Below are 144179 nucleotides of genomic sequence, written 5' to 3'. Positions count from 1 at the left end.
AGCCAGATCTCTGACTGGGGATGAATGGTTTGCCAATGTGCAACATTCCGTCCATCATCATGTGTGTTTTGCTGTTCGCCCTATGTGGGAAGGGTATGCCCAGACGTGGGTCCCGTGCTCACAACGCCACTGGAGTCAAGCTATCCTGGCTGAAGAGGGGTGAAACCCCGAAACCGGTCCTAGGATGCTTGATTCCGGCCCACGGAAGACATGGCTTGGCAGTTCGGGCTGGACTGTTCCCATGAGGCACAGGGTCAAGACTGATTTGGATATGGCCATGTCTGAACTGGGGTGGCGTGGTGAGCAATATAACAATGCATTAAACCCAGATCTGTGACTGGGGGTGAATGTTTTGCCAGTGTGCAACATTCCGTACATCATCATGTGTGTTTTGCTGTTCGCCCATTGTGGGAAGGGTATGCCCAGACATGGGTCCCGTGCTCACTACGCCACTGGAGTCAAGCTATTCTGGCTGAAGAGGGGGGAAACCCCGAAACCAGTCCTAGGATGCTTGATTGCGGTCCAGGGAAGACATGGCTTGGCAGTTCTGGCTGGACTGTTCCCATGAAGCACAGGGTCAAGACTGATTTGCATATGGCCATGTCTGAACTGGGGTGGCGTGGTGAGCAAAATAACGATGGATTAAACCCAGATCTGTGACTGGGGGTGAATGTTTTGCCAATGTGCAACATTCCGCCCATCATCTTGTGTTTTTTGCTGTTCGTCCTATGTGGGAAGGGTATGCCCAGATGTGGGTCCCGTGCTCACTACGCCACTGGAGTCAAGCTATCCTGGCTGAAGAGGGGTAAAACCCCGAAACCGGTCCTAGGATGCTTGATTCCGGTCAAGGGAAGACATGGCTTGGCATTTCGGGCTGGACTGTTCCCATGAGGTACAGGGTCAAGACTGATTTGGATATGGCCATGTCTGAACTGGGGTGGCGTGGTGAGCAAAATAACGATGGATTAAACCCAGATCTGTGACTGGGGGTGAATGTTTTGCCAATGTGCAACATTCCATCCATCATCTTGTGTGTTTTGCTGTTCGCCCTATGTGGGAAGGGTATGTCCAGACGTGGGTCCTGTGCTCACTACGCCACTGGAGTCAAGCTATCCTGGCTGAAGAGGGGTGAAACCCCGAAACCGGTCCTAGGATGCTTGATTCCGGCCCATGGAAGACATGGCTTGGCAGTTCGGGCTGGACTGTTCCCATGAGGCACAGGGTCAAGACTGATTTGCATATGGCCAAGTCTGAACTGGGGTGGAGTGGTGAGCCAAATAACGATGGATTAAATCCAGATCTGTGACTGGGGATGAATGGTTTGCCATTGTGCATCATTCCGTCCATCATCATGTGTGTTTTGCTGTTCGCCCTATGTGGGAAGGGTATGCCCAGACGTGGGTCCCGTGCTCACAACGCCACTGGAGTCAAGCTATCCTGGCTGAAGAGGGGTGAAACCCCGAAACCGGTCCTAGGATGCTTGATTCCGGCCCACGGAAGACATGGCTTGGCAGTTCGGGCTGGACTGTTCCCATGAGGCACAGGGTCAAGACTGATTTGGACATGGCCATGTCTGAACTGGGTTGGCGTGGTGAGCAAAATAACAATGCATTAAACCCAGATCTGTGACTGGGGGTGAATGTTTTGCCAGTGTGCACCATTCCGTACATCATCATGTGTGTTTTGCTGTTCGCCCATTGTGGGAAGGGTATGCCCAGACATGGGTCCCGTGCTCACTACGCCACTGGAGTCAAGCTATTCTGGCTGAAGAGGGGTGAAACCCCGAAACCAGTCCTAGGATGCTTGATTGCGGTCCAGGGAAGACATGGCTTGGCAGTTCTGGCTGGACTGTTCCCATGAAGCACAGGGTCAAGACTGATTTGCATATGGCCATGTCTGAACTGAAGTGGCGTGGTGAGCAAAATAACGATGAATTAAACGGAGATCTGTGACTGGGGGTGAATGTTTTGCCAATGTGCAACATTCCGCCCATCATCTTGTGTTTTTGCTGTTCGTCCTCTGTGGGAAGGGTATGCCCAGATGTGGGTCCCGTGCTCACTACGCCACTGGAGTCAAGCTATCCTGGCTGAAGAGGGGTGAAACCCCAAAACCGGTCCTAGGATGCTTGATTCCGGTCCAGGGAAGACATGGCTTGGCAGTTCGGGCTGGACTGTTCCCATGAGGTACAGGGTCAAGACTGATTTGGATATGGCCATGTCTGAACTGGGTTGGCGTGGTGAGCAAAATAACGATGGATTAAACCCAGATCTGTGACTGGGGGTGAATGTTTTGCCAATGTGCAACATTCCATCCATCATCTTGTGTGTTTTGCTGTTCGTCCTATGTGGGAAGGGTATGCCCAGACGTGGGTCCAGTGCTCACTACGCCACTGGAGTGAAGCTATCCTGGCTGAAGAGGGGTGAAACCCCGAAACCAGTCCTAGGATGCTCGATTCCGTTCCAGGGAAGACATGGCTTGGCAGTTCGGGCTGGACTGTTCCCATGAGGCACAGGGTCAGGGCTGATTCGCATATGGCCATGTCTGAACTGGGGTGGCGTGGTAAGCAAAATAACAATGGATTAAACGCAGATCTGTGACTGGGGGTGAATGTTTTGCCAATGTGCAACATTCCGTCCATCATCTTGTGTGTTTTGCTGTTTGCCCTATGTGGGATGGGTATGCCCAGACATGGATCCCGTGCTCACTACGCCACTGGAGTCAAGCTATCCTGGCTGAAGAGGGGTGAAACCCCGAAACCGGTCCTAGGATGCTTCATTCCGGTGCAGTGAAGACATGGCTTGGCAGTTCGGGCTGGACTGTTCCCATGAGGCACAGGGTCAAGACTGATTTGCATATGGCCATGTCTGAACTGGGGTGGCGTGGTGAGCAAAATAACGATGGATTAAACCCAGATCTGTGACTGGGGGTGAATGTTTTGCCAATGTGCAACATTCCGTCCATCATCTTGTGTGTTTTGCTGTTCACCCTATGTGGGAAGTGTATGCCCAGACGTGGGTACCGTGCTCACTACGCCATTGAAGTCAAGCTATCCTGGCTGAAGAGGGGTGAAACCCCGAAACCGGTACTAGGATGCTTGATTCTGGTCCAGGGAAGACATGGCTTGGCAGTTCGGGCTGGACTATTCCCATGAGGCACAGGGTCAAGACTGATTTGCATATGGCCATGTCTGAACTGGGGTGGTGTGGTGAGCAAAATAACGATGGATTAAACCCAGATCTGTGACTGGGGGTGAATGTTTTGCCAATGTGCAACATTCCGTCCATCATCTTGTGTGTTTTGCTGTTTGCCCTATCTGGGAAGGGTATGCCCAGACATGAGTCCCATGCTCACTACGCCCCTGGAGTCAAGCTATCCTAGCTGAAGAGGAGTGAAACCCCGAAACCGCTCCTAGGATGCTTGATTCCGGTCCAGGGAAGACATGGCTTGGCAGTTCGGGCTGGACTGTTCCCATGAGGCACAGGGTCAAGACTGATTTGCATATGGCCATGTCTGAACTGGGGTGGCTTGGTGCGCAAAATAACGATGGATTAAACCCAAATCTGTGACTGGGGGTGAATGTTTTTCCAATGTGCAACATTCCGTCCATCATCTTGTGTGTTTTGCTGTTCGCCCTATGTGGGAAGGGTATGTCCAGACGTGGGTCCTGTGCTCACTACGCCACTGGAGTCCAGCTATCCTGGCTGAAGAGGGGTGAAACCCCGAAACCGGTCCTAGGATGCTTGATTCCGGCCCACGGAAGACATGGCTTGGCAGTTCGGGCTGGACTGTTCCCATGAGGCACACGGTCAAGACTGATTTGCATATGGCCAAGTCTGAACTGGGGTGGCGTGGTGAGCAAAATAACGATGGATTAAAGCCAGATCTGTGACTGGGGATGAATGGTTTGCCAATGTGCAACATTCCGTCCATCATCATGTTTGTTTTGCTGTTCGCCCTATGTGGGAAGGGTATGCCCAGACGTGGGTCCCGTGCTCACAACGCCACTGGAGACAAGCTATCCTGGCTGAAGAGGGGTGAAACCCCGAAACCGATCCTAGGATGCTTGATTCCGGCCCACGGAAGACATGGCTTGGCAGTTCGGGCTGGACTGTTCCCATGAGGCACAGGGTCAAGACTGATTTGGATATGGCCATGTCTGAACTGGGGTGGCGTGGTGAGCAATATAACAATGCATTAAACCCAGATCTGTGACTGGGGGTGAATGTTTTGCCATTGTGCAACATTCCGTACATCATCATGTGTGTTTTGCTGTTCGCCCATTGTGGGAAGGGTATGCCCAGACATGGGTCCCGTGCTCACTACGCCACTGGAGTCAAGCTATTCTGGCTGAAGAGGGGGGAAACCCCGAAACCAGTCCTAGGATGCTTGATTGCGGTCCAGGGAAGACATGGCTTGGCAGTTCTGGCTGGACTGTTCCCATGAAGCACAGGGTTAAGACTGATTTGCATATGGCCATGTCTGAACGGGGGTGGCGTGGTGAGCAAAATAACGATGGATTAAACCCAGATCTGTGACTGGGGGTGAATGTTTTGCCAATGTGCAACATTCCGCCCATCATCTTGTGTTTTTTGCTGTTCGTCCTATGTGGGAAGGGTATGCCCAGATGTGGGTCCCGTGCTCACTACGCCACTGGAGTCAAGCTATCCTGGCTGAAGAGGGGTAAAACCCTGAAACCGGTCCTAGGATGCTTGATTCCGGTCCAGGGAAGACATGGCTTGGCAGTTCGGGCTGGACTGTTCCCATGAGGTACAGGGTCAAGACTGATTTGGATATGGCCATGTCTGAACTGGGGTGGCGTGGTGAGCAAAATAACGATGGATTAAACCCAGATCTGTGACTGGGGGTGAATGTTTTGCCAATGTGCAACATTCCATCCATCATCTTGTGTGTTTTGCTGTTCGCCCTATGTGGGAAGGGTATATCCAGACGTGGGTCCTGTGCTCACTACGCCACTGGAGTCAAGCTATCCTGGCTGAAGAGGGGTGAAACCCCGAAACCGGTCCTAGGATGCTTGATTCCGGCCCACGGAAGACATGGCTTGGCAGTTCGGGCTGGACTGTTCCCATGAGGCACAGGGTCAAGACTGATTTGCATATGGCCAAGTCTGAACTGGGGTGGAGTGGTGAGCAAAATAACGATGGATTAAATCCAGATCTGTGACTGGGGATGAATGGTTTGCCATTGTGCATCATTCCGTCCATCATCATGTGTGTTTTGCTGTTCGCCCTATGTGGGAAGGGTATGCCCAGACGTGGGTCCCGTGCTCACAACGCCACTGGAGTCAAGCTATCCTGGCTGAAGAGGGGTGAAACCCCGAAACCGGTCCTAGGATGCTTGATTCCGGCCCACGGAAGACATGGCTTGGCAGTTCGGGCTGGACTGTTCCCATGAGGCACAGGGTCAAGACTGATTTGGATATGGCCATGTCTGAACTGGGTTGGCGTGGTGAGCAAAATAACAATGCATTAAACCCAGATCTGTGACTGGGGGTGAATGTTTTGCCAGTGTGCAACATTCCGTACATCATCATGTGTGTTTTGCTGTTCGCCCATTGTGGGAAGGGTATGCCCAGACATGGGTCCCGTGCTCACTACGCCACTGGAGTCAAGCTATTCTGGCTGAAGAGGGGTGAAACCCCGAAACCAGTCCTAGGATGCTTGATTGCGGTCCAGGGAAGACATGGCTTGGCAGTTCTGGCTGGACTGTTCCCATGAAGCACAGGGTCAAGACTGATTTGCATATGGCCATGTCTGAACTGAAGTGGCGTGGTGAGCAAAATAACGATGAATTAAACCCAGATCTGTGACTGGGGGTGAATGTTTTGCCAATGTGCAACATTCCGCCCATCATCTTGTGTTTTTTGCTGTTCGTCCTATGTGGGAAGGGTATGCCCAGATGTGGGTCCCGTGCTCACTACGCCACTGGAGTCAAGCTATCCTGGCTGAAGAGGGGTGAAACCCCGAAACCGGTCCTAGGATGCTTGATTCCGGTCCAGGGAAGATATGGCTTGTCAGTTCGGGCTGGACTGTTCCCATGAGGTACAGGGTCAAGACTGATTTGGATATGGCCATGTCTGAACTGGGTTGGCGTGGTGAGCAAAATAACGATGGATTAAACCCAGATCTGTGACTGGGGGTGAATGTTTTGCCAATGTGCAACATTCCATCCATCATCTTGTGTGTTTTGCTGTTCGTCCTATGTGGGAAGGGTATGCCCAGACGTGGGTCCCGTGCTCACTACGCCACTGGAGTGAAGCTATCCTGGCTGAAGAGGGGTGAAACCCCCAAACCAGTCCTAGGATGCTCGATTCCGTTCCAGGGGAGACATGGCTTGGCAGTTCGGGCTGGACTGTTCCCATGAGGCACAGTGTCAGGGCTGATTCGCATATGGCCATGTCTGAACTGGGGTGGCGTGGTAAGCAAAATAACAATGGATTAAACGCAGATCTGTGACTGGGGGTGAATGTTTTGCCAATGTGCAACATTCCGTCCATCATCTTGTATGTTTTGCTGTGTGCCCTATGTGGGATGGGTATGCCCAGGCATGGATCCCGTGCTCACTACGCCACTGGAGTCAAGCTATCCTGGCTGAAGAGGGGTGAAACCCCGAAACCGGTCCTAGGATGCTTCATTCCGGTGCAGTGAAGACATGGCTTGGCAGTTCGGGCTGGACTGTTCCCATGAGGCACAGGGTCAAGACTGATTTGCATATGGCCATGTCTGAACTGGGGTGGTGTGGTGAGCAAAATAACGATGGATTAAACCCAGATCGGTGACTGGGGGGGAATGTTTTGCCAATGTGCAACATTCCGTCCATCATCTTGTGTGTTTTGCTGTTCACCCTATGTGGGAAGTGTATGCCCAGACGTGGGTACCGTGCTCACTACGCCATTGAAGTCAAGCTATCCTGGCTGAAGAGGGGTGAAACCCCGAAACCGGTACTAGGATGCTTGATTCCGGTCCAGGGAAGACATGGCTTGGCAGTTCGGGCTGGACTGTTCCCATGAGGCACAGGGTCAAGACTGATTTGCATATGGCCATGTCTGAACTGGGGTTGTGTGGTGAGCAAAAAAACAATGGATTAAACCCAGATCTGTGACTGCGGGTGAATGTTTTCCCAATGTCCATATTCCGTCCATCATCTTGTGTGTTTTTCTGTTCGCCCTATGTGGGAAGGGTATGCCCAGACGAGGGTCCCGTGCTCACTACGCCACTGGAGTCAAGCTATCCTGGCTGAAGAGTGGTGAAACCCCGAAACCGGTCCTAGGGTGCTTGATTCCGGTCCAGGGAACATATGGCTTGGCAGTTCAGGATGGACTGTTCCCATGAGGCACAGGGTCAAGACTGATTTGCATATGGCCATGTCTGAACTGGGGTGGCGTGGAGAGCAAAATAATGATGGATTAAACCCAGATCTGTGACTGGGGTTGAATTTTTTGCCAATGTGCAACATTCCATCCATCATCTTGTGTGTTTTGCTGTTCGCCCTATGTGGGAAGGGTATGCCCATATTAGGGTCCCGTGCTCACTATGCCACTGGAGTCAAGCTATCCTGGCTGAAGAGGGTGAATCCCCGAAACCGGTCATAGGATGCTTGATTCAGGTCGCAGGAAGACATGGCTTGGCAGTTCGGGCTGGACTGTTCCCATGAGGCACAGGGTCAAGACTGATTTGGATATGGCCATGTCTGAACTGGGGTGGCGTGGTGAGCAAAATAACAATGCATTAAACCCAGATCTGTGACTGGGGGTGAATGTTTTCCCAATGTGCAACATTCCGCCCATCATCTTCTGTTTTTTGCTGTTCGTCCTATGTGGAAAGGGTATGCCCAGACGTGGGTCCCGTGCTCACTACGCCACTGGAGTCAAGCTATCCTGGCCGAAGAGGGGTGAAACCCCGAAACCGGTCCTAGGATGCTTGATTCCGTTCCAGGGAAGACATGGCTTGGCAGTTCGGGCTGGACTGTTCCCATGAGGCACAGGGTCAAGGCTGATTTGCATATGGCCATGTCTGAACTGGGGTGGCGTGGTGAGCAAAATAACGATGGATTAAACCAAGATCTGTGACTGGGGGTGAATGTTTTGCCCATGTGCAACATTCCGTCCATCATCTTGTGTGTTTTGCTTTTCGCCCTATGTGGGAAGGGTATGCCCAGATGTGGGTCCCGTGCTCACTACGCCACTGGAGTCAAGCTATCCTGGCTGAAGAGGGGTGAAACCCCGAAACCGGTCCTAGGATGCTTGATTCCGGTCCAGGGAAGACATGGCTTGGCAGTTCGGGCTGGACTGTTCCCATGAGGCACAGGGTCAAGACTGATTTGCATATGGCCATGTCTGAACTGGGGTGGTGTGGTGAGCAAAATAACGATGGATTAAACCCAGATCTGTGACTGGGGGTGAATGTTTTGCCAATGTCCATATTCCGTCCATCATCTTGTGTGTTTTTCTGTTCGCCCTATGTGGGAAGGGTATGCCCAGACGAGGGTCCCGTGCTCACTACGCCACTGGAGTCAAGCTATCCTGGCTGAAGAGAGGTGAAACCCCGAAACCGGTCCTAGGGTGCTTGATTCCGGTCCAGGGAACATATGGCTTGGCAGTTCAGGATGGACTGTTCCCATGAGGCACAGGGTCAAGACTGATTTGCATATGGCCATGTCTGAACTGGGGTGGCGTGGAGAGCAAAATAATGATGGATTAAACCCAGATCTGTGACTGGGGTTGAATGTTTTGCCAATGTGCAACATTCCATCCATCATCTTGTGTGTTTTGCTGTTCGCCCTATGTGGGAAGGGTATGCCCATATTAGGGTCCCGTGCTCACTACGCCACTGGAGTCAAGCTATCCTGGCTGAAGAGGGTGAATCCCCGAAACCGGTCATAGGATGCTTGATTCAGGTCGCAGGAAGACATGGCTTGGCAGTTCGGGCTGGACTGTTCCCATGAGGCACAGGGTCAAGACTGATTTGGATATGGCCATGTCTGAACTGGGGTGGCGTGGTGAGCAAAATAACAATGCATTAAACCCAGATCTGTGACTGGGGGTGAATGTTTTCCCAATGTGCAACATTCCGCCCATCATCTTCTGTTTTTTGCTGTTCGTCCTATGTGGAAAGGGTATGGCCAGACGTGGGTCCCGTGCTCACTACGCCACTGGAGTCAAGCTATCCTGGCCGAAGAGGGGTGAAACCCCGAAACCGGTCCTAGGATGCTTGATTCCGTTCCAGGGAAGACATGGCTTGGCAGTTCGGGCTGGACTGTTCCCATGAGGCACAGGGTCAAGGCTGATTTGCATATGGCCATGTCTGAACTGGGGTGGCGTGGTGAGCAAAATAACGATGGATTAAACCAAGATCTGTGACTGGGGGTGAATGTTTTGCCCATGTGCAACATTCTGTCCATCATCTTGTGTGTTTTGCTTTTCGCCCTATGTGGGAAGGGTATGCCCAGATGTGGGTCCCGTGCTCACTACGCCACTGGAGTCAAGCTATCCTGGCTGAAGAGGGGTGAAACCCCGAAACCGGTCCTAGGATGCTTGATTCCGGTCCAGGGAAGACATGGCTTGGCAGTTCGGGCTGGACTGTTCCCATGAGGCACAGGGTCAAGACTGATTTGCATATGGCCATGTCTGAACTGGGGTGGTGTGGTGAGCAAAATAACGATGGATTAAACCCAGATCTGTGACTGGGGGTGAATGTTTTGCCAATGTGCAACATTCCGTCCATCATCTTGTGTGTTTTGCTGTTTGCCCTATCTGGGAAGGGTATGCCCAGACATGAGTCCCATGCTCACTACGCCCCTGGAGTCAAGCTATCCTAGCTGAAGAGGAGTGAAACCCCGAAACCGCTCCTAGGATGCTTGATTCCGGTCCAGGGAAGACATGGCTTGGCAGTTCAGGCTGGACTGTTCCCATGAGGCACAGGGTCAAGACTGATTTGCATATGGCCATGTCTGAACTGGGGTGGCTTGGTGCGCAAAATAACGATGGATTAAACCCAAATCTGTGACTGGGGGTGAATGTTTTTCCAATGTGCAACATTCCGTCCATCATCTTGTGTGTTTTGCTGTTCGCCCTATGTGGGAAGGGTATGTCCAGACGTGGGTCCTGTGCTCACTACGCCACTGGAGTCCAGCTATCCTGGCTGAAGAGGGGTGAAACCCCGAAACCGGTCCTAGGATGCTTGATTCCGGCCCACGGAAGACATCGCTTGGCAGTTCGGGCTGGACTGTTCCCATGAGGCACAGGGTCAAGACTGATTTGGATATGGCCATGTCTGAACTGGGGTGGCGTGGTGAGCAATATAACAATGCATTAAACCCAGATCTGTGACTGGGGGTGAATGTTTTTCCAGTGTGCAACATTCCGTACATCATCATGTGTGTTTTGCTGTTCGCCCATTGTGGGAAGGGTATGCCCAGACATGGGTCCCGTGCTCACTATGCAACTGGAGTCAAGCTATTCTGGCAGAAGAGGGGGGAAACCCCGAAAACAGTCCTAGGATGCTTGATTGCGGTCCAGGGAAGACATGGCTTGGCAGTTCTGGCTGGACTGTTCCCATGAAGCACAGGGTCAAGACTGATTTGCATATGGCCATGTCTGAACTGGGGTGGCGTGGTGAGCAAAATAACGATGGATTAAACCCAGATCTGTGACTGGGGGTGAATGTTTTGCCAATGTGCAACATTCCGCCCATCATCTTGTTTTTTTTGCTGTTCGTCCTATGTGGGAAGGGTATGCCCAGATGTGGGTCCCGTGCTCACTACGCCACTGGAGTCAAGCTATCCTGGCTGAAGAGGGGTGAAACCCCGAAACCGGTCTTAGGATGCTTGATTCCGGCCCACGGAAGACATGGCTTTTGCAGTTCGGGCTGGACTGTTCCCATGACGCACAGGGTCAAGACTGCTTTGGATATGGCCATGTCTGAACTGGGGTGGCGTGGTGAGCAAAATAACGATGGATTAAACCCAGATCTGTGACTGGGGGTGAATGTTTTGCCAATGTGCAACATTCCATCCATCATCTTGTGTGTTTTGCTGTTCGCCCTATGTGGGAAGGGTATGTCCAGACGTGGATCCTGTGCTCACTACGCCACTGGAGTCAAGCTATCCTGGCTGAAGAGGGGTGAAACCCCGAAACCGGTCCTAGGATGCTTGATTCCGGCCCACGGAAGACATGGCTTGGCAGTTCGGGCTGGACTGTTCCCATGAGGCACAGGGTCAAGACTGATTTGCATATGGCCAAGTCTGAACTGGGGTGGAGTGGTGAGCAAAATAACGATGGATTAAATCCAGATCTGTGACTGGGGATGAATGGTTTGCCATTGTGCATCATTCCGTCCATCATCATGTGTGTTTTGCTGTTCGCCCTATGTGGGAAGGGTATGCCCAGACGTGGGTCCCGTGCTCACAACGCCACTGGAGTCAAGCTATCCTGGCTGAAGAGGGGTGAAACCCCGAAACCGGTCCTAGGATGCTTGATTCCGGCCCACGGAAGACATGGCTTGGCAGTTCGGGCTGGACTGTTCCCATGAGGCACAGGGTCAAGACTGATTTGGACATGGCCATGTCGGAACTGGGTTGGCGTGGTGAGCAAAATAACAATGCATTAAACCCAGATCTGTGACTGGGGGTGAATGTTTTGCCAGTGTGCAACATTCCGTACATCATCATGTGTGTTTTGCTGTTCGCCCATTGTGGGAAGGGTATGCCCAGACATGGGTCCCGTGCTCACTACGCCACTGGAGTCAAGCTATTCTGGCTGAAGAGGGGTGAAACCCCGAAACCAGTCCTAGGATGCTTGATTGCGGTCCAGGGAAGACATGGCTTGGCAGTTCTGGCTGGACTGTTCCCATGAAGCACAGGGTCAAGACTGATTTGCATATGGCCATGTCTGAACTGAAGTGGCGTGGTGAGCAAAATAACGATGAATTAAACCCAGATCTGTGACTGGGGGTGAATGTTTTGCCAATGTGCAACATTCCGCCCATCATCTTGTGTTTTTTGCTGTTCGTCCTATGTGGGAAGGGTATGCCCAGATGTGGGTCCCGTGCTCACTACGCCACTGGAGTCAAGCCATCCTGGCTGAAGAGGGGTGAAACCCCGAAACCGGTCCTAGGATGCTTGATTCCGGTCCAGGGAAGACATGGCTTGTCAGTTCGGGCTGGACTGTTCCCATGAGGTACAGGGTCAAGACTGATTTGGATATGGCCATGTCTGAACTGGGTTGGCGTGGTGAGCAAAATAACGATGGATTAAACCCAGATCTGTGACTGGGGGTGAATGTTTTGCCAATGTGCAACATTCCATCCATCATCTTGTGTGTTTTGCTGTTCGTCCTATGTGGGAAGGGGATGCCCAGACGTGGGTCCCGTGCTCACTACGCCACTGGAGTGAAGCTATCCTGGCTGAAGAGGGGTGAAACCCCGAAACCAGTCCTAGGATGCTCGATTCCGTTCCAGGGAAGACATGGCTTGGCAGTTCGGGCTGGACTGTTCCCATGAGGCACAGGGTCAGGGCTGATTCGCATATGGCCATGTCTGAACTGGGGTGGCGTGGTAAGCAAAATAACAATGGATTAAACGCAGATCTGTGACTGGGGGTGAATGTTTTGCCAATGTGCAACATTCCGTCCATCATCTTGTGTGTTTTGCTGTTTGCCCTATGTGGGATGGGTATGCCCAGACATGGATCCCGTGCTCACTACGCCACTGGAGTCAAGCTATCCTGGCTGAAGAGGGGTGAAACCCCGAAACCGGTCCTAGGATGCTTCATTCCGGTGCAGTGAAGACATGGCTTGGCAGTTCGGGCTGGACTGTTCCCATGAGGCACAGGGTCAAGACTGATTTGCATATGGCCATGTCTGAACTGGGGTGGCGTGGTGAGCAAAATAACGATGGATTAAACCCAGATCTGTGACTGGGGGTGAATGTTTTGCCAATGTGCAACATTCCGTCCATCATCTTGTGTGTTTTGCTGTTCACCCTATGTGGGAAGTGTATGCCCAGACGTGGGTACCGTGCTCACTACGCCATTGAAGTCAAGCTATCCTGGCTGAAGAGGGGTGAAACCCCGAAACCGGTACTAGGATGCTTGATTCTGGTCCAGGGAAGACATGGCTTGGCAGTTCGGGCTGGACTATTCCCATGAGGCACAGGGTCAAGACTGATTTGCATATGGCCATGTCTGAACTGGGGTGGTGTGGTGAGCAAAATAACGATGGATTAAACCCAGATCTGTGAGTGGGGGTGAATGTTTTGCCAATGTGCAACATTCCGTCCATCATCTTGTGTGTTTTGCTGTTTGCCCTATCTGGGAAGGGTATGCCCAGACATGAGTCCCATGCTCACTACGCCCCTGGAGTCAAGCTATCCTAGCTGAAGAGGAGTGAAACCCCGAAACCGCTCCTAGGATGCTTGATTCCGGTCCAGGGAAGACATGGCTTGGCAGTTCGGGCTGGACTGTTCCCATGAGGCACAGGGTCAAGACTGATTTGCATATGGCCATGTCTGAACTGGGGTGGCTTGGTGCGCAAAATAACGATGGATTAAACCCAAATCTGTGACTGGGGGTGAATGTTTTTCCAATGTGCAACGTTCCGTCCATCATCTTGTGTGTTTTGCTGTTCGCCCTAAGTGGGAAGGGTATGTCCAGACGTGGGTCCTGTGCTCACTACGCCACTGGAGTCCAGCTATCCTGGCTGAAGAGGGGTGAAACCCCGAAACCGGTCCTAGGATGCTTGATTCCGGCCCACGGAAGACATCGCTTGGCAGTTCGGGCTGGACTGTTCCCATGAGGCACAGGGTCAAGACTGATTTGGATATGGCCATGTCTGAACTGGGGTGGCGTGGTGAGCAATATAACAATGCATTAAACCCTGTCTGTGACTGGGGGTGAATGTTTTTCCAGTGTGCAACATTCCGTACATCATCATGTGTGTTTTGCTGTTCGCCCATTGTGGGAAGGGTATGCCCAGACATGGGTCCCGTGCTCACTATGCAACTGGAGTCAAGCTATTCTGGCAGAAGAGGGGGGAAACCCCGAAAACAGTCCTAGGATGCTTGATTGCGGTCCAGGGAAGACATGGCTTGGCAGTTCTGGCTGGACTGTTCCCATGAAGCACAGGGTCAAGACTGATTTGCATATGGCCATGTCTGAACTGGGGTGGCGTGGTGAGCAAAATAACGATGGATTAAACCCAGATCTGTGACTGGGGGTGAATGTTTTGCCAATGTGCAACATTCCGCCCATCATCTTGTGTTTTTTGCTGTTCGTCCTATGTGGGAAGGGTATGCCCAGATGTGGGTCCCGTGCTCACTACGCCACTGGAGTCAAGCTATCCTGGCTGAAGAGGGGTGAAACCCCGAAACCGGTCCTAGGATGCTTGATTCCGGCCCACGGAAGACATGGCTTTTGCAGTTCGGGCTGGACTGTTCCCATGAGGCACAGGGTCAAGACTGATTTGGATATGGCCATGTCTGAACTGGGGTGGCGTGGTGAGCAATATAACAATGCATTAAACCCAGATCTGTGACTAGGGGTGAATGTTTTGCCAGTGTGCAACATTCCGTACATCATCATGTGTGTTTTGCTGTTCGCCCATTGTGGGAAGGGTATGCCCAGACATGGGTCCTGTGCTCACAACGCCACTGGAGTCAAGCTATTCTGGCTGAAGAGGGGGGAAACCCCGAAACCAGTCCTAGGATGCTTGATTGCGGTCCAGGGAAGACATGGCTTGGCAGTTCTGGCTGGACTGTTCCCATGAAGCACAGGGTCAAGACTGATTTGGACATGGCCATGTCGGAACTGGGTTGGCGTGGTGAGCAAAATAACAATGCATTAAACCCAGATCTGTGACTGGGGGTGAATGTTTTGCCAGTGTGCAACATTCCGTACATCATCATGTGTGTTTTGCTGTTCGCCCATTGTGGGAAGGGTATGCCCAGACATGGGTCCCGTGCTCACTACGCCACTGGAGTCAAGCTATTCTGGCTGAAGAGGGGTGAAACCCCGAAACCAGTCCTAGGATGCTTGATTGCGGTCCAGGGAAGACATGGCTTGGCAGTTCTGGCTGGACTGTTCCCATGAAGCACAGGGTCAAGACTGATTTGCATATGGCCATGTCTGAACTGAAGTGGCGTGGTGAGCAAAATAACGATGAATTAAACCCAGATCTGTGACTGGGGGTGAATGTTTTGCCAATGTGCAACATTCCGCCCATCATCTTGTGTTTTTTGCTGTTCGTCCTATGTGGGAAGGGTATGCCCAGATGTGGGTCCCGTGCTCACTACGCCACTGGAGTCAAGCCATCCTGGCTGAAGAGGGGTGAAACCCCGAAACCGGTCCTAGGATGCTTGATTCCGGTCCAGGGAAGACATGGCTTGTCAGTTCGGGCTGGACTGTTCCCATGAGGTACAGGGTCAAGACTGATTTGGATATGGCCATGTCTGAACTGGGTTGGCGTGGTGAGCAAAATAACGATGGATTAAACCCAGATCTGTGACTGGGGGTGAATGTTTTGCCAATGTGCAACATTCCATCCATCATCTTGTGTGTTTTGCTGTTCGTCCTATGTGGGAAGGGGATGCCCAGACGTGGGTCCCGTGCTCACTACGCCACTGGAGTGAAGCTATCCTGGCTGAAGAGGGGTGAAACCCCGAAACCAGTCCTAGGATGCTCGATTCCGTTCCAGGGAAGACATGGCTTGGCAGTTCGGGCTGGACTGTTCCCATGAGGCACAGGGTCAGGGCTGATTCGCATATGGCCATGTCTGAACTGGGGTGGCGTGGTAAGCAAAATAACAATGGATTAAACGCAGATCTGTGACTGGGGGTGAATGTTTTGCCAATGTGCAACATTCCGTCCATCATCTTGTGTGTTTTGCTGTTTGCCCTATGTGGGATGGGTATGCCCAGACATGGATCCCGTGCTCACTACGCCACTGGAGTCAAGCTATCCTGGCTGAAGAGGGGTGAAACCCCGAAACCGGTCCTAGGATGCTTCATTCCGGTGCAGTGAAGACATGGCTTGGCAGTTCGGGCTGGACTGTTCCCATGAGGCACAGGGTCAAGACTGATTTGCATATGGCCATGTCTGAACTGGGGTGGCGTGGTGAGCAAAATAACGATGGATTAAACCCAGATCTGTGACTGGGGGTGAATGTTTTGCCAATGTGCAACATTCCGTCCATCATCTTGTGTGTTTTGCTGTTCACCCTATGTGGGAAGTGTATGCCCAGACGTGGGTACCGTGCTCACTACGCCATTGAAGTCAAGCTATCCTGGCTGAAGAGGGGTGAAACCCCGAAACCGGTACTAGGATGCTTGATTCTGGTCCAGGGAAGACATGGCTTGGCAGTTCGGGCTGGACTATTCCCATGAGGCACAGGGTCAAGACTGATTTGCATATGGCCATGTCTGAACTGGGGTGGTGTGGTGAGAAAAATAACGATGGATTAAACCCAGATCTGTGAGTGGGGGTGAATGTTTTGCCAATGTGCAACATTCCGTCCATCATCTTGTGTGTTTTGCTGTTTGCCCTATCTGGGAAGGGTATGCCCAGACATGAGTCCCATGCTCACTACGCCCCTGGAGTCAAGCTATCCTAGCTGAAGAGGAGTGAAACCCCGAAACCGCTCCTAGGATGCTTGATTCCGGTCCAGGGAAGACATGGCTTGGCAGTTCGGGCTGGACTGTTCCCATGAGGCACAGGGTCAAGACTGATTTGCATATGGCCATGTCTGAACTGGGGTGGCTTGGTGCGCAAAATAACGATGGATTAAACCCAAATCTGTGACTGGGGGTGAATGTTTTTCCAATGTGCAACGTTCCGTCCATCATCTTGTGTGTTTTGCTGTTCGCCCTAAGTGGGAAGGGTATGTCCAGACGTGGGTCCTGTGCTCACTACGCCACTGGAGTCCAGCTATCCTGGCTGAAGAGGGGTGAAACCCCGAAACCGGTCCTAGGATGCTTGATTCCGGCCCACGGAAGACATCGCTTGGCAGTTCGGGCTGGACTGTTCCCATGAGGCACAGGGTCAAGACTGATTTGGATATGGCCATGTCTGAACTGGGGTGGCGTGGTGAGCAATATAACAATGCATTAAACCCTGTCTGTGACTGGGGGTGAATGTTTTTCCAGTGTGCAACATTCCGTACATCATCATGTGTGTTTTGCTGTTCGCCCATTGTGGGAAGGGTATGCCCAGACATGGGTCCCGTGCTCACTATGCAACTGGAGTCAAGCTATTCTGGCAGAAGAGGGGGGAAACCCCGAAAACAGTCCTAGGATGCTTGATTGCGGTCCAGGGAAGACATGGCTTGGCAGTTCTGGCTGGACTGTTCCCATGACGCACAGGGTCAAGACTGATTTGCATATGGCCATGTCTGAACTGGGGTGGCGTGGTGAGCAAAATAACGATGGATTAAACCCAGATCTGTGACTGGGGGTGAATGTTTTGCCAATGTGCAACATTCCGCCCATCATCTTGTGTTTTTTGCTGTTCGTCCTATGTGGGAAGGGTATGCCCAGATGTGGGTCCCGTGCTCACTACGCCACTGGAGTCAAGCTATCCTGGCTGAAGAGGGGTGAAACCCCGAAACCGGTCCTAGGATGCTTGATTCCGGCCCACGGAAGACATGGCTTTTGCAGTTCGGGCTGGACTGTTCCCATGAGGCACAGGGTCAAGACTGATTTGGATATGGCCATGTCTGAACTGGGGTGGCGTGGTGAGCAATATAACAATGCATTAAACCCAGATCTGTGACTAGGGGTGAATGTTTTGCCAGTGTGCAACATTCCGTACATCATCATGTGTGTTTTGCTGTTCGCCCATTGTGGGAAGGGTATGCCCAGACATGGGTCCTGTGCTCACAACGCCACTGGAGTCAAGCTATTCTGGCTGAAGAGGGGGGAAACCCCGAAACCAGTCCTAGGATGCTTGATTGCGGTCCAGGGAAGACATGGCTTGGCAGTTCTGGCTGGACTGTTCCCATGAAGCACAGGGTCAAGACTGATTTGCATATGGCCATGTCTGAACTGGGGTGGCGTGGTGAGCAAAATAACGATGGATTAAACCCAGATCTGTGACTGGGGGTGAATGTTTTGCCAATGTGCAACATTCCGCCCATCATCTTGTGTTTTTTGCTGTTCGTCCTATGTGGGAAGGGTATGCCCAGATGTGGGTCCCGTGCTCACTACGCCACTGGAGTCAAGCTATCCTGGCTGAAGAGGGGTAAAACCCCGAAACCGGTCCTAGGATGCTTGATTCCGGTCCAGGGAAGACATGGCTTGGCAGTTCGGGCTGGACTGTTCCCATGAGGTACAGGGTCAAGACTGATTTGGATATGGCCATGTCTGAACTGGGGTGGCGTGGTGAGCAAAATAACGATGGGTTAAACCCAGATCTGTGACTGGGGGTGAATGTTTTGCCAATGTGCAACATTCCATCCATCATCTTGTGTGTTTTGCTGTTCGCCCTATGTGGGAAGGGTATGTCCAGACGTGGATCCTGTGCTCACTACGCCACTGGAGTCAAGCTATCCTGGCTGAAGAGGGGTGAAACCCCGAAACCGGTCCTAGGATGCTTGATTCCGGCCCACGGAAGACATGGCTTGGCAGTTCGGGCTGGACTGTTCCCATGAGGCACAGGGTCAAGACTGATTTGCATATGGCCAAGTCTGAACTGGGGTGGAGTGGTGAGCAAAATAGCGATGGATTAAATCCAGATCTGTGACTGGGGATGAATGGTTTGCCATTGTGCATCATTCCGTCCATCATCATGTGTGTTTTGCTGTTCACCCTATGTGGGAAGGGTATGCCCAGACGTGGGTCCCGTGCTCACAACGCCACTGGAGTCAAGCTATCCTGGCTGAAGAGGGGTGAAACCCCGAAACCGGTCCTAGGATGCTTGATTGCGGCCCACGGAAGACATGGCTTGGCAGTTCGGGCTGGACTGTTCCCATGAGGCACAGGGTCAAGACTGATTTGGACATGGCCATGTCTGAACTGGGTTGGCGTGGTGAGCAAAATAACAATGCATTAAAGCCAGATCTGTGACTGGGGGTGAATGTTTTGCCAGTGTGCAACATTCCGTACATCATCATGTGTGTTTTGCTGTTCGCCCATTGTGGGAAGGGTATGCCCAGACATGGGTCCCGTGCTCACTACGCCACTGGAGTCAAGCTATTCTGGCTGAAGAGGGGTGAAACCCCGAAACCAGTCCTAGGATGCTTGATTGCGGTCCAGGGAAGACATGGCTTGGCAGTTCTGGCTGGACTGTTCCCATGAAGCACAGGGTCAAGACTGATTTGCATATGGCCATGTCTGAACTGAAGTGGCGTGGTGAGCAAAATAACGATGAATTAAACCCAGATCTGTGACTGGGGGTGAATGTTTTGCCAATGTGCAACATTCCGCCCATCATCTTGTGTTTTTTGCTGTTCGTCCTATGTGGGAAGGGTATGCCCAGATGTGGGTCCCGTGCTCACTACGCCACTGGAGTCAAGCTATCCTGGCTGAAGAGGGGTGAAACCCCGAAACCGGTCCTAGGATGCTTGATTCCGGTCCAGGGAAGACATGGCTTGTCAGTTCGGGCTGGACTGTTCCCATGAGGTACAGGGTCAAGACTGATTTGGATATGGCCATGTCTGAACTGGGTTGGCGTGGTGAGCAAAATAACGATGGATTAAACCCAGATCTGTGACTGGGGGTGAATGTTTTGCCAATGTGCAACATTCCGTACATCATCATGTGTGTTTTGCTGTTCGCCCATTGTGGGAAGGGTATGCCCAGACATGGGTCCCGTGCTCACTACGCCACTGGAGTCAAGCTATTCTGGCTGAAGAGGGGTGAAACCCCGAAACCAGTCCTAGGATGCTTGATTGCGGTCCAGGGAAGACATGGCTTGGCAGTTCGGGCTGGACTGTTCCCATGAGGCACAGGGTCAGGGCTGATTCGCATATGGCCATGTCTGAACTGGGGTGGCGTGGTAAGCAAAATAACAATGGATTAAACGCAGATCTGTGACTGGGGGTGAATGTTTTGCCAATGTGCAACATTCCGTCCATCATCTTGTGTGTTTTGCTGTTTGCCCTATGTGGGATGGGTATGCCCAGACATGGATCCCGTGCTCACTACGCCACTGGAGTCAAGCTATCCTGGCTGAAGAGGGGTGAAACCCCGAAACCGGTCCTAGGATGCTTCATTCCGGTGCAGTGAAGACATGGCTTGGCAGTTCGGGCTGGACTGTTCCCATGAGGCACAGGGTCAAGACTGATTTGCATATGGCCATGTCTGAACTGGGGTGGCGTGGTGAGCAAAATAACGATGGATTAAACCCAGATCTGTGACTGGGGGTGAATGTTTTGCCAATGTGCAACATTCCGTCCATCATCTTGTGTGTTTTGCTGTTCACCCTATGTGGGAAGTGTATGCCCAGACGTGGGTACCGTGCTCACTACGCCATTGAAGTGAAGCTATCCTGGCTGAAGAGGGGTGAAACCCCGAAACCGGTACTAGGATGCTTGATTCTGGTCCAGGGAAGACATGGCTTGGCAGTTAGGGCTGGACTATTCCCATGAGGCACAGGGTCAAGACTGATTTGCATATGGCCATGTCTGAACTGGGGTGGTGTGGTGAGCAAAATAACGATGGATTAAACCCAGATCTGTGACTGGGGGTGAGTGTTTTGCCAATGTGCAACATTCCGTCCATCATCTTGTGTGTTTTGCTGTTTGCCCTATCTGGGAAGGGTATGCCCAGACATGAGTCCCATGCTCACTACGCCCCTGGAGTCAAGCTATCCTAGCTGAAGAGGAGTGAAACCCCGAAACCGCTCCTAGGATGCTTGATTCCGGTCCAGGGAAGACATGGCTTGGCAGTTCGGGCTGGACTGTTCCCATGAGGCACAGGGTCAAGACTGATTTGCATATGGCCATGTCTGAACTGGGGTGGCTTGGTGCGCAAAATAACGATGGATTAAACCCAAATCTGTGACTGGGGGTGAATGTTTTTCCAATGTGCAACATTCCGTCCATCATCTTGTGTGTTTTGCTGTTCGCCCTATGTGGGAAGGGTATGTCCAGACGTGGGTCCTGTGCTCACTACGCCACTGGAGTCCAGCTATCCTGGCTGAAGAGGGGTGAAACCCCGAAACTGGTCCTAGGATGCTTGATTCCGGCCCACGGAAGACATGGCTTGGCAGTTCGGGCCGGACTGTTCCCATGAGGCACACGGTCAAGACTGATTTGCATATGGCCAAGTCTGAACTGGGGTGGCGTGGTGAGCAAAATAACGATGGATTAAAGCCAGATCTGTGACTGGGGATGAATGGTTTGCCAATGTGCAACATTCCGTCCATCATCATGTGTGTTTTGCTGTTCGCCCTATGTGGGAAGGGTATGCCCAGACGTGGGTCCCGTGCTCACAACGCCACTGGAGTCAAGCTATCCTGGCTGAAGAGGGGTGAAACCCCGAAACCGGTCCTAGGATGCTTGATTCCGGCCCACGGAAGACATGGCTTGGCAGTTCGGGCTGGACTGTTCCCATGAGGCACAGGGTCAAGACTGATTTGGATATGGCCATGTCTGAACTGGGGTGGCGTGGTGAGCAATATAACAATGCATTAAACCCAGATCTGTGACTGGGGGTGAATGTTTTGCCGTTGTGCAACATTCCGTACATCATCATGTGTGTTTTGCTGTTCGCCCATTGTGGGAAGGGTATGCCCAGACATGGGTCCCGTGCTCACTACGCCACTGGAGTCAAGCTATTCTGGCTGAAGAGGGGGGAAACCCCGAAACCAGTCCTAGGATGCTTGATTGCGGTCCAGGGAAGACATGGCTTGGCAGTTCTGGCTGGACTGTTCCCATGAAGCACAGGGTCAAGACTGATTTGCATATGGCCATGTCTGAACTGGGGTGGCGTGGTGAGCAAAATAACGATGGATTAAACCCAGATCTGTGACTGGGGGTGAATGTTTTGCCAATGTGCAACATTCCGCCCATCATCTTGTGTTTTTTGCTGTTCGTCCTATGTGGGAAGGGTATGCCCAGATGTGGGTCCCGTGCTCACTACGCCACTGGAGTCAAGCTATCCTGGCTGAAGAGGGGTAAAACCCCGAAACCGGTCCTAGGATGCTTGATTCCGGTCCAGGGAAGACATGGCTTGGTAGTTCGGGCTGGACTGTTCCCATGAGGTACAGGGTCAAGACTGATTTGGATATGGCCATGTCTGAACTGGGGTGGCGTGGTGAGCAAAATAACGATGGATTAAACCCAGATCTGTGACTGGGGGTGAATGTTTTGCCAATGTGCAACATTCCATCCATCATCTTGTGTGTTTTGCTGTTCGCCCTATGTGGGAAGGGTATGTCCAGACGTGGGTCCTGGTCTCACTACGCCACTGGAGTCAAGCTATCCTGGCTGAAGAGGGGTGAAACCCCGAAACCGGTCCTAGGATGCTTGATTCCGGCCCACGGAAGACATGGCTTGGCAGTTCGGGCTGGACTGTTCCCATGAGGCACAGGGTCAAGACTGATTTGCATATGGCCAAGTCTGAACTGGGGTGGAGTGGTGAGCAAAATAACGATGGATTAAATCCAGATCTGTGACTGGGGATGAATGGTTTGCCATTGTGCATCATTCCGTCCATCATCATGTGTGTTTTGCTGTTCGCCCTATGTGGGAAGGGTATGCCCAGACGTGGGTCCCGTGCTCACAACGCCACTGGAGTAAAGCTATCCTGGCTGAAGAGGGGTGAAACCCCGAAACCGGTCCTAGGATGCTTGATTCCGGCCCACGGAAGACATGGCTTGGCAGTTCGGGCTGGACTGTTCCCATGAGGCACAGGGTCAAGAATGATTTGGATATGGCCATGTCTGAACTGGGTTGGCGTGGTGAGCAAAATAACAATGCATTAAACCCAGATCTGTGACTGGGGGTGAATGTTTTGCCAGTGTGCAACATTCCGTACATCATCATGTGTGTTTTGCTGTTCGCCCATTGTGGGAAGGGTATGCCCAGACATGGGTCCCGTGCTCACTACGCCACTGGAGTCAAGCTATTCTGGCTGAAGAGGGGTGAAACCCCGAAACCAGTCCTAGGATGCTTGATTGCGGTCCAGGGAAGACATGGCTTGGCAGTTCTGGCTGGACTGTTCCCATGAAGCACAGGGTCAAGACTGATTTGCATATGGCCATGTCTGAACTGAAGTGGCGTGGTGAGCAAAATAACGATGAATTAAACCCAGATCTGTGACTGGGGGTGAATGTTTTGCCAATGTGCAACATTCCGCCCATCATCTTGTGTTTTTTGCTGTTAGTCCTATGTGGGAAGGGTATGCCCAGATGTGGGTCCCGTGCTCACTACGCCACTTGAGTCAAGCTATCCTGGCTGAAGAGGGGTGAAACCCCGAAACCGGTCCTAGGATGCTTCATTCCGGTCCAGGGAAGACATGGCTTGTCAGTTCGGGCTGGACTGTTCCCATGAGGCACAGGGTCAAGACTGATTTGGATATGGCCATGTCTGAACTGGGTTGGCGTGGTGAGCAAAATAACGATGGATTAAACCCAGATCTGTGACTGGGGGTGAATGTTTTGCCAATGTGCAACATTCCATCCATCATCTTGTGTGTTTTGCTGTTCGTCCTATGTGGGAAGGGTATGCCCAGACGTGGGTCCCGTGCTCACTACGCCACTGGAGTGAAGCTATCCTGGCTGAAGAGGGGTGAAACCCCGAAACCAGTCCTAGGATGCTCGATTCCGTTCCAGGGAAGACATGGCTTGGCAGTTCGGGCTGGACTGTTCCCTTGAGGCACAGGGTCAGGGCTGATTCGCATATGGCCATGTCTGAACTGGGGTGGCGTGGTAAGCAAAATAACAATGGATTAAACGCAGATCTGTGACTGGGGGTGAATGTTTTGCCAATGTGCAACATTCCGTCCATCATCTTGTGTGTTTTGCTGTTTGCCCTATGTGGGATGGGTATGCCCAGACATGGATCCCGTGCTCACTACGCCACTGGAGTCAAGCTATCCTGGCTGAAGAGGGGTGAAACCCCGAAACCGGTCCTAGGATGCTTCATTCCGGTGCAGTGAAGACATGGCTTGGCAGTTCGGGCTGGACTGTTCCCATGAGGCACAGGGTCAAGACTGATTTGCATATGGCCATGTCTGAACTGGGGTGGCATGGTGAGCAAAATAACGATGGATTAAACCCAGATCTGTGACTGGGGGGAATGTTTTGCCAATGTGCAACATTCCGTCCATCATCTTGTGTGTTTTGCTGTTCACCCTATGTGGGAAGTGTATGCCCAGACGTGGGTACCGTGCTCACTACGCCATTGAAGTCAAGCTATCCTGGCTGAAGAGGGGTGAAACCCCGAAACCGGTACTAGGAGGCTTGATTCCGGTCCAGGGAAGACATGGCTTGGCAGTTCGGGCTGGACTGTTCCCATGAGGCACAGGGTCAAGACTGATTTGCATATGGCCATGTCTGAACTGGGGTTGTGTGGTGAGCAAAAAAACAATGGATTAAACCCAGATCTGTGACTGCGGGTGAATGTTTTCCCAATGTCCATATTCCGTCCATCATCTTGTGTGTTTTTCTGTTCGCCCTATGTGGGAAGGGTATGCCCAGACGAGGGTCCCGTGCTCACTACGCCACTGGAGTCAAGCTATCCTGGCTGAAGAGTGGTGAAACCCCGAAACCGGTCCTAGGGTGCTTGATTCCGGTCCAGGGAACATATGGCTTGGCAGTTCAGGATGGACTGTTCCCATGAGGCACAGGGTCAAGACTGATTTGCATATGGCCATGTCTGAACTGGGGTGGCGTGGAGAGCAAAATAATGATGGATTAAACCCAGATCTGTGACTGGGGTTGAATGTTTTGCCAATGTGCAACATTCCATCCATCATCTTGTGTGTTTTGCTGTTCGCCCTATGTGGGAAGGGTATGCCCATATTAGGGTCCCGTGCTCACTACGCCACTGGAGTCAAGCTATCCTGGCTGAAGAGGGTGAATCCCCGAAACCGGTCATAGGATGCTTGATTCAGGTCGCAGGAAGACATGGCTTGGCAGTTCGGGCTGGACTGTTCCCATGAGGCACAGGGTCAAGACTGATTTGGATATGGCCATGTCTGAACTGGGGTGGCGTGGTGAGCAAAATAACAATGCATTAAACCCAGATCTGTGACTGGGGGTGAATGTTTTCCCAATGTGCAACATTCCGCCCATCATCTTCTGTTTTTTGCTGTTCGTCCTATGTGGAAAGGGTATGCCCAGACGTGGGTCCCGTGCTCACTACGCCACTGGAGTCAAGCTATCCTGGCCGAAGAGGGGTGAAACCCCGAAACCGGTCCTAGGATGCTTGATTCCGTTCCAGGGAAGACATGGCTTGGCAGTTCGGGCTGGACTGTTCCCCTGAGGCACAGGGTCAAGGCTGATTTGCATATGGCCATGTCTGAACTGGGGTGGCGTGGTGAGCAAAATAACGATGGATTAAACCAAGATCTGTGACTGGGGGTGAATGTTTTGCCCATGTGCAACATTCCGTCCATCATCTTGTGTGTTTTGCTTTTCGCCCTATGTGGGAAGGGTATGCCCAGATGTGGGTCCCGTGCTCACTACGCCACTGGAGTCAAGCTATCCTGGCTGAAGAGGGGTGAAACCCCGAAACCGGTCCTAGGATGCTTGATTCCGGTCCAGGGAAGACATGGCTTGGCAGTTCGGGCTGGACTGTTCCCATGAGGCACAGGGTCAAGACTGATTTGCATATGGCCATGTCTGAACTGGGGTGGTGTGGTGAGCAAAATAACGATGGATTAAACCCAGATCGGTGACTGGGGGTGAATGTTTTGCCAATGTGCAACATTCCGTCCATCATCTTGTGTGTTTTGCTGTTTGCCCTATCTGGGAAGGGTATGCCCAGACATGAGTCCCATGCTCACTACGCCCCTGGAGTCAAGCTATCCTAGCTGAAGAGGAGTGAAACCCCGAAACCGCTCCTAGGATGCTTGATTCCGGTCCAGGGAAGACATGGCTTGGCAGTTCGGGCTGGACTGTTCCCATGAGGCACAGGGTCAAGACTGATTTGCATATGGCCATGTCTGAACTGGGGTGGCTTGGTGCGCAAAATAACGATGGATTAAACCCAAATCTGTGACTGGGGGTGAATGTTTTTCCAATGTGCAACATTCCGTCCATCATCTTGTGTGTTTTGCTGTTCGCCCTATGTGGGAAGGGTATGTCCAGACGTGGGTCCTGTGCTCACTACGCCACTGGAGTCCAGCTATTCTGGCTGAAGAGGGGTGAAACCCCGAAACCGGTCCTAGGATGCTTGATTCTGGCCCACGGAAGACATCGCTTGGCAGTTCGGGCTGGACTGTTCCCATGAGGCACAGGGTCAAGACTGATTTGGATATGGCCATGTCTGAACTGGGGTGGCGTGGTGAGCAATATAACAATGCATTAAACCCAGATCTGTGACTGGGGGTGAATGTTTTTCCAGTGTGCAACATTCCGTACATCATCATGTGTGTTTTGCTGTTCGCCCATTGTGGGAAGGGTATGCCCAGACATGGGTCCCGTGCTCACTATGCCACTGGAGTCAAGCTATTCTGGCAGAAGAGGGGGGAAACCCCGAAAACAGTCCTAGGATGCTTGATTGCGGTCCAGGGAAGACATGGCTTGGCAGTTCTGGCTGGACTGTTCCCATGAAGCACAGGGTCAAGACTGATTTGCATATGGCCATGTCTGAACTGGGGTGGCGTGGTGAGCAAAATAACGATGGATTAAACCCAGATCTGTGACTGGGGGTGAATGTTTTGCCAATGTGCAACATTCCGCCCATCATCTTGTGTTTTTTGCTGTTCGTCCTATGTGGGAAGGGTATGCCCAGATGTGGGTCCCGTGCTCACTACGCCACTGGAGTCAAGCTATCCTGGCTGAAGAGGGGTGAAACCCCGAAACCGGTCCTAGGATGCTTGATTCCGGTCCAGGGAAGACATGGCTTGGCAGTTCGGGCTGGACTGTTCCCATGAGGTACAGGGTCAAGACTGATTTGGATATGGCCATGTCTGAACTGGGGTGGCGTGGTGAGCAAAATAACGATGGATTAAACCCAGATCTGTGACTGGGGGTGAATGTTTTGCCAATGTGCAACATTCCATCCATCATCTTGTGTGTTTTGCTGTTCGCCCTATATGGAAAGGGTATGTCCAGACGTGGGTCCTGTGCTCACTACGCCACTGGAGTCAAGCTATCCTGGATGAAGAGGGGTGAAACCCCGAAACCGGTCCTAGGATGCTTGATTCCGGCCCACGGAAGACATGGCTTGGCAGTTCGGGCTGGACTGTTCCCATGAGGCACAGGGTCAAGACTGATTTGCATATGGCCAAGTCTGAACTGGGGTGGAGTGGTGAGCAAAATAACAATGGATTAAATCCAGATCTGTGACTGGGGATGAATGGTTTGCCAATGTGCAACATTCCGTCCATCATCATGTGTGTTTTGCTGTTCGCCCTATGTGGGAAGGGTATGCCCAGACGTGGGTCCCGTGCTCACAACGCCACTGGAGTCAAGCTATCCTGGCTGAAGAGGGGTGAAACCCCGAAACCGGTCCTAGGATGCTTGATTCCGGCCCACGGAAGACATGGCTTGGCAGTTCGGGCTGGACTGTTCCCATGAGGCACAGGGTCAAGACTGATTTGGATATGGCCATGTCTGAACTGGTTTGGCGTGGTGAGCAAAATAACAATGCATTAAACCCAGATCTGTGACTGGGGGTGAATGTTTTGCCAGTGTGCAACATTCGGTACATCATCATGTGTGTTTTGCTGTTCGCCCATTGTGGGAAGGGTATGCCCAGACATGGGTCCCGTGCTCACTACGCCACTGGAGTCAAGCTATTCTGGCTGAAGAGGGGTGAAACCCCGAAACCAGTCCTAGGATGCTTGATTGCGGTCCAGGGAAGACATGGCTTGGCAGTTCTGGCTGGACTGTTCCCATGAAGCACAGGGTCAAGACTGATTTGCATATGGCCATGTCTGAACTGAAGTGGCGTGGTGAGCAAAATAACAATGAATTAAACCCAGATCTGTGACTGGGGGTGAATGTTTTGCCAATGTGCAACATTCCGCCCATCATCTTGTGTTTTTTGCTGTTCGTCCTATGTGGGAAGGGTATGCCCAGATGTGGGTCCCGTGCTCACTACGCCACTGGAGTCAAGCTATCCTGGCTGAAGAGGGGTGAAACCCCGAAACCGGTCCTAGGATGCTTGATTCCGGTCCAGGGAAGACATGGCTTGGGAGTTCGGGCTGGACTGTTCCCATGAGGTACAGGGTCAAGACTGATTTGGATATGGCCATGTCTGAACTGGGGTGGCGTGGTGAGCAAAATAACAATGGATTAAACCCAGATCTGTGACTGGGGTGAATGTTTTACCAATGTGCAACATTCCATTCATCATCTTGTGTGTTTTGCTGTTCGCCCTATGTGGGAAGGGTATGCCCAGACGTGGGTCCTGTGCTCACTATGCCACTGGAGTGAAGCTATCCTGGCTGAAGAGGGGTGAAACCCCGAAACCAGTCCTAGGATGCTCAATTCCGTTCCAGGGAAGACATGGCTTGGCAGTTCGGGCTGGGCTGTTCCCATGAGGCACAGGGTCAGGGCTGATTCGCATATGGCCATGTCTGAACTGGGGTGGCGTGGTAAGCAAAATAACAATGGATTAAACGCAGATCTGTGACTGGGGGTGAATGTTTTGCCAATGTGCAACATTCCGTCCATCATCTTGTGTGTTTTGCTGTTTGCCCTATGTGGGATGGGTATGCCCAGACATGGATCCCGTGCTCACTACGCCACTGGAGTCAAGCTATCCTGGCTGAAGAGGGGTGAAACCCCGAAACCGGTCCTAGGATGCTTCATTCCGGTGCAGTGAAGACATGGCTTGGCAGTTCGGGCTGGACTGTTCCCATGAGGCACAGGGTCAAGACTGATTTGCATATGGCCATGTCTGAACTGGGGTGCGTGGTGAGCAAAATAACGATGGATTAAACCCAGATCTGTGACTGGGGGTGAATGTTTTGCCAATGAGCAACATTCCGTCCATTATCTTGTGTGTTTTTCTGTTCGCCCTATGTGGGAAGGGTATGCCCAGACGAGGGTCCCGTGCTCACTACGCCACTGGAGTCCAGCAATCCTGGCTGAAGAGTGGTGAAACCCCGAAACCGGTCCTAGGGTGCTTGATTCCGGTCCAGTGAACACATGGCTTGGCAGTTCAGGCTGGACTGTTCCCATGAGGCACAGGGTCAAGACTGATTTGCATATGGCCATGTCTGAACTGGGGTGGCGTGGAGAGCAAAATAATGATGGATTAAACCCAGATCTGTGACTGGGTGTGAATGTTTTGCCAATGTGCAACATTCCGCCCATCATCTTCTGTTTTTTGCTGTTCGTCCGATGTGGAAAGGGTATGCCCAGATTAGGGTCCGTGCTCACTACGCCACTGGAGTAAAGCTTTCCTGGCTGAAGAGGGTGAAACCCCGAAACCGGTCATAGGATGCTTGATTCAGGTCGCGGGAAGACATGGCTTGGCAGTTCGGGCTGGACTGTTCCCATGAGGCACAGGATCAAGACTGATTTGCATATGGCCATGTCTGAACTGGGGTGGCGTGGTGAGCAAAATAACGATGGATTAAACCCAGATCGGTGACTGGGGGTGAATGTTTTGCCAATGTGCAACATTCCGCCCATCATCTTCTGTTTTTTGCTGTTCGTCCTATGTGGAAAGGGTATGCCCAGACGTGGGTCCCGTGCTCACTACGCCACTGGAGTCAAGCTATCCTGGCCGAAGAGGGGTGAAACCCCGAAACCGGTCCTAGGATGCTTGATTCCGTTCCAGGGAAGACATGGCTTGGCAGTTCGGGCTGGACTGTTCCCATGAGGCACAGGGTCAAGGCTGATTTGCATATGGCCATGTCTGAACTGGGATGGCGTGGTGAGCAAAATAACGATGGATTAAACCAAGATCTGTGACTGGGGGTGAATGTTTTGCCCATGTGCAACATTCCGTCCATCATCTTGTGTGTTTTGCTTTTCGCCCTATGTGGGAAGGGTATGCCCAGATGTGGGTCCCGTGCTCACTACGCCACTGGAGTCAAGCTATCCTGGCTGAAGAGGGGTGAAACCCCAAAACCGGTCCTAGGATGCTTGATTCCGGTCCAGGGAAGACATGGCTTGGCAGTTCGGGCTGGACTGTTCCCATGAGGCACAGGGTCAAGACTGATTTGCATATGGCCATGTCTGAACTGGGGTGGCGTGGTGAGCAAAATAACGATGGATTAAACCCATATCTGTGACTGGGGGTGAATGTTTTGCCAATGTGCAACATTCCGTCCATCATCTTGTGTGTTTTGCTGTTCACCCTATGTGGGAAGTGTATGCCCGGACGTGGGTACCAAGCTCACTACGCCATTGAAGTCAAGCTATCCTGGCTGAAGAGGGGTGAAACCCCGAAACCGGTACTAGGATGCTTGATTCCGGTCCAGGGAAGACATGGCTTGGCAGTTCGGGCTGGACTGTTCCCATGAGGCACAGGGTCAAGACTGATTTGCATATGGCCATGTCTGAACTGGGGTGGTATGGTGAGCAAAATAACGATGGATTAAACCCAGATCTGTGACTGGGGGTGAATGTTTTGCCAATGTGCAACATTCCGTCCATCATCTTGTGTGTTTTGCTGTTTGCCCTATCTGGGAAGGGTATGCCCAGACATGAGTCCCATGCTCACTACGCCCCTGGAGTCAAGCTATCCTAGATGAAGAGGAGTGAAACCCCGAAACCGCTCCTAGGATGCTTGATTCCGGTCCAGGGAAGACATGGCTTGGCAGTTCGGGCTGGACTGTTCCCATGAGGCACAGGGTCAAGACTGATTTGCATATGGCCATGTCTGAACTGGGGTGGCTTGGTGCGCAAAATAACGATGGATTAAACCCAAATCTGTGACTGGGGGTGAATGTTTTTCCAATGTGCAACATTCCGTCCATCATCTTGTGTGTTTTGCTGTTCGCCCTATGTGGGAAGGGTATGTCCAGACGTGGGTCCTGTGCTCACTACGCCACTGGAGTCCAGCTATCCTGGCTGAAGAGGGGTGAAACCCCGAAACCGGTCCTAGGATGCTTGATTCCGGCCCACGGAAGACATGGCTTGGCAGTTCGGGCTGGACTGTTCCCATGAGGCACACGGTCAAGACTGATTTGCATATGGCCAAGTCTGAACTGGGGTGGCGTGGTGAGCAAAATAACGATGGATTAAAGCCAGATCTGTGACTGGGGATGAATGGTTTGCCAATGTGCAACATTCCGTCCATCATCATGTGTGTTTTGCTGTTCGCCCTATGTGGGAAGGGTATGCCCAGACGTGGGTCCCGTGCTCACAACGCCACTGGAGTCAAGCTATCCTGGCTGAAGAGGGGTGAAACCCCGAAACCGGTCCTAGGATGCTTGATTCCGGCCCACGGAAGACATGGCTTGGCAGTTCGGGCTGGACTGTTCCCATGAGGCACAGGGTCAAGACTGATTTGGACATGGCCATGTCTGAACTGGGTTGGCGTGGTGAGCAAAATAACAATGCATTAAACCCAGATCTGTGACTGGGGGTGAATGTTTTGCCAGTGTGCAACATTCCGTACATCATCATGTGTGTTTTGCTGTTCGCCCATTGTGGGAAGGGTATGCCCAGACATGGGTCCCGTGCTCACTACGCCACTGGAGTCAAGCTATTCTGGCTGAAGAGGGGTGAAACCCCGAAACCAGTCCTAGGATGCTTGATTGCGGTCCAGGGAAGACATGGCTTGGCAGTTCTGGCTGGACTGTTCCCATGAAGCACAGGGTCAAGACTGATTTGCATATGGCCATGTCTGAACTGAAGTGGCGTGGTGAGCAAAATAACGATGAATTAAACCCAGATCTGTGACTGGGGGTGAATGTTTTGCCAATGTGCAACATTCCGCCCATCATCTTGTGTTTTTTGCTGTTCGTCCTATGTGGGAAGGGTATGCCCAGATGTGGGTCCCGTGCTCACTACGCCACTGGAGTCAAGCTATCCTGGCTGAAGAGGGGTGAAACCCCGAAACCGGTCCTAGGATGCTTGATTCCGGTCCAGGGAAGACATGGCTTGTCAGTTCGGGCTGGACTGTTCCCATGAGGTACAGGGTCAAGACTGATTTGGATATGGCCATGTCTGAACTGGGTTGGCGTGGTGAGCAAAATAACGATGGATTAAACCCAGATCTGTGACTGGGGGTGAATGTTTTGCCAATGTGCAACATTCCATCCATCATCTTGTGTGTTTTGCTGTTCGTCCTATGTGGGAAGGGTATGCCCAGACGTGGGTCCCGTGCTCACTACGCCACTGGAGTGAAGCTATCCTGGCTGAAGAGGGGTGAAACCCCGAAACCAGTCCTAGGATGCTCGATTCCGTTCCAGGGAAGACATGGCTTGGCAGTTCGGGCTGGACTGTTCCCATGAGGCACAGGGTCAGGGCTGATTCGCATATGGCCATGTCTGAACTGGGGTGGCGTGGTAAGCAAAATAACAATGGATTAAACGCAGATCTGTGACTGGGGGTGAATGTTTTGCCAATGTGCAACATTCCGTCCATCATCTTGTGTGTTTTGCTGTTTGCCCTATGTGGGATGGGTATGCCCAGACATGGATCCTGTGCTCACTACGCCACTGGAGTCAAGCTATCCTGGCTGAAGAGGGGTGAAACCCCGAAACCGGTCCTAGGATGCTTCATTCCGGTGCAGTGAAGACATGGCTTGGCAGTTCGGGCTGGACTGTTCCCATGAGGCACAGGGTCAAGACTGATTTGCATATGGCCATGTCTGAACTGGGGTGGCGTGGTGAGCAAAATAACGATGGATTAAACCCAGATCTGTGACTGGGGGTGAATGTTTTGCCAATGTGCAACATTCCGTCCATCATCTTGTGTGTTTTGCTGTTCACCCTATGTGGGAAGTGTATGCCCAGACGTGGGTACCGTGCTCACTACGCCATTGAAGTCAAGCTATCCTGGCTGAAGAGGGGTGAAACCCCGAAACCGGTACTAGGATGCTTGATTCTGGTCCAGGGAAGACATGGCTTGGCAGTTAGGGCTGGACTATTCCCATGAGGCACAGGGTCAAGACTGATTTGCATATGGCCATGTCTGAACTGGGGTGGTGTGGTGAGCAAAATAACGATGGATTAAACCCAGATCTGTGACTGGGGGTGAATGTTTTGCCAATGTGCAACATTCCGTCCATCATCTTGTGTGTTTTGCTGTTTGCCCTATCTGGGAAGGGTATGCCCAGACATGAGTCCCATGCTCACTACGCCCCTGGAGTCAAGCTATCCTAGCTGAAGAGGAGTGAAACCCCGAAACCGCTCCTAGGATGCTTGATTCCGGTCCAGGGAAGACATGGCTTGGCAGTTCGGGCTGGACTGTTCCCATGAGGCACAGGGTCAAGACTGATTTGCATATGGCCATGTCTGAACTGGGGTGGCTTGGTGCGCAAAATAACGATGGATTAAACCCAAATCTGTGACTGGGGGTGAATGTTTTTCCAATGTGCAACATTCCGTCCATCATCATGTGTGTTTTGCTGTTCGCCCTATGTGGGAAGGGTATGCCCAGACGTGGGTCCCGTGCTCACAACGCCACTGGAGTCAAGCTATCCTGGCTGAAGAGGGGTGAAACCCCGAAACCGGTCCTAGGATGCTTGATTCCGGCCCACGGAAGACATGGCTTGGCAGTTCGGGCTGGACTGTTCCCATGAGGCACAGGGTCAAGACTGATTTGGATATGGCCATGTCTGAACTGGGGTGGCGTGGTGAGCAATATAACAATGCATTAAACCCAGATCTGTGACTGGGGGTGAATGTTTTGCCATTGTGCAACATTCCGTACATCATCATGTGTGTTTTGCTGTTCGCCCATTGTGGGAAGGGTATGCCCAGACATGGGTCCCGTGCTCACTACGCCACTGGAGTCAAGCTATTCTGGCTGAAGAGGGGGGAAACCCCAAAACCAGTCCTAGGATGCTTGATTGCGGTCCAGGGAAGACATGGCTTGGCAGTTCGGGCTGGACTGTTCCCATGAGGTACAGGGTCAAGACTGATTTGGATATGGCCATGTCTGAACTGGGGTGGCGTGGTGAGCAAAATAACGATGGATTAAACCCAGATCTGTGACTGGGGGTGAATGTTTTGCCAATGTGCAACATTCCATCCATCATCTTGTGTGTTTTGCTGTTCGCCCTATGTGGGAAGGGTATGTCCAGACGTGGGTCCTGTGCTCACTACGCCACTGGAGTCAAGCTATCCTGGCTGAAGAGGGGTGAAACCCCGAAACCGGTCCTAGGATGCTTGATTCCGGCCCACGGAAAACATGGCTTGGCAGTTCGGGCTGGACTGTTCCCATGAGGCACAGGGTCAAGACTGATTTGCATATGGCCAAGTCTGAACTGGGGTGGAGTGGTGAGCAAAATAACGATGGATTAAATCCAGATCTGTGACTGGGGATGAATGGTTTGCCATTGTGCATCATTCTGTCCATCATCATGTGTGTTTTGCTGTTCGCCCTATGTGGGAAGGGTATGCCCAGACGTGGGTCCCGTGCTCACAACGCCACTGGAGTCAAGCTATCCTGGCTGAAGAGGGGTGAAACCCCGAAACCGGTCCTAGGATGCTTGATTCCGGCCCACAGAAGACATGGCTTGGCAGTTCGGGCTGGACTGTTCCCATGAGGCACAGGGTCAAGAATGATTTGGATATGGCCATGTCTGAACTGGGTTGGCGTGGTGAGCAAAATAACAATGCATTAAACCCAGATCTGTGACTGGGGGTGAATGTTTTGCCAGTGTGCAACATTCCGTACATCATCATGTGTGTTTTGCTGTTCGCCCATTGTGGGAAGGGTATGCCCAGACATGGGTCCCGTGCTCACTACGCCACTGGAGTCAAGCTATTCTGGCTGAAGAGGGGTGAAACCCCGAAACCAGTCCTAGGATGCTTGATTGCGGTCCAGGGAAGACATGGCTTGGCAGTTCTGGCTGGACTGTTCCCATGAAGCACAGGGTCAAGACTGATTTGCATATGGCCATGTCTGAACTGAAGTGGCGTGGTGAGCAAAATAACGATGAATTAAACCCAGATCTGTGACTGGGGGTGAATGTTTTGCCAATGTGCAACATTCCGCCCATCATCTTGTGTTTTTTGCTGTTAGTCCTATGTGGGAAGGGTATGCCCAGATGTGGGTCCCGTGCTCACTACGCCACTGGAGTCAAGCTATCCTGGCTGAAGAGGGGTGAAACCCCGAAACCGGTCCTAGGATGCTTCATTCCGGTCCAGGGAAGACATGGCTTGTCAGTTCGGGCTGGACTGTTCCCATGAGGCACAGGGTCAAGACTGATTTGGATATGGCCATGTCTGAACTGGGTTGGCATGGTGAGCAAAATAACGATGGATTAAACCCAGATCTGTGACTGGGGGTGAATGTTTTGCCAATGTGCAACATTCCATCCATCATCTTGTGTGTTTTGCTGTTCGTCCTATGTGGGAAGGGTATGCCCAGACGTGGGTCCCGTGCTCACTACGCCACTGGAGTGAAGCTATCCTGGCTGAAGAGGGGTGAAACCCCGAAACCAGTCCTAGGATGCTCGATTCCGTTCCAGGGAAGACATGGCTTGGCAGTTCGGGCTGGACTGTTCCCATGAGGCACAGGGTCAGGGCTGATTCGCATATGGCCATGTCTGAACTGGGGTGGCGTGGTAAGCAAAATAACAATGGATTAAACGCAGATCTGTGACTGGGGGTGAATGTTTTGCCAATGTGCAACGTTCCGTCCATCATCTTGTGTGTTTTGCTGTTTGCCCTATGTGGGATGGGTATGCCCAGACATGGATCCCGTGCTCACTACGCCACTGGAGTCAAGCTATCCTGGCTGAAGAGGGGTGAAACCCCGAAACCGGTCCTAGGATGCTTCATTCCGGTGCAGTGAAGACATGGCTTGGCAGTTCGGGCTGGACTGTTCCCATGAGGCACAGGGTCAAGACTGATTTGCATATGGCCATGTCTGAACTGGGGTGGCGTGGTGAGCAAAATAACGATGGATTAAACCCAGATCTGTGACTGGGGGGGAATGTTTTGCCAATGTGCAACATTCCGTCCATCATCTTGTGTGTTTTGCTGTTCACCCTATGTGGGAAGTGTATGCCCAGACGTGGGTACCGTGCTCACTACGCCATTGAAGTCAAGCTATCCTGGCTGAAGAGGGGTGAAACCCCGAAACCGGTACTAGGATGCTTGATTCCGGTCCAGGGATAGACATGGCTTGGCAGTTCGGGCTGGACTGTTCCCATGAGGCACAGAGTCAAGACTGATTTGCATATGGCCATGTCTGAACTGGGGTTGTGTGGTGAGCAAAAAAACAATGGATTAAACCCAGATCTGTGACTGCGGGTGAATGTTTTCCCAATGTCCATATTCCGTCCATCATCTTGTGTGTTTTTCTGTTCGCCCTATGTGGGAAGGGTATGCCCAGACGAGGGTCCCGTGCTCACTACGCCACTGGAGTCAAGCTATCCTGGCTGAAGAGTGGTGAAACCCCGAAACCGGTCCTAGGGTGCTTGATTCCGGTCCAGGGAACATATGGCTTGGCAGTTCAGGATGGACTGTTCCCATGAGGCACAGGGTCAAGACTGATTTGCATATGGCCATGTCTGAACTGGGGTGGCGTGGAGAGCAAAATAATGATGGATTAAACCCAGATCTGTGACTGGGGTTGAATGTTTTGCCAATGTGCAACATTCCATCCATCATCTTGTGTGTTTTTCTGTTCGCCCTATGTGGGAAGGGTATGCCCATATTAGGGTCCCGTGCTCACTACGTCACTGGAGTCAAGCTATCCTGGCTGAAGAGGGTAAATCCCCGAAACCGGTCATAGGATGCTTGATTCAGGTCGCAGGAAGACATGGCTTGGCAGTTCGGGCTGGACTGTTCCCATGAGGCACAGGGTCAAGACTGATTTGGATATGGCCATGTCTGAACTGGGGTGGCGTGGTGAGCAAAATAACAATGCATTAAACCCAGATCTGTGACTGGGGGTGAATGTTTTCCCAATGTGCAACATTCCGCCCATCATCTTCTGTTTTTTGCTGTTCGTCCTATGTGGAAAGGGTATGCCCAGACGTGGGTCCCGTGCTCACTACGCCACTGGAGTCAAGCTATCCTGGCCGAAGAGGGGTGAAACCCCGAAACCGGTCCTAGGATGCTTGATTCCGTTCCAGGGAAGACATGGCTTGGCAATTCGGGCTGGACTGTTCCCATGAGGCACAGGGTCAAGGCTGATTTGCATATGGCCATGTCTGAACTGGGGTGGCGTGGTGAGCAAAATAACGATGGATTAAACCAAGATCTGTGACTGGGGGTGAATGTTTTGCCCATGTGCAACATTCCGTCCATCATCTTGTGTGTTTTGCTTTTCGCCCTATGTGGGAAGGGTATGCCCAGATGTGGGTCCCATGCTCACTACGCCACTGGAGTCAAGCTATCCTGGCTGAAGAGGGGTGAAACCCCGAAACCGGTCCTAGGATGCTTCATTCCGTTCCAGGGAAGACATGGCTTGGCAGTTCGGGCTGGACTGTTCCCATGAGGCACAGGGTCAAGAATGATTTGCATATGGCCATGTCTAAACTTGGGTGGCGTGGTGAGCAAAATAACGATGGATTAAACCCAGATCGGAGACTGGGGGTGAATGTTTTGCCAATGTGCAACATTCCGTCCATCATCTTGTGTGTTTTGATGTTTGCCCTATCTGGGAAGGGCATGCCCAGACATGAGTCCCATGCTCACTACGCCCCTGGAGTCAAGCTATCCTAGCTGAAGAGGAGTGAAACCCCGAAACCGCTCCTAGGATGCTTGATTCCGGTCCAGGGAAGACATGGCTTGGCAGTTTGGGCTGGACTGTTCCCATGAGGCACAGGGTCAAGACTGATTTGCATATGGCCATGTCTGAACTGGGGTGGCTTGGTGCGCAAAATAACGATCGATTAAACCCAAATCTGTGACTGGGGGTGAATGTTTTTCCAATGTGCAACATTCCGTCCATCATCTTGTGTGTTTTGCTGTTCGCCCTATGTGGGAAAGGTATGTCCAGACGTGGGTCCTGTGCTCACTACGCCACTGGAGTCCAGCTATTCTGGCTGAAGAGGGGTGAAACCCCGAAACCGGTCCTAGGATGCTTGATTCTGGCCCACGGAAGACATCGCTTGGCAGTTCGGGCTGGACTGTTCCCATGAGGCACAGGGTCAAGACTGATTTGGATATAGCCATGTCTGAACTGGGGTGGCGTGGTGAGCAATATAACAATGCATTAAACCCAGATCTGTGACTGGGGGTGAATGTTTTTCCAGTGTGCAAGATTCCGTACATCATCATGTGTGTTTTGCTGTTCGCCCATTGTGGGAAGGGTATGCCCAGACATGGGTCCCGTGCTCACTACGCCACTGGAGTCAAGCTATTCTGGCTGAAGAGGGGTGAAACCCCGAAACCAGTCCTAGGATGCTTGATTCCGGTCCAGGGAACATATGGCTTGGCAGTTCAGGATGGACTGTTCCCATGAGGCACAGGGTCAAGACTGATTTGCATATGGCCATGTCTGAACTGGGGTGGCGTGGAGAGCAAAATAATGATGGATTAAACCCAGATCTGTGACTGGGGTTGAATGTTTTGCCAATGTGCAACATTCCATCCATCATCTTGTGTGTTTTTCTGTTCGCCCTATGTGGGAAGGGTATGCCCATATTAGGGTCCCGTGCTCACTACGTCACTGGAGTCAAGCTATCCTGGCTGAAGAGGGTGAATCCCCGAAACCGGTCATAGGATGCTTGATTCAGGTCGCAGGAAGACATGGCTTGGCAGTTCGGGCTGGACTGTTCCCATGAGGCACAGGGTCAAGACTGATTTGGATATGGCCATGTCTGAACTGGGGTGGCGTGGTGAGCAAAATAACAATGCATTAAACCCAGATCTGTGACTGGGGGTGAATGTTTTCCCAATGTGCAACATTCCGCCCATCATCTTCTGTTTTTTGCTGTTCGTCCTATGTGGAAAGGGTATGCCCAGACGTGGGTCCCGTGCTCACTACGCCACTGGAGTCAAGCTATCCTGGCCGAAGAGGGGTGAAACCCCGAAACCGGTCCTAGGATGCTTGATTCCGTTCCAGGGAAGACATGGCTTGGCAATTCGGGCTGGACTGTTCCCATGAGGCACAGGGTCAAGGCTGATTTGCATATGGCCATGGCTGAACTGGGGTGGCGTGGTGAGCAAAATAACGATGGATTAAACCAAGATCTGTGACTGGGGGTGAATGTTTTGCCCATGTGCAACATTCCGTCCATCATCTTGTGTGTTTTGCTTTTCGCCCTATGTGGGAAGGGTATGCCCAGATGTGGGTCCCATGCTCACTACGCCACTGGAGTCAAGCTATCCTGGCTGAAGAGGGGTGAAACCCCGAAACCGGTCCTAGGATGCTTGATTCCGGTCCAGGGAAGACATGGCTTGGCAGTTCGGGCTGGACTGTTCCCATGAGGCACAGGGTCAAGACTGATTTGCATATGGCCATGTCTGAACTGGGGTGGTGTGGTGAGCAAAATAACGATGGATTAAACCCAGATCGGAGACTGGGGGTGAATGTTTTGCCAATGTGCAACATTCCGTCCATCATCTTGTGTGTTTTGCTGTTTGCCCTATCTGGGAAGGGCATGCCCAGACATGAGTCCCATGCTCACTACGCCCCTGGAGTCAAGCTATCCTAGCTGAAGAGGAGTGAAACCCCGAAACCGCTCCTAGGATGCTTGATTCCGGTCCAGGGAAGACATGGCTTGGCAGTTTGGGCTGGACTGTTCCCATGAGGCACAGGGTCAAGACTGATTTGCATATGGCCATGTCTGAACTGGGGTGGCTTGGTGCGCAAAATAACGATCGATTAAACCCAAATCTGTGACTGGGGGTGAATGTTTTTCCAATGTGCAACATTCCGTCCATCATCTTGTGTGTTTTGCTGTTCGCCCTATGTGGGAAAGGTATGTCCAGACGTGGGTCCTGTGCTCACTACGCCACTGGAGTCCAGCTATTCTGGCTGAAGAGGGGTGAAACCCCGAAACCGGTCCTAGGATGCTTGATTCTGGCCCACGGAAGACATCGCTTGGCAGTTCGGGCTGGACTGTTCCCATGAGGCACAGGGTCAAGACTGATTTGGATATAGCCATGTCTGAACTGGGGTGGCGTGGTGAGCAATATAACAATGCATTAAACCCAGATCTGTGACTGGGGGTGAATGTTTTTCCAGTGTGCAAGATTCCGTACATCATCATGTGTGTTTTGCTGTTCGCCCATTGTGGGAAGGGTATGCCCAGACATGGGTCCCGTGCTCACTATGCCACTGGAGTCAAGCTATCCTGGCTGAAGAGGGGTGAAACCCCGAAACCGGTCCTAGGATGCTTGATTCCGGCCCACGGAAGACATGGCTTGGCAGTTCGGGCTGGACTGTTCCCATGAGGCACAGGGTCAAGACTGATTTGCATATGGCCAAGTCTGAACTGGGGTGGAGTGGTGAGCAAAATAACAATGGATTAAATCCAGATCTGTGACTGGGGATGAATGGTTTGCCAATGTGCAACATTCCGTCCATCATCATGTGTGTTTTGCTGTTCTCCCTATGTGGGAAGGGTATGCCCAGACGTGGGTCCCGTGCTCACAACGCCACTGGAGTCAAGCTATCCTGGCTGAAGAGGGGTGAAACCCCGAAACCGGTCCTAGGATGCTTGATTCCGGCCCACGGAAGACATGGCTTGGCAGTTCGGGCTGGACTGTTCCCATGAGGCACAGGGTCAAGACTGATTTGGATATGGCCATGTCTGAACTGGGTTGGCGTGGTGAGCAAAATAACAATGCATTAAACCCAGATCTGTGACTGGGGGTGAATGTTTTGCCAGTGTGCAACATTCCGTACATCATCATGTGTGTTTTGCTGTTCGCCCATTGTGGGAAGGGTATGCCCAGACATGGGTCCCGTGCTCACTACGCCACTGGAGTCAAGCTATTCTGGCTGAAGAGGGGTGAAACCCCGAAACCAGTCCTAGGATGCTTGATTGCGGTCCAGGGAAGACATGGCTTGGCAGTTCTGGCTGGACTGTTCCCATGAAGCACAGGGTCAAGACTGATTTGCATATGGCCATGTCTGAACTGAAGTGGCGTGGTGAGCAAAATAACGATGAATTAAACCCAGATCTGTGACTGGGGGTGAATGTTTTGCCAATGTGCAACATTCCGCCCATCATCTTGTGTTTTTTGCTGTTCGTCCTATGTGGGAAGGGTATGCCCAGATGTGGGTCCCATGCTCACTACGCCACTGGAGTCAAGCTATCCTGGCTGAAGAGGGGTGAAACCCCGAAACCGGTCCTAGGATGCTTGATTCCGGTCCAGGGAAGACATGGCTTGGGAGTTCGGGCTGGACTGTTCCCATGAGGTACAGGGTCAAGACTGATTTGGATATGGCCATGTCTGAACTGGGGTGGCGTGGTGAGCAAAATAACGATGGATTAAACCCAGATCTGTGACTAGGGTGAATGTTTTACCAATGTGCAACATTCCATTCATCATCTTGTGTGTTTTGCTGTTCGCCCTATGTGGGAAGGGTATGCCCAGACGTGGGTCCCGTGCTCACTATGCCACTGGAGTGAAGCTATCCTGGCTGAAGAGGGGTGAAACCCCAAAAACAGTCCTAGGATGCTCAATTCCGTTCCAGGGAAGACATGGCTTGGCAGTTCGGGCTGGACTGTTCCCATGAGGCACAGGGTCAGGGCTGATTCGCATATGGCCATGTCTGAACTGGGGTGGCGTGGTAAGCAAAATAACAATGGATTAAACGCAGATCTGTGACTGGGGGTGAATGTTTTGCCAATGTGCAACATTCCGTCCATCATTTTGTGTGTTTTGCTGTTTGCCCTATGTGGGATGGGTATGCCCAGACATGGATCCCGTGCTCACTACGCCACTGGAGTCAAGCTATCCTGGCTGAAGAGGGGTGAAACCCCGAAACCAGTCCTAGGATGCTTCATTCCGGTGCAGTGAAGACATGGCTTGGCAGTTCGGGCTGGACTGTTCCCATGAGGCACAGGGTCAAGACTGATTTGCATATGGCCATGTCTGAACTGGGGTGGCGTGGTGAGCAAAATAACGATGGATTAAACCCAGATCTGTGACTGGGGGTGAATGTTTTGCCAATGAGCAACATTCCGTCCATTATCTTGTGTGTTTTTCTGTTCGCCCTATGTGGGAAGGGTATGCCCAGACGAGGGTCCCGTGCTCACTACCCACTGGAGTCAAGCTATCCTGGCTGAAGAGTGGTGAAACCCCGAAACCGGTCCTAGGGTGCTTGATTCCGGTCCAGTGAACACATGGCTTGGCAGTTCAGGCTGGACTGTTCCCATGAGGCACAGGGTCAAGACTGATTTGCATATGGCCATGTCTGAACTGGGGTGGCGTGGAGAGCAAAATAATGATGGATTAAACCCAGATCTGTGACTGGGGGTGAATGTTTTGCCAATGTGCAACATTCCGCCCATCATCTTCTGTTTTTTGCTGTTCGTCCTATGTGGAAAGGGTATGCCCAGATTAGGGTCCGTGCTCACTACGCCACTGGAGTAAAGCTTTCCTGGCTGAAGAGGGTGAAACCCCGAAACCGGTCCTAGGATGCTTGATTCCGTTCCAGGGAAGACATGGCTTGGCAGTTCGGGCTGGACTGTTCCCATGAGGCACAGGGTCAAGGCTGATTTGCATATGGCCATGTCTGAACTGGGGTGGCGTGGTGAGCAAAATAACGATGGATTAAACCAAGATCTGTGACTGGGGGTGAATGTTTTGCCCATGTGCAACATTCCGTCCATCATCTTGTGTGTTTTGCTTTTCGCCCTATGTGGGAAGGGTATGCCCAGATGTGGGTCCCGTGCTCACTACGCCACTGGAGTCAAGCTATCCTGGCTGAAGAGGGGTGAAACCCCGAAACCGGTCCTAGGATGCTTGATTCCGGTCCAGGGAAGACATGGCTTGGCAGTTCGGGCTGGACTGTTCCCATGAGGCACAGGGTCAAGACTGATTTGCATATGGCCATGTCTGAACTGGGGTGGCGTGGTGAGCAAAATAACGATGGATTAAACCCATATCTGTGACTGGGGGTGAATGTTTTGCCAATGTGCAACATTCCGTCCATCATCTTGTGTGTTTTGCTGTTCACCCTATGTGGGAAGTGTATGCCCGGACGTGGGTACCAAGCTCACTACGCCATTGAAGTCAAGCTATCCTGGCTGAAGAGGGGTAAAACCCCGAAACCGGTACTAGGATGCTTGATTCCGGTCCAGGGAAGACATGGCTTGGCAGTTCGGGCTGGACTGTTCCCATGAGGCACAGGGTCAAGACTGATTTGCATATGGCCATGTCTGAACTGGGGTGGTGTGGTGAGCAAAATAACGATGGATTAAACCCAGATCTGTGACTGGGGGTGAATGTTTTGCCAATGTGCAACATTCCGTCCATCATCTTGTGTGTTTTGCTGTTTGCCCTATCTGGGAAGGGTATGCCCAGACATGAGTCCCATGCTCACTACGCCCCTGGAGTCAAGCTATCCTAGCTGAAGAGGAGTGAAACCCCGAAACCGCTCCTAGGATGCTTGATTCCGGTCCAGGGAAGACATGGCTTGGCAGTTCGGGCTGGACTGTTCCCATGAGGCACAGGGTCAAGACTGATTTGCATATGGCCATGTCTGAACTGGGGTGGCTTGGTGCGCAAAATAACGATGGATTAAACCCAAATCTGTGACTGGGGGTGAATGTTTTTCCAATGTGCAACATTCCGTCCATCATCTTGTGTGTTTTGCTGTTCGCCCTATGTGGGAAGGGTATGTCCAGACGTGGGTCCTGTGCTCACTACGCCACTGGAGTCCAGCTATCCTGGCTGAAGAGGGGTGAAACCCCGAAACCGGTCCTAGGATGCTTGATTCCGGCCCACGGAAGACATGGCTTGGCAGTTCGGGCTGGACTGTTCCCATGAGGCACACGGTCAAGACTGATTTGCATATGGCCAAGTCTGAACTGGGGTGGCGTGGTGAGCAAAATAACGATGGATTAAAGCCAGATCTGTGACTGGGGATGAATGGTTTGCCAATGTGCAACATTCCGTCCATCATCATGTGTGTTTTGCTGTTCGCCCTATGTGGGAAGGGTATGCCCAGACGTGGGTCCCGTGCTCACAACGCCACTGGAGTCAAGCTATCCTGGCTGAAGAGGGGTGAAACCCCGAAACCAGTCCTAGGATGCTTGATTCCGGCCCACGGAAGACATGGCTTGGCAGTTCGGGCTGGACTGTTCCCATGAGGCACAGGGTCAAGACTGATTTGGATATGGCCATGTCTGAACTGGGGTGGCGTGGTGAGCAATATAACAATGCATTAAACCCAGATCTGTGACTGGGGGTGAATGTTTTGCCAGTGTGCAACATTCCGTACATCATCATGTGTGTTTTTCTGTTCGCCCATTGTGGGAAGGGTATGCCCAGACATGGGTCCCGTGCTCACTACGCCACTGGAGTCAAGCTATTCTGGCTGAAGAGGGGTGAAACCCCGAAACCGGTCCTAGGATGCTTGATTCCGGCCCACGGAAGACATGGCTTGGCAGTTCGGGCTGGACTGTTCCCATGAGGCACACGGTCAAGACTGATTTGCATATGGCCAAGTCTGAACTGGGGTGGCGTGGTGAGCAAAATAACGATGGATTAAACCCAGATCTGTGACTGGGGGTGAATGTTTTGCCAATGTGCAACATTCCGTCCATCATCTTGTGTGTTTTGCTGTTCACCCTATGTGGGAAGTGTATGCCCGGACGTGGGTACCAAGCTCACTACGCCATTGAAGTCAAGCTATCCTGGCTGAAGAGGGGTGAAACCCCGAAACCGGTACTAGGATGCTTGATTCCGGTCCAGGGAAGACATGGCTTGGCAGTTCGGGCTGGACTGTTCCCATGAGGCACAGGGTCAAGACTGATTTGCATATGGCCATGTCTGAACTGGGGTGGTGTGGTGAGCAAAATAACGATGGATTAAACCCAGATATGTGACTGGGGGTGAATGTTTTGCCAATGTGCAACATTCCGTCCATCATCTTGTGTGTTTTGCTGTTTGCCCTATCTGGGAAGGGTATGCCCAGACATGAGTCCCATGCTCACTACGCCCCTGGAGTCAAGCTATCCTAGCTGAAGAGGAGTGAAACCCCGAAACCGCTCCTAGGATGCTTGATTCCGGTCCAGGGAAGACATGGCTTGGCAGTTCGGGCAGACTGTTCCCATGAGGCACAGGGTCAAGACTGATTTGCATATGGCCATGTCTGAACTGGGGTGGCTTGGTGCGCAAAATAACGATGGATTAAACCCAAATCTGTGACTGGGGGTGAATGGTTTTCCAATGTGCAACATTCCGTCCATCATCTTGTGTGTTTTGCTGTTCGCCCTATGTGGGAAGGGTATGTCCAGACGTGGGTCCTGTGCTCACTACGCCACTGGAGTCCAGCTATCCTGGCTGAAGAGGGGTGAAACCCCGAAACCGGTCCTAGGATGCTTGATTCCGGCCCACGGAAGACATGGCTTGGCAGTTCGGGCTGGACTGTTCCCATGAGGCACACGGTCAAGACTGATTTGCATATGGCCAAGTCTGAACTGGGGTGGCGTGGTGAGCAAAATAACGATGGATTAAAGCCAGATCTGTGACTGGGGATGAATGGTTTGCCATTGTGCAACATTCCGTCCATCATCATGTGTGTTTTGCTGTTCGCCCTATGTGGGAAGGGTATGCCCAGACGTGGGTCCTGTGCTCACAACGCCACTGGAGTCAAGCTATCCTGGCTGAAGAGGGGTGAAACCCCGAAACCGGTCCGAGGATGCTTGATTCCGGCCCACGGAAGACATGGCTTGGCAGTTCGGGCTGGACTGTTCCCATGAGGCACAGGGTCAAGACTGATTTGGATATGGCCATGTCTGAACTGGGGTGGCGTGGTGAGCAATATAACAATGCATTAAACCCAGATCTGTGACTGGGGGTGAATGTTTTGCCAGTGTGCAACATTCCGTACATCATCATGTGTGTTTTGCTGTTCGCCCATTGTGGGAAGGGTATGCCCAGACATGGGTCCCGTGCTCACTACGCCACTGGAGTCAAGCTATTCTGGCTGAAGAGGGGGGAAACCCCGAAACCAGTCCTAGGATGCTTGATTGCGGTCCAGGGAAGACATGGCTTGGCAGTTCTGGCTGGACTGTTCCCATGAAGCACAGGGTCAAGACTGATTTGCATATGGCCATGTCTGAACTGGGGTGGCATGGTGAGCAAAATAATGATGGATTAAACCCAGATCTGTGACTGGGGGTGAATGTTTTTCCAGTGTGCAAGATTCCGTACATCATCATGTGTGTTTTGCTGTTCGCCCATTGTGGGAAGGGTATGCCCAGACATGGGTCCCGTGCTCACTATGCCACTGGAGTCAAGCTATCCTGGCTGAAGAGGGGTGAAACCCCGAAACCGGTCCTAGGATGCTTGATTCCGGCCCACGGAAGACATGGCTTGGCAGTTCGGGCTGGACTGTTCCCATGAGGCACAGGGTCAAGACTGATTTGCATATGGCCAAGTCTGAACTGGGGTGGAGTGGTGAGCAAAATAACAATGGATTAAATCCAGATCTGTGACTGGGGATGAATGGTTTGCCAATGTGCAACATTCCGTCCATCATCATGTGTGTTTTGCTGTTCGCCCTATGTGGGAAGGGTATGCCCAGACGTGGGTCCCGTGCTCACAACGCCACTGGAGTCAAGCTATCCTGGCTGAAGAGGGGTGAAACCCCGAAACCGGTCCTAGGATGCTTGATTCCGGCCCACGGAAGACATGGCTTGGCAGTTCGGGCTGGACTGTTCCCATGAGGCACAGGGTCAAGACTGATTTGGATATGGCCATGTCTGAACTGGGTTGGCGTGGTGAGCAAAATAACAATGCATTAAACCCAGATCTGTGACTGGGGGTGAATGTTTTGCCAGTGTGCAACATTCCGTACATCATCATGTGTGTTTTGCTGTTCGCCCATTGTGGGAAGGGTATGCCCAGACATGGGTCCCGTGCTCACTACGCCACTGGAGTCAAGCTATTCTGGCTGAAGAGGGGTGAAACCCCGAAACCAGTCCTAGGATGCTTGATTGCGGTCCAGGGAAGACATGGCTTGGCAGTTCTGGCTGGACTGTTCCCATGAAGCACAGGGTCAAGACTGATTTGCATATGGCCATGTCTGAACTGAAGTGGCGTGGTGAGCAAAATAACGATGAATTAAACCCAGATCTGTGACTGGGGGTGAATGTTTTGCCAATGTGCAACATTCCGCCCATCATCTTGTGTTTTTTGCTGTTCGTCCTATGTGGGAAGGGTATGCCCAGATGTGGGTCCCGTGCTCACTACGCCACTGGAGTCAAGCTATCCTGGCTGAAGAGGGGTGAAACCCCGAAACCGGTCCTAGGATGCTTGATTCCGGTCCAGGGAAGACATGGCTTGGGAGTTCGGGCTGGACTGTTCCCATGAGGTACAGGGTCAAGACTGATTTGGATATGGCCATGTCTGAACTGGGGTGGCGTGGTGAGCAAAATAACGATGGATTAAACCCAGATCTGTGACTAGGGTGAATGTTTTACCAATGTGCAACATTCCATTCATCATCTTGTGTGTTTTGCTGTTCGCCCTATGTGGGAAGGGTATGCCCAGACGTGGGTCCCGTGCTCACTATGCCACTGGAGTGAAGCTATCCTGGCTGAAGAGGGGTGAAACCCCAAAAACAGTCCTAGGATGCTCAATTCCGTTCCAGGGAAGACATGGCTTGGCAGTTCGGGCTGGACTGTTCCCATGAGGCACAGGGTCAGGGCTGATTCGCATATGGCCATGTCTGAACTGGGGTGGCGTGGTAAGCAAAATAACAATGGATTAAACGCAGATCTGTGACTGGGGGTGAATGTTTTGCCAATGTGCAACATTCCGTCCATCATTTTGTGTGTTTTGCTGTTTGCCCTATGTGGGATGGGTATGCCCAGACATGGATCCCGTGCTCACTACGCCACTGGAGTCAAGCTATCCTGGCTGAAGAGGGGTGAAACCCCGAAACCAGTCCTAGGATGCTTCATTCCGGTGCAGTGAAGACATGGCTTGGCAGTTCGGGCTGGACTGTTCCCATGAGGCACAGGGTCAAGACTGATTTGCATATGGCCATGTCTGAACTGGGGTGGCGTGGTGAGCAAAATAACGATGGATTAAACCCAGATCTGTGACTGGGGGTGAATGTTTTGCCAATGAGCAACATTCCGTCCATTATCTTGTGTGTTTTTCTGTTCGCCCTATGTGGGAAGGGTATGCCCAGACGAGGGTCCCGTGCTCACTACGCCACTGGAGTCAAGCTATCCTGGCTGAAGAGTGGTGAAACCCCGAAACCGGTCCTAGGGTGCTTGATTCCGGTCCAGTGAACACATGGCTTGGCAGTTCAGGCTGGACTGTTCCCATGAGGCACAGGGTCAAGACTGATTTGCATATGGCCATGTCTGAACTGGGGTGGCGTGGAGAGCAAAATAATGATGGATTAAACCCAGATCTGTGACTGGGGGTGAATGTTTTGCCAATGTGCAACATTCCGCCCATCATCTTCTGTTTTTTGCTGTTCGTCCTATGTGGAAAGGGTATGCCCAGATTAGGGTCCGTGCTCACTACGCCACTGGAGTAAAGCTTTCCTGGCTGAAGAGGGTGAAACCCCGAAACCGGTCCTAGGATGCTTGATTCCGTTCCAGGGAAGACATGGCTTGGCAGTTCGGGCTGGACTGTTCCCATGAGGCACAGGGTCAAGGCTGATTTGCATATGGCCATGTCTGAACTGGGGTGGCGTGGTGAGCAAAATAACGATGGATTAAACCAAGATCTGTGACTGGGGCTGAATGTTTTGCCCATGTGCAACATTCCGTCCATCATCTTGTGTGTTTTGCTTTTCGCCCTATGTGGGAAGGGTATGCCCAGATGTGGGTCCCGTGCTCACTACGCCACTGGAGTCAAGCTATCCTGGCTGAAGAGGGGTGAAACCCCGAAACCGGTCCTAGGATGCTTGATTCCGGTCCAGGGAAGACATGGCTTGGCAGTTCGGGCTGGACTGTTCCCATGAGGCACAGGGTCAAGACTGATTTGCATATGGCCATGTCTGAACTGGGGTGGCGTGGTGAGCAAAATAACGATGGATTAAACCCATATCTGTGACTGGGGGTGAATGTTTTGCCAATGTGCAACATTCCGTCCATCATCTTGTGTGTTTTGCTGTTCACCCTATGTGGGAAGTGTATGCCCGGACGTGGGTACCAAGCTCACTACGCCATTGAAGTCAAGCTATCCTGGCTGAAGAGGGGTAAAACCCCGAAACCGGTACTAGGATGCTTGATTCCGGTCCAGGGAAGACATGGCTTGGCAGTTCGGGCTGGACTGTTCCCATGAGGCACAGGGTCAAGACTGATTTGCATATGGCCATGTCTGAACTGGGGTGGTGTGGTGAGCAAAATAACGATGGATTAAACCCAGATCTGTGACTGGGGGTGAATGTTTTGCCAATGTGCAACATTCCGTCCATCATCTTGTGTGTTTTGCTGTTTGCCCTATCTGGGAAGGGGATGCCCAGACATGAGTCCCATGCTCACTACGCCCCTGGAGTCAAGCTATCCTAGCTGAAGAGGAGTGAAACCCCGAAACCGCTCCTAGGATGCTTGATTCCGGTCCAGGGAAGACATGGCTTGGCAGTTCGGGCTGGACTGTTCCCATGAGGCACAGGGTCAAGACTGATTTGCATATGGCCATGTCTGAACTGGGGTGGCTTGGTGCGCAAAATAACAATGGATTAAACCCAAATCTGTGACTGGGGGTGAATGTTTTTCCAATGTGCAACATTCCGTCCATCATCTTGTGTGTTTTGCTGTTCGCCCTATGTGGGAAGGGTATGTCCAGACGTGGGTCCTGTGCTCACTACGCCACTGGAGTCCAGCTATCCTGGCTGAAGAGGGGTGAAACCCCGAAACCGGTCCTAGGATGCTTGATTCCGGCCCACGGAAGACATGGCTTGGCAGTTCGGGCTGGACTGTTCCCATGAGGCACACGGTCAAGACTGATTTGCATATGGCCAAGTCTGAACTGGGGTGGCGTGGTGAGCAAAATAACGATGGATTAAAGCCAGATCTGTGACTGGGGATGAATGGTTTGCCAATGTGCAACATTCCGTCCATCATCATGTGTGTTTTGCTGTTCTCCCTATGTGGGAAGGGTATGCCCAGACGTGGGTCCCGTGCTCACAACGCCACTGGAGTCAAGCTATCCTGGCTGAAGAGGGGTGAAACCCCGAAACCGGTCCTAGGATGCTTGATTCCGGCCCACGGAAGACATGGCTTGGCAGTTCGGGCTGGACTGTTCCCATGAGGCACAGGGTCAAGACTGATTTGGATATGGCCATGTCTGAACTGGGGTGGCGTGGTGAGCAATATAACAATGCATTAAACCCAGATCTGTGACTGGGGGTGAATGTTTTGCCAGTGTGCAACATTCCGTACATCATCATGTGTGTTTTGCTGTTCGCCCATTGTGGGAAGGGTATGCCCAGACATGGGTCCCGTGCTCACTACGCCACTGGAGTCAAGCTATTCTGGCTGAAGAGGGGTGAAACCCCGAAACCGGTCCTAGGATGCTTGATTCCGGCCCACGGAAGACATGGCTTGGCAGTTCGGACTGGACTGTTCCCATGAGGCACACGGTCAAGACTGATTTGCATATGGCCAAGTCTGAACTGGGGTGGCGTGGTGAGCAAAATAACGATGGATTAAACCCAGATCTGTGACTGGGGGTGAATGTTTTGCCAATGTGCAACATTCCGTCCATCATCTTGTGTGTTTTGCTGTTCACCCTATGTGGGAAGTGTATGCCCGGACGTGGGTACCAAGCTCACTACGCCATTGAAGTCAAGCTATCCTGGCTGAAGAGGGGTGAAACCCCGAAACCGGTACTAGGATGCTTGATTCCGGTCCAGGGAAGACATGGCTTGGCAGTTCGGGCTGGACTGTTCCCATGAGGCACAGGGTCAAGACTGATTTGCATATGGCCATGTCTGAACTGGGGTGGTGTGGTGAGCAAAATAACGATGGATTAAACCCAGATATGTGACTGGGGGTGAATGTTTTGCCAATGTGCAACATTCCGTCCATCATCTTGTGTGTTTTGCTGTTTGCCCTATCTGGGAAGGGTATGCCCAGACATGAGTCCCATGCTCACTACGCCCCTGGAGTCAAGCTATCCTAGCTGAAGAGGAGTGAAACCCCGAAACCGCTCCTAGGATGCTTGATTCCGGTCCAGGGAAGACATGGCTTGGCAGTTCGGGCTGGACTGTTCCCATGAGGCACAGGGTCAAGACTGATTTGCATATGGCCATGTCTGAACTGGGGTGGCTTGGTGCGCAAAATAACGATGGATTAAACCCAAATCTGTGACTGGGGGTGAATGGTTTTCCAATGTGCAACATTCCGTCCATCATCTTGTGTGTTTTGCTGTTCGCCCTATGTGGGAAGGGTATGTCCAGACGTGGGTCCTGTGCTCACTACGCCACTGGAGTCCAGCTATCCTGGCTGAAGAGGGGTGAAACCCCGAAACCGGTCCTAGGATGCTTGATTCCGGCCCACGGAAGACATGGCTTGGCAGTTCGGGCTGGACTGTTCCCATGAGGCACACGGTCAAGACTGATTTGCATATGGCCAAGTCTGAACTGGGGTGGCGTGGTGAGCAAAATAACGATGGATTAAAGCCAGATCTGTGACTGGGGATGAATGGTTTGCCATTGTGCAACATTCCGTCCATCATCATGTGTGTTTTGCTGTTCGCCCTATGTGGGAAGGGTATGCCCAGACGTGGGTCCTGTGCTCAAAACGCCACTGGAGTCAAGCTATCCTGGCTGAAGAGGGGTGAAACCCCGAAACCGGTCCGAGGATGCTTGATTCCGGCCCACGGAAGACATGGCTTGGCAGTTCGGGCTGGACTGTTCCCATGAGGCACAGGGTCAAGACTGATTTGGATATGGCCATGTCTGAACTGGGGTGGCGTGGTAAGCAATATAACAATGCATTAAACCCAGATCTGTGACTGGGGGTGAATGTTTTGCCAGTGTGCAACATTCCGTACATCATCATGTGTGTTTTGCTGTTCGCCCATTGTGGGAAGGGTATGCCCAGACATGGGTCCCGTGCTCACTACGCCACTGGAGTCAAGCTATTCTGGCTGAAGAGGGGGGAAACCCCGAAACCAGTCCTAGGATGCTTGATTGCGGTCCAGGGAAGACATGGCTTGGCAGTTCTGGCTGGACTGTTCCCATGAAGCACAGGGTCAAGACTGATTTGCATATGGCCATGTCTGAACTGGGGTGGCATGGTGAGCAAAATAATGATGGATTAAACCCAGATCTGTGACTGGGGGTGAATGTTTTGCCAATGTGCAACATTCCGCCCATCATCTTTTGTTTTTTGCTGTTCGTCCTATGTGGGAAGGGTATGCCCAGATGTGGGTCCCGTGCTCACTATGCCACTGGAGTCAAGCTATCCTGACTGAAGAGGGGTAAAACCCCGAAACCGGTCCTAGGATGCTTGATTCCGGTCCAGGGAAGACATGGCTTGGCAGTTCGGGCTGGACTGTTCCCATGAGGTACAGGGTCAAGACTGATTTCGATATGGCCATGTCTGAACTGGGGTGGCGTGGTGAGCAAAATAACGATGGATTAAACCCAGATCTGTGACTGGGGGTGAATGTTTTGCCAATGTGCAACATTCCATCCATCATCTTGTGTGTTTTGCTGTTCGCCCTATGTGGGAAGGGTATGTCCAGACGTGGGTCCTGTGCTCACTACGCCACTGGAGTCAAGCTATCCTGGCTGAAGAGGGGTGAAACCCCGAAACCGGTCCTAGGATGCTTGATTCCGGCCCACAGAAGACATGGCTTGGCAGTTCGGGCTGGACTGTTCCCATGAGGTACAGGGTCAAGACTGATTTGGATATGGCCATGTCTGAACTGGGGTGGCGTGGTGAGCAAAATAACGATGGATTAAACCCAGATCTGTGACTGGGGGTGAATGTTTTGCCAATGTGCAACATTCCATCCATCATCTTGTGTGTTTTGCTGTTTGCCCTATCTGGGAAGGGTATGCCCAGACATGAGTCCCATGCTCACTACGCCCCTGGAGTCAAGCTATCCTAGCTGAAGAGGAGTGAAACCCCGAAACCGCTCCTAGGATGCTTGATTCCGGTCCAGGGAAGACATGGCTTGGCAGTTCGGGCTGGACTGTTCCCATGAGGCACAGGGTCAAGACTGATTTGCATATGGCCATGTCTGAACTGGGGTGGCTTGGTGCACAAAATAACGATGGATTAAACCCAAATCTGTGACTGGGGGTGAATGGTTTTCCAATGTGCAACATTCCGTCCATCATCTTGTGTGTTTTGCTGTTCGCCCTATGTGGGAAGGGTATGTCCAGACGTGGGTCCTGTGCTCACTACGCCACTGGAGTCCAGCTATCCTGGCTGAAGAGGGGTGAAACCCCGAAACCGGTCCTAGGATGCTTGATTCCGGCCCACGGAAGACATGGCTTGGCAGTTCGGGCTGGACTGTTCCCATGAGGCACACGGTCAAGACTGATTTGCATATGGCCAAGTCTGAACTGGGGTGGCGTGGTGAGCAAAATAACGATGGATTAAAGCCAGATCTGTGACTGGGGATGAATGGTTTGCCAATGTGCAACATTCCGTCCATCATCATGTGTGTTTTGCTGTTCGCCCTATGTGGGAAGGGTATGCCCAGACGTGGGTCCCGTGCTCACAACGCCACTGGAGTCAAGCTATCCTGGCTGAAGAGGGGTGAAACCCCGAAACCGGTCCTAGGATGCTTGATTCCGGCCCACGGAAGACATGGCTTGGCAGTTCGGGCTGGACTGTTCCCATGAGGCACAGGGTCAAGACTGATTTGGATATGGCCATGTCTGAACTGGGGTGGCGTGGTGAGCAATATAACAATGCATTAAACCCAGATCTGTGACTGGGGGTGAATGTTTTGCCAGTGTGCAACATTCCGTACATCATCATGTGTGTTTTGCTGTTCGCCCATTGTGGGAAGGGTATGCCCAGACATGGGTCCCGTGCTCACTACGCCACTGGAGTCAAGATATTCTGGCTGAAGAGGGGTGAAACCCCGAAACCGGTCCTAGGATGCTTGATTCCGGCCCACGGAAGACATGGCTTGGCAGTTCGGGCTGGACTGTTCCCATGAGGCACACGGTCAAGACTGATTTGCATATGGCCAAGTCTGAACTGGGGTGGCATGGTGAGCAAAATAACGATGGATTAAAGCCAGATCTGTGACTGGGGATGAATGGTTTGCCAATGTGCAACATTCCGTCCATCATCATGTGTGTTTTGCTGTTCGCCCTATGTGGGAAGGGTATGCCCAGACGTGGGTCCCGTGCTCACAACGCCACTGGAGTCAAGCTATCCTGGCTGAAGAGGGGTGAAACCCCGAAACCGGTCCTAGGATGCTTGATTCCGGCCCACGGAAGACATGGCTTGGCAGTTCGGGCTGGACTGTTCCCATGAGGCACAGGGTCAAGACTGATTTGGATATGGCCATGTCTGAACTGGGGTGGCGTGGTGAGCAATATAACAATGCATTAAACCCAGATCTGTGACTGGGGGTGAATGTTTTGCCAGTGTGCAACATTCCGTACATCATCATGTGTGTTTTGCTGTTCGCCCATTGTGGGAAGGGTATGCCCAGACATGGGTCCCGTGCTCACTACGCCACTGGAGTCAAGATATTCTGGCTGAAGAGGGGTGAAACCCCGAAACCGGTCCTAGGATGCTTGATTCCGGCCCACGGAAGACATGGCTTGGCAGTTCGGGCTGGACTGTTCCCATGAGGTACAGGGTCAAGACTGATTTGGATATGGCCATGTCTGAACTGGGGTGGCGTGGTGAGCAAAATAACGATGGATTAAACCCAGATCTGTGACTGGGGGTGAATGTTTTGCCAATGTGCAACATTCCATCCATCATCTTGTGTGTTTTGCTGTTTGCCCTATCTGGGAAGGGTATGCCCAGACATGAGTCCCATGCTCACTACGCCCCTGGAGTCAAGCTATCCTAGCTGAAGAGGAGTGAAACCCCGAAACCGCTCCTAGGATGCTTGATTCCGGTCCAGGGAAGACATGGCTTGGCAGTTCGGGCTGGACTGTTCCCATGAGGCACAGGGTCAAGACTGATTTGCATATGGCCAAGTCTGAACTGGGGTGGAGTGGTGAGCAAAATAACGATGGATTAAATCCAGATCTGTGACTGGGGATGAATGGTTTGCCATTGTGCATCATTCCGTCCATCATCATGTGTGTTTTGCTGTTCGCCCTATGTGGGAAGGGTATGCCCAGACGTGGGTCCCGTGCTCACAACGCCACTGGAGTCAAGCTATCCTGGCTGAAGAGGGGTGAAACCCCGAAACCGGTCCTAGGATGCTTGATTCCGGCCCACGGAAGACATGGCTTGGCAGTTCGGGCTGGACTGTTCCCATGAGGCACACGGTCAAGACTGATTTGCATATGGCCAAGTCTGAACTGGGGTGGCATGGTGAGCAAAATAACGATGGATTAAAGCCAGATCTGTGACTGGGGATGAATGGTTTGCCAATGTGCAACATTCCATCCATCATCTTGAGTGTTTTGCTGTTCGCCCTATGTGGGAAGGGTATGTCCAGACGTGGGTCCTGTGCTCACTACGCCTCTGGAGTCAAGCTATCCTGGCTGAAGAGGGGTGAAACCCCGAAACCGGTCCTAGGATGCTTGATTCCGGCCCACGGAAGACATGGCTTGGCAGTTCGGGCTGGACTGTTCCCATGAGGCACAGGGTCAAGACTGATTTGCATATGGCCAAGTCTGAACTGGGGTGGAGTGGTGAGCAAAATAACGATGGATTAAATCCAGATCTGTGACTGGGGATGAATGGTTTGCCATTGTGCATCATTCCGTCCATCATCATGTGTGTTTTGCTGTTCGCCCTATGTGGGAAGGGTATGCCCAGACGTGGGTCCCGTGCTCACAACGCCACTGGAGTCAAGCTATCCTGGCTGAAGAGGGGTGAAACCCCGAAACCGGTCCTAGGATGCTTGATTCCGGCCCACGGAAGACATGGCTTGGCAGTTCGGGCTGGACTGTTCCCATGAGGCACAGGGTCAAGACTGATTTGCATATGGCCAAGTCTGAACTGGGGTGGAGTGGTGAGCAAAATAACGATGGATTAAATCCAGATCTGTGACTGGGGATGAATGGTTTGCCATTGTGCATCATTCCGTCCATCATCATGTGTGTTTTGCTGTTCGCCCTATGTGGGAAGGGTATGCCCAGACGTGGGTCCCGTGCTCACAACGCCACTGGAGTCAAGCTATCCTGGCTGAAGAGGGGTGAAACCCCGAAACCGGTCCTAGGATGCTTGATTCCGGCCCACGGAAGACATGGCTTGGCAGTTCGGGCTGGACTGTTCCCATGAGGCACACGGTCAAGACTGATTTGCATATGGCCAAGTCTGAACTGGGGTGGCATGGTGAGCAAAATAACGATGGATTAAAGCCAGATCTGTGACTGGGGATGAATGGTTTGCCAATGTGCAACATTCCGTCCATCATCATGTGTGTTTTGCTGTTCGCCCTATGTGGGAAGGGTATGCCCAGACGTGGGTCCCGTGCTCACAACGCCACTGGAGTCAAGCTATCCTGGCTGAAGAGGGGTGAAACCCCGAAACCGGTCCTAGGATGCTTGATTCCGGCCCACGGAAGACATGGCTTGGCAGTTCGGGCTGGACTGTTCCCATGAAGCACAGGGTCAAGACTGATTTGCATATGGCCATGTCTGAACTGGGGTGGCATGGTGAGCAAAATAATGATGGATTAAACCCAGATCTGTGACTGGGGGTGAATGTTTTGCCAATGTGCAACATTCCGCCCATCATCTTGTGTTTTTTGCTGTTCGTCCTATGTGGGAAGGGTATGCCCAGATGTGGGTCCCGTGCTCACTACGCCACTGGAGTCAAGCTATCCTGGCTGAAGAGGGGTAAAACCCCGAAACCGGTCCTAGGATGCTTGATTCCGGTCCAGGGAAGACATGGCCTGGCAGTTCGGGCTGGACTGTTCCCATGAGGTACAGGGTCAAGACTGATTTGGATATGGCCATGTCTGAACTGGGGTGGCGTGGTGAGCAAAATAACGATGGATTAAACCCAGATCTGTGACTGGGGGTGAATGTTTTGCCAATGTGCAACATTCCATCCATCATCTTGTGTGTTTTGCTGTTCGCCCTATGTGGGAAGGGTATGTCCAGACGTGGGTCCTGTGCTCACTACGCCACTGGAGTCAAGCTATCCTGGCTGAAGAGGGGTGAAACCCCGAAACCGGTCCTAGGATGCTTGATTCCGGCCCACGGAAGACATGGCTTGGCAGTTCGGGCTGGACTGTTCCCATGAGGCACAGGGTCAAGACTGATTTGCATATGGCCAAGTCTGAACTGGGGTGGAGTGGTGAGCAAAATAACGATGGATTAAATCCAGATCTGTGACTGGGGATGAATGGTTTGCCATTGTGCATCATTCCGTCCATCATCATGTGTGTTTTGCTGTTCGCCCTATGTGGGAAGGGTATGCCCAGACGTGGGTCCCGTGCTCACAACGCCACTGGAGTCAAGCTATCCTGGCTGAAGAGGGGTGAAACCCCGAAACCGGTCCTAGGATGCTTGATTCCGGCCCACTGAAGACATGGCTTGGCAGTTCGGGCTGGACTGTTCCCATGAGGCACAGGGTCAAGACTGATTTGGATATGGCCATGTCTGAACTGGGTTGGCGTGGTGAGCAAAATAACAATGCATTAAACCCAGATCTGTGACTGGGGGTGAATGTTTTGCCAGTGTGCAACATTCCGTACATCATCATGTGTGTTTTGCTGTTCGCCCATTGTGGGAAGGGTATGCCCAGACATGGGTCCCGTGCTCACTACGCCACTGGAGTCAAGCTATTCTGGCTGAAGAGGGGTGAAACCCCGAAACCGGTCCTAGGATGCTTGATTCCGGTCCAGGGAAGACATGGCTTGTCAGTTCGGGCTGGACTGTTCCCATGAGGTACAGGGTCAAGACTGATTTGGATATGGCCATGTCTGAACTGGGTTGGCGTGGTGAGCAAAATAACGATGGATTAAACCCAGATCTGTGACTGGGGGTGAATGTTTTGCCAATGTGCAACATTCCATCCATCATCTTGTGTGTTTTGCTGTTCGTCCTATGTGGGAAGGGTATGCCCAGACGTGGGTCCCGTGCTCACTACGCCACTGGAGTGAAGCTATCCTGGCTGAAGAGGGGTGAAACCCCGAAACCAGTCCTAGGATGCTCGATTCCGTTCCAGGGAAGACATGGCTTGGCAGTTCGGGCTGGACTGTTCCCATGAAGCACAGGGTCAGGGCTGATTCGCATATGGCCATGTCTGAACTGGGGTGGCGTGGTAAGCAAAATAACAATGGATTAAACGCAGATCTGTGACTGGGGGTGAATGTTTTGCCAATGTGCAACATTCCGTCCATCATCTTGTGTGTTTTGCTGTTTGCCCTATGTGGGATGGGTATGCCCAGACATGGATCCCGTGCTCACTACGCCACTGGAGTCAAGCTATCCTGGCTGAAGAGGGGTGAAACCCCGAAACCGGTCCTAGGATGCTTCATTCCGGTGCAGTGAAGACATGGCTTGGCAGTTCGGGCTGGACTGTTCCCATGAGGCACAGGGTCAAGACTGATTTGCATATGGCCATGTCTGAACTGGGGTGGCGTGGTGAGCAAAATAACGATGGATTAAACCCAGATCTGTGACTGGGGGTGAATGTTTTGCCAATGTGCAACATTCCGTCCATCATCTTGTGTGTTTTGCTGTTCACCATATGTGGGAAGTGTATGCCCAGACGTGGGTACCGTGCTCACTACGCCATTGAAGTCAAGCTATCCTGGCTGAAGAGGGGTGAAACCCCGAAACCGGTACTAGGATGCTTGATTCTGGTCCAGGGAAGACATGGCTTGGCAGTTCGGGCTGGACTGTTCCCATGAGGCACAGGGTCAAGACTGATTTGCATATGGCCATGTCTGAGCTGGGGTTGTGTGGTGAGCAAAAAAACAATGGATTAAACCCAGATCTGTGACTGCGGGTGAATGTTTTCCCAATGTCCATATTCCGTCCATCATCTTGTATGTTTTTCTGTTCGCCCTATGTGGGAAGGGTATGCCCAGACGAGGGTCCCGTGCTCACTACGCCACTTGAGTCAAGCTATCCTGGCTGAAGAGTGGTGAAACCCCGAAACCGGTCCTAGGGTGCTTGATTCCGGTCCAGGGAACATATGGCTTGGCAGTTCAGGATGGACTGTTACCATGAGGCACAGGGTCAAGACTGATTTGCATATGGCCATGTCTGAACTGGGGTGGCGTGGAGAGCAAAATAATGATGGATTAAACCCAGATCTGTGACTGGGGTTGAATGTTTTGCCAATGTGCAACATTCCATCCATCATCTTGTGTGTTTTGCTGTTCGCCCTATGTTGGAAGGGTATGCCCATATTAGGGTCCCGTGCTCACTACGCCACTGGAGTCAAGCTATCCTGGCTGAAGAGGGTGAATCCCCGAAACCGGTCATAGGATGCTTGATTCAGGTCGCAGGAAGACATGGCTTGGCAGTTCGGGCTGGACTGTTCCCATGAGGCACAGGGTCAAGACTGATTTGGATATGGCCATGTCTGAACTGGGGTGGCGTGGTGAGCAAAATAACAATGCATTAAACCCAGATCTGTGACTGGGGGTGAATGTTTTCCCAATGTGCAACATTCCGCCCATCATCTTGTGTTTTTTGCTGTTCGTCCTATGTGGGAAGGATATGCCCAGATGTGGGTCCCGTGCTCACTACGCCACTGGAGTCAAGCTATCCTGGCTGAAGAGGGGTGAAACCCCGAAACCGGTCCTAGGATGCTTGATTCCGGTCCAGGGAAGACATGGCTTGGCAGTTCGGGCTGGACTGTTCCCATGAGGTACAGGGTCAAGACTGATTTGGATATGGCCATGTCTGAACTGGGGTGGCGTGGTGAGCAAAATAACGATGGATTAAACCCAGATCTGTGACTGGGGGTGAATGTTTTGCCAATGTGCAACATTCCATCCATCATCTTGTGTGTTTTGCTGTTCGCCCTATGTAGGAAGGGTATGCCCAGACGTGGGTCCCGTGCTCACTACGCCACTGGAGTGAAGCTATCCTGGCTGAAGAGGGGTGAAACCCCGAAACCAGTCCTAGGATGCTCGATTCCGTTCCAGTGAAGACATGGCTTGGCAGTTCGGGCTGGACTGTTCCCATGAGGCACAGGGTCAGGGCTGATTCGCATATGGCCATGTCTGAACTGGGGTGGCGTGGTGAGCAAAATAACGATGGATTAAACCCAGATCTGTGACTGGGGGTGAATGTTTTGCCAATGTGCAACATTCCGTCCATCATCTTGTGTGTTTTGCTGTTCACCCTATGTGGGAAGTGTATGCCCAGACTTGGGTCCCGTGCTCACTACGCCACTGAAGTCAAGCTATCCTGGCTGAAGGGTGGTGAAACCCCGAAACCGGTCCTAGGGTGCTTGATTCCGGTCCAGGGAAGACATGGCTTGGCAGTTCGGGCTGGACTGTTCCCATGTGGCACAGGGTCAAGACTGATTTGCATATGGCCATGTCTGAACTAGGGTGGTGCGGGGACCAAAATAACGATGGATTAAACTGAGATCTGTGACTGCGGGGGAATGTTTTGCCAATATGCAACATTCCGTCCATCATCTTGTGTGTTTTGCTGTTCGCCCTATGTGGGAAGGGTATGCCCAGACGAGGGTTCCGTGCGGACTACAACACTGGAGTCAAGCTATCCTGGCTGAAGAGTGGTGAAACCCCAAAACCGGTCATAGGGTGCTTGATTCCGGTCCAGGGAACACATGGCTTGGCAGTTCAGGCTGGACTGTTCCCATGAGGCACAGGGTCAAGACTGATTTGCATATGGCCATGTATGAACTGGGGTGGCGTGGTGTGGTGAGTAAAATAACGATGGATTAAACCCAGATCTGTGACTGGGGGTGAATGTTTTGCCAATGTGCAACATTCCGTCCATCATCTTGTGTGTTTTGCTGTTCGCCCTATGTGGGAAGGGTATGCCCAGACGTGGGTCCGTGCTCACAACACCACTGGAGTCAAGCTATCCTGGCTGAAGAGGGGTGAAACCCAGAAACCGGTCCTAGGATGCTTGATTCTGGACCACGGAAGACATGGCTTGGCAGTTCGGGCTGGACTGTTCCCATGAGGCACAGGATCAAGACTGATTTGGATATGGCCATGTCTGAACTGGGGTGGCGTGGTGAGCAAAATAACGATGCATTAAACCCAGGTCTGTGACTGGGGGTTAATGTTTTGCTAATGTGCAACATTCCATCCATCATCTTGTGTGTTTTGCTGTTCTCCCTATGTGGGAAGGGTATGCCCAGACGTGGGTCCCGTGCTCACTACGCCACTGGAGTCAAGCTATCCTGGCTGAAGTGGGGTGAAACCCCGAAACCGGTCCTAGGATGCTTGATTCCGGTCCAGGGAAGACATGGCTGGCAGTTCGGGCTGGACTGTTCCCATAAGGCATAGGGTCAAGACTGATTTGCATATGGTCATGTCTGAACTGGGGTGGCGTGGTGAGCAAGGAACGATGGATTAAACCCAGATCTGTGACTGGTGGTGAATGTTTTGCCAATGTGCAACATTCCGTCCATCATCTTGTGTGTTTTGCTGTTCACCCTATGTGGGAAGTGTATGCCCAGACGTGGGTCCCGTGCTCACTACGCCACTGGAGTCAAGCTATCCTGGCTGAAGAGTGGTGAAACCCCGAAACCGGTCCTAGGGTGCTTGATTCCGGTCCAGGGAAGACATGGCTTGGCAGTTCGTGCTGGACTGTTCCCATGTGGCACAGGGTCAAGACTGATTTGCATATGGCCATGTCTGAACTAGGGTGGTGCGGGGACCAAAATAACGATGGATTAAACCGAGTTCTGTGACTGCGGGTGAATGTTTTGCCAATATGCAACATTCCGTCCATCATCTTGTGTGTTTTGCTGTTCGCCCTATGTGGGAAGGGTATGCCCAGACGAGGGTTCCGTGCGGACTACAACACTGGAGTCAAGCTATCCTGGCTGAAGAGTGGTGAAACCCCGAACCCGGTCATAGGGTGCTTGATTCTGGTCCATGGAACACATGGCTTGGCAGTTCAGGCTGGACTGTTCCCATGAGGCACAGGGTCAAGACTGATTTGGATATGGCCATGTATGAACTGGGGTGGCGTGGTGAGCAAAATAACGATGGATTAAACCCAGATCTGTGACTGGGGGTGAATGGTTTGCCAATATGCAACATTCCGTCCATCATCTTGTGTGTTTTGCTGTTCGCCCTATGTGGGAAGGGTATGCCCAGACGTGGGTCCGTGCTCACAACACCACTGGAGTCAAGCTATCCTGGCTGAAGAGGGGTGAAACCCCGAAACCGGTCCTAGGATGCTTGATTCTGGCCCACGGAAGACATGGCTTGGCAGTTCGGGCTGGACTGTTCCCATGAGGCACAGGGTCAAGACTGATTTGGATATGGCCATGTCTGAACTGGGGTGGCGTGGTGAGCAAAATAACGATGCATTAAACCCAGATCTGTGACTGGGGGTTAATGTTTTGCTAATGTGCAACATTCCATCCATCATCTTGTGTGTTTTGCTGTTCGCCCTATGTGGTAAGGGTATGCCCAGACGTGGGTCCCGTGCTCACTACGCCACTGGAGTCAAGCTATCCTGGCTGAAGTGGGGTGAAACCCCGAAACCGGTCCTAGGATGCTTGATTCCGGTCCAGGGAAGACATGGCTGGCAGTTCGGGCTGGACTGTTCCCATGAGGCATGGGGTCAAGACTGATTTGCATATGGTCATGTCTGAACAGGGGTGGCGTGGTGAGCAAGGAACGATGGATTAAACCCAGATCTGTGACTGGTGGTGAATGTTTTGCCAATGTGCAACATTCCATCCATCATCTTGTGTGTTTTGCTGTTCGCCCTATGTGGGAAGGGTATGCCCAGACGTGGGTCCCGTGCTCACTACGCCACTGGAGTCAAGCTATCCTGGCTGAAGTGGGGTGAAACCCCGAAACCGGTCCTAGGATGCTTGATTCTGGTCCAGGGAAGACATGGCTTGGCAGTTCGGGCTGGACTGTTCCTATGAGGCATAGGGTCAATACTGATTTGCATATGGTCATGTCTGAACTGGGGTGGCGTGGTGAGCAAAATAACAATGGATTAAACGCAGATCTGTGACTGGGGGTGAATGTTTTGCCAATGTGCAACAATCCGTCCATCATCTTGTGTGTTTTGCTGTTTGCCCTATGTGGGATGAGTATGCCCAGACATGGATCCCGTGCTCACTACGCCACTGGAGTCAAGCTATCCTGGCTGAAGAGGGGTGAAACCCCGAAACCGGTCCTAGGATGCTTCATTCCGGTGCAGTGAAGACATGGCTTGGCAGTTCGGGCTGGACTGTTCCCATGAGGCACAGGGTCAAGACTGATTTGCATATGGCCATGTCTGAACTGGGGTGGCGTGGTGAGCAAAATAACGATGGATTAAACCCAGATCTGTGACTGGGGGTGAATGTTTTGCCAATGTGCAACATTCCGTCCATCATCTTGTGTGTTTTGCAGTTCACCCTATGTGGGAAGTTTATGCCCAGACGTGGGAACCGTGCTCACTACGCCATTGAAGTCAAGCTATCCTGGCTGAAGAGGGGTGAAACCCCGAAACCGGTACTAGGATTCTTGATTCTGGTCCAGGGAAGACATGGCTTGGCAGTTCGGGCTGGACTGTTCCCATGAGGCACAGGGTCAAGACTGATTTGCATATGGCCATGTCTGAACTGGGGTTGTGTGGTGAGCAAAAAAACAATGGATTAAACCCAGATCTGTGACTGCGGGTGAATGTTTTGCCAATGTCCATATTCCGTCCATCATCTTGTGTGTTTTTCTGTTCGCCCTATGTGGGAAGGGTATGCCCAGACGAGGGTCCCGTGCTCACTACGCCACTGGAGTCAAGCTATCCTGGCTGAAGAGAGGTGAAACCCCGAAACCGGTCCTAGGGTGCTTGATTCCGGTCCAGGGAACATATGGCTTGGCAGTTCAGGATGGACTGTTCCCATGAGGCACAGGGTCAAGACTGATTTGCATATGGCCATGTCTGAACTGGGGTGGCGTGGAGAGCAAAATAATGATGGATTAAACCCAGATCTGTGACTGGGGTTGAATGTTTTGCCAATGTGCAACATTCCATCCATCATCTTGTGTGTTTTGCTGTTCGCCCTATGTGGGAAGGGTATGCCCATATTAGGGTCCCGTGCTCACTACGCCACTGGAGTCAAGCTATCCTGGCTGAAGAGGGTGAATCCCCGAAACCGGTCACAGGATGCTTGATTCAGGTCGCAGGAAGACATGGCTTGGCAGTTCGGGCTGGACTGTTCCCATGAGGCACAGGGTCAAGACTAATTTGGATATGGCCATGTCTGAACTGGGGTGGCGTGGTGAGCAAAATAACAATGCATTAAACCCAGATCTGTGACTGGGGGTGAATGTTTTGCCAATGTGCAACATTCCGCCCATCATCTTGTGTTTTTTGCTGTTCGTCCTATGTGGGAAGGATATGCCCAGATGTGGGTCCCGTGCTCACTACGCCACTGGAGTCAAGCTATCCTGGCTGAAGAGGGGTGAAACCCCGAAACCGGTCCTAGGATGCTTGATTCCGGTCCAGGGAAGACATGGCTTGGCAGTTCGGGCTGGACTGTTCCCATGAGGTACAGGGTCAAGACTGATTTGGATATGGCCATGTCTGAACTGGGGTGGCGTGGTGAGCAAAAAAACGATGGATTAAACCCAGATCTGTGACTGGGGGTGAATGTTTTGCCAATGTGCAACATTCCATCCATCATCTTGTGTGTTTTGCTGTTCGCCCTATGTGGGATGGCTATGCCCAGACATGGATCCCGTGCTCACTACGCCACTGGAGTCAAGCTATGCTGGCTGAAGAGGGGTGAAACCCCGAAACCGGTCCTAGGATGCTTCATTCCGGTGCAGTGAAGACATGGCTTGGCAGTTCGGGCTGGACTGTTCCCATGAGGCACAGGGTCAAGACTGATTTGCATATGGCCATGTCTGAACTGGGGTGGCATGGTGAGCAAAATAACGATGGATTAAACCCAGATCTGTGACTGGGGGTGAATGTTTTGCCAATGTGCAACATTCCGTCCATCATCTTGTGTGTTTTGCTGTTCACCCCATGTGGGAAGTGTATGCCCAGACGTGGGTCCCGTGCTCACTACGCCACTGGAGTCAAGCTATCGTGGCTGAAGAGTGGTGAAACCCCGAAACCGGTCCTAGGGTGCTTGATTCCGGTCCAGGGAAGACATGGCTTGGCAGTTCGGGCTGGACTGTTCCCATGTGGCACAGGGTCAAGACTGATTTGCATATGGCCATGTCTGAACTAGGGTGATGCGGGGACCAAAATAACGATGGATTAAACCGAGGTCTGTGACTGCGGGTGAATGTTTTGCCAACATGCAACATTCCGTCCATCATCTTGTGTGTTTTGCTGTTCGCCCTATGTGGGAAGGGTATGCCCAGACGAGGGTTCCGTGCGGACTACAACACTGGAGTCAAGCTATCCTGGCTGAAGAGTGGTGAAACCCCGAAACCGGTCATAGGGTGCTTGATTCCGGTCCAGGGAACACATGGCTTGGCAGTTCAGGCTGGACTGTTCCCATGAGGCACAGGGTCAAGACTGATTTGCATATGGCCATGTATGAACTGGGGTGGCGTGGTGAGCAAAATAACGATGGATTAAACCCAGATCTGTGACTGGGGGTGAATGTTTTGCCAATGTGCAACATTCCGTCCATCATCTTGTGTGTTTTGCTGTTCGCCCTATGTGGGAAGGGTATGCCCAGAAGTGGGACCGTGCTCACAACACCACTGGAGTCAAGCTATCCTGGCTGAAGAGGGGTGAAACCCCGAAACCGGTCCTAGGATGCTTGATTCTGGCCCACGGAAGACATGGCTTGGCAGTTCGGGCTGGACTGTTCCCATGAGGCACAGGGTCAAGACTGATTTGGCTATGGCCATGTCTGAACTGGGGTGGCGTGGTGAGCAAAATAACGATGCATTAAACCCAGATCTGTGACTGGGGGTTAATATTTTGCTAATGTGCAACATTCCATCCATCATCTTGTGTGTTTTGCTGTTCGCCCTATGTGGGAAGGGTATGCCCAGACGTGGGTCCCGTGCTCACTACGCCACTGGAGTCAAGCTATTCTGGCTGAAGTGGGGTGAAACCCCGAAACCGGTCCTAGGATGCTTGATTCCGGTCCAGGGAAGACATGGCTGGCAGTTCGGGCTGGACTGTTCCCATGAGGCATAGGGTCAAGACTGATTTGCATATGGTCATGTCTGAACTGGGGTGGCGTGGTGAGCAAGGAACGATGGATTAAACCCAGATCTGTGACTGGTGGTGAATGTTTTGCCAATGTGCAACATTCCATCCATCATCTTGTGTGTTTTGCTGTTCGCCCTATGTGGGAAGGGTATGTCCAGACGTGGGTCCTGTGCTCACTACGCCACTGGAGTCAAGCTATCCTGGCTGAAGAGGGGTAAAACCCCGAAACCGGTCCTAGGATGCTTGATTCCGGCCCACGGAAGACATGGCTTGGCAGTTCGGGCTGGACTGTTCCCATGAGGCACAGGGTCAAGACTGATTTCCATATGGCCAAGTCTGAACTGGGGTGGAGTGGTGAGCAAAATAACGATGGATTAAATCCAGATCTGTGACTGGGGATGAATGGTTTGCCAATGTGCAACATTCCGTCCATCATCATGTGTGTTTTGCTGTTCGCCCTATGTGGGAAGGGTATGCCCAGACGTGGGTCCCGTGCTCACAACGCCACTGGAGTCAAGCTATCCTGGCTGAAGAGGGGTGAAACCCCGAAACCGGTCCTAGGATGCTTGATTCCGGCCCACAGAAGACATGGCTTGGCAGTTCGGGCTGGACTGTTCCCATGAGGCACAGGGTCAAGACTGATTTGGATATGGCCATGTCTGAACTGGGTTGGCGTGGTGAGCAAAATAACAATGCATTAAACCCAGATCTGTGACTGGGGGTGAATGTTTTGCCAGTGTGCAACATTCCGTACATCATCATGTGTGTTTTGCTGTTCGCCCATTGTGGGAAGGGTATGCCCAGAGATGGGTCCCGTGCTCACTACGCCACTGGAGTCAAGCTATTCTGGCTGAAGAGGGGTGAAACCCCGAAACCAGTCCTAGGATGCTTGATTGCGGTCCAGGGAAGACATGGCTTGGCAGGTCTGGCTGGACTGTTCCCATGAAGCACAGGGTCAAGACTGATTTGCATATGGCCATGTCTGAACTGAAGTGGCGTGGTGAGCAAAATAACGATGGATTAAACCGAGGTCTGTGACTGCGGGTGAATGTTTTGCCAACATGCAACATTCCGTCCATCATCTTGTGTGTTTTGCTGTTCGCCCTATGTGGGAAGGGTATGCCCAGACGAGGGTTCCGTGCGGACTACAACACTGGAGTCAAGCTATCCTGGCTGAAGAGTGGTGAAACCCCGAAACCGGTCATAGGGTGCTTGATTCCGGTCCAGGGAACACATGGCTTGGCAGTTCAGGCTGGACTGTTCCCATGAGGCACAGGGTCAAGACTGATTTGCATATGGCCATGTATGAACTGGGGTGGCGTGGTGAGCAAAATAACGATGGATTAAACCCAGATCTGTGACTGGGGGTGAATGTTTTGCCAATGTGCAACATTCCATCCATCATCTTGTGTGTTTTGCTGTTCGCCCTATGTGGGAAGGGTATGCCCAGACGTGGGTCCCGTGCTCACTACGCCACTGGAGTCAAGCTATCCTGGCTGAAGTGGGGTGAAACCCCGAAACCGGTCCTAGGATGCTTGATTCCGGTCCAGGGAAGACATGGCTGGCAGTTCGGGCTGGACTGTTCCCATGAGGCATAGGGTCAAGACTGATTTGCATATGGTCATGTCTGAACAGGGGTGGCGTGGTGAGCAAGGAACGATGGATTAAACCCAGATCTGTGACTGGTGGTGAATGTTTTGCCAATGTGCAACATTCCATCCATCATCTTGTGTGTTTTGCTGTTCGCCCTATGTGGGAAGGGTATGCCCAGACGTGGCTCCCGTGCTCACTACGCCACTGGAGTCAAGCTATCCTGGCTGAAGTGGGGTGAAACCCCGAAACCGGTCCTAGGATGCTTGATTCTGGTCCAGGAAAGACATGGCTTGGCAGTTCGGGCTGGACTGTTCCTATGAGGCATAGGGTCAATACTTATTTGCATATGGTCATGTCTGAACTGGGGTGGCGTGGTGAGCACAATAACGATGGATTAAACCCAGATCTGTGACTGGAGTCGAATTTTTTGCCAATGTGCAACATTCTGCCCAGCATCTTCTTTTTTTTGCTGTTCGTCCTATGTGGGAAGTGTATGCCCAGACGTGGGTCCCGTGCTCACTACGCCATTGAAGTCAAGCTTTCCTGGCTGAAGAGGGGTGAAACCCCGAAACCGGTCCTAGGATGCTTGATTCTGGCCCACGGAAGACATGGCTTGGCAGTTCGGGCTGGACTGTTCCCATGAGGCACAGGGTCAAGACTGATTTGGATATGGCCATGTCTGAACTGGGGTGGCGTGGTGAGAACAATAACGATGGATTAAACCCAGATCTGTGACGGGGGTGAATGTTTTGCCAATGTGCAACATTCCATCCATCATCTTGTGTGTTTTGCTGTTCGCCCTATGTGGAAGGGTATGCCCAGACGTGGGTCCCGTGCTCACTACGCCACTGGAGTCAAGCTATCCTGGCTGAAGAGGGGTGAAACCCCGAAACCGGTCCTAGGATGCTCGATTCCGTTCCAGGGAAGACATGGCTTGGCAGTTCAGGCTGGACTGTTCCCATGAGGCACATGGTCAAGGCTGATTTGCATATGGCCATGCCTGCACTGGGGTGGCGTGGTAAGCAACATAACGACGGATTAAACCCAGAACTGTGACTGGGGTTGAATGTTTTGCCAATGTGCAACATTCCGTCCATCATCTTGTGTGTTTTGCTGTTCGCCCTATGTGGCAAGGGTATGCCCAGATGTGGGTCCCGTGCTCACTACGCCACTGGAGTCAAGCTATCCTGGCTGAAGAGGGGTGAAACCCCGAAACAGGTCCTAGGATGCTTCATTCCGGTGCAGGGAAGACATGGCTTGGCAGTTCGGGCTGGACTGTTCCCATGAGGCACAGGGTCAAGACTGATTTGCATATGGCCATGTCTGAACTGGGGTGGCGTGGTGAGCAAAATAACGATGGATTAAACTCAGATCTGTGACTGGGGGTGAATGTTTTGCCAATGTGCAACATTCCGTCCATCATCTTGTGTGTTTTGCTGTTCACCCTATGTGGGAAGTGTATGCCCAGACGTGGGTACCGTGCTCACTACGCCATTGAAGTCAAGCTTTCCTGGCTGAAGAGGGGTGAAACCCCGAAACCGGTCCTAGGATTCTTGATTCAGGTCGCGGGAAGACATGGTTTGGCAGTTCCAGCTGGACTGTTCCCATGAGGCACAGGGTCAAGACTGATTTGCATATGGCCATGTCTGAACTGGGGTGTCGTGGTGAGCAAAATAACGATGGATTAAACCCAGAACTGTGACTGGGGGTGAATGTTTTGCCAATGTGCAACATTATGTACATCATCTTCTGTGTTTTGCTGTTCGCCCTATGTGGCAAGGGTATACTCAGACGTGCGTCCCGTGCTCACTACGCGACTGGAGTCAAGCTATCCTGGCTGAAGAGGGGTGAAACCCCGAAACCAGTCCCAGGATGCTTGATTCCGGTCCAGGGAAGACATGACTTGGCAGTTCGGGCTGGACTGTTCCCATGAGGCACAGGGTCAAGACTGATGTGCATATGGCCATGTCTGAACTTGGGTGGCGTGGTGAGCAAAATAACGATGGATTAAACCCAAATCTGTGACTGGTGATGAATGTTTTGCCAATGTGCAACATTCCGTCCATCATCTTGTGTGTTTTGCTGTTCGCCCTATGTGGGAAGGGTATGTCCAGACGTGGGTCCTGTGCTCACTACGCCACTGGAGTCAAGCTATCCTGGCTGAAGAGGGGTAAAACCCCGAAACCGGTCCTAGGATGCTTGATTCCGGCCCACGGAAGACATGGCTTGGCAGTTCGGGCTGGACTGTTCCCATGAGGCACAGGGTCAAGACTGATTTCCATATGGCCAAGTCTGAACTGGGGTGGAGTGGTGAGCAAAATAACGATGGATTAAATCCAGATCTGTGACTGGGGATGAATGGTTTGCCAATGTGCAACATTCCGTCCATCATCATGTGTGTTTTGCTGTTCGCCCTATCTGGGAAGGGTATGCCCAGACGTGGGTCCCGTGCTCACAACGCCACTGGAGTCAAGCTATCCTGGCTGAAGAGGGGTGAAACCCCGAAACCGGTCCTAGGATGCTTGATTCCGGCCCACAGAAGACATGGCTTGGCAGTTCGGGCTGGACTGTTCCCATGAGGCACAGGGTCAAGACTGATTTGGATATGGCCATGTCTGAACTGGGTTGGCGTGGTGAGCAAAATAACAATGCATTAAACCCAGATCTGTGACTGGGGGTGAATGTTTTGCCAGTGTGCAACATTCCGTACATCATCATGTGTGTTTTGCTGTTCGCCCATTGTGGGAAGGGTATGCCCAGACATGGGTCCCGTGCTCACTACGCCACTGGAGTCAAGCTATTCTGGCCGAAGAGGGGTGAAACCCCGAAACCAGTCCTAGGATGCTTGATTGCGGTCCAGGGAAGACATGGCTTGGCAGGTCTGGCTGGACTGTTCCCATGAAGCACAGGGTCAAGACTGATTTGCATATGGCCATGTCTGAACTGAAGTGGCGTGGTGAGCAAAATAACGATGAATTAAACCCAGATCTGTGACTGGGGGTGAATGTTTTGCCAATGTGCAACATTCCGCCCATCATCTTGTGTTTTTTGCTGTTCGTCCTATGTGGGAAGGGTATGCCCAGATGTGGGTCCCGTGCTCACTACGCCACTGGAGTCAAGCTATCCTGGCTGAAGAGGGGTGAAACCCCGAAACCGGTCCTAGGATGCTTGATTCCGGTCCAGGGAAGACATGGCTTGTCAGTTCGGGCTGGACTGTTCCCATGAGGTACAGGGTCAAGACTGATTTGGATATGGCCATGTCTGAACTGGGTTGGCGTGGTGAGCAAAATAACGATGGATTAAACCCAGATCTGTGACTGGGGGTGAATGTTTTGCCAATGTGCAACATTCCATCCATCATCTTGTGTGTTTTGCTGTTCGCCCTATGTGGGAAGGGTATGCCCAGACGTGGGTCCCGTGCTCACTACGCCACTGGAGTGAAGCTATCCTGGCTGAAGAGGGGTGAAACCCCGAAACCAGTCCTAGGATGCTCGATTCCGTTCCAGGGAAGACATGGCTTGGCAGTTCGGGCTGGACTGTTCCCATGAGGCACAGGGTCAGGGCTGATTCGCATATGGCCATGTCTGAACTGGGGTGGCGTGGTAAGCAAAATAACAATGGATTAAACGCAGATCTGTGACTGGGGGTGAATGTTTTGCCAATGTGCAACATTCCGTCCATCATCTTGTGTGTTTTGCTGTTTGCCCTATGTGGGATGGGTATGCCCAGACATGGATCCCGTGCTCACTACGCCACTGGAGTCAAGCTATCCTGGCTGAAGAGGGGTGAAACCCCGAAACCGGTCCTAGGATGCTTCATTCCGGTGCAGTGAAGACATGGCTTGGCAGTTCGGGCTGGACTGTTCCCATGAGGCACAGGGTCAAGACTGATTTGCATATGGCCATGTCTGAACTGGGGTGGCGTGGTGAGCAAAATAACGATGGATTAAACCCAGATCTGTGACTGGGGGTGAATGTTTTGCCAATGTGCAACATTCCGTCCATCATCTTGTGTGTTTTGCTGTTCACCCTATGTGGGAAGTGTATGCCCAGACGTGGGTACCGTGCTCACTACGCCACTGGAGTCAAGCTATCCTGGCTGAAGTGGGGTGAAACCCCGAAACCGGTCCTAGGATGCTTGATTCTGGTCCAGGGAAGACATGGCTTGGCAGTTCGGGCTGGACTGTTCCTATGAGGCATAGGGTCAATACTGATTTGCATATGGTCATGTCTGAACTGGGGTGGCGTGGTGAGCACAATAACGATGGATTAAACCCAGATCTGTGACTGGGGTCGAATTTTTTGCCAATGTGCAACATTCCGCCCAGCATCTTCTTTTTTTTGCTGTTCGTCCTATGTGGGAAGTGTATGCCCAGACGTGGGTCCCGTGCTCACTACGCCATTGAAGTCAAGCTTTCCTGGCTGAAGAGGGGTGAAACCCCGAGACCGGTCCTAGGATGCTTGATTCTGGCCCACGGAAGACATGGCTTGGCAGTTCGGGCTGGACTGTTCCCATGAGGCACAGGGTCAAGACTGATTTGGATATGGCCATGTCTGAACTGGGGTGGCGTGGTGAGCACAATAACGATGGATTAAACCCAGATCTGTGACGGGGGTGAATGTTTTGCCAATGTGCAACATTCCATCCATCATCTTGTGTGTTTTGCTGTTCGCCCTATGTGGAAGGGTATGCCCAGACGTGGGTCCCGTGCTCACTACGCCACTGGAGTCAAGCTATCCTGGCTGAAGAGGGGTGAAACCCCGAAACCGGTCCTAGGATGCTCGATTCCGTTCCAGGGAAGACATGGCTTGGCAGTTCAGGCTGGACTGTTCCCATGAGGCACATGGTCAAGGCTGATTTGCATATGGCCATGTCTGCACTGGGGTGTCGTGGTGAGCAAAATAACGATGGATTAAACCCAGAACTGTGACTGGGGTTGAATGTTTTGCCAATGTGCAACATTCCGTCCATCATCTTGTGTGTTTTGCTGTTCGCCCTATGTGGCAAGGGTATACTCAGACGTGCGTCCCGTGCTCACTACGCGACTGGAGTCAAGCTATCCTGGCTGAAGAGGGGTGAAACCCCGAAACCAGTCCCAGGATGCTTGATTCCGGTCCAGGGAAGACATGACTTGGCAGTTCGGGCTGGACTGTTCCCATGAGGCACAGGGTCAAGACTGATGTGCATATGGCCATGTCTGAACTTGGGTGGCGTGGTGAGCAAAATAACGATGGATTAAACCCAAATCTGTGACTGGTGATGAATGTTTTGCCAATGTGCAACATTCCGTCCATCATCTTGTGTGTTTTGCTGTTCGCCCTATGTGGGAAGGGTATGTCCAGACGTGGGTCCTGTGCTCACTACGCCACTGGAGTCAAGCTATCCTGGCTGAAGAGGGGTAAAACCCCGAAACCGGTACTAGGATGCTTGATTCCGGTCCAGGGAAGACATGGCTTGGCAGTTCGGGCTGGACTGTTCCCATGAGGCACAGGGTCAAGACTGATTTGCATATGGCCATGTCTGAACTGGGGTTGTGTGGTGAGCAAAAAAACAATGGATTAAACCCAGATCTGTGACTGCGGGTGAATGTTTTGCCAATGTCCATATTCCATCCATCATCTTGTGTGTTTTTCTGTTCGCCCTATGTGGGAAGGGTATGCCCAGACGAGGGTCCCGTGCTCACTACGCCACTGGAGTCAAGCTATCCTGGCTGAAGAGTGGTGAAACCCCAAAACCGGTCCTAGGGTGCTTGATTCCGGTCCAGGGAACATATGGCTTGGCAGTTCAGGATGGACTGTTCCCATGAGGCACAGGGTCAAGACTGATTTGCATATGGCCATGTCTGAACTGGGGTGGCGTGGAGAGCAAAATAATGATGGATTAAACCCAGATCTGTGACTGGGGTTGAATGTTTTGCCAATGTGCAACATTCCATCCATCATCTTGTGTGTTTTGCTGTTCGCCCTATGTGGGAAGGGTATGCCTATATTAGGGTCCCGTGCTCACTACGCCACTGGAGTCAAGCTATCCTGGCTGAAGAGGGTGAATCCCCGAAACTGGTCATAGGCTGCTTGATTCAGGTCGCAGGAAGACATGGCTTGGCAGTTCGGGCTGGACTGTTCCCATGAGGCACAGGGTCAAGACTGATTTGGATATGGCCATGTCTGAACTGGGGTGGCGTGGTGAGCAAAATAACAATGCATTAAACCTAGATCTGTGACTGGGGGTGAATGTTTTGCCAATGTGCAACATTCCGCCCATCATCTTGTGCTTTTTGCTGTTCGTCCTATGTGGGAAGGATATGCCCAGATGTGGGTCCCGTGCTCACTACGCCACTGGAGTCAAGCTATCCTGGCTGAAGAGGGGTGAAACCCCGAAACCGGTCCTAGGATGCTTGATTCCGGTCCAGGGAAGACATGGCTTGGCAGTTCGGGCTGGACTGTTCCCATGAGGTACAGGGTCAAGACTGATTTGGATATGGCCATGTCTGAACTGGGGTGGCATGGTGAGCAAAATAACGATGGATTAAACCCAGATCTGTGACTGGGGGTGAATGTTTTGCCAATGTGCAACATTCCATCCATCATCTTGTGTGTTTTGCTGTTCGCCCTATGTGGGAAGGGTATGCCCAGACGTGGGTCCCGTGCTCACTACGCCACTGGAGTGAAGCTATCCTGGCTGAAGAGGGGTGAAACCCCGAAACCAGTCCTAGGATGCTCGATTCCGTTCCAGGGAAGACATGGCTTGGCAGTTCGGGCTGGACTGTTCCCATGAGGCACAGGGTCAGGGATGATTCGCATATGGCCATGTCTGAACTGGGGTGGCGTGGTAAGCAAAATAACAATGGATTAAACCGAGATCTGTGACTGGGGGTGAATGTTTTGCCAATGTGCAACATTCCGTCCATCATCTTGTGTGTTTTGCTGTTTGCCCTATGTGGGATGGCTATGCCCAGACATGGATCCCGTGCTCACTACGCCACTGGAGTCAAGCTATCCTGGCTGAAGAGGGGTGAAACCCCGAAACCGGTCCTAGGATGCTTCATTCCGGTGCAGTGAAGACATGGCTTGGCAGTTCGGGCTGGACTGTTCCCATGAGGCACAGGGTCAAGACTGATTTGCATATGGCCATGTCTGAACTGGGGTGGCGTGGTGAGCAAAATAACGATGGATTAAACCCAGATCTGTGACTGGGGGTGAATGTTTTGCCAATGTGCAACATTCCGTCCATCATCTTGTGTGTTTTGCTGTTCACCCTATGTGGGAAGTGTATGCCCAGACGTGGGTCCCGTGCTCACTACGCCACTGGAGTCAAGCTATCCTGGCTGAAGAGTGGTGAAACCCCGAAACCGGTCCTAGGGTGCTTGATTCCGGTCCAGGGAAGACATGGCTTGGCAGTTCGGGCTGGACTGTTCCCATGTGGCACAGGGTCAAGACTGATTTGCATATGGCCATGTCTGAACTAGGGTGGTGCGGGAACCAAAATAACGATGGATTAAACCGAGTTCTGTGACTGCGGGTGAATGTTTTGCCAATATGCAACATTCCGTCCATCATCTTGTGTGTTTTGCTGTTCGCCCTATGTGGGAAGGGTATGCCCAGACGAGGGTTCCGTGCGGACTACAACACTGGAGTCAAGCTATCCTGGCTGAAGAGTGGTGAAACCCCGAACCCGGTCATAGGGTGCTTGATTCCGGTCCATGGAACACATGGCTTGGCAGTTCAGGCTGGACTGTTCCCATGAGGCACAGGGTCAAGACTGATTTGCATATGGCCATGTATGAACTGGGGTGGCGTGGTGAGCAAAATAACGATGGATTAAACCCAGATCTGTGACTGGGGGTGAATGGTTTGCCAATATGCAACATTCCGTCCATCATCTTGTGTGTTTTGCTGTTCGCCCTATGTGGGAAGGGTATGTCCAGACGTGGGTCCTGTGCTCACTACGCCACTGGAGTCAAGCTATCCTGGCTGAAGAGGGGTAAAACCCCGAAACCGGTACTAGGATGCTTGATTCCGGTCCAGGGAAGACATGGCTTGGCAGTTCGGGCTGGACTGTTCCCATGAGGCACAGGGTCAAGACTGATTTGCATATGGCCATGTCTGAACTGGGGTTGTGTGGTGAGCAAAAAAACAATGGATTAAACCCAGATCTGTGACTGCGGGTGAATGTTTTGCCAATGTCCATATTCCATCCATCATCTTGTGTGTTTTTCTGTTCGCCCTATGTGGGAAGGGTATGCCCAGACGAGGGTCCCGTGCTCACTACGCCACTGGAGTCAAGCTATCCTGGCTGAAGAGTGGTGAAACCCCAAAACCGGTCCTAGGGTGCTTGATTCCGGTCCAGGGAACATATGGCTTGGCAGTTCAGGATGGACTGTTCCCATGAGGCACAGGGTCAAGACTGATTTGCATATGGCCATGTCTGAACTGGGGTGGCGTGGAGAGCAAAATAATGATGGATTAAACCCAGATCTGTAACTGGGGTTGAATGTTTTGCCAATGTGCAACATTCCATCCATCATCTTGTGTGTTTTGCTGTTCGCCCTATGTGGGAAGGGTATGCCCATATTAGGGTCCCGTGCTCACTACGCCACTGGAGTCAAGCTATCCTGGCTGAAGAGGGTGAATCCCCGAAACTGGTCATAGGATGCTTGATTCAGGTCGCAGGAAGACATGGCTTGGCAGTTCGGGCTGGACTGTTCCCATGAGGCACAGGGTCAAGACTGATTTGGATATGGCCATGTCTGAACTGGGGTGGCGTGGTGAGCAAAATAACAATGCATTAAACCTAGATCTGTGACTGGGGGGTGAATGTTTTGCCAATGTGCAACATTCCGCCCATCATCTTGTGCTTTTTGCTGTTCGTCCTATGTGGGAAGGATATGCCCAGATGTGGGTCCCGTGCTCACTACGCCACTGGAGTCAAGCTATCCTGGCTGAAGAGGGGTGAAACCCCGAAACCGGTCCTAGGATGCTTGATTCCGGTCCAGGGAAGACATGGCTTGGCAGTTCGGGCTGGACTGTTCCCATGAGGTACAGGGTCAAGACTGATTTGGATATGGCCATGTCTGAACTGGGGTGGCATGGTGAGCAAAATAACGATGGATTAAACCCAGATCTGTGACTGGGGGTGAATGTTTTGCCAATGTGCAACATTCCATCCATCATCTTGTGTGTTTTGCTGTTCGCCCTATGTGGGAAGGGTATGCCCAGACGTGGGTCCCGTGCTCACTACGCCACTGGAGTGAAGCTATCCTGGCTGAAGAGGGGTGAAACCCCGAAACCAGTCCTAGGATGCTCGATTCCGTTCCAGGGAAGACATGGCTTGGCAGTTCGGGCTGGACTGTTCCCATGAGGCACAGGGTCAGGGATGATTCGCATATGGCCATGTCTGAACTGGGGTGGCGTGGTAAGCAAAATAACAATGGATTAAACCGAGATCTGTGACTGGGGGTGAATGTTTTGCCAATGTGCAACATTCCGTCCATCATCTTGTGTGTTTTGCTGTTTGCCCTATGTGGGATGGCTATGCCCAGACATGGATCCCGTGCTCACTACGCCACTGGAGTCAAGCTATCCTGGCTGAAGAGGGGTGAAACCCCGAAACCGGTCCTAGGATGCTTCATTCCGGTGCAGTGAAGACATGGCTTGGCAGTTCGGGCTGGACTGTTCCCATGAGGCACAGGGTCAAGACTGATTTGCATATGGCCATGTCTGAACTGGGGTGGCGTGGTGAGCAAAATAACGATGGATTAAACCCAGATCTGTGACTGGGGGTGAATGTTTTGCCAATGTGCAACATTCCGTCCATCATCTTGTGTGTTTTGCTGTTCACCCTATGTGGGAAGTGTATGCCCAGACGTGGGTCCCGTGCTCACTACGCCACTGGAGTCAAGCTATCCTGGCTGAAGAGTGGTGAAACCCCGAAACCGGTCCTAGGGTGCTTGATTCCGGTCCAGGGAAGACATGGCTTGGCAGTTCGGGCTGGACTGTTCCCATGTGGCACAGGGTCAAGACTGATTTGCATATGGCCATGTCTGAACTAGGGTGGTGCGGGGACCAAAATAACGATGGATTAAACCGAGTTCTGTGACTGCGGGTGAATGTTTTGCCAATATGCAACATTCCGTCCATCATCTTGTGTGTTTTGCTGTTCGCCCTATGTGGGAAGGGTATGCCCAGACGAGGGTTCCGTGCGGACTACAACACTGGAGTCAAGCTATCCTGGCTGAAGAGTGGAGAAACCCCGAACCCGGTCATAGGGTGCTTGATTCCGGTCCATGGAACACATGGCTTGGCAGTTCAGGCTGGACTGTTCCCATGAGGCACAGGGTCAAGACTGATTTGCATATGGCCATGTATGAACTGGGGTGGCGTGGTGAGCAAAATAACGATGGATTAAACCCAGATCTGTGACTGGGGGTGAATGGTTTGCCAATATGCAACATTCCGTCCATCATCTTGTGTGTTTTGCTGTTCGCCCTATGTGGGAAGGGTATGCCCAGACGTGGGTCCGTGCTCACAACACCACTGGAGTCAAGCTATCCTGGCTGAAGAGGGGTGAAACCCCGAAACCGGTCCTAGGATGCTTGATTCTGGCCCACGGAAGACATGGCTTGGCAGTTCGGGCTGGACTGTTCCCATGAGGCACAGGGTCAAGACTGATTTGGATATGGCCATGTCTGAACTGGGGTGGCGTGGTGAGCAAAATAACGATGCATTAAACCCAGATCTGTGACTGGGGGTTAATGTTTTGCTAATGTGCAACATTCCATCCATCATCTTGTGTGTTTTGCTGTTCGCCCTATGTGGGAAGGGTATGCCCAGACGTGGGTCCCGTGCTCACTACGCCACTGGAGTCAAGCTATCCTGGCTGAAGTGGGGTGAAACCCCGAAACCGGTCCTAGGATGCTTGATTCCGGTCCAGGGAAGACATGGCTGGCAGTTCGGGCTGGACTGTTCCCATGAGGCATAGGGTCAAGACTGATTTGCATATGGTCATGTCTGAACAGGGGTGGCGTGGTGAACAAGGAACGATGGATTAAACCCAGATCTGTGACTGGTGGTGAATGTTTTGCCAATGTGCAACATTCCATCCATCATCTTGTGTGTTTTGCTGTTCGCCCTATGTGGGAAGGGTATGCCCAGACGTGGGTCCCGTGCTCACTACGCCACTGGAGTCAAGCTATCCTGGCTGAAGTGGGGTGAAACCCCGAAACCGGTCCTAGGATGCTTGATTCTGGTCCAGGGAAGACATGGCTTGGCAGTTCGGGCTGGACTGTTCCTATGAGGCATAGGGTCAATACTGATTTGCATATGGTCATGTCTGAACTGGGGTGGCGTGGTGAGCAAAATAACGATGGATTAAACCCAGATCTGTGACTGGGGTCGAATTTTTTGCCAATGTGCAACATTCCGCCCAGCATCTTCTTTTTTTTGCTGTTCGTCCTATGTGGGAAGTGTATGCCCAGACGTGGGTCCCGTGCTCACTACGCCATTGAAGTCAAGCTTTCCTGGCTGAAGAGGGGTGAAACCCCGAAACCGGTCCTAGGATGCTTGATTCTGGCCCACGGAAGACATGGCTTGGCAGTTCGGGCTGGACTGTTCCCATGAGGCACAGGGTCAAGACTGATTTGGATATGGCCATGTCTGAACTGGGGTGGCGTGGTGAGCACAATAACGATGGATTAAACCCAGATCTGTGACGGGGGGTGAATGTTTTGCCAATGTGCAACATTCCATCCATCATCTTGTGTGTTTTGCTGTTCGCCCTATGTGGAAGGGTATGCCCAGACGTGGGTCCCGTGCTCACTACGCCACTGGAGTCAAGCTATCCTGGCTGAAGAGGGGTGAAACCCCGAAACCGGTCCTAGGATGCTCGATTCCGTTCCAGGGAAGACATGGCTTGGCAGTTCAGGCTGGACTGTTCCCATGAGGCACATGGTCAAGGCTGATTTGCATATGGCCATGTCTGCACTGGGGTGGCGTGGTAAGCAAAATAACGACGGATTAAACCCAGAACTGTGACTGGGGTTGAATGTTTTGCCAATGTGCAACATTCCGTCCATCATCTTGTGTGTTTTGCTGTTCGCCCTATGTGGCAAGGGTATGCCCAGATGTGGGTCCCGTGCTCACTACGCCACTGGAGTCAAGCTATCCTGGCTGAAGAGGGGTGAAACCCCGAAACAGGTCCTAGGATGCTTCATTCCGGTGCAGGGAAGACATGGCTTGGCAGTTCGGGCTGGACTGTTCCCATGAGGCACAGGGTCAAGACTGATTTGCATATGGCCATGTCTGAACTGGGGTGGCGTGGTGAGCAAAATAACGATGGATTAAACTCAGATCTGTGACTGGGGGTGAATGTTTTGCCAATGTGCAACATTCCGCCCATCATCTTCTGTTTTTTGCTGTTCGTCCTATGTGGAAAGGGTATGCCCAGTCGTGGGTCCCGTGCTCACTACGCCACTGGAGTCAAGCTATCCTGGCCGAAGAGGGATGAAACCCCGAAACCGGTCCTAGGATGCTTGATTCCGTTCCAGGGAAGATATGGCTTGGCAGTTCGGGCTGGACTGTTCCCATGAGGCACAGGGTCAAGGCTGATTTGCATATGGCCATGTCTGAACTGGGGTGGCGTGGTGGGCAAAATAACGATGGATTAAACCAAGATCTGTGACTGAGGGTGAATGTTTTGCCAATGTGCAACATTCCGTCCATCATCTTGTGTGTTTTGCTTTCCGCCCTATGTGGGAAGGGTATGCCCAGATGTGGGTCCCGTGCTCACTACGCCACTGGAGTCAAGCTATCCTGGCTGAAGAGGGGTGAAACCCCGAAACCGGTCCTAGGATGCTTTATTCCGGTCCAGGGAAGAAATGGCTTGGCAGTTCGGGCTGGACTGTTCCCATGAGGCACAGGGTCAAGACTGATTTGCATATGGCCATGTCTGAACTGGGGTGGCGTGGTGAGCAAAATAACGATGGATTAAACCCAGATCTGTGACTGGGGGTGAATGTTTTGCCAATGTGCAACATTCCGTCCATCATCTTGTGTGTTTTGCTGTTCACCCTATGTGGGAAGTGTATGCCCAGACGTGGGTACCAAGCTCACTACGCCATTGAAGTCAAGCTATCCTGGCTGAAGAGGGGTGAAACACCGAAACCGGTACTAGGATGCTTGATTCCGGTCCAGGGAAGACATGGCTTGGCAGTTCGGGCTGGACTGTTCCCATGAGGCACAGGGTCAAGACTGATTTGCATATGGCCATGTCTGAACTGGGGTGGTGTGGTGAGCAAAATAACGATGGATTAAACCCAGATCTGTGACTGGGGGTGAATGTTTTGCCAATGTGCAACATTCCGTCCATCATCTTGTGTGTTTTGCTGTTCGCCCTATGTGTGAAGGGTATGCCCAGATTAGTGTCCCGTGCTCACTACCCCACTGGAGTCAAGCTATCCTGGCTGAAGAGGGGTGAAACCCCGAAACCGGTCCTAGGATGCTTGATTCAGGTCGCGGGAAGACATGGTTTGGCAGTTCGAGCTGGACTGTTCCCATGAGGCACAGGGTCAAGACTGATTTGCATATGGCCATGTCTGAACTGGGGTGTCGTGGTGAGCAAAATAACGATGGATTAAACCCAGATCTGTGACTGGGGGTGAATGTTTTGCCAATGTGCAACATTCTGTACATCATCTTCTGTGTTTTGCTGTTCGCCCTATGTGGCAATGGTATGCTCAGACGTGCGTCCCGTGCTCACTACTCCACTGGAGTCAAGCTATCCTAGCTGAAGAGGGGTGAAACCCTGAAACCAGTCCTAGGATGCTTGATTCCGGTCCAGGGAAGACATGACTTGGCAGTTCGGGCTGGACTGTTCCCATGAGGCACAGGGTCAAGACTGATTTGCATATGGTCATGTCTTGACTTGGGTGGCGTGGTGAGCAAAATAACGATGGATTAAACCCAAATCTGTGACTGGTGATAAATGTTTTGCCAATGTGCAACATTCCGAAATCATCTTGTGTGTTTTGCTGTTCGCCCTATGTAGGAAGGGTATGCCCAGACGTGGGTCCGTGCTCACAACACCACTGGAGTCAAGCTATCCTGGCTGAAGAGGGGTGAAACCCCGAAACCGATCCTAGGATGCTTGATTCTGGCCCACGGAAGACATGGCTTGGCAGTTCAGGCTGGACTGTTCCCATGAGGCACAGGGGCAAGACTGATTTGGATATGGCCATGTCTGAACTGGGGTGGCGTGGTGAGCAAAATAACGATGCATTAAACCCAGATCTGTGACTGGGGGTTAATGTTTTGCTAATGTGCAACATTCCATCCATCATCTTGTGTGTTTTGCTGTTCGCCCTATGTGGGAAGGGTATGCCCAGACGTGGGTCCGTGCTCACTACGCAACTGGAGTCAAGCTATCCTGGCTGAAGTGGGGTGAAACCCCGAAACCGGTCCTAGGATGCTTGATTCCGGTCCAGGGAAGACATGGCTGGCAGTTCGGGCTGGACTGTTCCCATGAGGCATAGGGTCAGGACTGATTTGCATATGGTCATGTCTGAACTGGGGTGGCGTGGTGAGCAAGGAACGATGGATTAAACCCAGATCTGTGACTGGGGGTGAATGTTTTGCCAATGTGCAACATTCCATACATCATCTTGTGTGTTTTGCTGTTCGCCCATTGTGGGAAGGGTATGCCCAGACATGGGTCCTGTGCTCACTACGCCACTGGAGTCAAGCTATTCTGGCTGAAGAGGGGTGAAACCCCGAAACCGGTCCTAGGATGCTTGATTCCGTTCCAGGGAAGACATGGTTTGGCAGTTCGGGCTGGACTGTTCGCATGAGGCACAGGGTCAAGGCTGATTTGCATATGTCCATGTCTGAACTGGGGTGGCGTGCTGAGCAAAATAACGATGGATTAAACCCAGATCTGTGACTGGGGGTGAATGTTTTGCAAATGTGCAACATTCAGTCCATCATCTTGTGTGTTTTGCTGTTCGCCCTATGTGGGAAGTGTATGCCCAGACGTGGGTCCCGTGCTCACAACACCACTGGAGTCAAGCTATCCTGGCTGAATTGGGGTGAAACCACGAAACCGGTCCTAGGATGCTTGATTCCGGCCCACGGAAGACATGGCTTGGCAGTTCGGGCTGGACTGTTCCCATGAGGCACAGGGTCAAGACTGATTTGGATATGGCCATGTCTGAACTGGGGTGGCGTGGTGAGCAAAATAACGATGCATTAAACCCAGATCTGTGACTGGTGGTGAATGTTTTGCCAATGTGCAACATTCCATCCATCATCTTGTGTGTTTTGCTGTTCGCCCTATGTGGGAAGGGTCTGCCCAGACGTGGGTCCCGTGCTCACTACGCCACTGGAGTCAAGCTATCCTGGCTGAAGTGGGGTGAAACCCCGAAACCGGTCCTAGGATGCTTGATTCCGGTCCAGGGAAGACATAGCTTGGCAGTTCTGGCTGGACTGTTCCCATGAGGCATAGGGTCAATATTGATTTGCATATGGTCATGTCTGAACTGGGGTGGCGTGGTGAGCAAAATAACGATGGATTAAACCCAGATCTGTGACTGGGGGTGAATGTTTGGCCAATGTGCAACATTCCGCCCATCATCTTCTGTTTTTTGCTGTTCGTCCTATGTGGGAAGGGTATGTCCAGACGTGGGTCCCGTGCTCACTACGCCACTGGAGTCAAGCTATCCTGGCCGAAGAGGGGTGAAACCCCGAAACCGGTCCTAGGATACTTGATTCCGTTCCAGAGAAGACTTGGCTTGGCAGTTCGGGCTGGACTGTTCCCATGAGGCACAGGGTCAAGGCTGATTTGCATATGGCCATGTCTGAACCGGGGTGGCGTGGTGAGCAAAATAACGATGGATTAAACCCAGATCTGTGACTGCGGGAGAATGTTTTGCCAATGTGCAACATTCCGTCCATCATCTTGTGTGTTTTGCTGTTCGCCCTATGTGGGAAGGGTATGCCCAGACGAGGGTCCCGTGCTTACTACACCACTGGAGTCAAGCTATCCTGGCTGAAGAGTGGTGAAACCCCGAAACCGGTCCTAGGGTGCTTGATTCCGGTCCAGAGAACACATGGCTTGGCAGTTCAGGCTGGACTGTTCCCATGAGGCACAGGGTCAAGACTGATTTGCATATGGCCATGTCTGAACTGGGGTGGCGTGGTGAGCAAAATAACGATGGATTAAACCCAGATCTGTGACTGGGGGTGAATGTTTTGCCAATGTGCAACATTCTGTACATCATCGTCTGTGTTTTGCTGTTCGCCCTATGTGGCAAGGGTATGCTCAGACTTGCGTCCCGTGCTCACTACGCCACTGGAGTCAAGCTATCCTGGCTGAAGAGGGGTGAAACCCCGAAACAGGTCCTAGGATGCTTGATTCAGGTCGCGGAAAGACATGGTTTGGCAGTTCGAGCTGGACTGTTCCCATGAGGCACAGGGTCAAGACTGATTTGCATATGGCCATGTCTGATCTGGGGTGTCGTGGTGAGCAAGGAACGATGGATTAAACCCAGATCTGTGACTGGGGGGGAATGTTTTGCCAATGTGCAACATTCTGTACATCATCGTCTGTGTTTTGCTGTTTGCCCTATGTGGCAAGGGTATGCTCAGACTTGCGTCCCGTGCTCACTACGCCACTGGAGTCAAGCTATCCTGGCTGAAGAGGGGTGAAACCCCGAAACCAGTCCTAGGATGCTTGATTCCGGTCCAGGGAAGACATGACTTGGCAGTTCGGGCTGGACTGTTCCCATGAGGCACAGGGTCAAGACTGATTTGCATATGGCCATGTCTGAACTTCGGTGGCGTGGTGAGCAAAATAACGATGGATTAAACCCAAATCTGTGACTGGTGATGAATGTTTTCCCAATGTGCAACATTCCGTCCATCATCTTGTGTGTTTTGCTGTTCGCCCTATGTGGGAACGGTAGGCCCAGACGTGGGTCCGTGCTCACAACACCACTGGAGTCAAGCTATCCTGGCTGAAGAGGGGTGAAACCCCGAAACCGGTCCTAGGATGCTTGATTCTGGCCCACGGAAGACATGGCTTGGCAGTTCAGGCTGGACTGTTCCCATGAGGCACAGGGTCAAGACTGATTTGGATATGGCCATATCTGAACTTGGGTGGCGTGGTGAGCAAAATAACGATGCATTAAACCCAGATCTGTGACTGGGGGTGAATGTTTTGCTAATGTGCAACATTCCATCCATCATCTTGTGTGTTTTGCTGTTCGCCCTATGTGGGAAGGGTATGCCCAGACGTGGGTCCCGTGCTCACTACGCCACTGGAGTCAAGCTATCCTGGCTGAAGTGGGGTGAAACTCCGAAACCGGTCCTAGGATGCTTGATTCCGGTCCAGGGAAGACATGGCTGGCAGTTCGGGCTGGACTGTTCCCATGAGGCATAGCGTCAAGACTGATTTGCATATGGTCATGTCTGAACTGGGGTGGCGTGGTGAGCAAGGAACGATGGATTAAACCCAGATCTGTGACTGGGGGTGAATGTTTTGCCAATGTGCAACATTCCGTCCATCATCTTGTGTGTTTTGCTGTTCACCCTATGTGGGAAGTGTATGCCCAGACGTGGGTACCGTGCTCACTACGCCATTGAAGTCAAGCTATCCTGGCTGAAGAGGGGTGAAACCCCGAAACCGGTCCTAGGATTCTTGATTCAGATCGCGGGACGACATGGTTTGGCAGTTCGAGCTGGACTGTTCCCATGAGGCACAGGGTCAAGACTGATTTGCATATGGCCATGTCTGAACTGGGGTGTCGTGGTGAGCAAAATAACGATGGATTAAACCCAGAACTGTGACTGGGGGTGAATGTTTTGCCAATGTGCAACATTCCGTCCAACATCTTGTGTTTTGCTGTTCGCCCTATGTGGCAAGGGTATACTCAGACGTGCGTCCCGTGCTCACTACGCCACTGGAGTCAAGCTATCCTGGCTGAAGAGGGGTGAAACCCCGAAACCAGTCCCAGGATGCTTGATTACGGTCCAGGGAAGACATGACTTGGCAGATCGGTCTGGACTGTTCCCATGAGGCACAGGGTCAAGACTGATTTGCATATGGCCATGTCTGAACTTGGGTGGCGTGTTGAGCAAAATAACGATGGATTAAACCCAAATCTGTGACTGGTGATGAATGTTTTGCCAATGTGTAACATTCCGTCCATCATCTTGTGTGTTTTGCTGTTCGCCCTATGTGGGAAGGGTATGCCCAGACGTGGGTCCGTGCTCACAACACCACTGGAGTCAAGCTATCCTGGCTGAAGAGGGGTGAAACCCCGAAACCGGTCCTAGGATGCTTGATTCTGGCCCACGGAAGACATGGCTTGGCAGTTCGGGCTGGACTGTTCCCATGAGGCACAGGGGCAAGACTGATTTGGATATGGCCATGTCTGAACTGGGGTGGCGTGGTGAGCAAAATAACGATGCATTAAACCCAGATCTGTGACTGGGGGTTAATGTTTTGCTAATGTGCAACATTCCATCCATCATCTTGTGTGTTTTGCTGTTCGCCCTATGTGGGAAGGGTATGCCCAGACGTGGGTCCGTGCTCACTACGCAACTGGAGTCAAGCTATCCTGGCTGAAGTGGGGTGAAACCCCGAAACCGGTCCTAGGATGCTTGATTCCGGTCCAGGGAAGACATGGCTGGCAGTTCGGGCTGGACTGCTCCCATGAGGCATAGGGTCAGGACTGATTTGCATATGGTCATGTCTGAACTGGGGTGGCGTGGTGAGCAAGGAACGATGGATTAAACCCAGATCTGTGACTGGGGGTGAATGTTTTGCCAATGTGCAACATTCCATACATCATCTTGTGTGTTTTGCTGTTCGCCCATTGTGGGAAGGGTATGCCCAGACATGGGTCCTGTGCTCACTACGCCATTGAAGTCAAGCTATCCTGGCTGAAGAGGGGTGAAACCCCGAAACCGGTCCTAGGATTCTTGATTCAGATCGCGGGACGACATGGTTTGGCAGTTCGAGCTGGACTGTTCCCATGAGGCACAGGGTCAAGACTGATTTGCATATGGCCATGTCTGAACTGGGGTGTCGTGGTGAGCAAAATAACGATGGATTAAACCCAGATCTGTGACTGGGGGTGAATGTTTGGCCAATGTGCAACATTCCGCCCATCATCTTCTGTTTTTTGCTGTTCGTCCTATGTGGGAAGGGTATGTCCAGACGTGGGTCCCGTGCTCACTACGCCACTGGAGTCAAGCTATCCTGGCCGAAGAGGGGTGAAACCCCGAAACCGGTCCTAGGATACTTGATTCCGTTCCAGAGAAGACTTGGCTTGGCAGTTCGGGCTGGACTGTTCCCATGAGGCACAGGGTCAAGGCTGATTTGCATATGGCCATGTCTGAACCGGGGTGGCGTGGTGAGCAAAATAACGATGGATTAAACCCAGATCTGTGACTGCGGGAGAATGTTTTGCCAATGTGCAACATTCCGTCCATCATCTTGTGTGTTTTGCTGTTCGCCCTATGTGGGAAGGGTATGCCCAGACGAGGGTCCCGTGCTTACTACACCACTGGAGTCAAGCTATCCTGGCTGAAGAGTGGTGAAACCCCGAAACCGGTCCTAGGGTGCTTGATTCCGGTCCAGAGAACACATGGCTTGGCAGTTCAGGCTGGACTGTTCCCATGAGGCACAGGGTCAAGACTGATTTGCATATGGCCATGTCTGAACTGGGGTGGCGTGGTGAGCAAAATAACGATGGATTAAACCCAGATCTGTGACTGGGGGTGAATGTTTTGCCAATGTGCAACATTCTGTACATCATCGTCTGTGTTTTGCTGTTCGCCCTATGTGGCAAGGGTATGCTCAGACTTGCGTCCCGTGCTCACTACGCCACTGGAGTCAAGCTATCCTGGCTGAAGAGGGGTGAAACCCCGAAACAGGTCCTAGGATGCTTGATTCAGGTCGCGGAAAGACATGGTTTGGCAGTTCGAGCTGGACTGTTCCCATGAGGCACAGGGTCAAGACTGATTTGCATATGGCCATGTCTGATCTGGGGTGTCGTGGTGAGCAAGGAACGATGGATTAAACCCAGATCTGTGACTGGGGGGGAATGTTTTGCCAATGTGCAACATTCTGTACATCATCGTCTGTGTTTTGCTGTTTGCCCTATGTGGCAAGGGTATGCTCAGACTTGCGTCCCGTGCTCACTACGCCACTGGAGTCAAGCTATCCTGGCTGAAGAGGGGTGAAACCCCGAAACCAGTCCTAGGATGCTTGATTCCGGTCCAGGGAAGACATGACTTGGCAGTTCGGGCTGGACTGTTCCCATGAGGCACAGGGTCAAGACTGATTTGCATATGGCCATGTCTGAACTTCGGTGGCGTGGTGAGCAAAATAACGATGGATTAAACCCAAATCTGTGACTGGTGATGAATGTTTTCCCAATGTGCAACATTCCGTCCATCATCTTGTGTGTTTTGCTGTTCGCCCTATGTGGGAACGGTAGGCCCAGACGGGGGTCCGTGCTCACAACACCACTGGAGTCAAGCTATCCTGGCTGAAGAGGGGTGAAACCCCGAAACCGGTCCTAGGATGCTTGATTCTGGCCCACGGAAGACATGGCTTGGCAGTTCAGGCTGGACTGTTCCCATGAGGCACAGGGTCAAGACTGATTTGGATATGGCCATGTCTGAACTTGGGTGGCGTGGTGAGCAAAATAACGATGCATTAAACCCAGATCTGTGACTGGGGGTGAATGTTTTGCTAATGTGCAACATTCCATCCATCATCTTGTGTGTTTTGCTGTTCGCCCTATGTGGGAAGGGTATGCCCAGACGTGGGTCCCGTGCTCACTACGCCACTGGAGTCAAGCTATCCTGGCTGAAGTGGGGTGAAACTCCGAAACCGGTCCTAGGATGCTTGATTCCGGTCCAGGGAAGACATGGCTGGCAGTTCGGGCTGGACTGTTCCCATGAGGCATAGCGTCAAGACTGATTTGCATATGGTCATGTCTGAACTGGGGTGGCGTGGTGAGCAAGGAACGATGGATTAAACCCAGATCTGTGACTGGGGGTGAATGTTTTGCCAATGTGCAACATTCCGTCCATCATCTTGTGTGTTTTGCTGTTCACCCTATGTGGGAAGTGTATGCCCAGACGTGGGTACCGTGCTCACTACGCCATTGAAGTCAAGCTATCCTGGCTGAAGAGGGGTGAAACCCCGAAACCGGTCCTAGGATTCTTGATTCAGATCGCGGGACGACATGGTTTGGCAGTTCGAGCTGGACTGTTCCCATGAGGCACAGGGTCAAGACTGATTTGCATATGGCCATGTCTGAACTGGGGTGTCGTGGTGAGCAAAATAACGATGGATTAAACCCAGAACTGTGACTGGGGGTGAATGTTTTGCCAATGTGCAACATTCCGTCCAACATCTTGTGTTTTGCTGTTCGCCCTATGTGGCAAGGGTATACTCAGACGTGCGTCCCGTGCTCACTACGCCACTGGAGTCAAGCTATCCTGGCTGAAGAGGGGTGAAACCCCGAAACCAGTCCCAGGATGCTTGATTACGGTCCAGGGAAGACATGACTTGGCAGATCGGTCTGGACTGTTCCCATGAGGCACAGGGTCAAGACTGATTTGCATATGGCCATGTCTGAACTTGGGTGGCGTGTTGAGCAAAATAACGATGGATTAAACCCAAATCTGTGACTGGTGATGAATGTTTTGCCAATGTGTAACATTCCGTCCATCATCTTGTGTGTTTTGCTGTTCGCCCTATGTGGGAAGGGTATGCCCAGACGTGGGTCCGTGCTCACAACACCACTGGAGTCAAGCTATCCTGGCTGAAGAGGGGTGAAACCCCGAAACCGGTCCTAGGATGCTTGATTCTGGCCCACGGAAGACATGGCTTGGCAGTTCGGGCTGGACTGTTCCCATGAGGCACAGGGGCAAGACTGATTTGGATATGGCCATGTCTGAACTGGGGTGGCGTGGTGAGCAAAATAACGATGCATTAAACCCAGATCTGTGACTGGGGGTTAATGTTTTGCTAATGTGCAACATTCCATCCATCATCTTGTGTGTTTTGCTGTTCGCCCTATGTGGGAAGGGTATGCCCAGACGTGGGTCCGTGCTCACTACGCAACTGGAGTCAAGCTATCCTGGCTGAAGTGGGGTGAAACCCCGAAACCGGTCCTAGGATGCTTGATTCCGGTCCAGGGAAGACATGGCTGGCAGTTCGGGCTGGACTGCTCCCATGAGGCATAGGGTCAGGACTGATTTGCATATGGTCATGTCTGAACTGGGGTGGCGTGGTGAGCAAGGAACGATGGATTAAACCCAGATCTGTGACTGGGGGTGAATGTTTTGCCAATGTGCAACATTCCATACATCATCTTGTGTGTTTTGCTGTTCGCCCATTGTGGGAAGGGTATGCCCAGACATGGGTCCTGTGCTCACTACGCCATTGAAGTCAAGCTATCCTGGCTGAAGAGGGGTGAAACCCCGAAACCGGTCCTAGGATTCTTGATTCAGATCGCGGGACGACATGGTTTGGCAGTTCGAGCTGGACTGTTCCCATGAGGCACAGGGTCAAGACTGATTTGCATATGGCCATGTCTGAACTGGGGTGTCGTGGTGAGCAAAATAACGATGGATTAAACCCAGAACTGTGACTGGGGGTGAATGTTTTGCCAATGTGCAACATTCCGTCCATCATCTTGTGTTTTGCTGTTCGCCCTATGTGGCAAGGGTATACTCAGACGTGCGTCCCGTGCTCACTACGCCACTGGAGTCAAGCTATCCTGGCTGAAGAGGGGTGAAACCCCGAAACCAGTCCCAGGATGCTTGATTACGGTCCAGGGAAGACATGACTTGGCAGATCGGTCTGGACTGTTCCCATGAGGCACAGGGTCAAGACTGATTTGCATATGGCCATGTCTGAACTTGGGTGGCGTGTTGAGCAAAATAACGATGGATTAAACCCAAATCTGTGACTGGTGATGAATGTTTTGCCAATGTGTAACATTCCGTCCATCATCTTGTGTGTTTTGCTGTTCGCCCTATGTGGGAAGGGTATGCCCAGACGTGGGTCCGTGCTCACAACACCACTGGAGTCAAGCTATCCTGGCTGAAGAGGGGTGAAACCCCGAAACCGGTCCTAGGATGCTTGATTCTGGCCCACGGAAGACATGGCTTGGCAGTTCGGGCTGGACTGTTCCCATGAGGCACAGGGGCAAGACTGATTTGGATATGGCCATGTCTGAACTGGGGTGGCGTGGTGAGCAAAATAACGATGCATTAAACCCAGATCTGTGACTGGGGGTTAATGTTTTGCTAATGTGCAACATTCCATCCATCATCTTGTGTGTTTTGCTGTTCGCCCTATGTGGGAAGGGTATGCCAGACGTGGGTCCGTGCTCACTACGCAACTGGAGTCAAGCTATCCTGGCTGAAGTGGGGTGAAACCCCGAAACCGGTCCTAGGATGCTTGATTCCGGTCCAGGGAAGACATGGCTGGCAGTTCGGGCTGGACTGTTCCCATGAGGCATAGGGTCAGGACTGATTTGCATATGGTCATGTCTGAACTGGGGTGGCGTGGTGAGCAAGGAACGATGGATTAAACCCAGATCTGTGACTGGGGGTGAATGTTTTGCCAATGTGCAACATTCCATACATCATCTTGTGTGTTTTGCTGTTCGCCCATTGTGGGAAGGGTATGCCCAGACATGGGTCCTGTGCTCACTACGCCACTGGAGTCAAGCTATTCTGGCTGAAGAGGGGTGAAACCCCGAAACCGGTCCTAGGATGCTTGATTCCGTTCCAGGGAAGACATGGTTTGGCAGTTCGGGCTGGACTGTTCGCATGAGGCACAGGGTCAAGGCTGATTTGCATATGGCCATGTCTGAACTGGGGTGGCGTGCTGAGCAAAATAACGATGGATTAAACCCAGATCTGTGACTGGGGGTGAATGTTTTGCAAATGTGCAACATTCAGTCCATCATCTTGTGTGTTTTGCTGTTCGCCCTATGTGGGAAGTGTATGCCCAGACGTGGGTCCCGTGCTCACAACACCACTGGAGTCAAGCTATCCTGGCTGAATTGGGGTGAAACCACGAAACCGGTCCTAGGATGCTTGATTCCGGCCCACGGAAGACATGGCTTGGCAGTTCGGGCTGGACTGTTCCCATGAGGCACAGGGTCAAGACTGATTTGGATATGGCCATGTCTGAACTGGGGTGGCGTGGTGAGCAAAATAACGATGCATTAAACCCAGATCTGTGACTGGTGGTGAATGTTTTGCCAATGTGCAACATTCCATCCATCATCTTGTGTGTTTTGCTGTTCGCCCTATGTGGGAAGGGTCTGCCCAGACGTGGGTCCCGTGCTCACTACGCCACTGGAGTCAAGCTATCCTGGCTGAAGTGGGGTGAAACCCCGAAACCGGTCCTAGGATGCTTGATTCCGGTCCAGGGAAGACATAGCTTGGCAGTTCTGGCTGGACTGTTCCCATGAGGCATAGGGTCAATATTGATTTGCATATGGTCATGTCTGAACTGGGGTGGCGTGCTGAGCAAAATAACGATGGATTAAACCCAGATCTGTGACTGGGGGTGAATGTTTGGCCAATGTGCAACATTCCGCCCATCATCTTCTGTTTTTTGCTGTTCGTCCTATGTGGGAAGGGTATGTCCAGACGTGGGTCCCGTGCTCACTACGCCACTGGAGTCAAGCTATCCTGGCCGAAGAGGGGTGAAACCCCGAAACCGGTCCTAGGATACTTGATTCCGTTCCAGGGAAGACTTGGCTTGGCAGTTCGGGCTGGACTGTTCCCATGAGGCACAGGGTCAAGGCTGATTTGCATATGGCCATGTCTGAACCGGGGTGGCGTGGTGAGCAAAATAACGATGGATTAAACCCAGATCTGTGACTGCGGGAGAATGTTTTGCCAATGTGCAACATTCCGTCCATCATCTTGTGTGTTTTGCTGTTCGCCCTATGTGGGAAGGGTATGCCCAGACGAGGGTCCCGTGCTTACTACACCACTGGAGTCAAGCTATCCTGGCTGAAGAGTGGTGAAACCCCGAAACCGGTCCTAGGGTGCTTGATTCCGGTCCAGAGAACACATGGCTTGGCAGTTCAGGCTGGACTGTTCCCATGAGGCACAGGGTCAAGACTGATTTGCATATGGTCATGTCTGAACTGGGGTGGCGTGGTGAGCAAAATAACGATGGATTAAACCCAGATCTGTGACTGGGGGTGAATGTTTTGCCAATGTGCAACATTCTGTACATCATCGTCTGTGTTTTGCTGTTCGCCCTATGTGGCAAGGGTATGCTCAGACTTGCGTCCCGTGCTCACTACGCCACTGGAGTCAAGCTATCCTGGCTGAAGAGGGGTGAAACCCCGAAACAGGTCCTAGGATGCTTGATTCAGGTCGCGGAAAGACATGGTTTGGCAGTTCGAGCTGGACTGTTCCCATGAGGCACAGGGTCAAGACTGATTTGCATATGGCCATGTCTGATCTGGGGTGTCGTGGTGAGCAAGGAACGATGGATTAAACCCAGATCTGTGACTGGGGGGAATGTTTTGCCAATGTGCAACATTCTGTACATCATCGTCTGTGTTTTGCTGTTTGCCCTATGTGGCAAGGGTATGCTCAGACTTGCGTCCCGTGCTCACTACGCCACTGGAGTCAAGCTATCCTGGCTGAAGAGGGGTGAAACCCCGAAACCAGTCCTAGGATGCTTGATTCCGGTCCAGGGAACACATGACTTGGCAGTTCGGGCTGGACTGTTCCCATGAGGCACAGGGTCAAGACTGATTTGCATATGGCCATGTCTGAACTTCGGTGGCGTGGTGAGCAAAATAACGATGGATTAAACCCAAATCTGTGACTGGTGATGAATGTTTTCCCAATGTGCAACATTCCGTCCATCATCTTGTGTGTTTTGCTGTTCGCCCTATGTGGGAACGGTAGGCCCAGACGTGGGTCCGTGCTCACAACACCACTGGAGTCAAGCTATCCTGGCTGAAGAGGGGTGAAACCCCGAAACCGGTCCTAGGATGCTTGATTCTGGCCCACGGAAGACATGGCTTGGCAGTTCAGGCTGGACTGTTCCCATGAGGCACAGGGTCAAGACTGATTTGGATATGGCCATGTCTGAACTTGGGTGGCGTGGTGAGCAAAATAACGATGCATTAAACCCAGATCTGTGACTGGGGGTGAATGTTTTGCTAATGTGCAACATTCCATCCATCATCTTGTGTGTTTTGCTGTTCGCCCTATGTGGGAAGGGTATGCCCAGACGTGGGTCCCGTGCTCACTACGCCATTGGAGTCAAGCTATCCTGGCTGAAGTGGGGTGAAACTCCGAAACCGGTCCTAGGATGCTTGATTCCGGTCCAGGGAAGACATGGCTGGCAGTTCGGGCTCGACTGTTCCCATGAGGCATAGCGTCAAGACTGATTTGCATATGGTCATGTCTGAACTGGGGTGGCGTGGTGAGCAAGGAACGATGGATTAAACCCAGATCTGTGACTGGGGGTGAATGTTTTGCCAATGTGCAACATTCCGTCCATCATCTTGTGTGTTTTGCTGTTCACCCTATGTGGGAAGTGTATGCCCAGACGTGGGTACCGTGCTCACTACGCCATTGAAGTCAAGCTATCCTGGCTGAAGAGGGGTGAAACCCCGAAACCGGTCCTAGGATTCTTGATTCAGATCGCGGGACGACATGGTTTGGCAGTTCGAGCTGGACTGTTCCCATGAGGCACAGGGTCAAGACTTATTTGCATATGGCCATGTCTGAACTGGGGTGTCGTGGTGAGCAAAATAACGATGGATTAAACCCAGAACTGTGACTGGGGGTGAATGTTTTGCCAATGTGCAACATTCCGTCCATCATCTTGTGTTTTGCTGTTCGCCCTATGTGGCAAGGGTATACTCAGACGTGCGTCCCGTGCTCACTACGCCACTGGAGTCAAGCTATCCTGGCTGAAGAGGGGTGAAACCCCGAAACCAGTCCCAGGATGCTTGATTACGGTCCAGGGAAGACATGACTTGGCAGATCGGTCTGGACTGTTCCCATGAGGCACAGGGTCAAGACTGATTTGCATATTGCCATGTCTGAACTTGGGTGGCGTGTTGAGCAAAATAACGATGGATTAAACCCAAATCTGTGACTGGTGATGAATGTTTTGCCAATGTGTAACATTCCGAAATCATCTTGTGTGTTTTGCTGTTCGCCCTATGTGGGAAGGGTATGCCCAGACGTGGGTCCGTGCTCACAACACCACTGGAGTCAAGCTATCCTGGCTGAAGAGGGGTGAAACCCCGAAACCGGTCCTAGGATGCTTGATTCTGGCCCACGGAAGACATGGCTTGGCAGTTCGGGCTGGACTGTTCCCATGAGGCACAGGGGCAAGACTGATTTGGATATGGCCATGTCTGAACTGGGGTGGCGTGGTGAGCAAAATAACGATGCATTAAACCCAGATCTGTGACTGGGGGTTAATGTTTTGCTAATGTGCAACATTCCATCCATCATCTTGTGTGTTTTGCTGTTCGCCCTATGTGGGAAGGGTATGCCCAGACGTGGGTCCGTGCTCACTACGCCACTGGAGTCAAGCTATCCTGGCTGAAGTGGGATGAAACCCCGAAACCGGTCCTACGATGCTTGATTCCGGTGCAGGGAAGACATGGCTGGCAGTTCGGGCTGGACTGTTCCCATGAGGCATAGGGTCAAGACTGATTTGCATATGGTCATGTCTGAACTGGGGTGGCGTGGTGAGCAAGGAACAATGGATTAAACCCAGATCTGTGACTGGGGGTGAATGTTTTGCCAATGTGCAACATTCCATACATCATCTTGTGTGTTTTGCTGTTCGCCCATTGTGGGAAGGGTATGCCCAGACATGGGTCCTGTGCTCACTACGCCACTGGAGTCAAGCTATTCTGGCTGAAGAGGGGTGAAACCCCGAAACCGGTCCTAGGATGCTTGATTCCGTTCCAGGGAAGACATGGTTTGGCAGTTCGGGCTGGACTGTTCCCATGAGGCACAGGGTCAAGGCTGATTTGCATATGGTCATGTCTGAACTGGGGTGGCGTGCTGAGCAAAATAACGATGGATTAAACCCAGATCTGTGACTGGGGGTGAATGTTTTGCCAATGTGCAACATTCCGTCCATCATCTTGTGTGTTTTGCTGTTCGCCCTATGTGGGAAGTGTATGCCCAGACGTGGGTCCCGTGCTCACAACGCCACTGGAGTCAAGCTATCCTGGCTGAATTGGGGTGAAACCACGAAACCGGTCCTAGGATGCTTGATTCCGGCCCACGGAAGACATGGCTTGGCAGTTCGGGCTGGACTGTTCCCATGAGGCACAGGGTCAAGACTGACTTGCATATGGCCATGTCTGAACTGGGGTGGCGTGGTGAGCAAGGAACGATGGATTAAACCCAGATCTGTGACTGGGGGTGAATGTTTTGCCAATGTGCAACATTCCATACATCATCTTGTGTGTTTTGCTGTTCGCCCATTGTGGGAAGGGTATGCCCAGACATGGGTCCTGTGCTCACTACGCCACTGGAGTCAAGCTATTCTGGCTGAAGAGGGGTGAAACCCCGAAACCGGTCCTAGGATGCTTGATTCCGTTCCAGGGAAGACATGGTTTGGCAGTTCGGGCTGGACTGTTCGCATGAGGCACAGGGTCAAGGCTGATTTGCATATGGCCATGTCTGAACTGGGGTGGCGTGCTGAGCAAAATAACGATGGATTAAACCCAGATCTGTGACTGGGGGTGAATGTTTTGCAAATGTGCAACATTCAGTCCATCATCTTGTGTGTTTTGCTGTTCGCCCTATGTGGGAAGTGTATGCCCAGACGTGGGTCCCGTGCTCACAACACCACTGGAGTCAAGCTATCCTGGCTGAATTGGGGTGAAACCACGAAACCGGTCCTAGGATGCTTGATTCCGGCCCACGGAAGACATGGCTTGGCAGTTCGGGCTGGACTGTTCCCATGAGGCACAGGGTCAAGACTGATTTGGATATGGCCATGTCTGAACTGGGGTGGCGTGGTGAGCAAAATAACGATGCATTAAACCCAGATCTGTGACTGGTGGTGAATGTTTTGCCAATGTGCAACATTCCATCCATCATCTTGTGTGTTTTGCTGTTCGCCCTATGTGGGAAGGGTCTGCCCAGACGTGGGTCCCGTGCTCACTACGCCACTGGAGTCAAGCTATCCTGGCTGAAGTGGGGTGAAACCCCGAAACCGGTCCTAGGATGCTTGATTCCGGTCCAGGGAAGACATAGCTTGGCAGTTCTGGCTGGACTGTTCCCATGAGGCATAGGGTCAATATTGATTTGCATATGGTCATGTCTGAACTGGGGTGGCGTGGTGAGCAAAATAACGATGGATTAAACCCAGATCTGTGACTGGGGGTGAATGTTTGGCCAATGTGCAACATTCCGCCCATCATCTTCTGTTTTTTGCTGTTCGTCCTATGTGGGAAGGGTATGTCCAGACGTGGGTCCCGTGCTCACTACGCCACTGGAGTCAAGCTATCCTGGCCGAAGAGGGGTGAAACCCCGAAACCGGTCCTAGGATACTTGATTCCGTTCCAGGGAAGACTTGGCTTGGCAGTTCGGGCTGGACTGTTCCCATGAGGCACAGGGTCAAGGCTGATTTGCATATGGCCATGTCTGAACCGGGGTGGCGTGGTGAGCAAAATAACGATGGATTAAACCCAGATCTGTGACTGCGGGAGAATGTTTTGCCAATGTGCAACATTCCGTCCATCATCTTGTGTGTTTTGCTGTTCGCCCTATGTGGGAAGGGTATGCCCAGACGAGGGTCCCGTGCTTACTACACCACTGGAGTCAAGCTATCCTGGCTGAAGAGTGGTGAAACCCCGAAACCGGTCCTAGGGTGCTTGATTCCGGTCCAGAGAACACATGGCTTGGCAGTTCAGGCTGGACTGTTCCCATGAGGCACAGGGTCAAGACTGATTTGCATATGGTCATGTCTGAACTGGGGTGGCGTGGTGAGCAAAATAACGATGGATTAAACCCAGATCTGTGACTGGGGGTGAATGTTTTGCCAATGTGCAACATTCTGTACATCATCGTCTGTGTTTTGCTGTTCGCCCTATGTGGCAAGGGTATGCTCAGACTTGCGTCCCGTGCTCACTACGCCACTGGAGTCAAGCTATCCTGGCTGAAGAGGGGTGAAACCCCGAAACAGGTCCTAGGATGCTTGATTCAGGTCGCGGAAAGACATGGTTTGGCAGTTCGAGCTGGACTGTTCCCATGAGGCACAGGGTCAAGACTGATTTGCATATGGCCATGTCTGATCTGGGGTGTCGTGGTGAGCAAGGAACGATGGATTAAACCCAGATCTGTGACTGGGGGGAATGTTTTGCCAATGTGCAACATTCTGTACATCATCGTCTGTGTTTTGCTGTTTGCCCTATGTGGCAAGGGTATGCTCAAACTTGCGTCCCGTGCTCACTACGCCACTGGAGTCAAGCTATCCTGGCTGAAGAGGGGTGAAACCCCGAAACCAGTCCTAGGATGCTTGATTCCGGTCCAGGGAACACATGACTTGGCAGTTCGGGCTGGACTGTTCCCATGAGGCACAGGGTCAAGACTGATTTGCATATGGCCATGTCTGAACTTCGGTGGCGTGGTGAGCAAAATAACGATGGATTAAACCCAAATCTGTGACTGGTGATGAATGTTTTCCCAATGTGCAACATTCCGTCCATCATCTTGTGTGTTTTGCTGTTCGCCCTATGTGGGAACGGTAGGCCCAGACGTGGGTCCGTGCTCACAACACCACTGGAGTCAAGCTATCCTGGCTGAAGAGGGGTGAAACCCCGAAACCGGTCCTAGGATGCTTGATTCTGGCCCACGGAAGACATGGCTTGGCAGTTCAGGCTGGACTGTTCCCATGAGGCACAGGGTCAAGACTGATTTGGATATGGCCATGTCTGAACTTGGGTGGCGTGGTGAGCAAAATAACGATGCATTAAACCCAGATCTGTGACTGGGGGTGAATGTTTTGCTAATGTGCAACATTCCATCCATCATCTTGTGTGTTTTGCTGTTCGCCCTATGTGGGAAGGGTATGCCCAGACGTGGGTCCCGTGCTCACTACGCCATTGGAGTCAAGCTATCCTGGCTGAAGTGGGGTGAAACTCCGAAACCGGTCCTAGGATGCTTGATTCCGGTCCAGGGAAGACATGGCTGGCAGTTCGGGCTCGACTGTTCCCATGAGGCATAGCGTCAAGACTGATTTGCATATGGTCATGTCTGAACTGGGGTGGCGTGGTGAGCAAGGAACGATGGATTAAACCCAGATCTGTGACTGGGGGTGAATGTTTTGCCAATGTGCAACATTCCGTCCATCATCTTGTGTGTTTTGCTGTTCACCCTATGTGGGAAGTGTATGCCCAGACGTGGGTACCGTGCTCACTACGCCATTGAAGTCAAGCTATCCTGGCTGAAGAGGGGTGAAACCCCGAAACCGGTCCTAGGATTCTTGATTCAGATCGCGGGACGACATGGTTTGGCAGTTCGAGCTGGACTGTTCCCATGAGGCACAGGGTCAAGACTTATTTGCATATGGCCATGTCTGAACTGGGGTGTCGTGGTGAGCAAAATAACGATGGATTAAACCCAGAACTGTGACTGGGGGTGAATGTTTTGCCAATGTGCAACATTCCGTCCATCATCTTGTGTTTTGCTGTTCGCCCTATGTGGCAAGGGTATACTCAGACGTGCGTCCCGTGCTCACTACGCCACTGGAGTCAAGCTATCCTGGCTGAAGAGGGGTGAAACCCCGAAACCAGTCCCAGGATGCTTGATTACGGTCCAGGGAAGACATGACTTGGCAGATCGGTCTGGACTGTTCCCATGAGGCACAGGGTCAAGACTGATTTGCATATTGCCATGTCTGAACTTGGGTGGCGTGTTGAGCAAAATAACGATGGATTAAACCCAAATCTGTGACTGGTGATGAATGTTTTGCCAATGTGTAACATTCCGAAATCATCTTGTGTGTTTTGCTGTTCGCCCTATGTGGGAAGGGTATGCCCAGACGTGGGTCCGTGCTCACAACACCACTGGAGTCAAGCTATCCTGGCTGAAGAGGGGTGAAACCCCGAAACCGGTCCTAGGATGCTTGATTCTGGCCCACGGAAGACATGGCTTGGCAGTTCGGGCTGGACTGTTCCCATGAGGCACAGGGGCAAGACTGATTTGGATATGGCCATGTCTGAACTGGGGTGGCGTGGTGAGCAAAATAACGATGCATTAAACCCAGATCTGTGACTGGGGGTTAATGTTTTGCTAATGTGCAACATTCCATCCATCATCTTGTGTGTTTTGCTGTTCGCCCTATGTGGGAAGGGTATGCCCAGACGTGGGTCCGTGCTCACTACGCCACTGGAGTCAAGCTATCCTGGCTGAAGTGGGATGAAACCCCGAAACCGGTCCTACGATGCTTGATTCCGGTGCAGGGAAGACATGGCTGGCAGTTCGGGCTGGACTGTTCCCATGAGGCATAGGGTCAAGACTGATTTGCATATGGTCATGTCTGAACTGGGGTGGCGTGGTGAGCAAGGAACAATGGATTAAACCCAGATCTGTGACTGGGGGTGAATGTTTTGCCAATGTGCAACATTCCATACATCATCTTGTGTGTTTTGCTGTTCGCCCATTGTGGGAAGGGTATGCCCAGACATGGGTCCTGTGCTCACTACGCCACTGGAGTCAAGCTATTCTGGCTGAAGAGGGGTGAAACCCCGAAACCGGTCCTAGGATGCTTGATTCCGTTCCAGGGAAGACATGGTTTGGCAGTTCGGGCTGGACTGTTCCCATGAGGCACAGGGTCAAGGCTGATTTGCATATGGTCATGTCTGAACTGGGGTGGCGTGCTGAGCAAAATAACGATGGATTAAACCCAGATCTGTGACTGGGGGTGAATGTTTTGCCAATGTGCAACATTCCGTCCATCATCTTGTGTGTTTTGCTGTTCGCCCTATGTGGGAAGTGTATGCCCAGACGTGGGTCCCGTGCTCACAACGCCACTGGAGTCAAGCTATCCTGGCTGAATTGGGGTGAAACCACGAAACCGGTCCTAGGATGCTTGATTCCGGCCCACGGAAGACATGGCTTGGCAGTTCGGGCTGGACTGTTCCCATGAGGCACAGGGTCAAGACTAATTTGGATATGGCCATGTCTGAACTGGGGTGGCGTGGTGAGCAAAATAACGATGCATTAAACCCAGATCTGTGACTGGTGGTGAATGTTTTGCCAATGTGCAACATTCCATCCATCATCTTGTGTGTTTTGCTGTTCGCCCTATGTGGGAAGGGTATGCCCAGACGTGGGTCCCGTGCTCACTACGCCACTGGAGTCAAGCTATCCTGGCTGAAGTGGGGTGAAACCCCGAAACCGGTCCTAGGATGCTTGATTCCGGTCCAGGGAAGACATAGCTTGGCAGTTCGGGCTGGACTGTTCCCATGAGGCATAGGGTCAATACTGATTTGCAATGGTCATGTCTGAACTGGGGTGGCGTGGTGAGCAAAATAACGATGGATTAAACCCAGATCTGTGACTCGGGGTGAATGTTTTGCCAATGTACAACATCCCGTCCATCATCTTGTGTGTTTTGCTGTTCGCCCTATGTGGGAAGTGTATGCCCAGACGTGGGTCCCGTGCTCACAACGCCACTGGAGTCAAGCTATCCTGGCTGAATTGGGGTGAAACCCCGAAACCGGTCCTAGGATGCTTGATTCCGGTCCAGGGAAGACATAGCTTGGCAGTTCGGGCTGGACTGTTCCCATGAGGCATAGGGTCAATACTGATTTGCATATGGTCATGTCTGAACTGGGGTGGCGTGGTGAGCAAAATAACGATGGATTAAACCCAGATCTGTGACTGGGGGTGAATGTTTTGCCAATGTGCAACATTCCGTCCATCATCTTCTGTGTTTTGCTGTTCGCCCTATGTGTGAAGGGTATGCCCAGATTAGGGTCCCGTGCTCACTACACCACTGGAGTCAAGCTATCCTGGCTGAAGAGGTGTGAAACCCCGAAACCGGTCCTAGGATGCTTGATTCAGGTCGCGGAAAGACATGGTTTGGCAGTTCGAGCTGGACTGTTCCCATGAGGCACAGGGTCAAGACTGATTTGCATATGGCCATGTCTGAACTGGGGTGTTGTGGTGAGCAAAATAACGATGGATTAAACCCAGATCTGTGACTGGGGGTGAATGTTTTGCCAATGTGCAACATTCTGTACATCATCGTCTGTGTTTTGCTGTTCGCCCTATGTGGCAAGGGTATGCTCAGACTTGCGTCCCGTGCTCACTACGCCACTGGAGTCAAGCTATCCTGGCTGAAGAGGGGTGAAACCCCGAAACCAGTCCTAGGATGCTTGATTCCGGTCCAGGGAAGACATGACTTGGCAGTTCGGGCTGGACTGTTCCCATGAGGCACAGGGTCAAGACTGATTTGCATATGGCCATGTCTGAACTTCAGTGGCGTGGTGAGCAAAATAACGATGGATTAAACCCAAATCTGTGACTGGTGATGAATGTTTTCCCAATGTGCAACATTCCGTCCATCATCTTGTGTGTTTTGCTGTTCGCCCTATGTGGGAAGGGTATGCCCAGACGTGGGTCCCGTGCTCACTACGCCACTGGAGTCAAGCTATCCTGGCTGAAGTGGGGTGAAACCCCGAAACCGGTCCTAGGATGCTTGATTCCGGTCCAGGGAAGACATGGCTGGCAGTTCGGGCTGGACTGTTCCCATGAGGCATAGCTTCAAGACTGATTTGCATATGGTCATGTCTGAACTGGGGTGGCGTGGTGAGCAAGGAACGATGGATTAAACCCAGATCTGTGACTGGGGTGAATGTTTTGCCAATGTGCAACATTCCGTCCATCATCTTGTGTGTTTTGCTGTTCGCCCATTGTGGAAAGGGTATGTCCAGACATGGGTCCCGTGCTCACTACACCACTGGAGTCAAGCTATCCTGGCTGAAGAGGTGTGAAACCCCGAAACCGGTCCTAGGATGCTTGATTCAGGTCGCGGAAAGACATGGTTTGGCAGTTCGAGCTGGACTGTTCCCATGAGGCACAGGGTCAAGACTGATTTGCATATGGCCATGTCTGAACTGGGGTGTTGTGGTGAGCAAAATAACGATGGATTAAACCCAGATCTGTGACTGGGGGTGAATGTTTTGCCAATGTGCAACATTCTGTACATCATCGTCTGTGTTTTGCTGTTCGCCCTATGTGGCAAGGGTATGCTCAGACTTGCGTCCCGTGCTCACTACGCCACTGGAGTCAAGCTATCCTGGCTGAAGAGGGGTGAAACCCCGAAACCAGTCCTAGGATGCTTGATTCCGGTCCAGGGAAGACATGACTTGGCAGTTCGGGCTGGACTGTTCCCATGAGGCACAGGGTCAAGACTGATTTGCATATGGCCATGTCTGAACTTCAGTGGCGTGGTGAGCAAAATAACGATGGATTAAACCCAAATCTGTGACTGGTGATGAATGTTTTCCCAATGTGCAACATTCCGTCCATCATCTTGTGTGTTTTGCTGTTCGCCCTATGTGGGAAGGGTATGCCCAGACGTGGGTCCCGTGCTCACTACGCCACTGGAGTCAAGCTATCCTGGCTGAAGTGGGGTGAAACCCCGAAACCGGTCCTAGGATGCTTGATTCCGGTCCAGGGAAGACATGGCTGGCAGTTCGGGCTGGACTGTTCCCATGAGGCATAGCTTCAAGACTGATTTGCATATGGTCATGTCTGAACTGGGGTGGCGTGGTGAGCAAGGAACGATGGATTAAACCCAGATCTGTGACTGGGGTGAATGTTTTGCCAATGTGCAACATTCCGTACATCATCTTGTGTGTTTTGCTGTTCGCCCATTGTGGAAAGGGTATGTCCAGACATGGGTCCCGTGCTCACTACGCCACTGGAGTCAAGCTATTCTGGCTGAAGAGGGGTGAAACCCCGAAACCGGTCCTAGGATGCTTGATTCCGTTCCAGGGAAGACATGGCTTGGCAGTTCGGGCTGGACTGTTCCCATGAGGCACAGGGTCAAGACTGAATTGGATATAGCCATGTCTGAACTGGGGTGGCGTGGTGAGCAAAATAACGATGCATTAAACCCAGATCTGTGACTGGTGGTGAATGTTTTGCCAATGTGCAACATTCCATCCATCATCTTGTGTGTTTTTGCTGTTCGCCCATTGTGGGAAGGGCATGCCTAGACGTGGGTCCCGTGCTCACTAGGCCACTGGAGTCAAGCTATTCTGGCTGAAGAGGGGTGAAACCCCGAAACCGGTCCTAGGATGCTTGATTGCGGTCCAGGGAAGACATGGCTTGGCAGTTCGAGCTGGACTGTTCCCATGAAGCACAGGGTCAAGACTGATTTTCATATGGCCATGTCTGAACTGGGGTGGCGTGGTGAGCAAAATAACGAAGGATTAAACCCAGATCTGTGACTGGGGGTGAATGTTTTGCCAATGTGCAACATTCCGCCCATCATCTTCTGTTTTTTGCTGTTCGCCCTATGTGGGAAGGGTATGCCCAGACGTGGGTCCCGTGCTCACTACGCCACTGGAGTCAAGCTATCCTGGCTGAAGAGGGGTGAAACCCCGAAACTGGTCCTAGGATGCTTGATTCCGTTCCAGGGAAGACATGGCTTGGCAGTTTGGGCTGGACTGTTCCCATGAAGCACAGGGTCAAGACTGATTTGCATATGGCCATGTCTGAACTGGGGTGGCGTGGTGAGCAAAATAACGATGGATTAAACCCAGATCTGTGACTGGGGGTGAATGTTTTGCCAATGTGCAACATTCCGCCCATCATCTTCTGTTTTTTGCTGTTCGTCCTATGTGGAAAGGGTATGCCCAGTCGTGGGTCCCGTGCTCACTACGCCACTGGAGTCAAGCTATCCTGGCCGAAGAGGGGTGAAACCCCGAAACCGGTCCTAGGATGCTTGATTCTGTTCCAGGGAAGACATGGCTTGGCAGTTCGGGCTGGACTGTTCCCATGAGGCACAGGGTCAAGGCTGATTTGCATATGGCCATGTCTGAACTGGGGTGGCGTGGTGTGCAAAATAACGATGGATTAAACCAAGATCTGTGACTGGGGGTGAATGTTTTGCCAATGTGCAACATTCCGTCCATCATCTTGTGTGTTTTGCTTTCCGCCCTATGTGGGAAGGGTATGCCCAGATGTGGGTCCCGTGCTCACTACGCCACTGGAGTCAAGCTATCCTGGCTGAAGAGGGGTGAAACCCCGAAACCGGTCCTAGGATGCTTGATTCCGGTCCAGGGAAGAAATGGCTTGGCAGTTCGGGCTGGACTGTTCCCATGAGGCACAGGGTCAAGACTGATTTGCATATGGCCATGTCTGAACTGGGGTGGCGTGGTGAGCAAAATAACGATGGATTAAACCCAGATCTGTGACTGGGGGTGAATGTTTTGCCAATGTGCAACATTCCGTCCATCATCTTGTGTGTTTTGCTGTTCACCCTATGTGGGAAGTGTATGCCCAGACGTGGGTACCAAGCTCACTACGCCATTGAAGTCAAGCTATCCTGGCTGAAGAGGGGTGAAACCCCGAAACCGGTACTAGGATGCTTGATTCTGGCCCACGGAAGACATGGCTTGGCAGTTCGGGCTGGACTGTTCCCATGAGGCACAGGGGCAAGACTGATTTGGATATGGCCATGTCTGAACTGGGGTGGCGTGGTGAGCAAAATAACGATGCATTAATCCCAGATCTGTGACTGGGGGTTAATGTTTTGCTAATGTGCAACATTCCATCCATCATCTTGTGTGTTTTGCTGTTCGCCCTATGTGGGAAGGGTATGCCCAGACGTGGGTCCGTGCTCACTACGCCACTGGAGTCAAGCTATCCTGGCTGAAGTGGGGTGAAACCCCGAAACCGGTCCTAGGATGCTTGATTCCGGTCCAGGGAAGACATGGCTGGCAGTTCGGGCTGGACTGTTCCCATGAGGCATAGGGTCAAGACTGATTTGCATATGGTCATGTCTGAACTGGGGTGGCGTGGTGAGCAAGGAACGATGGATTAAACCCAGATCTGTGACTGGGGGTGAATGTTTTGCCAATGTGCAACATTCCATACATCATCTTGTGTGTTTTGCTGTTCGCCCATTGTGGGAAGGGTATGCCCAGACATGGGTCCTGTGCTCACTACGCCACTGGAGTCAAGCTATTCTGGCTGAAGAGGGGTGAAACCCCGAAACCGGTCCTAGGATGCTTGATTCCGTTCCAGGGAAGACATGGTTTGGCAGTTCGGGCTGGACTGTTCCCATGAGGCACAGGGTCAAGGCTGATTTGCATATGGCCATGTCTGAACTGGGGTGGCGTGCTGAGCAAAATAACGATGGATTAAACCCAGATCTGTGACTGGGGGTGAATGTTTTGCAAATGTGCAACATTCCGTCCATCATCTTGTGTGTTTTGCTGTTCGCCCTATGTGGGAAGTGTATGCTCAGACGTGGGTCCCGTGCTCACAACGCCACTGGAGTCAAGCTATCCTGGCTGAATTGGGGTGAAACCATGAAACCGGTCCTAGGATGCTTGATTCCGGCCCACGGAAGACATGGCTTGGCAGTTCGGGCTGGACTGTTCCCATGAGGCACAGGGTCAAGACTGATTTGGATATGGCCATGTCTTAACTGGGGTGGCGTGGAGAGCAAAATAACGATGCATTAAACCCAGATCTGTGACTGGTGGTGAATGTTTTGCCAATGTGGAACATTCCATCCATCATCTTGTGTGTTTTGCTGTTCGCCCTATGTGGGAAGGGTCTGCCCAGACGTGGGTCCCGTGCTCACTACGCCACTGGAGTCAAGCTATCCTGGCTGAAGTGGGGTGAAACCCGGAAACCGGTCCTAGGATGCTTGATTCCGGTCCAGGGAAGACATAGCTTGGCAATTCGGGCTGGACTGTTCCCATGAGGCATAGGGTCAATACTGATTTGCATATGGTCATGCGTGAACTGGGGTGGCGTGGTGAGCAAAATAACGATGGATTAAACCCAGATCTGTGACTGGGGGTGAATGTTTTGCCAATGTGCAACATTCCGCCCATCATCTTCTGTTTTTTGCTGTTCGTCCTATGTGGGTAGGGTATGTCCAGACGTGAGTCCCGTGCTCACTACGCCACTGGAGTCAAGCTATCCTGGCCGAAGAGGGGTGAAACCCCGAAACCGGTCCTAGGATGCTTGATTCCGTTCCAGGGAAGACTTGGCTTGGCAGTTCGGGCTGGACTGTTCCCATGAGGCACAGGGTCAAGGCTGATTTGCATATGGCCATGTCTGAACTGGGGTGGCGTGGTGAGCAAAATAACGATGGATTAAACCCAGATCTGTGACTGAGGGAGAATGTTTTGCCAATGTGCAACATTCTGTACATCATCGTCTGTGTTTTGCTGTTCGCCCTATGTGTGAAGGGTATGCCCAGATTAGGGTCCCGTGCTCACTACGCCACTGAGTCAAGCTATCCTGGCTGAAGAGGCGTGAAACCCCGAAACCGGTCCTAGGATGCTTGATTCAGGTCGCGGGAAGACATGGTTTGGCAGTTCGAGCTGGACTGTTCCCATGAGGCACAGGGTCAAGACTGATTTGCATATGGCCATGTCTGAACTGGGGTGTCGTGGTGAGCAAAATAACAATGGATTAAACCCAGATCTGTGACTGGGGGTGAATGTTTTGCCAATGTGCAACATTCTGTACATCATCGTCTGTGTTTTGCTGTTCGCCCTATGTGGCAATGGTATGCTCAGACGTGCGTCCCGTGCTCACTACGCCACTGGAGTCAAGCTATCCTGGCTGAAGAGGGGTGAAACCCTGAAACTAGTCCTAGGATGCTTGATTCCGGTCCAGGGAAGACATGACTTGGCAGTTAGGGCTGGACTGTTCCCATGAGGCACAGGGTCAAGACTGATTTGCATATGGCCATGTAATGACTTGGGTGGCGTGGTGAGCAAAATAACGATGGATTAACCCCAAATCTGTGACTGGTGATAAATGTTTTGCCAATGTGCAACATTCCGTCATCATCTTGTGTGTTTTGCTGTTCGCCCTATGTGGGAAGGGTATGCCCAGACGTGGGTCCGTGCTCACAACACCACTGGAGTCAAGCTATCCTGGCTGAAGAGGGGTGAAACCCCGAAACCGGTCCTAGGATGCTTGATTCTGGCCCACGGAAGACATGGCTTGGCAGTTCGGGCTGGACTGTTCCCATGAGGCACAGGGGCAAGACTGATTTGGATATGGCCATGTCTGAACTGGGGTGGCGTGGTGAGCAAAATAACGATGCATTAAACCCAGATCTGTGACTGGGGGTTAATGTTTTGCTAATGTGCAACATTCCATCCATCATCTTGTGTGTTTTGCTGTTCGCCCTATGTGGGAAGGGTATGCCCAGACGTGGGTCCGTGCTCACTACGCCACTGGAGTCAAGCTATCCTGGCTGAAGTGGGATGAAACCCCGAAACCGGTCCTAGGATGCTTGATTCCGGTCCAGGGAAGACATGGCTGGCAGTTCGGGCTGGACTGTTCCCATGAGGCATAGGGTCAAGACTGATTTGCATATGGTCATGTCTGAACTGGGGAGGCGTGGTGAGCAAGGAACGATGGATTAAACCCAGATCTGTGACTGGGGGTGAATGATTTGCCAATGTGCAACATTCCATACATCATCTTGCGTGTTTTGCTGTTCGCCCATTGTGGGAAGGGTATGCCCAGACATGGGTCCTGTGCTCACTACGCCACTGGAGTCAAGCTATCCTGGCTGAATTGGGGTGAAACCACGAAACCGGTCCTAGGATGCTTGATTCCGGCCCACGGAAGACATGGCTTGGCAGTTCGGGCTGGACTGTTCCCATGAGGCACAGGGTCAAGACTGATTTGGATATGGCCATGTCTGAACTGGGGTGGCGTGGTGAGCAAAATAACGATGCATTAAACCCAGATCTGTGACTGGTGGTGAATGTTTTGCCAATGTGCAACATTCCATCCATCATCTTGTGTGTTTTGTTGTTCGCCCTATGTGGGAAGGGTCTGCCCAGACGTGGGTCCCGTGCTCACTACGCCACTGGAGTCAAGCTATCCTGGCTGAAGTGGGGTGAAACCCCGAAACCGGTCCTAGGATGCTTGATTCCGGTCCAGGGAAGACATAGCTTGGCAGTTCGGGCTGGACTGTTCCCATGAGGCATAGGGTCAATACTGATTTGCATATGGTCATGTCTGAACTGGGGTGGCGTGGTGAGCAAAATAACGATGGATTAAACCCAGATCTGTGACTGGGGGTGAATGTTTTGCCAATGTGCAACATTCCGCCCATCATCTTCTGTTTTTTGCTGTTCGTCCTATGTGGGAAGGGTATGTCCAGACGTGGGTCCCGTGCTCACTACGCCACTGGAGTCAAGCTATCCTGGCCGAAGAGGGGTGAAACCCCGAAACCGGTCCTAGGATGCTTGATTCCGTTCCAGGGAAGACTTGGCTTGGCAGTTCGGGCTGGACTGTTCCCATGAGGCACAGGGTCAAGGCTGATTTGCATATGGCCATGTCTGAACTGGGGTGGCGTGGTGAGCAAAATAACGATGGATTAAACCCAGATCTGTGACTGCGGGAGAATGTTTTGCCAATGTGCAACATTCCGTCCATCATCTTGTGTGTTTTGCTGTTCGCCCTATGTGGGAAGGGTATGCCCAGACGAGGGTCCCGTGCTTACTACACCACTGGAGTCAAGCTATCCTGGCTGACGAGTGGTGAAACCCCGAAACCGGTCCTAGGGTGCTTGATTCCGGTCCAGGGAACACATGGCTTGGCAGTTCAGGCTGGACTGTTCCCATGAGGCACAGGGTCAAGACTGATTTGCATATGGCCATGTCTGAACTGGGGTGGCGTGGTGAGCAAAATAACGATGGATTAAACCCAGATCTGTGACTGGGGGTGAATGTTTTGCCAATGTGCAACATTCTGTACATCATCGTCTGTGTTTTGCTGTTCGCCCTAAGTGGCAAGGGTATGCTCAGACTTGCGTCCCGTGCTCACTACGCCACTGGAGTCAAGCTATCCTGGCTGACGAGTGGTGAAACCCCGAAACCGGTCCTAGGGTGCTTGATTCCGGTCCAGGGAACACATGGCTTGGCAGTTCAGGCTGGACTGTTCCCATGAGGCACAGGGTCAAGACTGATTTGCATATGGCCATGTCTGAACTGGGGTGTCGTGGTGAGCAAAATAACGATGGATTAAACCCAGATCTGTGACTGGGGGTGAATGTTTTGGCAATGTGCAACATTCTGTACATCATCGTCTGTGTTTTGCTGTTCGCCCTATGTGGCAAGGGTATGCTCAGACTTGCGTCCCGTGCTCACTACGCCACTGGAGTCAAGCTATCCTGGCTGAACAGGGGTGAAACCCCGAAACCAGTCCTAGGATGCTTGATTCCGGTCCAGGGAAGACATGACTTGGCAGTTCGGGCTGGACTGTTCCCATGAGGCACAGGGTCAAGACTGATTTGCATATGGCCATGTCTGAACTTCGGTAGCGTGGTGAGCAAAATAACGATAGATTAAACCCAAATCTGTGACTGGTGATGAATGTTTTCCCAATGTGCAACATTCCGTCCATCATCTTGTGTGTTTTGCTGTTCGCCCTATGTGGGAAGGGTATGCCCAGACGTGGGTCCGTGCTCACAACACCACTGGAGTCAAGCTATCCTGGCTGAAGAGGGGTGAAACCCCGAAACCGGTCCTAGGATGCTTGATTCTGGCCCACGGAAGACATGGCTTGGCAGTTCAGGCTGGACTGTTCCCATGAGGCACAGGGTCAAGACTGATTTGGATATGGCCATGTCTGAACTTGGGTGGCGTGGTGAGCAAAATAACGATGCATTAAACCCAGATCTGTGACTGGGAGTGAATGTTTTGCTAATGTGCAACATTCCGTCCATCATCTTGTGTGTTTTGCTGTTCGCCCTATGTGGGAAGGGTATGCCCAGACGAGGGTCCCGTGCTTACTACACCACTGGAGTCAAGCTATCCTGGCTGAAGAGTGGTGAAACCCCAAAACCGGTCCTAGGGTGCTTGATTCCGGTCCAGGGAACACATGGCTTGGCAGTTCAGGCTGGACTGTTCCTATGAGGCATAGCGTCAAGACTGATTTGCATATGGTCATGTCTGAACTGGGGTGGCGTGGTGAGCAAGGAACGATGGATTAAACCCAGATCTGTGACTGGGGTGAATGTTTTGCCAATGTGCAACATTCCGTACATCATCTTATGTGTTTTGCTGATCGCCCATTGTGGGAAGGGTATGTCCAGACATGGGTCCCGTGCTCACTACGCCACTGGAGTCAAGCTATTCTGGCTGAAGAGGGGTGAAACCCCGAAACCAGTCCTAGGATGCTTGATTCCGGTCCAGGGAAGACATGACTTGGCAGTTCGGGCTGGACTGTTCCCATGAGGCACAGGGTCAAGACTGATTTGCATATGGCCATGTCTGAATTTGGGTGGCGTGGTGAGCAAAATAACGATGGATTAAACCCAAATCTGTGACTGGTGATGAATGTTTTCCCAATGTGCAACATTCCGTCCATCATATTGTGTGTTTTGCAGTTCGCCCTATGTGGGAAAGGTATGCCCAGACGTGGGTCCGTGCTCACAACACCACTGGAGTCAAGCTATCCTGGCTGAAGAGGGGTGAAACCCCGAAACCGGTCCTAGGATGCTTGATTCTGGCCCACGGAAGACATGGCTTGGCAGTTCAGGCTGGACTGTTCCAATGAGGCACAGGGTCAAGACTGATTTGGATATGGCCATGTCTGAACTTGGGTGGCGTGGTGAGCAAAATAACGATGCATTAAACCCAGATCTGTGACTGGGGGTGAATGTTTTGCTAATGTGCAACATTCCATCCATCATCTTGTGTGTTTTGCTGTTCGCCCTATGTGGGAAGGGTATGCCCAGACGTGGGTCCCGTGCTCACTACGCCACTGGAGTCAAGCTATCCTGGCTGAAGTGGGGTGAAACCCCGAAACCGGTCCTAGTTTCTTGATTCTGGTCCAGGGAAGACATGGCTGGCAGTTCGGGCTGGACTGTTCCCATGAGGCATAGCGTCAAGACTGATTTGCATATGGTCATGTCTGAACTGGGGTGGCGTGGTGAGCAAGGAACGATGGATTAAACCCAGATCTGTGACTGGGGTGAATGTTTTGCCAATGTGCAACATTCCGTACATCATCTTGTGTGTTTTGCTGTTCGCCCATTGTGGGAAGGGTATGTCCAGACATGGGTCCCGTGCTCACTACGCCACTGGAGTCAAGCTATTCTGGCTGAAGAGGGGTGAAACCCCGAAACCGGTCCTAGGATGCTTGATTCCGTTCCAGGGAAGACATGGCTTGGCAGTTCGGGCTGGACTGTTCCCATGAGGCACAGGGTCAAGGCTGATTTGCATATGGCCATGTCTGAACTGGGGTGGCGTGGTGAGCAAAATAACGATGGATTAAACCCAGATCTGTGACTGCGGGAGAATGTTTTGCCAATGTGCAACATTCCGTCCATCATCTTGTGTGTTTTGCTGTTCGCCCTATGTGGGAAGGGTATGCCCAGACGAGGGTCCCGTGCTTACTACACCACTGGAGTCAAGCTATCCTGGCTGACGAGTGGCGAAACCCCGAAACCGGTCCTAGGGTGCTTGATTCCGGTCCAGGGAACACATGGCTTGGCAGTTCAGGCTGGACTGTTCCCATGAGGCACAGGGTCAAGGCTGATTTGCATATGGCCATGTCTGAACTGGGGTGGCGTGGTGAGCAAAATAACGCTGGATTAAACCCAGATCTGTGACTGCGGGAGAATGTTTTGCCAATGTGCAACATTCCGTCCATCATCTTGTGTGTTTTGCTGTTCGCCCTATGTGGGAAGGGTATGCCCAGACGAGGGTCCCGTGCTTACTACACCACTGGAGTCAAGCTATCCTGGCTGACGAGTGGTGAAACCCCGAAACCGGTCCTAGGGTGCTTGATTCCGGTCCAGGGAACACATGGCTTGGCAGTTCAGGCTGGACTGTTCCCATGAGGCACAGGGTCAAGACTGATTTGCATATGGCCATGTCTGAACTGGGGTGGCGTGGTGAGCAAAATAACGATGGATTAAACCCAGATCTGTGACTGGGGGTGAATGTTTTGCCAATGTGCAACATTCTGTACATCATCGTCTGTGTTTTGCTGTTCGCCCTATGTGTGAAGGGTATGCCCAGATTAGGGTCCCGTGCTCACTACGCCACTGGAGTCAAGCTATCCTGGCTGAAGAGGGGTGAAACCCCGAAACCGGTCCTAGGATGCTTGATTCAGGTCGCGGGAAGACATGGTTTGGCAGTTCGAGCTGGACTGTTCCCATGAGGCACAGGGTCAAGAATGATTTGCATATGGCCATGTCTGAACTGGGGTGTCGTGGTGAGCAAAATAACGATGGATTAAACCCAGATCTGTGACTGGGGGTGAATGTTTTGCCAATGTGCAACATTCTGTACATCATCTTCTGTGTTTTGCTGTTCGCCCTATGTGGCAATGGTATGCTCAGACGTGCGTCCCGTGCTCACTACGCCACTGGAGTCAAGCTATCCTGGCTGAAGAGGGGTGAAACCCTGAAACTAGTCCTAGGATGCTTGATTCCGGTCCAGGGAAGACATGACTTGGCAGTTAGGGCTGGACTATTCCCATGAGGCACAGGGTCAAGACTGATTTGCATATGGCCATGTCTTGACTTGGGTGGCGTGGTGAGCAAAATAACGATGGATTAAACCCAAATCTCTGACTGGTGATAAATGTTTTGCCAATGTGCAACATTCCGTCATCATCTTGTGTGTTTTGCTGTTCGCCCTATGTGGGAAGGGTATGCCCAGACGTGGGTCCGTGCTCACAACACCACTGGAGTCAAGCTATCCTGGCTGAAGAGGGGTGAAACCCCGAAACCGGTCCTAGGATGCTTGATTCTGGCCCACGGAAGACATGGCTTGGCAGTTCGGGCTGAACTGTTCCCATGAGGCACAGGGACAAGACTGATTTGGATATGGCCATGTCTGAACTGGGGTGGCGTGGTGAGCAAAATAACGATGCATTAAACCCAGATCTGTGACTGGGGGTTAATGTTTTGCTAATGTGCAACATTCCATCCATCATCTTGTGTGTTTTGCTGTTCGCCCTATGTGGGAAGGGTATGCCCAGACGTGGGTCCGTGCTCACTACGCCACTGGAGTCAAGCTATCCTGGCTGAAGTGGGATGAAACCCCGAAACCGGTCCTAGGATGCTTGATTCCGGTCCAGGGAAGACATGGCTGGCAGTTCGGGCTGGACTGTTCCCATGAGGCATAGGGTCAAGACTGATTTGCATATGGTCATGTCTGAACTGGGGAGGCGTGGTGAGCAAGGAACGATGGATTAAACCCAGATCTGTGACTGGGGGTGAATGTTTTGCCAATGTGCAACATTCCATACATCATCTTGCGTGTTTTGCTGTTCGCCCATTGTGGGAAGGGTATGCCCAGACATGGGTCCTGTGCTCACTACGCCACTGGAGTCAAGCTATCCTGGCTGAATTGGGGTGAAACCAAGAAACCGGTCCTAGGATGCTTGATTCCGGCCCACGGAAGACATGGCTTGGCAGTTCGGGCTGGACTGTTCCCATGAGGCACAGGGTCAAGACTGATTTGGATATGGCCATGTCTGAACTGGGGTGGCGTGGTGAGCAAAATAACGATGCATTAAACCCAGATCTGTGACTGGTGGTGAATGTTTTGCCAATGTGCAACATTCCATCCATCATCTTGTGTGTTTTGCTGTTCGCCCTATGTGGGAAGGGTCTGCCCAGACGTGGGTCCCGTGCTCACTACGCCACTGGAGTCAAGCTATCCTGGCTGACGAGTGGTGAAACCCCGAAACCGGTCCTAGGGTGCTTGATTCCGGTCCAGGGAACACATGGCTTGGCAGTTCAGGCTGGACTGTTCCCATGAGGCACAGGGTCAAGGCTGATTTGCATATGGCCATGTCTGAACTGGGGTGGCGTGGTGAGCAAAATAACGATGGATTAAACCCAGATCTGTGACTGCGGGAGAATGTTTTGCCAATGTGCAACATTCCGTCCATCATCTTGTGTGTTTTGCTGTTCGCCCTATGTGGGAAGGGTATGCCCAGACGAGGGTCCCGTGCTTACTACACCACTGGAGTCAAGCTATCCTGGCTGACGAGTGGTGAAACCCCGAAACCGGTCCTAGGGTGCTTGATTCCGGTCCAGGGAACACATGGCTTGGCAGTTCAGGCTGGACTGTTCCCATGAGGCACAGGGTCAAGACTGATTTGCATATGGCCATGTCTGAACTGGGGTGGCGTGGTGAGCAAAATAACGATGGATTAAACCCAGATCTGTGACTGGGGGTGAATGTTTTGCCAATGTGCAACATTCTGTAAATCATCGTCTGTGTTTTGCTGTTCGCCCTATGTGTGAAGGGTATGCCCAGATTAGGGTCCCGTGCTCACTACGCCACTGGAGTCAAGCTATCCTGGCTGAAGAGGGGTGAAACCCCGAAACTGGTCCTAGGATGCTTGATTCAGGTAGCGGGAAGACATGGTTTGGCAGTTCGAGCTGGACTGTTCCCATGAGGCACAGGGTCAAGAATGATTTGCATATGGCCATGTCTGAACTGGGGTGTCGTGGTGAGCAAAATAACGATGGATTAAACCCAGATCTGTGACTGGGGGTGAATGTTTTGCCAATGTGCAACATTCTGTACATCATCTTCTGTGTTTTGCTGTTCGCCCTATGTGGCAATGGTATGCTCAGACGTGCGTCCCGTGCTCACTACGCCACTGGAGTCAAGCTATCCTGGCTGAAGAGGGGTGAAACCCTGAAACTAGTCCTAGGATGCGTGATTCCGGTCCAGGGAAGACATGACTTGGCAGTTAGGGCTGGACTGTTCCCATGAGGCACAGGGTCAAGACTGATTTGCATATGGCCATGTCTTGACTTGGGTGGCGTGGTGAGCAAAATAACGATGGATTAAACCCAAATCTGTGACTGGTGATAAATGTTTTGCCAATGTGCAACATTCCGTCATCATCTTGTGTGTTTTGCTGTTCGCCCTATGTGGGAAGGGTATGCCCAGACGTGGGTCCGTGCTCACAACACCACTGGAGTCAAGCTATCCTGGCTGAAGAGGGGTGAAACCCCGAAACCGGTCCTAGGATGCTTGATTCTGGCCCACGGAAGACATGGCTTGGCAGTTCGGGCTGGACTGTTCCCATGAGGCACAGGGTCAAGACTGATTTGGATATGGCCATGTCTTAACTGGGGTGGCGTGGTGAGCAAAATAACGATGCATTAAACCCAGATCTGTGACTGGTGGTGAATGTTTTGCCAATGTGGAACATTCCATCCATCATCTTGTGTGTTTTGCTGTTCGCCCTATGTGGGAAGGGTCTGCCCAGACGTGGGTCCCGTGCTCACTACGCCACTGGAGTCAAGCTATCCTGGCTGAAGTGGGGTGAAACCCGGAAACCGGTCCTAGGATGCTTGATTCCGGTCCAGGGAAGACATAGCTTGGCAATTCGGGCTGGACTGTTCCCATGAGGCATAGGGTCAATACTGATTTGCATATGGTCATGCGTGAACTGGGGTGGCGTGGTGAGCAAAATAACGATGGATTAAACCCAGATCTGTGACTGGGGGTGAATGTTTTGCCAATGTGCAACATTCCGCCCATCATCTTCTGTTTTTTGCTGTTCGTCCTATGTGGGTAGGGTATGTCCAGACGTGGGTCCCGTGCTCACTACGCCACTGGAGTCAAGCTATCCTGGCCGAAGAGGGGTGAAACCCCGAAACCGGTCCTAGGATGCTTGATTCCGTTCCAGGGAAGACTTGGCTTGGCAGTTCGGGCTGGACTGTTCCCATGAGGCACAGGGTCAAGGCTGATTTGCATATGGCCATGTCTGAACTGGGGTGGCGTGGTGAGCAAAATAACGATGGATTAAACCCAGATCTGTGACTGAGGGAGAATGTTTTGCCAATGTGAAACATTCCGTCCATCATCTTGTGTGTTTTGCTGTTCGCCCTATGTGGGAAGGGTATGGCCAGACGAGGGTCCCGTGCTTACTACACCACTGGAGTCAAGCTATCCTGGCTGAAGAGTGGTGAAACTCCGAAACCGGTCCTAGGGTGCTTGATTCCGGTCCAGGGAACACATGGCTTGGCAGTTCAGGCTGGACTGTTCCCATGAGGCACAGGGTCAAGACTGATTTGCATATGGCCATGTCTGAACTGGGGTGGCGTGGTGAGCAAAATAACGATGGATTAAACCCAGATCTGTGACTGGGGGTGAATGTTTTGCCAATGTGCAACATTCTGTACATCATCGTCTGTGTTTTGCTGTTCGCCCTATGTGTGAAGGGTATGCCCAGATTAGGGTCCCGTGCTCACTACGCCACTGAGTCAAGCTATCCTGGCTGAAGAGGGGTGAAACCCCGAAACCGGTCCTAGGATGCTTGATTCAGGTCGCGGGAAGACATGGTTTGGCAGTTCGAGCTGGACTGTTCCCATGAGGCACAGGGTCAAGACTGATTTGCATATGGCCATGTCTGAACTGGGGTGTCGTGGTGAGCAAAATAACAATGGATTAAACCCAGATCTGTGACTGGGGGTGAATGTTTTGCCAATGTGCAACATTCTGTACATCATCGTCTGTGTTTTGCTGTTCGCCCTATGTGGCAATGGTATGCTCAGACGTGCGTCCCGTGCTCACTACGCCACTGGAGTCAAGCTATCCTGGCTGAAGAGGGGTGAAACCCTGAAACTAGTCCTAGGATGCTTGATTCCGGTCCAGGGAAGACATGACTTGGCAGTTAGGGCTGGACTGTTCCCATGAGGCACAGGGTCAAGACTGATTTGCATATGGCCATGTAATGACTTGGGTGGCGTGGTGAGCAAAATAACGATGGATTAACCCCAAATCTGTGACTGGTGATAAATGTTTTGCCAATGTGCAACATTCCGTCATCATCTTGTGTGTTTTGCTGTTCGCCCTATGTGGGAAGGGTATGCCCAGACGTGGGTCCGTGCTCACAACACCACTGGAGTCAAGCTATCCTGGCTGAAGAGGGGTGAAACCCCGAAACCGGTCCTAGGATGCTTGATTCTGGCCCACGGAAGACATGGCTTGGCAGTTCGGGCTGGACTGTTCCCATGAGGCACAGGGGCAAGACTGATTTGGATATGGCCATGTCTGAACTGGGGTGGCTTGGTGCGCAAAATAACGATGGATTAAACCCAAATCTGTGACTGGGGGTGAATGTTTTTCCAATGTGCAACATTCCGCCCATCATCTTCTGTTTTTTGCTGTTCGTCCTATGTGGGTAGGGTATGTCCAGACGTGGGTCCCGTGCTCACTACGCCACTGGAGTCAAGCTATCCTGGCCGAAGAGGGGTGAAACCCCGAAACCGGTCCTAGGATGCTTGATTCCGTTCCAGGGAAGACTTGGCTTGGCAGTTCGGGCTGGACTGTTCCCATGAGGCACAGGGTCAAGGCTGATTTGCATATGGCCATGTCTGAACTGGGGTGGCGTGGTGAGCAAAATAACGATGGATTAAACCCAGATCTGTGACTGGGGGTGAATGTTTTGCCAATGTGCAACATTCTGTAAATCATCGTCTGTGTTTTGCTGTTCGCCCTATGTGTGAAGGGTATGCCCAGATTAGGGTCCCGTGCTCACTACGCCACTGGAGTCAAGCTATCCTGGCTGAAGAGGGGTGAAACCCCGAAACTGGTCCTAGGATGCTTGATTCAGGTAGCGGGAAGACATGGTTTGGCAGTTCGAGCTGGACTGTTCCCATGAGGCACAGGGTCAAGAATGATTTGCATATGGCCATGTCTGAACTGGGGTGTCGTGGTGAGCAAAATAACGATGGATTAAACCCAGATCTGTGACTGGGGGTGAATGTTTTGCCAATGTGCAACATTCTGTACATCATCTTCTGTGTTTTGCTGTTCGCCCTATGTGGCAATGGTATGCTCAGACGTGCGTCCCGTGCTCACTACGCCACTGGAGTCAAGCTATCCTGGCTGAAGAGGGGTGAAACCCTGAAACTAGTCCTAGGATGCGTGATTCCGGTCCAGGGAAGACATGACTTGGCAGTTAGGGCTGGACTGTTCCCATGAGGCACAGGGTCAAGACTGATTTGCATATGGCCATGTCTTGACTTGGGTGGCGTGGTGAGCAAAATAACGATGGATTAAACCCAAATCTGTGACTGGTGATAAATGTTTTGCCAATGTGCAACATTCCGTCATCATCTTGTGTGTTTTGCTGTTCGCCCTATGTGGGAAGGGTATGCCCAGACGTGGGTCCGTGCTCACAACACCACTGGAGTCAAGCTATCCTGGCTGAAGAGGGGTGAAACCCCGAAACCGGTCCTAGGATGCTTGATTCTGGCCCACGGAAGACATGGCTTGGCAGTTCGGGCTGGACTGTTCCCATGAGGCACAGGGTCAAGACTGATTTGGATATGGCCATGTCTTAACTGGGGTGGCGTGGTGAGCAAAATAACGATGCATTAAACCCAGATCTGTGACTGGTGGTGAATGTTTTGCCAATGTGGAACATTCCATCCATCATCTTGTGTGTTTTGCTGTTCGCCCTATGTGGGAAGGGTCTGCCCAGACGTGGGTCCCGTGCTCACTACGCCACTGGAGTCAAGCTATCCTGGCTGAAGTGGGGTGAAACCCGGAAACCGGTCCTAGGATGCTTGATTCCGGTCCAGGGAAGACATAGCTTGGCAATTCGGGCTGGACTGTTCCCATGAGGCATAGGGTCAATACTGATTTGCATATGGTCATGCGTGAACTGGGGTGGCGTGGTGAGCAAAATAACGATGGATTAAACCCAGATCTGTGACTGGGGGTGAATGTTTTGCCAATGTGCAACATTCCGCCCATCATCTTCTGTTTTTTGCTGTTCGTCCTATGTGGGTAGGGTATGTCCAGACGTGGGTCCCGTGCTCACTACGCCACTGGAGTCAAGCTATCCTGGCCGAAGAGGGGTGAAACCCCGAAACCGGTCCTAGGATGCTTGATTCCGTTCCAGGGAAGACTTGGCTTGGCAGTTCGGGCTGGACTGTTCCCATGAGGCACAGGGTCAAGGCTGATTTGCATATGGCCATGTCTGAACTGGGGTGGCGTGGTGAGCAAAATAACGATGGATTAAACCCAGATCTGTGACTGAGGGAGAATGTTTTGCCAATGTGAAACATTCCGTCCATCATCTTGTGTGTTTTGCTGTTCGCCCTATGTGGGAAGGGTATGGCCAGACGAGGGTCCCGTGCTTACTACACCACTGGAGTCAAGCTATCCTGGCTGAAGAGTGGTGAAACTCCGAAACCGGTCCTAGGGTGCTTGATTCCGGTCCAGGGAACACATGGCTTGGCAGTTCAGGCTGGACTGTTCCCATGAGGCACAGGGTCAAGACTGATTTGCATATGGCCATGTCTGAACTGGGGTGGCGTGGTGAGCAAAATAACGATGGATTAAACCCAGATCTGTGACTGGGGGTGAATGTTTTGCCAATGTGCAACATTCTGTACATCATCGTCTGTGTTTTGCTGTTCGCCCTATGTGTGAAGGGTATGCCCAGATTAGGGTCCCGTGCTCACTACGCCACTGAGTCAAGCTATCCTGGCTGAAGAGGGGTGAAACCCCGAAACCGGTCCTAGGATGCTTGATTCAGGTCGCGGGAAGACATGGTTTGGCAGTTCGAGCTGGACTGTTCCCATGAGGCACAGGGTCAAGACTGATTTGCATATGGCCATGTCTGAACTGGGGTGTCGTGGTGAGCAAAATAACAATGGATTAAACCCAGATCTGTGACTGGGGGTGAATGTTTTGCCAATGTGCAACATTCTGTACATCATCGTCTGTGTTTTGCTGTTCGCCCTATGTGGCAATGGTATGCTCAGACGTGCGTCCCGTGCTCACTACGCCACTGGAGTCAAGCTATCCTGGCTGAAGAGGGGTGAAACCCTGAAACTAGTCCTAGGATGCTTGATTCCGGTCCAGGGAAGACATGACTTGGCAGTTAGGGCTGGACTGTTCCCATGAGGCACAGGGTCAAGACTGATTTGCATATGGCCATGTAATGACTTGGGTGGCGTGGTGAGCAAAATAACGATGGATTAACCCCAAATCTGTGACTGGTGATAAATGTTTTGCCAATGTGCAACATTCCGTCATCATCTTGTGTGTTTTGCTGTTCGCCCTATGTGGGAAGGGTATGCCCAGACGTGGGTCCGTGCTCACAACACCACTGGAGTCAAGCTATCCTGGCTGAAGAGGGGTGAAACCCCGAAACCGGTCCTAGGATGCTTGATTCTGGCCCACGGAAGACATGGCTTGGCAGTTCGGGCTGGACTGTTCCCATGAGGCACAGGGGCAAGACTGATTTGGATATGGCCATGTCTGAACTGGGGTGGCGTGGTGAGCAAAATAACGATGCATTAAACCCAGATCTGTGACTGGGGGTTAATGTTTTGCTAATGTGCAACATTCCATCCATCATCTTGTGTGTTTTGCTGTTCGCCCTATGTGGGAAGGGTATGCCCAGACGTGGGTCCGTGCTCACTACGCCACTGGAGTCAAGCTATCCTGGCTGAAGTGGGATGAAACCCCGAAACCGGTCCTAGGATGCTTGATTCCGGTCCAGGGAAGACATGGCTGGCAGTTCGGGCTGGACTGTTCCCATGAGGCATAGGGTCAAGACTGATTTGCATATGGTCATGTCTGAACTGGGGAGGCGTGGTGAGCAAGGAACGATGGATTAAACCCAGATCTGTGACTGGGGGTGAATGTTTTGCCAATGTGCAACATTCCATACATCATCTTGCGTGTTTTGCTGTTCGCCCATTGTGGGAAGGGTATGCCCAGACATGGGTCCTGTGCTCACTACGCCACTGGAGTCAAGCTATCCTGGCTGAATTGGGGTGAAACCACGAAACCGGTCCTAGGATGCTTGATTCCGGCCCACGGAAGACATGGCTTGGCAGTTCGGGCTGGACTGTTCCCATGAGGCACAGGGTCAAGACTGATTTGGATATGGCCATGTCTGAACTGGGGTGGCGTGGTGAGCAAAATAACGATGCATTAAACCCAGATCTGTGACTGGTGGTGAATGTTTTGCCAATGTGCAACATTCCATCCATCATCTTGTGTGTTTTGCTGTTCGCCCTATGTGGGAAGGGTCTGCCCAGACGTGGGTCCCGTGCTCACTACGCCACTGGAGTCAAGCTATCCTGGCTGAAGTGGGGTGAAACCCCGAAACCGGTCCTAGGATGCTTGATTCCGGTCCAGGGAAGACATAGCTTGGCAGTTCGGGCTGGACTGTTCCCATGAGGCATAGGGTCAATACTGATTTGCATATGGTCATGTCTGAACTGGGGTGGCGTGGTGAGCAAAATAACGATGGATTAAACCCAGATCTGTGACTGCGGGAGAATGTTTTGCCAATGTGCAACATTCCGTCCATCATCTTGTGTGTTTTGCTGTTCGCCCTATGTGGGAAGGGTATGCCCAGACGAGGGTCCCGTGCTTACTACACCACTGGAGTCAAGCTATCCTGGCTGACGAGTGGTGAAACCCCGAAACCGGTCCTAGGGTGCTTGATTCCGGTCCAGGGAACACATGGCTTGGCAGTTCAGGCTGGACTGTTCCCATGAGGCACAGGGTCAAGACTGATTTGCATATGGCCATGTCTGAACTGGGGTGGCGTGGTGAGCAAAATAACGATGGATTAAACCCAGATCTGTGACTGGGGGTGAATGTTTTGCCAATGTGCAACATTCTGTACATCATCGTCTGTGTTTTGCTGTTCGCCCTAAGTGGCAAGGGTATGCTCAGACTTGCGTCCCGTGCTCACTACGCCACTGGAGTCAAGCTATCCTGGCTGACGAGTGGTGAAACCCCGAAACCGGTCCTAGGGTGCTTGATTCCGGTCCAGGGAACACATGGCTTGGCAGTTCAGGCTGGAATGTTCCCATGAGGCACAGGGTCAAGACTGATTTGCATATGGCCATGTCTGAACTGGGGTGTCGTGGTGAGCAAAATAACGATGGATTAAACCCAGATCTGTGACTGGGGGTGAATGTTTTGGCAATGTGCAACATTCTGTACATCATCGTCTGTGTTTTGCTGTTCGCCCTATGTGGCAAGGGTATGCTCAGACTTGCGTCCCGTGCTCACTACGCCACTGGAGTCAAGCTATCCTGGCTGAACAGGGGTGAAACCCCGAAACCAGTCCTAGGATGCTTGATTCCGGTCCAGGGAAGACATGACTTGGCAGTTCGGGCTGGACTGTTCCCATGAGGCACAGGGTCAAGACTGATTTGCATATGGCCATGTCTGAACTTCGGTAGCGTGGTGAGCAAAATAACGATAGATTAAACCCAAATCTGTGACTGGTGATGAATGTTTTCCCAATGTGCAACATTCCGTCCATCATCTTGTGTGTTTTGCTGTTTGCCCTATGTGGGAAGGGTATGCCCAGACGTGGGTCCGTGCTCACAACACCACTGGAGTCAAGCTATCCTGGCTGAAGAGGGGTGAAACCCCGAAACCGGTCCTAGGATGCTTGATTCTGGCCCACGGAAGACATGGCTTGGCAGTTCAGGCTGGACTGTTCCCATGAGGCACAGGGTCAAGACTGATTTGGATATGGCCATGTCTGAACTTGGGTGGCGTGGTGAGCAAAATAACGATGCATTAAACCCAGATCTGTGACTGGGAGTGAATGTTTTGCTAATGTGCAACATTCCGTCCATCATCTTGTGTGTTTTGCTGTTCGCCCTATGTGGGAAGGGTATGCCCAGACGAGGGTCCCGTGCTTACTACACCACTGGAGTCAAGCTATCCTGGCTGAAGAGTGGTGAAACCCCAAAACCGGTCCTAGGGTGCTTGATTCCGGTCCAGGGAACACATGGCTTGGCAGTTCAGGCTGGACTGTTCCTATGAGGCATAGCGTCAAGACTGATTTGCATATGGTCATGTCTGAACTGGGGTGGCGTGGTGAGCAAGGAACGATGGATTAAACCCATATCTGTGACTGGGGTGAATGTTTTGCCAATGTGCAACATTCCGTACATCATCTTATGTGTTTTGCTGATCGCCCATTGTGGGAAGGGTATGTCCAGACATGGGTCCCGTGCTCACTACGCCACTGGAGTCAAGCTATTCTGGCTGAAGAGGGGTGAAACCCCGAAACCAGTCCTAGGATGCTTGATTCCGGTCCAGGGAAGACATGACCTGGCAGTTCGGGCTGGACTGTTCCCATGAGGCACAGGGTCAAGACTGATTTGCATATGGCCATGTCTGAATTTGGGTGGCGTGGTGAGCAAAATAACGATGGATTAAACCCAAATCTGTGACTGGTGATGAATGTTTTCCCAATGTGCAACATTCCGTCCATCATATTGTGTGTTTTGCCGTTCGCCCTATGTGGGAAAGGTATGCCCAGACGTGGGTCCGTGCTCACAACACCACTGGAGTCAAGCTATCCTGGCTGAAGAGGGGTGAAACCCCGAAACCGGTCCTAGGATGCTTGATTCTGGCCCATGGAAGACATGGCTTGGCAGTTCAGGCTGGACTGTTCCAATGAGGCACAGGGTCAAGACTGATTTGGATATGGCCATGTCTGAACTTGGGTGGCGTGGTGAGCAAAATAACAATGCATTAAACCCAGATCTGTGACTGGGGGTGAATGTTTTGCTAATGTGCAACATTCCATCCATCATCTTGTGTGTTTTGCTGTTCGCCCTATGTGGGAAGGGTATGCCCAGACGTGGGTCCCGTGCTCACTACGCCACTGGAGTCAAGCTATCCTGGCTGAAGTGGGGTGAAACCCCGAAACCGGTCCTAGTTTCTTGATTCTGGTCCAGGGAAGACATGGCTGGCAGTTCGGGCTGGACTGTTCCCATGAGGCATAGCGTCAAGACTGATTTGCATATGGTCATGTCTGAACTGGGGTGGCGTGGTGAGCAAGGAACGATGGATTAAACCCAGATCTGTGACTGGGGTGAATGTTTTGCCAATGTGCAACATTCCGTACATCATCTTGTGTGTTTTGCTGTTCGCCCATTGTGGGAAGGGTATGTCCAGACATGGGTCCCGTGCTCACTACGCCACTGGAGTCAAGCTATTCTGGCTGAAGAGGGGTGAAACCCCGAAACCGGTCCTAGGATGCTTGATTCCGTTCCAGGGAAGACATGGCTTGGCAGTTCGGGCTGGACTGTTCCCATGAGGCACAGGGTCAAGGCTGATTTGCATATGGCCATGTCTGAACTGGGGTGGCGTGGTGAGCAAAATAACGATGGATTAAACCCAGATCTGTGACTGCGGGAGAATGTTTTGCCAATGTGCAACATTCCGTCCATCATCTTGTGTGTTTTGCTGTTCGCCCTATGTGGGAAGGGTATGCCCAGACGAGGGTCCCGTGCTTACTACACCACTGGAGTCAAGCTATCCTGGCTGACGAGTGGCGAAACCCCGAAACCGGTCCTAGGGTGCTTGATTCCGGTCCAGGGAACACATGGCTTGGCAGTTCAGGCTGGACTGTTCCCATGAGGCACAGGGTCAAGGCTGATTTGCATATGGCCATGTCTGAACTGGGGTGGCGTGGTGAGCAAAATAACGCTGGATTAAACCCAGATCTGTGACTGCGGGAGAATGTTTTGCCAATGTGCAACATTCCGTCCATCATCTTGTGTGTTTTGCTGTTCGCCCTATGTGGGAAGGGTATGCCCAGACGAGGGTCCCGTGCTTACTACACCACTGGAGTCAAGCTATCCTGGCTGACGAGTGGTGAAACCCCGAAACCGGTCCTAGGGTGCTTGATTCCGGTCCAGGGAACACATGGCTTGGCAGTTCAGGCTGGACTGTTCCCATGAGGCACAGGGTCAAGACTGATTTGCATATGGCCATGTCTGAACTGGGGTGGCGTGGTGAGCAAAATAACGATGGATTAAACCCAGATCTGTGACTGGGGGTGAATGTTTTGCCAATGTGCAACATTCTGTACATCATCGTCTGTGTTTTGCTGTTCGCCCTATGTGTGAAGGGTATGCCCAGATTAGGGTCCCGTGCTCACTACGCCACTGGAGTCAAGCTATCCTGGCTGAAGAGGGGTGAAACCCCGAAACCGGTCCTAGGATGCTTGATTCAGGTCGCGGGAAGACATGGTTTGGCAGTTCGAGCTGGACTGTTCCCATGAGGCACAGGGTCAAGAATGATTTGCATATGGCCATGTCTGAACTGGGGTGTCGTGGTGAGCAAAATAACGATGGATTAAACCCAGATCTGTGACTGGGGGTGAATGTTTTGCCAATGTGCAACATTCTGTACATCATCTTCTGTGTTTTGCTGTTCGCCCTATGTGGCAATGGTATGCTCAGACGTGCGTCCCGTGCTCACTACGCCACTGGAGTCAAGCTATCCTGGCTGAAGAGGGGTGAAACCCTGAAACTAGTCCTAGGATGCTTGATTCCGGTCCAGGGAAGACATGACTTGGCAGTTAGGGCTGGACTGTTCCCATGAGGCACAGGGTCAAGACTGATTTGCAGATGGCCATGTCTTGACTTGGGTGGCGTGGTGAGCAAAATAACGATGGATTAAACCCAAATCTGTGACTGGTGATAAATGTTTTGCCAATGTGCAACATTCCGTCATCATCTTGTGTGTTTTGCTGTTCGCCCTATGTGGGAAGGGTATGCCCAGACGTGGGTCCGTGCTCACAACACCACTGGAGTCAAGCTATCCTGGCTGAAGAGGGGTGAAACCCCGAAACCGGTCCTAGGATGCTTGATTCTGGCCCACGGAAGACATGGCTTGGCAGTTCGGGCTGAACTGTTCCCATGAGGCACAGGGACAAGACTGATTTGGATATGGCCATGTCTGAACTGGGGTGGCGTGGTGAGCAAAATAACGATGCATTAAACCCAGATCTGTGACTGGGGGTTAATGTTTTGCTAATGTGCAACATTCCATCCATCATCTTGTGTGTTTTGCTGTTCGCCCTATGTGGGAAGGGTATGCCCAGACGTGGGTCCGTGCTCACTACGCCACTGGAGTCAAGCTATCCTGGCTGAAGTGGGATGAAACCCCGAAACCGGTCCTAGGATGCTTGATTCCGGTCCAGGGAAGACATGGCTGGCAGTTCGGGCTGGACTGTTCCCATGAGGCATAGGGTCAAGACTGATTTGCATATGGTCATGTCTGAACTGGGGAGGCGTGGTGAGCAAGGAACGATGGATTAAACCCAGATCTGTGACTGGGGGTGAATGTTTTGCCAATGTGCAACATTCCATACATCATCTTGCGTGTTTTGCTGTTCGCCCATTGTGGGAAGGGTATGCCCAGACATGGGTCCTGTGCTCACTACGCCACTGGAGTCAAGCTATCCTGGCTGAATTGGGGTGAAACCACGAAACCGGTCCTAGGATGCTTGATTCCGGCCCACGGAAGACATGGCTTGGCAGTTCGGGCTGGACTGTTCCCATGAGGCACAGGGTCAAGACTGATTTGGATATGGCCATGTCTGAACTGGGGTGGCGTGGTGAGCAAAATAACGATGCATTAAACCCAGATCTGTGACTGGTGGTGAATGTTTTGCCAATGTGCAACATTCCATCCATCATCTTGTGTGTTTTGCTGTTCGCCCTATGTGGGAAGGGTCTGCCCAGACGTGGGTCCCATGCTCACTACGCCACTGGAGTCAAGCTATCCTGGCTGACGAGTGGTGAAACCCCGAAACCGGTCCTAGGGTGCTTGATTCCGGTCCAGGGAACACATGGCTTGGCAGTTCAGGCTGGACTGTTCCCATGAGGCACAGGGTCAAGGCTGATTTGCATATGGCCATGTCTGAACTGGGGTGGCGTGGTGAGCAAAATAACGATGGATTAAACCCAGATCTGCGACTGCGGGAGAATGTTTTGCCAATGTGCAACATTCCGTCCATCATCTTGTGTGTTTTGCTGTTCGCCCTATGTGGGAAGGGTATGCCCAGACGAGGGTCCCGTGCTTACTACACCACTGGAGTCAAGCTATCCTGGCTGACGAGTGGTGAAACCCCGAAACCGGTCCTAGGGTGCTTGATTCCGGTCCAGGGAACACATGGCTTGGCAGTTCAGGCTGGACTGTTCCCATGAGGCACAGGGTCAAGACTGATTTGCATATGGCCATGTCTGAACTGGGGTGGCGTGGTGAGCAAAATAACGATGGATTAAACCCAGATCTGTGACTGGGGGTGAATGTTTTGCCAATGTGCAACATTCTGTAAATCATCGTCTGTGTTTTGCTGTTCGCCCTATGTGTGAAGGGTATGCCCAGATTAGGGTCCCGTGCTCACTACGCCACTGGAGTCAAGCTATCCTGGCTGAAGAGGGGTGAAACCCCGAAACTGGTCCTAGGATGCGTGATTCCGGTCCAGGGAAGACATGACTTGGGAGTTAGGGCTGGACTGTTCCCATGAGGCACAGGGTCAAGACTGATTTGCATATGGCCATGTCTTGACTTGGGTGGCGTGGTGAGCAAAATAACGATGGATTAAACCCAAATCTGTGACTGGTGATAAATGTTTTGCCAATGTGCAACATTCCGTCATCATCTTGTGTGTTTTGCTGTTCGCCCTATGTGGGAAGGGTATGCCCAGACGTGGGTCCGTGCTCACAACACCACTGGAGTCAAGCTATCCTGGCTGAAGAGGGGTGAAACCCCGAAACCGGTCCTAGGATGCTTGATTCTGGCCCACGGAAGACATGGCTTGGCAGTTCGGGCTGGACTGTTCCCATGAGGCACAGGGGCAAGACTGATTTGGATATGGCCATGTCTGAACTGGGGTGGCGTGGTGAGCAAAATAACGATGCATTAAACCCAGATCTGTGACTGGGGGTTAATGTTTTGCTAATGTGCAACATTCCATCCATCATCTTGTGTGTTTTGCTGTTCGCCCTATGTGGGAAGGGTATGCCCAGACGTGGGTCCGTGCTCACTACGCCACTGGAGTCAAGCTATCCTGGCTGAAGTGGGATGAAACCCCGAAACCGGTCCTAGGATACTTGATTCCGGTCCAGGGAAGACATGGCTGGCAGTTCGGGCTGGACTGTTCCCATGAGGCATAGGGTCAAGACTGATTTGCATATGGTCATGTCTGAACTGGGGAGGCGTGGTGAGCAAGGAACGATGGATTAAACCCAGATCTGTGACTGGGGTTGAATGTTTTGCCAATGTGCAACATTCCATACATCATCTTGCGTGTTTTGCTGTTCGCCCATTGTGGGAAGGGTATGCCCAGACATGGGTCCTGTGCTCACTACGCCACTGGAGTCAAGCTATCCTGGCTGAATTGGGGTGAAACCACGAAACCGGTCCTAGGATGCTTGATTCCGGCCCACGGAAGACATGGCTTGGCAGTTCGGGCTGGACTGTTCCCATGAGGCACAGGGTCAAGACTGATTTGGATATGGCCATGTCTGAACTGGGGTGGCGTGGTGAGCAAAATAACGATGCATTAAACCCAGATCTGTGACTGGTGGTGAATGTTTTGCCAATGTGCAACATTCCATCCATCATCTTGTGTGTTTTGCTGTTCGCCCTATGTGGGAAGGGTCTGCCCAGACGTGGGTCCCGTGCTCACTACGCCACTGGAGTCAAGCTATCCTGGCTGAAGTGGGGTGAAACCCCGAAACCGGTCCTAGGATGCTTGATTCAGGTCCAGGGAAGACATAGCTTGGCAGTTCGGGCTGGACTGTTCCCATGAGGCATAGGGTCAATACTGATTTGCATATGGTCATGTCTGAACTGGGGTGGCGTGGAGAGCAAAATAACGATGGATTAAACCCAGATCTGTGACTGGGGGTGAATGTTTTGCCAATGTGCAACATTCCGCCCATCATCTTCTGTTTTTTGCTGTTCGTCCTATGTGGGAAGGGTATGTCCAGACGTGGGTCCCGTGCTCACTACGCCACTGGAGTCAAGCTATCCTGGCCGAAGAGGGGTGAAACCCCCAAAACCGGTCCTAGGATGCTTGATTCCGTTCCAGGGAAGACTTGGCTTGGCAGTTCGGGCTGGACTGTTCCCATGAGGCACAGGGTCAAGGCTGATTTGCATATGGCCATGTCTGAACTGGGGTGGCGTGGTGAGCAAAATAACGATGGATTAAACCCAGATCTGTGACTTCGGGAGAATGTTTTGCCAATGTGCAACATTCCGTCCATCATCTTGTGTGTTTTGCTGTTCGCCCTATGTGGGAAGGGTATGCCCAGACGAGGGTCCCGTGCTTACTACACCACTGGAGTCAAGCTATCCTGGCTGACGAGTGGTGAAACCCCGAAACCGGTCCTAGGGTGCTTGATTCCGGTCCAGGGAACACATGGCTTGGCAGTTCAGGCTGGACTGTTCCCATGAGGCACAGGGTCAAGACTGATTTGCATATGGCCATGTCTGAACTGGGGTGGCGTGGTGAGCAAAATAACGATGGATTAAACCCAGATCTGTGACTGGGGGTGAATGTTTTGCCAATGTGCAACATTCTGTACATCACCGTCTGTGTTTTGCTGTTTGCCCTAAGTGGCAAGGGTATGCTCAGACTTGCGTCCCGTGCTCACTACGCCACTGGAGTCAAGCTATCCTGGCTGAAGAGTGGTGAAACCCCGAAACCGGTCCTAGGATGCTTGATTCAGGTCGCGGAAAGACATGGTTTGGCAGTTCGAGCTGGACTGTTCCCATGAGGCACAGGGTCAAGACTGATTTGCATATGGCCATGTCTGAACTGGGGTGTCGTGGTGAGCAAAATAACGATGGATTAAACCCAGATCTGTGACTGGGGGTGAATGTTTTGGCAATGTGCAACATTCTGTACATCATCGTCTGTGTTTTGCTGTTCGCCCTATGTGGCAAGGGTATGCTCAGACGTGCGTCCCGTGCTCACTACGCCACTGGAGTCAAGCTATCCTGGCTGAACAGGGGTGAAACCCCGAAACCAGTCCTAGGATGCTTGATTCCGGTCCAGGGAAGACATGACTTGGCAGTTCGGGCTGGACTGTTCCCATGAGGCACAGGGTCAAGACTGATTTGCATATGGCCATGTCTGAACTTCGGTGGCGTGGTGAGCAAAATAACGATGGATTAAACCCAAATCTGTAACTGGTGATGAATGTTTTCCCAATGTGCAACATTCCGTCCATCATCTTGTGTGTTTTGCTGTTCGCCCTATGTGGGAAGGGTATGCCCAGACGTGGGTCCGTGCTCACAACACCACTGGAGTCAAGCTATCCTGGCTGAAGAGGGGTGAAACCCCGAAACCGGTCCTAGTTTCTTGATTCTGGTCCAGGGAAGACATGGCTGGCAGTTCGGGCTGGACTGTTCCCATGAGGCATAGCGTCAAGACTGATTTGCATATGGTCATGTCTGAACTGGGGTGGCGTGGTGAGCAAGGAACGATGGATTAAACCCAGATCTGTGACTGGGGTGAATGTTTTGCCAATGTGCAACATTCCGTACATCATCTTGTGTGTTTTGCTGTTCGCCCATTGTGGGAAGGGTATGTCCAGACATGGGTCCCGTGCTCACTACGCCACTGGAGTCAAGCTATTCTGGCTGAAGAGGGGTGAAACCCCGAAACCGGTCCTAGGATGCTTGATTCCGTTCCAGGGAAGACATGGCTTGGCAGTTCGGGCTGGACTGTTCCCATGAGGCACAGGGTCAAGGCTGATTTGCATATGGCCATGTCTGAACTGGGGTGGCGTGGTGAGCAAAATAACGATGGATTAAACCCAGATCTGTGACTGCGGGAGAATGTTTTGCCAATGTGCAACATTCCGTCCATCATCTTGTGTGTTTTGCTGTTTGCCCTATGTGGGAAGGGTATGCCCAGACGAGGGTCCCGTGCTTACTACACCACTGGAGTCAAGCTATCCTGGCTGACGAGTGGTGAAACCCCGAAACCGGTCCTAGGGTGCTTGATTCCGGTCCAGGGAACACATGGCTTGGCAGTTCAGGCTGGACTGTTCCCATGAGGCACAGGGTCAAGACTGATTTGCATATGGCCATGTCTGAACTGGGGTGGCGTGGTGAGCAAAATAACGATGGATTAAACCCAGATCTGTGACTGGGGGTGAATGTTTTGCCAATGTGCAACATTCTGTACATCATCGTCTGTGTTTTGCTGTTCGGCCTATGTGTGAAGGGTATGCCCAGATTAGGGTCCCGTGCTCACTACGCCACTGGAGTCAAGCTATCCTGGCTGAAGAGGGGTGAAACCCCGAAACCGGTCCTAGGATGCTTGATTCAGGTCGCAGGAAGACATGGTTTGGCAGTTCGAGCTGGACTGTTCCCATGAGACACAGGGTCAAGAATGATTTGCATATGGCCATGTCTGAACTGGGGTGTCGTGGTGAGCAAAATAACGATGGATTAAACCCAGATCTGTGACTGGGGGTGAATGTTTTGCCAATGTGCAACATTCTGTACATCATCTTCTGTGTTTTGCTGTTCGCCCTATGTGGCAATGGTATGCTCAGACGTGCGTCCCGTGCTCACTACGCCACTGGAGTCAAGCTATCCTGGCTGAAGAGGGGTGAAACCCTGAAACTAGTCCTAGGATGCTTGATTCCGGTCCAGGGAAGACATGACTTGGCAGTTAGGGCTGGACTGTTCCCATGAGGCACAGGGTCAAGACTGATTTGCATATGGCCATGTCTTGACTTGGGTGGCGTGGTGAGCAAAATAACGATGGATTAAACCCAAATCTGTGACTGGTGATAAATGTTTTGCCAATGTGCAACATTCCGTCATCATCTTGTGTGTTTTGCTGTTCGCCCTATGTGGGAAGGGTATGCCCAGACGTGGGTCCGTGCTCACAACACCACTGGAGTCAAGCTATCCTGGCTGAAGAGGGGTGAAACCCCGAAACCGGTCCTAGGATGCTTGATTCTGGCCCACGGAAGACATGGCTTGGCAGTTCGGGCTGGACTGTTCCCATGAGGCACAGGGGCAAGACTGATTTGGATATGGCCATGTCTGAACTGGGGTGGCGTGGTGAGCAAAATAACGATGCATTAAACCCAGATCTGTGACTGGGGGTTAATGTTTTGCTAATGTGCAACATTCCATCCATCATCTTGTGTGTTTTGCTGTTCGCCCTATGTGGGAAGGGTATGCCCAGACGTGGGTCCGTGCTCACTACGCCACTGGAGTCAAGCTATCCTGGCTGAAGTGGGATGAAACCCCGAAACCGGTCCTAGGATGCTTGATTCCGGTCCAGGGAAGACATGGCTGGCAGTTCGGGCTGGACTGTTCCCATGAGGCATAGGGTCAAGACTGATTTGCATATGGTCATGTCTGAACTGGGGAGGCGTGGTGAGCAAGGAACGATGGATTAAACCCAGATCTGTGACTGGGGGTGAATGTTTTGCCAATGTGCAACATTCCATACATCATCTTGCGTGTTTTGCTGTTCGCCCATTGTGGGAAGGGTATGCCCAGACATGGGTCCTGTGCTCACTACGCCACTGGAGTCAAGCTATCCTGGCTGAATTGGGGTGAAACCACGAAACCGGTCCTAGGATGCTTGATTCCGGCCCACGGAAGACATGGCTTGGCAGTTCGGGCTGGACTGTTCCCATGAGGCACAGGGTCAAGACTGATTTGGATATGGCCATGTCTGAACTGGGGTGGCGTGGTGAGCAAAATAACGATGCATTAAACCCAGATCTGTGACTGGTGGTGAATGTTTTGCCAATGTGCAACATTCCATCCATCATCTTGTGTGTTTTGCTGTTCGCCCTATGTGGGAAGGGTCTGCCCAGACGTGGGTCCCGTGCTCACTACGCCACTGGAGTCAAGCTATCCTGGCTGAAGTGGGGTGAAACCCCGAAACCGGTCCTAGGATGCTTGATTCCGGTCCAGGGAAGACATAGCTTGGCAGTTCGGGCTGGACTGTTCCCATGAGGCATAGGGTCAATACTGATTTGCATATGGTCATGTCTGAACTGGGGTGGCGTGGTGAGCAAAATAACGATGGATTAAACCCAGATCTGTGACTGGGGGTGAATGTTTTGCCAATGTGCAACATTCCGCCCATCATCTTCTGTTTTTTGCTGTTTGTCCTATGTGGGAAGGGTATGTCCAGACGTGGGTCCCGTGCTCACTACGCCACTGGAGTCAAGCTATCCTGGCCGAAGAGGGGTGAAACCCCGAAACCGGTCCTAGGATGCTTGATTCCGTTCCAGGGAAGACTTGGCTTGGCAGTTCGGGCTGGACTGTTCCCATGAGGCACAGGGTCAAGGCTGATTTGCATATGGCCATGTCTGAACTGGGGTGGCGTGGTGAGCAAAATAACTATGGATTAAACCCAGATCTGTGACTTCGGGAGAATGTTTTGCCAATGTGCAACATTCCGTCCATCATCTTGTGTGTTTTGCTGTTCGCCCTATGTGGGAAGGGTATGCCCAGACGAGGGTCCCGTGCTTACTACACCACTGGAGTCAAGCTATCCTGGCTGACGAGTGGTGAAACCCCGAAACCGGTCCTAGGGTGCTTGATTCCGGTCCAGGGAACACATGGCTTGGCAGTTCAGGCTGGACTGTTCCCATGAGGCACAGGGTCAAGACTGATTTGCATATGGCCATGTCTGAACTGGGGTGGCGTGGTGAGCAAAATAACGATGGATTAAACCCAGATCTGTGACTGGGGGTGAATGTTTTGCCAATGTGCAACATTCTGTACATCATCGTCTGTGTTTTGCTGTTCGCCCTAAGTGGCAAGGGTATGCTCAGACTTGCGTCCCGTGCTCACTACGCCACTGGAGTCAAGCTATCCTGGCTGAAGAGGGGTTAAACCCCGAAACCGGTCCTAGGATGCTTGATTCAGGTCGCGGAAAGACATGGTTTGGCAGTTCGAGCTGGACTGTTCCCATGAGGCACAGGGTCAAGACTGATTTGCATATGGCCATGTCTGAACTGGGGTGTCGTGGTGAGCAAAATAACGATGGATTAAACCCAGATCTGTGACTGGGGGTGAATGTTTTGGCAATGTGCAACATTCTGTACATCATCGTCTGTGTTTTGCTGTTCGCCCTATGTGGCAAGGGTATGCTCAGACTTGCGTCCCGTGCTCACTACGCCACTGGAGTCAAGTTATCCTGGCTGAACAGGGGTGAAACCCCGAAACCAGTCCTAGGATGCTTGATTCCGGTCCAGGGAAGACATGACTTGGCAGTTCGGGCTGGACTGTTCCCATGAGGCACAGGGTCAAGACTGATTTGCATATGGCCATGTCTGAACTTCGGTGGCGTGGTGAGCAAAATAACGATGGATTAAACCCAAATCTGTGACTGGTGATGAATGTTTTCCCAATGTGCAACATTCCGTCCATCATCTTGTGTGTTTTGCTGTTCGCCCTATGTGGGAAGGGTATGCCCAGACGTGGGTCCGTGCTCACAACACCACTGGAGTCAAGCTATCCTGGCTGAAGAGGGGTGAAACCCCGAAACCGGTCCTAGGATGCTTGATTCTGGCCCACGGAAGACATGGCTTGGCAGTTCAGGCTGGACTGTTCCCATGAGGCACAGGGTCAAGACTGATTTGGATATGGCCATGTCTGAACTTGGGTGGCGTGGTGAGCAAAATAACGATGCATTAAACCCAGATCTGTGACTGGGGGTGAATGTTTTGCTAATGTGCAACATTCCGTCCATCATCTTGTGTGTTTTGCTGTTCGCCCTATGTGGGAAGGGTATGCCCAGACGAGGGTCCCGTGCTTACTACACCACTGGAGTCAAGCTATCCTGGCTGAAGAGTGGTGAAACCCCGAAACCGGTCCTAGGGTGCTTGATTCCGGTCCAGGGAACACATGGCTTGGCAGTTCAGGCTGGACTGTTCCTATGAGGCATAGCGTCAAGACTGATTTGCATATGGTCATGTCTGAACTGGGGTGGCGTGGTGAGCAAGGAACGATGGATTAAACCCAGATCTGTGACTGGGGTGAATGTTTTGCCAATGTGCAACATTCCGTACATCATCTTATGTGTTTTGCTGATCGCCCATTGTGGGAAGGGTATGTCCAGACATGGGTCCCGTGCTCACTACGCCACTGGAGTCAAGCTATCCTGGCTGAAGAGGGGTGAAACCCCGAAACCGGTCCTAGGATGCTTGATTCTGGCCCACGGAAGACATGGCTTGGCAGTTCAGGCTGGACTGTTCCCATGAGGCACAGGGTCAAGACTGATTTGGATATGGCCATGTCTGAACTTGGGTGGCGTGGTGAGCAAAATAACGATGCATTAAACCCAGATCTGTGACTGGGGGTGAATGTTTTGCTAATGTGCAACATTCCATCCATCATCTTGTGTGTTTTGCTGTTCGCCCTATGTGGGAAGGGTATAATCAGACGTGGGTCCCGTGCTCACTACGCCACTGGAGTCAAGCTATCCTGGCTGAAGTGGGGTGAAACCCCGAAACCGGTCCTAGTTTCTTGATTCTGGTCCAGGGAAGACATGGCTGGCAGTTCGGGCTGGACTGTTCCCATGAGGCATAGCGTCAAGACTGATTTGCATATGGTCATGTCTGAACTGGGGTGGCGTGGTGAGCAAGGAACGATGGATTAAACCCAGATCTGTGACTGGGGTGAATGTTTTGCCAATATGCAACATTCCGTACATCATCTTGTGTGTTTTGCTGTTCGCCCATTGTGGGAAGGGTATGTCCAGACATGGGTCCCGTGCTCACTACGCCACTGGAGTCAAGCTATTCTGGCTGAAGAGGGGTGAAACCCCGAAACCGGTCCTAGGATGCTTGATTCCGTTCCAGGGAAGACATGGCTTGGCAGTTCGGTCTGGACTGTTCCCATGAGGCACAGGGTCAAGGCTGATTTGCATATGGCCATGTCTGAACTGGGGTGGCGTGGTGAGCAAAATAACGATGGATTAAACCCAGATCTGTGACTGCGGGAGAATGTTTTGCCAATGTGCAACATTCCGTCCATCATCTTGTGTGTTTTGCTGTTCGCCCTATGTGGGAAGGGTATGCCCAGACGAGGGTCCCGTGCTTACTACACCACTGGAGTCAAGCTATCCTGGCTGACGAGTGGTGAAACCCCGAAACCGGTCCTAGGGTGCTTGATTCCGGTCCAGGGAACACATGGCTTGGCAGTTCAGGCTGGACTGTTCCCATGAGGCACAGGGTCAAGACTGATTTGCATATGGCCATGTCTGAACTGGGGTGGCGTGGTGAGCAAAATAACGATGGATTAAACCCAGATCTGTGACTGGGGGTGAATGTTTTGCCAATGTGCAACATTCTGTACATCATCGTCTGTGTTTTGCTGTTCGCCCTATGTGTGAAGGGTATGCCCAGATTAGGGTCCCGTGCTCACTACGCCACTGGAGTCAAGCTATCCTGGCTGAAGAGGAGTGAAACCCCGAAACCGGTCCTAGGATGCTTGATTCAGGTCGCGGGAAGACATGGTTTGGCAGTTCGAGCTGGACTGTTCCCATGAGGCACAGGGTCAAGAATGATTTGCATATGGCCATGTCTGAACTGGGGTGTCGTGGTGAGCAAAATAACGATGGATTAAACCCAGATCTGTGACTGGGGGTGAATGTTTTGCCAATGTGCAACATTCTGTACATCATCTTCTGTGTTTTGCTGTTCGCCCTATGTGGCAATGGTATGCTCAGACGTGCGTCCCGTGCTCACTACGCCACTGGAGTCAAGCTATCCTGGCTGAAGAGGGGTGAAACCCTGAAACTAGTCCTAGGATGCTTGATTCCGGTCCAGGGAAGACATGACTTGGCAGTTAGGGCTGGACTGTTCCCATGAGGCACAGGGTCAAGACTGATTTGCATATGGCCATGTCTTGACTTGGGTGGCGTGGTGAGCAAAATAACGATGGATTAAACCCAAATCTGTGACTGGTGATAAATGTTTTGCCAATGTGCAACATTCCGTCATCATCTTGTGTGTTTTGCTGTTCGCCCTATGTGGGAAGGGTATGCCCAGACGTGGGTCCGTGCTCACAACACCACTGGAGTCAAGCTATCCTGGCTGAAGAGGGGTGAAACCCCGAAACCGGTCCTAGGATGCTTGATTCTGGCCCACGGAAGACATGGCTTGGCAGTTCGGGCTGGACTGTTCCCATGAGGCACAGGGGCAAGACTGATTTGAATATGGCCATGTCTGAACTGGGGTGGCGTGGTGAGCAAAATAACGATGCATTAAACCCAGATCTGTGACTGGGGGTTAATGTTTTGCTAATGTGCAACATTCCATCCATCATCTTGTGTGTTTTGCTGTTCGCCCTATGTGGGAAGGGTATGCCCAGACGTGGGTCCGTGCTCACTACGCCACTGGAGTCAAGCTATCCTGGCTGAAGTGGGATGAAACCCCGAAACCGGTCCTAGGATGCTTGATTCCGGTCCAGGGAAGACATGGCTGGCAGTTCGGGCTGGACTGTTCCCATGAGGCATAGGGTCAAGACTGATTTGCATATGGTCATGTCTGAACTGGGGAGGCGTGGTGAGCAAGGAACGATGGATTAAACCCAGATCTGTGACTGGGGGTGAATGTTTTGCCAATGTGCAACATTCCATACATCATCTTGCGTGTTTTGCTGTTCGCCCATTGTGGGAAGGGTATGCCCAGACATGGGTCCTGTGCTCACTACGCCACTGGAGTCAAGCTATCCTGGCTGAATTGGGGTGAAACCACGAAACCGGTCCTAGGATGCTTGATTCCGGCCCACGGAAGACATGGCTTGGCAGTTCGGGCTGGACTGTTCCCATGAGGCACAGGGTCAAGACTGATTTGGATATGGCCATGTCTGAACTGGGGTGGCGTGGTGAGCAAAATAACGATGCATTAAACCCAGATCTGTGACTGGTGGTGAATGTTTTGCCAATGTGCAACATTCCATCCATCATCTTGTGTGTTTTGCTGTTCGCCCTATGTGGGAAGGGTCTGCCCAGACGTGGGTCCCGTGCTCACTACGCCACTGGAGTCAAGCTATCCTGGCTGAAGTGGGGTGAAACCCCGAAACCGGTCCTAGGATGCTTGATTCCGGTCCAGGGAAGACATAGCTTGGCAGTTCGGGCTGGACTGTTCCCATGAGGCATAGGGTCAATACTGATTTGCATATGTCATGTCTGAACTGGGGTGGCGTGGTGAGCAAAATAACGATGGATTAAACCCAGATCTGTGACTGGGGGTGAATGTTTTGCCAATGTGCAACATTCCGCCCATCATCTTCTGTTTTTTGCTGTTCGTCCTATGTGGGAAGGGTATGTGCAGACGTGGGTCCCGTGCTCACTACGCCACTGGAGTCAAGCTATCCTGGCCGAAGAGGGGTGAAACCCTGAAACCGGTCCTAGGATGCTTGATTCCGTTCCAGGGAAGACTTGGCTTGGCAGTTCGGGCTGGACTGTTCCCATGAGGCACAGGGTCAAGGCTGATTTTCATATGGCCATGTCTGAACTGGGGTGGCGTGGTGAGCAAAATAACGATGGATTAAACCCAGATCTGTGACTTCGGGAGAATGTTTTGCCAATGTGCAACATTCCGTCCATCATCTTGTGTGTTTTGCTGTTCGCCCTATGTGTGAAGGGTATGCCCAGACGAGGGTCCCGTGCTTACTACACCACTGGAGTCAAGCTATCCTGGCTGACGAGTGGTGAAACCCCGAAACCGGTCCTAGGGTGCTTGATTCCGGTCCAGGGAACACATGGCTTGGCAGTTCAGGCTGGACTGTTCCCATGAGGCACAGGGTCAAGACTGATTTGCATATGGCCATGTCTGAAATGGGGTGGCGTGATGAGCAAAATAACAATGGATTAAACCCAGATCTGTGACTGGGGGTGGATGTTTTGCCAATGTGCAACATTCTGTACATCATCGTCTGTGTTTTGCTGTTCGCCCTAAGTGGCAAGGGTATGCTCAGACTTGCGTCCCGTGCTCACTACGCCACTGGAGTCAAGCTATCCTGGCTGAAGAGGGGTTAAACCCCGAAACCGGTCCTAGGATGCTTGATTCAGGTCGCGGAAAGACATGGTTTGGCAGTTCGAGCTGGACTGTTCCCATGAGGCACAGGGTCAAGACTGATTTGCATATGGCCATGTCTGAACTGGGGTGTCGTGGTGAGCAAAATAACGATGGATTAAACCCAGATCTGTGACTGGGGGTGAATGTTTTGGCAATGCGCAACATTCTGTACATCATCGTTTGTGTTTTGCTGTTCGCCCTATGTGGCAAGGGTATGCTCAGACTTGCGTCCCGTGCTCACTACGCCACTGGAGTCAAGCTATCCTGGCTGAACAGGGGTGAAACCCCGAAACCAGTCCTAGGATGCTTGATTCCGGTCCAGGGAAGACATGACTTGGCAGTTCGGGCTGGACTGTTCCCATGAGGCACAGGGTCAAGACTGATTTGCATATGGCCATGTCTGAACTTCGGTGGCGTGGTGAGCAAAATAACGATGGATTAAACCCAAATCTGCGACTGGTGATGAATGTTTTCCCAATGTGCAACATTCCGTCCATCATCTTGTGTGTTTTGCTGTTCGCCCTATGTGGGAAGGGTATGCCCAGACGTGGGTCCGTGCTCACAACACCACTGGAGTCAAGCTATCCTGGCTGAAGAGGGGTGCAACCCCGAAACCGGTCCTAGGATGCTTGATTCTGGCCCACGGAAGACATGGCTTGGCAGTTCAGGCTGGACTGTTCCCATGAGGCACAGGGTCAAGACTGATTTGGATATGGCCATGTCTGAACTTGGGTGGCGTGGTGAGCAAAATAACGATGCATTAAACCCCGATCTGTGACTGGGGGTGAATGTTTTGCTAATGTGCAACATTCCGTCCATCATCTTGTGTGTTTTGCTGTTCGCCCTATGTGGGAAGGGTATGCCCAGACGAGGGTCCCGTGCTTACTACACCACTGGAGTCAAGCTATCCTGGCTGAAGAGTGGTGAAACCCCGAAACCGGTCCAAGGGTGCTTGATTCTGGTCCAGGGAACACATGGCTTGGCAGTTCAGGCTGGACTGTTCCGATGAGGCATAGCGTCAAGACTGATTTGCATATGGTCATGTCTGAACTGGGGTGGCGTGGTGAGCAAGGAACGATGGATTAAACCCAGATCTGTGACTGGGGTGAATGTTTTGCCAATGTGCAACATTCCGTACATCATCTTATGTGTTTTGCTGTTCGCCCATTGTGGGAAGGGTATGTCCAGACATGGGTCCCGTGCTCACTACGCCACTGGAGTCAAGCTATTCTGGCTGAAGAGGGGTGAAACCCCGAAACCAGTCCTAGGATGCTTGATTCCGGTCCAGGGAAGACATGACTTGGCAGTTCGGGCTGGACTGTTCCCATGAGGCACAGGGTCAAGACTGATTTGCATATGGCCATGTCTGAACTTGGGTGGCGTGGTGAGCAAAATAACGATGGATTAAACCCAAATCTGTGACTGGTGATGAATGTTTTCCCAATGTGCAACATTCCGTCCATCATATTGTGTGTTTTGCTGTTCGCCCTATGTGGGAAGGGTATGCCCAGACGTGGGTCCGTGCTCACAACACCACTGGAGTCAAGCTATCCTGGCTGAAGAGGGGTGAAACCCCAAAACCGGTCCTAGGATGCTTGATTCTGGCCCACGGAAGACATGGCTTGGCAGTTCAGGCTGGACTGTTCCCATGAGGCACAGGGTCAAGACTGATTTGGATATGGCCATGTCTGAACTTGGGTGGCGTGGTGAGCAAAATAACGATGCATTAAACCCAGATCTGTGACTGGGGGTGAATGTTTTGCTAATGTGCAACATTCCATCCATCATCTTGTGTGTTTTGCTGTTCGCCCTATGTGGGAAGGGTATGCCCAGACGTGGGTCCCGTACTCACTACGCCACTGGAGTCAAGCTATCCTGGCTGAAGTGGGGTGAAACCCCGAAACCGGTCCTAGTTTCTTGATTCTGGTCCAGGGAAGACATGGCTGGCAGTTCGGGCTGGACTGTTCCCATGAGGCATAGCGTCAAGACTGATTTGCATATGGTCATGTCTGAACTGGGGTGGCGTGGTGAGCAAGGAACGATGGATTAAACCCAGATCTGTGACTGGGGTGAATGTTTTGCCAATGTGCAACATTCCGTACATCATCTTGTGTGTTTTGCTGTTCGCCCATTGTGGGAAGGGTATGTCCAGACATGGGTCCTGTGCTCACTACGCCACTGGAGTCAAGCTATTCTGGCTGAAGAGGGGTGAAACCCCGAAACCGGTCCTAGGATGCTTGATTCCGTTCCAGGGAAGACATGGCTTGGCAGTTCGGGCTGGACTGTTCCCATGAGGCACAGGGTCAAGGCTGATTTGCATATGGCCATGTCTGAACTGGGGTGGCGTGGTGAGCAAAATAACGATGGATTAAACCCAGATCTGTGACTGCGGGAGAATGTTTTGCCAATGTGCAACATTCCGTCCATCATCTTGTGTGTTTTGCTGTTCGCCCTATGTGGGAAGGGTATGCCCAGACGAGGGTCCCGTGCTTACTACACCACTGGAGTCAAGCTATCCTGGCTGACGAGTGGTGAAACCCCGAAACCGGTCCTAGGGTGCTTGATTCCGGTCCAGGGAACACATGGCTTGGCAGTTCAGGCTGGACTGTTCCCATGAGGCACAGGGTCAAGACTGATTTGCATATGGCCATGTCTGAACTGGGGTGGCGTGGTGAGCAAAATAACGATGGATTAAACCCAGATCTGTGACTGGGGGTGAATGTTTTGCCAATGTGCAACATTCTGTACATCATCGTCTGTGTTTTGCTGTTCGGCCTATGTGTGAAGGGTATGCCCAGATTAGGGTCCCGTGCTCACTACGCCACTGGAGTCAAGCTATCCTGGCTGAAGAGGGGTGAAACCCCGAAACCGGTTCTAGGATGCTTGATTCAGGTCGCGGGAAGACATGGTTTGGCAGTTCGAGCTGGACTGTTCCCATGAGGCACAGGGTCAAGAATGATTTGCATATGGCCATGTCTGAACTGGGGTGTCGTGGTGAGCAAAATAACGATGGATTAAACCCAGATCTGTGACTGGGGGTGAATGTTTTGCCAATGTGCAACATTCTGTACATCATCTTCTGTGTTTTGCTGTTCGCCCTATGTGGCAATGGTATGCTCAGACGTGCGTCCCGTGCTCACTACGCCACTGGAGTCAAGCTATCCTGGCTGAAGAGGGGTGAAACCCTGAAACTAGTCCTAGGATGCGTGATTCCGGTCCAGGGAAGACATGACTTGGCAGTTAGGGCTGGACTGTTCCCATGAGGCACAGGGTCAAGACTGATTTGCATATGGCCATGTCTTGACTTGGGTGGCGTGGTGAGCAAAATAACGATGGATTAAACCCAAATCTGTGACTGGTGATAAATGTTTTGCCAATGTGCAACATTCCGTCATCATCTTGTGTGTTTTGCTGTTCGCCCTATGTGGGAAGGGTATGCCCAGACGTGGGTCCGTGCTCACAACACCACTGGAGTCAAGCTATCCTGGCTGAAGAGGGGTGAAACCCCGAAACCGGTCCTAGGATGCTTGATTCTGGCCCACGGAAGACATGGCTTGGCAGTTCGGGCTGGACTGTTCCCATGAGGCACAGGGGCAAGACTGATTTGGATATGGCCATGTCTGAACTGGGGTGGCGTGGTGAGCAAAATA

The sequence above is a fragment of the Triturus cristatus genome, chromosome 1_1 (assembly GCF_964204655.1).
Source record: "Triturus cristatus chromosome 1_1, aTriCri1.1, whole genome shotgun sequence".
Classification (NCBI taxonomy): Eukaryota; Metazoa; Chordata; class Amphibia; order Caudata; family Salamandridae; genus Triturus; species Triturus cristatus.
This window is presented reverse-complemented; position numbering follows the sequence as displayed.